The sequence below is a fragment of the Anguilla anguilla genome, chromosome 7 (genome assembly GCF_013347855.1).
Source record: "Anguilla anguilla isolate fAngAng1 chromosome 7, fAngAng1.pri, whole genome shotgun sequence".
Lineage (NCBI taxonomy): Eukaryota > Metazoa > Chordata > Actinopteri > Anguilliformes > Anguillidae > Anguilla > Anguilla anguilla.
The window spans coordinates 30,730,078-30,874,256 of NC_049207.1; the positions used below are offsets into that span (position 1 = coordinate 30,730,078).

General features: G+C 42.8%; 1 protein-coding gene and 1 pseudogene across 4 annotated transcripts; both read left to right on the forward strand.

Moving 5' to 3' along the window:
• The first annotated feature begins 34,226 nt into the window (after window positions 1-34,226).
• LOC118232396 (solute carrier family 43 member 3-like) lies at window positions 34,227-79,908 on the forward strand. 4 transcript variants are annotated; one of them, XM_035427357.1, is made up of 14 exons: window positions 34,227-34,313; window positions 35,578-35,651; window positions 35,818-36,112; window positions 36,311-36,473; window positions 47,269-47,315; window positions 47,414-47,490; window positions 61,245-61,337; window positions 66,901-67,040; window positions 67,940-68,076; window positions 73,516-73,656; window positions 75,585-75,692; window positions 76,632-76,818; window positions 76,938-77,061; window positions 77,148-79,908. In XM_035427357.1, exons 3-14 carry the CDS (start codon window positions 35,926-35,928, stop codon window positions 77,322-77,324), a joined length of 1,581 nt encoding a protein of 526 aa, XP_035283248.1. In that variant the 5' UTR covers window positions 34,227-34,313; window positions 35,578-35,651; window positions 35,818-35,925; the 3' UTR covers window positions 77,325-79,908. The 4 variants fall into 4 exon arrangements, with proteins under 4 accessions (XP_035283248.1, XP_035283247.1, XP_035283250.1 ...); XM_035427356.1 differs by having other exon boundaries at window positions 35,844-36,112; XM_035427358.1 differs by lacking the exon at window positions 34,227-34,313 and having other exon boundaries at window positions 35,375-35,651; window positions 35,844-36,112; window positions 36,344-36,473.
• Window positions 79,909-113,250: 33,342 nt separating this feature from the next.
• On the forward strand, window positions 113,251-114,957 carry LOC118231911 (annotated as a pseudogene).
• Window positions 114,958-144,179: the final 29,222 nt, after the last annotated feature.

A 144,179-nucleotide genomic window follows, 5' to 3' on the forward strand; every position in this document is an offset into this window, starting at 1 on the left:
TGATATCATTTCTTTTTGCAAAGCGTTTTATTATGAGAGTGAGAAATGCGAAGTGACCCTGTAAGAAACCGTTGTGGATTATGGCTATCCTTGAATTTGTACAGTCTGATGACCGTTTGGCAGTTTTGGTTTGCTATATATGTAAAACACTGGCTGTGACAAAGGGTGCGGTGGCGTAAGTGTAAACGCATCAGAAACGCAGGTGAAATATGGCCAGTGTATGTACTCATGGATTTGACGGCCATCCAACTAGCCTTGATTGACAAGATCAGCAAGCCCGTAGAATTAGAGCTCCCTAGGTCGCAACTTGCGTACCCTTCTATCCTGCTCCGTTGTCTGTTATTTCGCGGAGATGCACTTTTAGTGTTTGTAAGGTTTATAAGGCATTTTGATAGCCTTATGTGCAGGTGGGTATCCTCTTCGCTGTTTTGCTAAGCTAGAACCGGAAAACTTGATAGTGGAGAATAGGAGCAGACGCATATGTCCCAGCAGGCTTTGCATATGAGAAAATAACAACAGTGTGAGAGAAATTAGGATAAAATTATGAAATTGCGTAGTTGAAACAATATGTTTTTAGCAGAATGGACATGGAGGTGAAGGTTGACATGATCACAGACTATGGTGCGAAGTAAATGAAGTAACCATGAGCGAGCTCAGTATCTTTGTCGAACGGTATATATAACAGTCTCTATAAAATACTAGCTGTTGAAGTGGAGGGTTAAGTAACGTGAAATCTATTGCACTGATGTGCTTCTCTCATGTTCAGTATTAGTAGTTATAATTATGAGTGAGTCTTGTTTTAATGGGGAGTTGCAGAACGTACATATGTAGTAATTGTTTGTATGTGACTAGATAGAGAACAGGGCGAGATGACATGAATGTAGAAACGTGGCGTTTGCTGATAAGGTTTTGTACGGTAGCCAAGTGAATAAATGTAGTTAGTAGAAATGGCAGAGTGGTGAACTGGTGAAACTTTTTAATAAAAGGAATACATTTGCCGTCATGAAATGCATATGGGTGGCCGTGGGTGAGTTTTGGTAAAGCAAATATAAGCGTAAGAAAACGTTAGTGTAAAAGAGGAAATTATCTGCCTGAGGGCGAGGCGGGATTCAATCCTTCAACCGGAGGTTTACCAGTCTGTGACTTTGTTAGTGCAGCACCATGACATAGCTATGCAATGCGTGAAATATCATTAGCAAACCTGTCCGTGGTTTAAAAGAAGAACACAGGCCAGTAAGCACCGAAGAGCTCCCGTTGAATCCATATGGCTTTGCAATATTGTAGCCGGTTAATAATTGAACGTGCAGACGGTACGTCATAATGCAGTGTATACGTTCGGTGAACGGCGGTTAGATGTGGTGCAAAAGCAATAATTGAGAAGTAGTAGACAATTATTAGTGAGGGTAAAAGCAGGTTAAAGAAACATGTTCCTAACTGGGCTTGAACCTAAGACCCCGTGTTCCTAAGACTGTAACCTTGCCCACTAGGCCACAGCAGACTACCTGTTTAAACTGGAAATGTTTCAGAATAAAAAGGTATGGGTATTTTGCGTGTGTATGCGAGTTTTTGATTGGGTCGTGTAGGTGAAGATTTGGCTGGTGTCGGTGAAATGTCCAATGGGGAGACATGTTGTTAGTGGGATTGGCGGCAGGAAAAATAATAAGAAGAAGAATGAGAAGAAGAAGAAGCAGAAAAAGCAAAATCCCCTTAGTTTGGGGCTTTATTGTGTGGACATGTGAAGTTGTTTATGAATTCTGTCTGTTGAAATGGGGTGACAATGTACAGAATTTAATATTTTTGGGAGTGGTTACACTCGACTCTATCTTGTGCCATCATTCCTCAATATATGCTCCCGGGTTTAGCACTATTGTTAAATCTCAGTTCGGTGAAGAACCCAGAGGGTAGGAGGCTGACCACCATAATACATGCCTTCCTTTGTGCATAGATAGTTATGAGCCCAGGACAGTGTGGTGTATCACCATCAGCTGTACTGGACCTGTCATACATTATGACTACAAAGTTTTCCAAGAGCTTCCTGTCGGCATCATCTATTGTTAGTAGATACTGGCTGAGTTTGCTGAAAACATCAGAAGCCTAGTCACAAACATCCCTTCTTTGTACATTGCGTAGCAGTTGTACTGAAGCAGCTGGGCAATTGCTAAGTCTGTTTTTGGTGCACCAAATCTGAGTTGAGACTTAATTTCAGCCCCATGTTCAACCATTCCCACAAATGGAAGAAGACTGGGCGGAATGGTCTCCTCAATACATCCCTCATGGAAGGATCCATCAAATGTAGATTTGTTGTCGAGCGTGTGCTTCGCAAAATATTCGCTGCCTTGGCAAGGATAGCGGCTTCACTGTAGTCCGAAGCTTGCGATAATACTAAGCCTATGTCTTTCTCCTCCCTGCTTGTGTGCTTGGAGCTCAGGTAATTCTGCCAGAAGTTTGTCCTTCAGTCTTGTGGAGTTAACATCTGGTGTCTCCACACCCAGCTGTCCAAGGCGTTGCCTGTATAGGTTCACCATGTCTGCTAGTCGGAAGACAATAGGAGCTTAAGAGTTAGACTTTGTCTCCACAATGTACATTACTATTTCTGAAAATGCCAGAGGGTAGGCATCTTGATTGTTACTTCCCATGTACTGCTGCTGTCTCCTGATGGTTCTCAGGTGGGTCCTCTCTCTGTTATACAGGCCTGTCAATCATGTGACATGGTACTTTAACTCCTATGCAATAGCATCCCCACCACCCAGTTTTGCCAGAAGTTTTCCATCATTCAGACTTCGAGCACATTCATTCAATCGTTCATTAAGATGCATTGTCATTATCTGGCTCAGTTCGGATGCTGGAACTGCATTGGCATTGGCCATCTTGTTGAACAGTACGCTATAGCAGACAATTAGAATATGCTATAGGTATAGAAATCTTCTGCAGATTATTTTCTTTCAATGGCTGAAATATGGTAGAAGGAAGCTTCTTAGCCTCTGAGGTCTGAGATCAGGTTTGTTGAGACCGTGCTCCCTCCATTGCGTTATAATTAGACAGTGACCTGAACTGAGACCTGCCAGATTGTCAACACAGGGACGTTGGTGAAGGGATCTTATGGTGCTGCAACTCCGTAAACTAAAATAGTTATCATAAAAACGTGTCACCCAACGCACGTCATTTAGTGCAATTAAGTTTAAAAAAAAAAAAATGTCAGGGAGATTACATTGCAGTTTTGGGTCAATTACCAACACCAAAATTGGCAGTGTGTCTTTGGTGGATAGCTTTTTAGCCACAGCTATTTTAGGTCTCTCATTGTCGACCTCCACTCTATTGTATGTGGGGTAACATGTCAGCGCTGCTTCCGGGGTCAGAGCTACAGCTGCGGGGGAATTATGGGCATTCTATATTATGTTGATGAACTTAAAGTAATAATCTTGAAGATTTTCATTAAAATAAATGTCTTTTAAGTCACTATCTATCGCTGCATTGGGTAACACAATGGTGATTGGGCCTATTTTTATATTAATTTATACTATTATTATTATCATAATTCATGATTAAGAAACTTGGTGTCTGTGGCGACATTCCCGGGAAAAAATCACAAGCGGCACACAGTTAGTGACGCGTTTTTCATCACCCATCAGTGGTTGGTCCGCCAGAGAGGGTAGGCGGAACAAACGCAACAGGCTCGCTCTTCAACTCACTTGTGTGTGAGCGGCGTACTGTTTTTTCCGGTGTCTGCATGCGTTACAATAACAGAGAAAGGGGGGTTGGGGGAGTTATGGAACCCTAAAAAGTTTTTGTGTAACATGAGAGATCATATTATTTGTTGATGTAGATTTCGTATTACATTTAATGACAATGTAACTTTACTAAATGACACAGCTATTTGCACAGCTAATGCTAGCTACCGGACCATGTCAAGAAAGACAACATTAGTTTAGACAACGTTGCGCACAGTATCCATCTCTCATATCAGGTAACGTTGCGTTAGCTAGCTGGCTAATGTAATTAATACAATCTAATGTCGACTAACAATTAGAAAAACCGCTAGCTAACGCTACCGACCGGTACCGACCTCGCAAACCATCTCTCGAATGCAATGCTACCTTGTTGCAACGTTGCAGTGTAGCTAACTTAAGGCCAGTTCAGATCAATGATTCGCAACGAGACTAGGTGCAACTTGCAAAATTCCAAGACGTCTGATTGTAAACGTTCTAAAACTGCACTTGGTGATTTGACAAGGACGGTCTTTTAAAACCTCAGGGCAGGCAACGGCTCTGCTACTAGTCAGTTCACACCACTGCAATTTTCTCAGCAACATTCTAAAACCATTTCGCCTCGTTGCAAATCATTGATCTGAACTGGCCTTAACGTTACCGTTATTTACATTGCCATCGAGTTCATCAATATATTATAATGATCGGAATAAAGCCGGGGTATGTGGAGCAGAGCCAGGTCTTATTTCTGAAGACGTCATGCAGGAGAAAACTAAATAAAAGAATACGGCAGTATGGATTAGCATTGTTATTATTTTATTACGCTTCCTCATATGTTCCTTCAGCCTTTATGCCTTTTGATGAAATCTCCTTTGTTTTTGTTTTATTCTTCTTGTTCTGATTGCTAATTTAACACCCAGCTCAGCTTTATTCTCGAACAGTTTAGCTAGCAAAGCCAGAAACACCAGGGGTAACATTTTGCAAGGCAGTTGTTTCAAAAATACCACACAACAATCATTCACGAAAAAGACTGCTTATTGTGCACAAGATACATAATTGCACAAGCCACAGCGAATCCCGCAAATTCTTCTCTGCAGTGTAAAGATGTTCATACCGGGCAAAAGGTGGATAAAGAACGTTTGCAGAAATTGATCATCACTAATTCTACCCCAGGTTTGCTACAGCATTTTAACCTGGCTCGGCAGTGTAAAGACATCTTGAGTTAGCCTAATGTTAGACAACGAATGAGTATGTACATAATGTTACTTTTATAACAACCGTTTTTTATTCAGTAAATAGTACGTGTTATAGTTGGCGTGCCAACTGACTGACTTCACACAGGCGACACTGGTTGGATCCGGTTGGATCCATGGGAAGTGAGGTCCAAAAACACACCTGCAATTACCGCTTCTCGCCATTGGCACCGCCGTAGAGAACGAAACTGAAATCTTTGAGATTGTCACTTTAAATCATTAGTTTAATTAGCCGTTGTCCGAGTATATTTGAATGTGAGTCCCTTATAATTTTGACTGATATTGCCAAATATGAACAGTAGTAGCCTACTGTAGTTAGCTAGTAAGAAGGAGATTTGCTCTTATCTCTGCAGGTGATTTTCCTCCATGGCCTGGGAGATACAGTGTAAGCACAACTGACTTTTGAAATGCTGTAAACTGGTTCCAGTAGAAGTAAGTACTTTTAATGTCAAAAGGCTGACATTTTAATGAAAATGTTAGGCTTTTTTATGTACACTGAGGATGGATTGTACACAGATGGATTGCAGTGCAGCCCTAAAGCTTCTACCACCTACACCATGCGTCTTAGTATCCCAGAGCTCAGTAAGCAGATTATTTTCTTTCAATGGCTGAAATATGGTAGAAGAAAGCTTCTTAGCCTCTCCAGAGTTATAAGTCTGGCTTCTCTGTGGTCAAAAATGTATGGTTTGGTAGCGTTATGAATGTGACATTCCCACAGGAAATTAGAAACTAAGCTTCACATTGACAAGGCATGGATTATATTTAGAAAATTGAAAATACACATTTTAATTATACTTATTGAGATAAACATAAGCCTACAATATGAAATGTTTTGAGTCTTTAGATTTTGAGAAAAGTGGCAAAACATCCTTGTGTTATGGATGTGACGAAAATGGACAAACTTCTTGGCCTGAATAAACACATCACAACAATTCTGTGAATTGCTGTGCCAATGACTGATATGTTAAATATAATTTTGTAGGGGTAGTGTTTGTAATACCCAAAAAACACCTTTAAAAAAGAATTGCATTCCCTGTTAAGGGAGGAAATAAGAAATAGTGCCGTTATGGATGCGACATTTTTCTGTTATGGATATGACGTGTCTGAAATAGACTAAAGATGCATAGTCAAAATATCATCAAAGCACATTTTTTTCTGAACCTTGTTCAGAATGCACTTCCGTTGTGTCTGAACCCTTTTGAAAATGTCAACAAAAGGCTCTATAACACCCCAAAAAGTAGCAGATACCCTGTAGAGACATTTATGGTATGATGCTGCTTTTTAATTACAATACAGTATGTAAGGTCCAAGGAAGGTATTGACTGATGTATTTATTTCAAATAAAAGTAGATTTTAACTTAATTAAAAAATATTCAATTAGAAGATAATTACCTTAAATGGGGTAAAATAGTTGATAAAAAAGGGAATTCAATTGTTCTAAAATTTGTTATTTGTGTTGTTGCTGTTCTAATATAATTATTATTATAATACAGATTACACAAAATAGTGATAGAACTGACACTGTAGTAGCACTGTTGCCTCCGTCCCACACTCACACGACATAAGTGCAAGTCAAACCGCATTTCTTGGAACAAACGTTTTTTGGAACGTCACTTTTTATGGCCTTCACTCAGCCAGAACAGGCTCTGAGAAATGGTATCTCCCCCGTTGTCAATGCAAGGATGAAGAGGGTTCAGGACTTGCTCTAAATTGACCCATGCTTTGTCCTCTTTTGCTGGTAGGATGTACACCAGGCCAGAATCATTATTCATTCACAGGAATTGAATCTCTTTTGCCTCTTTCTCTTGTCGAGTGACCAATCCCACAATCCTTCTGTGGGATTTGTTTGTCATGAACTCAATCAGTAGGCAGTCCCCGGTCTTGATTACAGGTGTGCAGTTCTGGGCCTGTTCAGAGGAAGGGACAAGTGTGTGCACCAGTGATGTTTCTGCTGTGGAGTAAATTTTGTGTTTCACTTTGCCCCATGAAATGATCTCGATGTGATGGACTCCCTGGGTTCCATGAAGGAATGGGACATCTTCCCACTTGGCTTCCAGCCGTTGCTCTTCAATGAAGCTCTGAATCTTCTCCGGTTTCAGTTCAATGACATTAATGTTTGGGCATCTCTGTGTGGCGATCTTTGCAAAATCTGCAGCATTGTTGACTATTGCTGCCTGTCGGCTGACCACAGCTGTGCTGACAGCTCGCTTAACTGTGCCCCCCACACCATCCACTGCCCCCTTTCCGTGGCTGGTGGCGAAAAAGTGCCACTCAGTGAGGAGGTCAGGACACATCTCATGGAATGTACTCGACAAAAATGGCCACATGTACTTGTTCTTGAACTGTGATGCAGCCATATCACTAAAAATGTGCAGTTGCTTCATGTTTATGTGTTTTCTTTTATGTCGTGTACAACCTTTCCCAAAAATGTTGCCACAGCCCTTTTGTCATGGTCCAGGCTGTCACTCAGCACAACATAAGACAGTGGGTCAGTGTCCGACCATGCAACTGATGTGAAGATCGTGATGTGCTTTTGATGCCAGTGGGCAGACTGGATCTCGTCCTGGTACGCTGTGGTGTAGTTCTCTGCGAAGTCCACCTGCAGGACCACAGATTCTCCATCCGCTTGAACCTTCTCTTCTCTTCAAATGATGCACTTTGTTTTCAATTGATGAAGCAGTGCCTCAGGTATTGTGGTGCGGTCGTTGCCAGAAGATTGAGCAGATCCACCAGTACTCCACTCTTCTGGACCTTAAATTGTACTCCCCCTATTGCCTCCCAGGTGTACCAGGTGGCCTTCTATTGTTTTTCCTCATCTGGGATGTGGCTAAGGATGTGCATGTAAAACAAAAGTGCATCCCTGCACTCCACACAGGCATTTAGCATGCACTGTGGGTCATCTTTGCTGCAGACTAAGGAGTTAACAAATTCTGTCGAGCTCTTGAACACTTTCCTTGGAACATAGCGGCGTACACATTCCAGGAGCAGGTTCATGTTTTCATGATGACGGCACAGGCAGACATTTCCTGGCGTTTCTGAACACCGAAAGACATGAGGCAGACGCAGCTCTGCGAACTTTGATTTGCCAATCACCATTGTAGGATTATCCTCCTTGAAACAGCGGTAGGCCTCCAAAACAGACATTGTTAAATGACGTTTCTGGATCCTTTTCTTTACTCCTGCCTCTCTAATCATCACAGCATCCTTCATCCCTGGGGCCTGTCTTGATATGTCATCCCTGTCATAAAACTCCTTCACTCTCTGTTTGGTTGAACTTGGGAGTTCAGTGTTTTTGGTGGGGTTTTTTTTTGTTATCAGCAAGCACATTGATACCGCAAGTTTTTCTACCACAGCCTTTTTTTTGGTAAGGTTCTTTGGCAGAGCATTTAGTGTACATCTCATTGCCTTCCCAAATGACTGCCTTGATTTAAATGCTGACACAAATGCTTCTTTGCTTGTCCCTTGCCAAAGCCCGAACCCTCCTTTGTTTATGTTTGCTTCTTAAGCAATCTCTCTGCTCTCTTCCTTTCCCTTTCTTTTGCTTTGAAAACTTCATCATTTATTTTCCTCTCCCTAAATGCCTTTTGGCGTTCAGCAGCTGTTTTAGCCATTTCTGAAATGAAATTAAAACTTTTATTATTATTAGGGGTCCTACGAAGTAGGAACACTATTGTTTTTGTTGGTATTATTATTATTAGGGGCCATGCACCGAAGGTACAGGGAACATATTGTATCTGTTAGTGTTATTATTATTATACTTTCCGCCATGGGAGTCTATGGCAGCCCATAGAACCCCTTGGTGGATTTTGATAAAATTTGGCATATTGATAAAGGACAGTCCAATGTATCCAGGCATCAAATTTGGGGTCAATCCATCCATCTCTGTAGTGCCACCAACAGGCCAAATTTCAAGGTGCATTTTTGCTTATAACTTTTGAAACATTTGTCCTAGGGTTTTGAGGTATTTTTCCTCTGAATCCTTCGGTCACTTCGATTCCAATGCACCCATTGTTGTTAAAGTCCGCCATATTGGATGTTCCGCCATTTTGAATATTTTCAAATAACCTACTTTTGCAAACTAGTCCTAGATCGTTGATCCTATCACCACCAAATTTGATACGTATCATTTACAGACGGTTCTGACCAAAAGTTTTTGGTCTTTTTGCTAGGGCAAACGATATGGCCACTATGAGCCAAGGAATATTGTGAAGGGCATGGCTTTTAACATAAAGGTGTATAAATTCTGAACAGTTTGACCTAACACCACAAAACTTTGTAGGCATATCAGCACACATAAGCGGAGGCTAACCCTCCATTGTTGGCCCGATCAAACAAAATGGAGGTGCTAGAGAGCTCATTTCCTGTTTAGGCATAACCATTATGCCAATTTTCTCAAAACTTGGCACATTGGTATAGGGGCGCTCCAAATGGACAGGGAGCAAATATGAAGCCGATTGGCCATAAGGTGGGGCTAGTTGTGGCGGATGGGGAGCTCCTTCAGCCATAGGCTCATCCACCCCAGGTGCAAGACGGACTGCCTAAGGCGTTCCTTTGTGCCAACTGCCATCAGACTGCATAATGACAGCCATGCTTTTTAAAGGACTTTGCTGCTGCACTAAAAAAGCACTTTTTTGTGTGTGGTATGTTGTTTTTATCTGCTGCTGTAACACCCAAATTTCCCCACCTGGGGATTAATAAAGTCTATCTTATATTATCTTATCATGAGCTAATAGGTGTGGTTTTTGGATAACTTTGAACAAGCATATCTCCTGCCCCATATGAGCTACAGTCATGAAATTATGGACATATGTGCAACTCGTCAACACGTTTCCCATAAGGACCCATAAGCTCTGCCCATTAGATCTTCTGCAAATTAGACTTTTTTGAAAAATGCTTCATATGCTTTCTGCCATGGAAGTCTATGGCAGCCCCTATAACCGACTGGTTGGTTTTTTACAAAACTTTGTAGAATGGTAGAGGATTATGCCGACAGGCCATGAAACAAATTTTACATCGCTTGGCCAAACGGTGGCGCTATAGCAAGAGATTAAAATTGCAAACTTTGACCTAGAATCATTAAATTTTGCACACATATGCCACTCCTCATGAGTAAAAATAGGCCTCAAGGACCCATAACAATTTTCTGGCTCTCTGTTTGACTTCTCCTATTAGGCACGTGTGCGTCCCGGTCCTGATGTACCTAGTGGTCTTTCTCTTTGTATTTTACCTTTCACTGTGCAGGAAGTTCAAAAATCCCTGAAAGCTTTGGATTAAAGAAACTCTCTGGACCTAATCTTATCGAACCTTGTTTTCTGTTATTAGCAGCTAATTTTATATCAGAGCCTCTTACATATTTTTTTATCCTAACATAATCTTTACAATGCAGTGAAATCCCTAGGATATGGAAGTCTGGTTTTGTTCTCCCACTGACCCAACTATTTTAAATAACTGTAGGCCACTGTAGCAGGGGTATTCAAAAAATGTAAGAAGGTCCAGTTACAAAAAATTTCTAGATAACAAAGGTCTGTATTAAAGGGCACATTTTGGCATTAGTCAAGTGAACAAAACTGTTCCCTAATTCGAGTCTTCCCTCAGTAAAATAATACAAAACTGTGCACAATTTCTGGTGAATTGCCTTTTCCTCACAATTCCTTTCTTTCCTTAATTTTTCCTCTACTATTCAATGGGGGGAAATTAGCCTTTCTTTGTCCTGCCAATATTTTGAACATTGGCAAAAATGTGGCCAGTGCAATTCACTTGTGCCGGTGTTCATTGGTGAACTTAGTACAGTACTTAGTCATGATGATGTTAATTGTTGAGAACGCTGATTTGCAGTTGCATGTGGAGCCAAACATGGTCAGAATATATATATATATATATATTTATATATATATATATATATATATATATATATATATATTTCTAAGGGCAGGGAAACTCATTTCAGGCACAATTTGTATCCATAAACTGAATTGGTTGCAGACTCCAATCAGCTCTTTTATTGCCACATTTGCTTGCAAATCAGTCAGCTCCATCTGAAGAGATGCAACATTTACCCACTCTGTTCGGTTTCCTCTGAAAATTCTAACAATTTTGATGAAGAACAGATTCTGAATGAACAGGATATGTTGCTTTCCAAGGGTGAAGCTCTCAAACGGACCTAGAAATTGTCAGCCAGCTTCTGTATGTAGTCATCATGGTGAGAGACTCTTTCTCTCCCTGGATTTGTTGTTTTAGTTTTGGGAAGTGCTCACATTCTCTCTGAAGATCAACCTTGAAAACTTTCTTTTTGAAAGCATTGGCAGTAGTTATCAAATCACACTGTTATTCTTTCTCTGCAGCCTGGCATTGAGCTCATTAAGATGTGAAGTAATGTATGTCACAAAAAGCAAATATTTCCATTTTCTCCTCATCTTGCAAAAACACTGTGAACAGTTGCCTTCTGACTCTTTTGTTCTGCGAGGAAAGTTTTGAATATAGCTGATCTATAGTATCAACACTGTCCAAGGTACTTTAAATTCTTGTGAGTCATCAGCTGAAGTTGTTGTACACTAGTATCATCGTATCAACATTCAGAGGTGGGTAGTAACGCGTTATATTTACTCCGTTACATTTACTTAACTAACTTTTTGAATAAATTATACTTGTAAGAGTAGTTTTAATGCAACATACTTTTCACTTTTACTCGAGTATATTTGCGAAGAAAATTTTTTACTTTTACTCCGTTATATTCGGCTACATTCCGCTCGTTACTTTTATTTTTTACCCATTTTTTATTCAATGCACGTTCTGTTTGTTTCATTCTCTCAGAGAGACTTCAGCCAAAGAGGCTGACTGGTCTTTGCTTTGGCTCTGTCACAGCCCCAAATGACTCCGTTTCACCAATCAAACGTAGCCAGTCACAGCACACAGAAGGATGAGTGGGCAACAACAATGGCTGAAACAATGGCGGGTGATTCGTAGTAGGCAGAACACCCCTGGCCTCACATTCAAACTATGTTTTACTTACAGACTACCAAAAACAGTAGTTACATTATGCGCTGCCTTCTTTGTCTGCCTAGAAATGTGGACATTTCAGCCTACAAGAACTCAACTTCGAACTTGAGAAAATATGTGGCGGTAAGTTGTAGGTTAGTTTTGGCTGTGCATAGCTAACTATTTGACTGAGTGGTCATTTATTGTCTTGGACAGTCCGTTTGTGAAATATACGCGCATTTGTGTACCTTCCGAAATAGCTGTGCCTAATACCACACGCCTTGTTTATTACGTTGTCGCCCTTTTTAGTACAGTCTGGCTTGATTGACAATTCATTTATTCAGTAGGTGAGAGTATAAGCTTTCTAACGATGTATAACATGTCTAATTTTGCTTTTTGAATAGCGTTTTCTAGGTCAGCGTAACCAAAATTTTTCTTATCATCGCATTCACTTATGCATTCACTCACGAAAGGTGGTCAACTATTATTCGTAATTTCTTGGGAAATACTATTATTATTGAGGACTTCTGGGCATAGCTAAGCCGCATGTTTGCTGATAGACCTAGCTGACATCGTTTTCTGGAGCAAAACAGAAGCGGATTGAACTGTATTGTTGATTTACTGTCTCTGTCTCCATCTACTGAACACAGATAAGATTCCATCATTGCTATGTAGGTAGGCTATTATTGTTCAAAATATTTCGGTTATATACGTTATTTTTTAAATTGAGTGTGTTTAAATAGGTTACTGGTATTAATGTGGATATTTCACACTGTAATGTAAGCGTTAGTTAGTAGTGTAATAGTTTTTGTGAAGCATGCAACAGTCATGACGTGAGCGCTGGAACATTGCATAGCATACATAAAGTTTGTTTACGCTGAACCGGAAGTTCTGCACATATTTCGCGCAAGGCATCATGGGACTTTGGGATATTGTGGATAAGTGCACCGTAAGGTACAATGATGGTGCGACAAAGCATTATGTTTTCCACATATAAAGTTTCTGTTTGAATTTGAGCAGGCTCCTCTTTGTTGTGATGATGAGTCTATTTTAATGGATAAATCCCCTGTAGCCTCATTGATATTTTTTCTGTCAACGGAGGGTTCACCCCAACAAACTGATGAGGTATACAGACTTAATAGAGTACAACAGAAAGCGAAAATCCTCCTCTTCTGACGAACCTCCTGTGTATTGTTTTATTTAAAGGGATATGATTTAGGCCATATTTGAATTTGCACATGGCTATTTTATGTTTTCTTTATTTCTATTGGACAAGCATTTACAATTTTATATTTTGGACATTTGGATTTTTACGTTCATCTTGCTCTGCTTATTTCAACATTAAATCAGATTATATGAAGTAACTCAGTACTTGAGTAGTCTTTTCACAAGATACTTTCTTACTCTTACTCAAGTAATTATTTGGATGACTACTTTTACTTCTACTTGAGTCATTATTATTTTAAAGTAACAATACTTTTACTTGAGTACAGTTTTTGGCTACTCTACCCACCTCTGTCAACATTCCAATAATGTTTTAGGAAGCAACAGTGCCATTACAGTTGCCCTGAAGTAAATTATATTTCTGTTGTCCTTCACAAAAAGCAACATTGTGCTTCACTTTTTGACTTTGTCTGAATCTTTTTATACAGCTAACCACTATATTCTAAAACAGACTTTTTTATATTGGAAGCTTAGCAAACGCTTTATCAATTAGTTTGTTGGCAAATGCTTGCATAAAAAAACACTGCAGTAGCGATAAATGGATTATATATTCTTGTAAATCATTTGTGATTTGATTTTATATTTTTATAATTTTTCTCCTTGTGGGCTCTCACCCTGTTGTGACCTGACAGATCTGTATTTGTGCCTGCATGTGAGGCTGTTTGTGAAAGACATGAGTTCCTCACTTTCTTTTGTAACCTTTGATTACAAATAAAAGCCGTGATGGGATGCTGTGGCTCATTTGATCCATATGCAAATTACAGCAGCCTACTGCTTATGTCAGGGTCAGGAGCAGGCCCAGCTGACTCACACCACCTAACAATGCTTTTTCTGTACAGGAACCCACTCACCACAAGGAGATCAGGACAAGGCAGGTAAAAGGCAGACTTATTTGTTTTTAATTCATAAAAACAGAGCACGCCACAATCTCGCACCAACCCTGCCCTTCCTACTTCCCCCCGGCTTCTTTTGTTACTCTCCAACTCTGGCCCTCCCCTTCCACGGAGCCCCAACACAGGTAGGAGTGCACACACACCTCACACACCACACACTCCAAGTCTTTAATTAGTAGGCTAGCTGGCAAGTATTAACTACCACAAACAAGTATTAACCACGTCTCCATTTTCACCGTAGCCTGACTTGTTTCTGATATAGCCTTGCTGCGCGATTGCTGTGGTCATAGCCTTTGAGTTAGATTTCTGTAACAAAGTGTGATGTGTCAATATGCGCCTGTCCTAATATCCAAGCTCTGCCACTGGGCAGTGGTTAAAAAAAAAAAACGTTTTCACGTGTGTAGTGATTTAAAAAGGGTAATACCTCCCTTATCGCCTATATAACAAAAACGCTATATTTCAGAAATACAACTATTGGAATTGATCCAGCTGTGTACTTTATTTCAAGGAAATAGTTAGCAAAATATTGTTTTATAATATGCATGAACTTCTTGTAGGAAGTAGAAGTAATAAAAACGCAGCCTTTTAAATGTTTAACGACCACATTTGTGTAAAAACCTATAGAAACATTTTTTATGTTCTATTTGCTCAAAGATTTGTAAGAAAGCAAGTGAAATCTCTGTTCACCCGGCAGGTTCCTTCTGTTCCGCAAATGAGCAATTAGAGGCGTAAATCGGACAGTGTCATCAAATAAATTGATGAAGAGTGTTACATTAGGCCATCTATCGGTCATGGTCATTACGTTTGCTTACGATCATGTCTGCAGTGTGATATAAAGCATTTTAGTTTTACAAATGGGTGTTTTTTATTTTTACTTTTTAATTACGGTGGAAAGGAGACGCGTTTCGATTCCCAGTTCCCAACCTGCTGCCAGTGTGAGATGATGCATATAGGCTACCCCTACGGAGGTCAAACCGATTTTTCAGAAAGCAGTTTGACAGTTTATTTTTAATCCATAATAGCACAAATGCTACAGTATAATCAAATAATAATATATAAATCGCTGACTTTCCAGAACATAAGAAAATAGTTGTTTCCTTTAATACGATGTTTAAAAAATTAGCTGCTTCCCTTGGCAAGTAATAACTATCATTGGGGAGAAAGGATCTGTGTAGTTTTTTGCCAATCGTTTTCCGTTTCAAGAACAGAAATTAAAAAGCAAGAAATTAATGGGTGTTCGATATTCATTTAAAAACATAAATCGAAAAACGAGAATCAATTGGTTATTCGTGTTGCTGACTGATATTAAACATACAATTACATAAACTGAACTAGCTCTCGATTTTAAAGTTCATGGTATTATGTTCGGTTTTTATTATAACAAAAAGGTTAGATTTTTTTTATAATTACCCAGTTGACTTCGGTTCGTATTAAATCGTATTAAAGAAAACAGCTGTTATTTTCTGATAAGTTAGGTATTTATATGTTGCTATTTGAGTAGCATTTATGAAATTGTGAAAAATGAACGGCTTGTTTGCTGAAAAATCGCCAAAACGGGTTTGACGTCCCTGTTAGGTCTTACGAGTTTTATGTTGCAAACTGTTGTAATAACTTTTTTAAAAAGAGAGTTACCAGATCCATAAAAATATTCGAATGGCTTCTATGCTGATACCAGCCCAATATCAGCTGGTATTAGGGCTTTATTTTTCCCAAGTACTAATGTTATCTTAAAATAACAGAGCTAAACTCATTTTAAGATTGCGAATCACCCCGAAATGCAACGCGGCGTGACGTCAAGTACAATGAAGGATAGTGGAAGCTGTCCTTATGAGGAAGTATTACACTCTGCTGCCCTCTACTGTCAGAACCCCGCATCCATTTCCTTATGACCGGCTGAACTGCGCGTCATCTGAAACCAGTGACCACTGTAATTAGCATGTGGATGTGGAATATGGATGGAAAAAAGATATACAATATTCCAGTTTGGAGAGGTTTGGTGCCATTTGGGGAGGTTTTGGGGACGTTTGGGACCATCTTTGGGAAAACGCCTATACAATTTTACTGCTTTGTTCAATCCACTCCAAACTTTTATCCTGGTGTTGTATACATCCTGGTGTATGATTGGAAAAATAAATCTAGTTTAATCTAGTATCAGAAGTACATGCCATCGCTACAGAATAAAATAAAAAATAAAAAACAATTTTGGATTTCTTTGTTGTTTTTCAAAATAAATATGTCCTGTATGTTTATGGAGTGACACTCCCATATGATGAGGGGATTTGATAATTTTGGTACAAATGGTCTCTTTATTTCAATCTTTGAACCATTTCTGTTCTGTATATAATTCTGGGTTTATTTAAGACAGGGAGGGATTCTCAGTGGGATTTATGGGGTTAATTTTATCCACATGCACAGCACATGGTAAAAAAGCTAAGGCTTTAATCAAGTTTTAATTTTAGAAATAACTATTGTTTATATTTTAAAACTGCCTGTCTTGGCCAAGTCTGTCTTGGAAAGATTTTTAATCTCAGTGTCCCTGGTCAAAAAAAATAAAATAAATAATAATAATAATAATACCTACAGGGGTGGTAATTAACCTCACAGAGAGGAAATGTCAGACATGTAATTCACCATTTGTGATCGTTTTCAGCCATAAGAAGCATCAAAGCACTCAGCCAGCATAGCCTGACGTGCCTTCAAGATGACGAACATTCATGCCGAACTAAGTTTGTGGGGAACAGTTAATGTTAAACGATTTTAAATGAACATTCCATTAGTTTGCTTCCAACGCATTTTTAATAAAAATGGATGCTACTAAACATAGGGTTATTTTCGCAGTAGCTTCCATGATACCAGAGGACTTCACTGATGTGGTCCTGACATGACAGATATTATACGAGTACATTCTGTATTGTCGTGTAGTGCAACTAATGAAGAGGTTTGCAGAACTGAGCGATATGCCAAGGAAATCGTCCTTCGATGATGATTTTACTTTTTGTTCACTTTTCAGGATGAAACGGACAACCTTTGTTCTGTCGGCGTCGGCGTCGGCACTTTCGATTTTTACTGGCCGGTTACGGGTCTCGTGCTGGGAGTAAAATTTATTTTTTGGAGAGGATCACAATCGAGCAGAGGACTGCATTTGAAAGTGGGGCCGACTTGCTCTTTTGTTTGTTTATTTTGTTTGGTTTGTTTTCTGGTTTCTTCTACCTTTCTTTTCTTCTTTTAGTCTACTTGCCAGCAATGTGAACCCGGAAATGTTGAGTACCCCAAAGTTTTATATTAGAAATGTACAGTATGGGTCCCCAGCATTTAGAAAGTGGCGGATGATAAGTTGCATATGTTGGGCAATTAGCATAATTAGCATAATCACATATATGGACAATATTTCAGCAACTGCTTAGCCAATTTGGACAATATTGAAGTGGTTTTGGGGGTTATTGAGGATGCTGAATCCATTTCTGACATTTTCAAAATTCAAAATGGCCGTTCAAACGAAAAGTTTGAACGGCCCGGTGGGCCAATTTTGATGAATTTTGAGTTGATTTAGAGGGTATTTATATGCTTAATACATTGGAACTGCATTTCAAGCTGTTAAGTGTTGTCTTAATATAATAACTATCAAAAACTGGCAAAGTGAGTTATGCTAATATTAGCTAGCTAACAAGCTAACAATAGCTTACTAACTAGCTAGCTAATGAGCAAATGTTAGCTAAACGTTAGCTAAGCTAGTTTGTTGCTAATGCAATATAGGAAAACCTAGTGAATTCTTCTCCAGATCCATAGTTAGCTTTACTCTCTATCAAAACTTGGCAAAGTGAGTGTGGTAGGGTGTGCGTGGTTTGGCGTCGGCTGCAGAGAGAGAGAGTGACAGGAGCGACTCTCGGATCCAACGTCATAAAGAAATTGACTACTTTCGTAGACTAAGGAATTGCCGACAGGTGGTCCATAACTACACCCGCTGGGCCCAGGCCAACTCTGGAGTGCGGCAGAAGAGGGCCTACGACACCCGCTGTCGGGGACGGGACTTCACCCCAGGGGACCAGGTCTGGGTGTACACCCTGCGCCGAAGGGAGTGTCGCCAAAGCTCAGCAGCCACTGGGAGGGGCCGTGCCAGGTCCTGGACAAAGTGTCTGACATGGTCTACCGGGTGTGGATGAAGGAATGTGGCCAGGCCATAGTGCTGCATCACGACCGGCTGTCCCCCTACCAGTCATTGGCGGAGACGGTGACCATTGGGGCTGAGGCGCCCTCTCCCTTGGCCGAGGGCCCCGGGCACCCCTTGACTCACCCCACGTGACCAGCTTGGGATTGACCGGCAGCTCCCAGCATGCACCGCGCACGGGACACTTTATTGGGTTCGTGCGGTACTGTTGACTTGTAAATGTTGTAAATAGCGTAGTTATTGTCTTATAAATGTGACTGTGTTGTATGACTTGTGTTTTGCTGTCTTTGGTTGTATTTGTTGTGTGTCACTGTGGGCAAGACAGAAGAGGAGTTTGAGGGGCTTCTCCCCTGTTCGCCATTGTAAAGTGAACTGAACGACTGTCTGATTTCCGTATTGCATGTTCTTAAATAAAGCTCGATTGAGTTTGAACTACTTTAGGTGTCAGATTTCATCATGGATCCTCGCCACGTTACGGCTTATGTCCCGGGTCTTACGTGGTGCGTTGATGATAAAGTCTTTGATTTCTTCAATCGCCTTCATCCCCTCTTCTGGCAAAAAGCTAATTGCAATTAGCATAGCTAGCTAACGTTAGCTCATTAGCTAGCTAGTTAGTTAGCTAACGTTAGCTTGTTAGCTAGCTAATATTAGCATAATTCACTTTGCCAACTTTTGATAGATAGTAATGCTAACTATGGATCTGGAGAAGAATTCACTAGGTTTTCCTATATCACATTAGCAACAAGTTAGCTTAGCTAACGTTTAGCTAACATTTGCTCATTAGTTAGCTATTGTTAGCCTGTTAGTTAGCTAATATTAGCATAACTCACTTTGCCAACTTTTGATAGTGATTATATTAAGACTACACTTAACAGCTTGAAATGCAGGTCCAATGTATTAAGCATATAAATATCCTCAAAATCGACTCAAAATTCATCAAAATCGGCCCACCGGGAGTTGAAATATGGCCACTTCTGGTTTAAATGGCCATTTTGAATTTTGAAAATGTCAGAAATGGATTCAGAATCCTCAATTACCCCCAAAACCACTCCAATATTGTCCAAATTGGCCAAGCAGTTGCTGAAATATTGCCCATATTATGCTAATTAATGCTAATTATGCTAAATGCCCAACATATGCAAGTTAGCATCCGGCAGTTTCTAAATGCTGGTGCCCCATACTGTACATTTCTAACCTAAAACTTTGGGGTACTCAACATTTTCGGGTTCACAATAGGGCTCTATAGGCTGGCAAATAGAATATTTCTGTTAGGCACTAGATTGGAGGCAGGTTCAGTCAGGTAGTAGGCCACTATGGCTGCGGCCAGGGGGGGGGGATGGGGTGGAGAGGGCCGGAGGGCAGATGGGGGGAATGCTACGGGAGGCCGACAGTCAGGCACCAAACGCGGTGCATTGAGTAAAAGACCTGAAGCTTCGAGAGGTGGGTTGGAGAGTAAGGTAAGGAGAACCGGTGGTAACGTTACTGAGGAGTTTGTAATTTTGTTTAAGATTGAAGAACCGAAAGACCGTGGTGGGGGCTTTCGGGCTCTGAATCCTTTGAAAGTTTCTGTTGCTTTAGATAATATGTTGGGTAAGGGGTTCCAGGCGAAGATCTTGTCTAATGGATTGTTGAGGGTGGTGTGCAGAAATTCAGCTCAGCTGGAAGTAGCCAAGAAGGTGGTGAAGTTGTTGGTGAAGGTGGAGAGTTTTGTCCCTGGGGTGAAACAGGGTATTAAGGGAGTGATATATGGGGTCTGTGCTGTCACTGAGAAGGAAATAAAAGACGTTGTTAAAGGCGAGCGAGTTATTGATGTTAAACCAAGAGAAGGAAAGAATAGGGATTCTTTGGTTCTGATCACTTTTGGTAGTGAAGTGTTGCCAGTGAGAGTTTATCTGGGTAGTATGTCGTATCAGGTGAAAAAGTACTGGAGGCTGCCATTGCACTGTTATAAATGTCAGAGGTATCGGCACGTCTCTGGATCATGCCGGGGAAGTCGTAGGTGTGCGAAATGTGGGGGTGAGCATGAAATCACAAACTGTGAAGCATCTAGCCCTAAGTATTGTAATTGCAGGGGGGGGATCATGCAGCAGCATTCTGTGGGTGCGTACATTTCATCAAGGTGAAACAGGTGCAGACGGTGAGAGTTCAACAGAAAGTATCGTATGCAGAGGCAGTTAAGAGGGTTTAAGGGGAACAAGGGATGGGTAAGGGACAGACTAGGCGTACTAGCACAGGGAGTCAATTGACGCAGACGCTTCCACCAGATATGATGTTAATGAATAGGGAGTCAATAAAAATTGTGGTTGAAGCAGCAGAAAGATTTCTTGGTGCAATGCAATTCCTACCCGAAAACTTGTATGACTACATGAAAGAGAAACAATTACTGGCTGACTCTCAATTATTGGGTACAGGAAGTAGGGAGGGGTTGGACGAAGGTGATGAGGATGCTGTTTAGTGTCTTCATGTTTTATATTTTACAATGGAATGCAAGAAGTTTAATTGCAATGAGCAGGAGTTCAAGAGATTTGTTGGTGACTTTAAAGACAAGCCTAAATTACTTTGTGTCCAGGAGACGTGGTTAAAGCCTTGTCTAGAGTTTGTAGTCCCGGGCTATAAGAGCCCGAGAAAGGATAGATGTGATAGGTCAGGTGGGGGTGTGCTATTTTAATTAAGACATGGGTCAAGTATAAAAAAGTTGAAATATGTTCAGAACTGGAATGTGTAATGGTGGAGATCTGCAGTAATAACCCCATCACTAACTATAATTTATTATTTAGTTTTACCAGTGGTGGGGAAATCCAAATGTGTTCAGGTGATTGCAGCTCCTGTATCTACTAACCGATTGTCACAGTGGCCTCTAACTGTAACTTCAATACTGGGTCTGCCAAACCTATCAGGTTTCAAATCACCCACGTTTTCTACAGAGGCCAGATATTATTTACAGTTGTATTTGCAGTACTCTTGGATCCTGAACCAGTGCTAGCAGGACCACCTTGTGGCAGTGGGTAGCACTGTCGCCTTACAGCAAGAAGGTTGTGGATACGAATCTCGGCTTGGGGACTTTCGTGTGAAGTTTGCATGTTCTCCCCGTGTCCCCGTGGGTTTCCTCCTACAGTCCAAAGACATGCAGGTAGGCTAATTTGAGACTCTAAAATTGCCCATAGATATGAGTGTGTGAGTGAATGGTGTGTGTGCCCTGTGATAGATTGGCGGCCTGTATTCCGCCCCACGACCCTCCTCAGGATAAGTGGGTATAGATAATGGATGGATGGATGGATATCTTCATAACTCATGGTTGGGGCTGATGGGTGTGTTTCCTGCAAATCTACAGATTCCACCCCTTTCTGCAGTCTGCGGATCTCTGTGATGCTGCACCTTCCCCCTTTGACTCACAATCCTTTTTTATGTGTCCCATTCATCCACAGTTGTGACAGCCATCCCTATTGATGGGTTTACACTTTGCCTTATTTGTAATGACTGGTGACATCTTTTTCCTTGGAGCTGTGGTGTCATGTTGTTCCATACTCATATGACATAGCTCAGGAGGTAAGAGCGATTGTCTGGCAGTCGGAGGGTTGCCGGTTCAAACCCCGCCCTGGGCGTGTCGAAGTGTCCTTGAGCAAGACACCTAACCCCTAACTGCTCTGGCGAATGAGAGGCATCAATTGTAAAGCGCTTTGGATTAAAGCGCTATATAAATGCAGTCAATATGTTGTTCCATACTGGCTACTAAGAAGACTACAAACATCTGCAAATGTTAAATCACCAGTTTTCTGTTTCGGATTCAATGCTAGCTTTGTATCATCATTGACTATTCCATTGTACTGTTGCATGACTTATGCAAGGAAAACAGGATCATCCCTTTGTGGATAAGCTGCCTGAATTCTGAATAAAACAGTTAAACAAGTGATTCAGATAAGCAGCAGGGTTTTCTCCTCTTTCAGATTTAGTAGCCTGTATGCATCCCCGATTTTGTTGTGGACCGCCAATTATATTCAACAGTGCTGTCTCTCTCTGCTGTGCATTTGCCCATGCACCATTCACAGCCATTTTAAGGTTGTCTGGTAATGACTCCACAGCAGAAATAATCAATTGAATAATCTGACAAAAGTCTTGGTCATCTAGGCCGTTGACTCTGGCTTTCCCCTGCAATTCAGCAAGGTAAGGACGTTGGTCACAATTGCCATCACATTTACTAATATTAGAACATAGATTACCCAACTCTGATGTAGGCAAAGGACTATGCTCATGTATCTCCTCATAATCATACTGTGTAGCCTCTGGTTGACCCTTAACTACTACTGCTGGTCTCCTACATGTTCTTTGCTCTCTGACCTGTAATGGAGCAGCCCTGACTGAACCAGTAACGTGTTTCTGCTTTAAACTCACCTGAGCTATCATTCTCTGCATGAGAGTCCTGTGGTAATTTTATGCTCAGTGCTGCCACATTACATTTATATTTGATCTAACTTTTTAAAAAAGCTTTTTCATTTGCAACATCTTTTTAGCCACATCTGGATTTTTTTCTGTTTCTAGCCCAAAGTGCCTCATATGCACTTTTATTCTTCTCTAGCTGTTGCACTAAAGCTTGCAAAATCAGAATCAAAATCAGAATTAGAATTATTTATTCGCCAAGTACGATGTACAAGGAATTTGCCTTAGTGCAAGGTGTTAACATACAATCCAATACAAATAGCTAAAAAAAGAGCTTAAAAAAATAAAATAAAAAATACAGTATAATAAAAATACAGTACAATACAGTATAATATAATAAAATACAATACAGTGCAGTGCCAATATACAAGTACAGTGTGAATAACTGGGTTATATACACAGTTAAGTTGCAAAAGTGTGCAAATGGGCAGAGTAAAAGTCACAGTTAACAGCACAGTTAAAGTGAGGGTGTGGAAGTGGGCAGGGGGGGATAAAGGAAGGGTCTTTGTTTAGGAGTATTATGGCTTGGGGAAAGAAGTTGTTCAGATGGCGGTTAGTCCTAGGCTTTAGGGCTCTCACTCTCGGTCTCCGCTGAGAGGGGAAGCGCTGGAAGAGAGAGTGGCCGGGGTGTGAGGTGTCAGCCATGATTTTCCCTGCTCTCTTCCTCATCCTGGAGGTGTACAGATCTGTGAGGGGGGGGGGGGGGAGCTGGCAGCCAATGATTTTCTCTGCATACCGTACAATGCGCTGTAGTTTCCGCTTAGAATGGGATGATGCAGAGCCAAACCACACAGAGATAGAGGATGTGATGACTGATTCAATTATGGCTGTGTAGAATTGGACCAGCAGCACTTACGACAGCTTGAATTTCTTAAGCTGTCGCAGGAAGTACATGCACTGCTGGGCATGTTTGCATGTTTACGTTTCTTTTTAGAACACCCCATGTTCCTCTCTCTACATGCTTCCTCTAACCAGTTAAGAGGATCTGCCTTTTCAGAAAAAGGTCCATACGACCCATCTATGTAGTGTTTTGCTACATATTCGATGGCCCACCTCATCATTGTAGGTTCTGAATATACAGAAAATACAATATACCTACGTTGGTGGTTTAATTTAAGGGCACGGGATTAAATGTGGGAAACCCTGCTGGTGCTTTCCAAACAAAAACCCAGTTCCTCTGCAAACACACCTCCTGCTTACCCCAAGTAAAGCTAACTGTACTGTTAAACAGGTCAGAACTATGTATCAGCAAGATCTGAACTCAGTAGAAAGATCATATGCTTACACAACTATACAATTAAAATAATGCACCATTCGCCCTGAACAGTGTTGAAATTAAAAGATCTTTATTATCAATGCACATCTATGTTTGGTTTGCAGTGGAACAAAACAAAAAAGTTGTGAAAATAACTGAATTCATGCTTATTCAATAAAGACATTCTAAAATAGCTTGGACAAAATTATTGGTACTCTTTAGAAGTTGTAAGAAATAATTGATTTGTAGTGATTGGGATGGCAGGTATGCCATCCCGCCAAGTTACGCCTTGGCGGGGGCATGCCCCATACCTATACAGCACCGAAAGTTTGGCACTTTTCAGGGTTCCCCACAGAAATAACCACAACAGCCACAGACACACCCTTAAAAACATTAAATTCTGTACATTCTGACCCCATTTCAACAGACAGATTTCATAAACAACTTCACATGTCCACACAATGAAGCCCCAAACTAAGGGGATTTTGCGTTTTCTCCTTCTTCTTCTTCTCTTTCTTCTTCTTCTTCTTCTTCTTCTTCTTTTCATTCTTATTTTTCCTGCCGCCTATCCCACTAACAACATGTCTCCCCATTGGACATTTTACCGACACCAGCCAAATCTTCACCTACACAAGCCAATCAAAAACTCGCATACACACGCAAAATACCCATACCTTTTTACTCTGAAACATTTTCAGTACAAACAGCTAGTCCGCCTGTGGCCTAGTGGGCATGGTTACAGTCTTGGGAACACAGGGTCGTAGGTTCAAGCCCAGCTAGGAACGTGTTTCTTTAACCTGCTTTTACCCTCACTAATAATTGTCTACTACTTCTCAATTGTTGCTTTTACACCATATCTACCCGCCGTTCACCGAACGCATACACTGCATACACAAAGTCACAGACTGGTAAACCTCCGGTTGAAGGATTGAATCCCGCCTCGCCCTCAGGCAGATAATTTCCTCTTTTACACTAACGTTTTCTTACGCTTATATTTGCTTTACCAAAACTCACTCACGGCCACCCATATGCATTTCATGACGGCAAATGTATTCCTTTTATTAAAAAGTTACACCAGTTCACCACTGTGCCATTTCTACTAACTATATTTCTTCACTTGGCTACCGTACAAAACCTTCTTCTCAGCAAACGCCACGTTTCTACATTCATGTTACCTCGCCCTGTTCTCTATCTAGCCACATACAAACAATTACTACGTATGTAGGTTCTGCAACTCCCCATTAAAACATTACATTTAAAATCATGATTCACTCATAATTATAACTACTAGTACTGAACATGATAAAAACACATTAGTGCAATAGATTTCATGTGTTACTTAACCCACCATTTTAACAACTAGTGCAGTGGTGTCAAACTCGTTGCCATGGAGGGCCATGTGTATGCAGGTTTTCATTCCAACCAATTAATGCTGCCTTAATTGAGTCCAATTACTCATTCAGCCATATGCGTTTAACTGCATTGAAGCACAGAATATAAGAAAATTTTTATTTAGACAATGCGGGTCACCATAGACGTCGGGTCACCATTGTGCACAAACCTGCATCCCTAATTCAGCAAATAATTTAACTAATTATATAATCAAGATCTGAGGCTGGAATGAAAACCTGCATACACACGGCCCTCCATGGCAACAAGTTTGACACCACTGAACTAGTGCTTTATAGCGACTGTTATATATACCGTTCAATAAGGAAACTAAGCTCGCTCATGGTCACTCGATTTACTTCGCACTATACTCTGTGATCATGTCAACCTTCACCTACATGCCCATTCTGCTAAAAACATATTGTTTCAACTACGCAATGTCATCATTTCATCCTAATTTCTCTCACACTGTTGTTATTTTCTCATATGCAAAGCCTGCTGGGACATATGCATCTGCTCCTATTCTCCACTATCAAGTTCTCCGGTTCTAGCTTAGCAAAACAGCGAAGAGGATTCCCACCTGCAGATAAGCCTATCAAAATGCCTTATTAACCTTACAAACACTAAAAGTGCATCTCCACGAAATAACAGACAACGGAGCAGGACAGAAGGGTACACAAGTTGCGACCTAGTGAGCTCTAATTCTACGGACTTGCTGATTCTTTTGTCAATCAAGGCTCGTTGGATGGCCGTCAAATCCGTGAGTACATACACTGGCCATATTTCACCTGCGCTTCTGATGCGTTTACACTTATACGCCACCGCACCCTTTGTCACAGCCACTGTTTTACATATATAGCAAACCGAAACTGCTACACGGTACACGCTCATCAGACTACAAATTCACACAAGGATAGCCATAATCCACAACTGTTTCTTACAGGGTCAATTCGCATTTCTCACTCTCATAATAAAAAGCTTTGCAAAAAGAAATGATATCTCACCAAAAACACGTTTTCAACGTACAAAAATGCCAAGTTACTCAAAAGTATTGATATCAAAATGACGCCAAGTTACGGTACTACAAACAATATAGGCTATCTTGCCTCACCGAAATTACATAAGATGTATTTCAAAGCAATGCTACCCAATATTTCCTCAATTCTTTCAAGTCACTTGGCCCTGTGTGTATAAGCATGCACTACATGGACAGGCCAAACATATGTGTGGATGGCTCTCTCACAGTCAAGATTGATTGAATAGGCGTGTATATGTCCAATTTGTATTGGTATGTATGTATTTCGCTGCCCAGCCTTTCTGTTGCGTGAATGATAGTATGTTTCTTGGTATAAGTGTGTGTTCGTAAATGTGAATGTAACATGCTGCGAGGGAAATGTCCCCATGGGGATAAAGAAGTTCTCTATGTATGTATGTACAATATGTATTTTACATGCAGTATTTATTGTACGTAGCAAATACACAATAAATTGTACATGCAGTCAAATTCAGTTCAGAAGCAAGTATAAACATGTTTTCTGGAGAAATATGCTTCCTGTAGTTACTCAGCAGCAGTTTTGTACATGAATTTCAATGTGTTCCATGAGGCAATTCGAAATATTTGACTCTTTGATGACACAAAGTTTGCATGACATTGTAAAATGGTAAGATTACAAAACACAGGGCCAAGTGACTTGAAAGAATTGAGGAAATATTGGGTAGCATTGCTTTGAAATACATCTTATGTAATTTCGGTGAGGCAAGATAGCCTATATTGTTTGTAGTACCGTAACTTGGCGTCATTTTGATATCAATACTTTTGAGTAACTTGGCATTTTTGTACGTTGAAAACGTGTTTTTGATGAGATACTTTAAGCAGATTATTGTTTTTTAATTAGTATCACAGGTGTTTTCAATCTTATAATCACTCATGCAGCCAGTTTAAAAGGAGAAAATTACTCACTCTGCTGTTTTGTGCCACTGTGTGCATCCCATTGAACATGGGAAACAGAAAGAAAAGTAGAGAGTGGTCTGAAGAGATTAGAAAAAAGGTAATAGCCAAGCATGGTTAACGTGAAGGTTACAAGAACATCTCCAAAGAGCTTGATGGTCCTGTGACCATTGTTGCCAATATTATTAAGAAGTTTAAGGCCAATGGAACTGTAGCTAACATCTCTGGACGTGATCGCAAGAGGAAAATTGGCCCGAGATTGAACAGAAGGATTGCTCGAATGGCTGAGAAAGAACAAAGAAAAACTTCAATACAGATCCAAGCTGATCTTCAAGTTCAAGGCACAACAGTTTCAAATCGCACCATCCGTCGCTGTCTGAATGAAAATGGGTTCCATGGTAGAAGACCCAGGAAGACCCCACGTCTAAGAGGGAGACACAAAAAAGCCAGACTGGACTTTGCCAAAATGCATGTTGACAAGCCACAGTCCTTCTGGGAGAATGTGCTTTAGACAGATGAAACTAAGTTAGTGCTTTTTGGTAAATCACAAGAAGAAAAAATGAAGCCTTCAAAGAAAAGAACACCATGCCTACCGTGAAACATGGAGGAGGCTCAGTAATGTTTTGGGGTTGCTTTGCTGCCTCAGACACTGGGTGCCTTGAATCTGTGCAGGGCACAATTAAATCAGAAGACTATCAAGGCATTTCAGAGCGAAACATACAGCCTAGTGTCAGAAAGCTGTGTCGTAATGGCAGGTCATGGGTCTTCCAGCAAGATAATGACCCCGAACATACATCATAAAGCGCCAAAGACTGGATGAGAAGGAAACATTGGACCGTTCTGATGTGGCTTGCTATGAGTCTTGATCTGAATCCCATTGAACATCTGTGGAAAGAGCTGAAACTTGCAGTTGGGAGACGGCACCCATCAAACCTGAGAGAACTGGAGCAGTTTGCTCAAGAAGAGTGGGCCAAACTACCAGTGGAGAAGTGTAGAAACCTTATTCAGAGTTACAGAAAGCGCTTGATTGCAGTTATTGCCTCCAAAAGCTGTGCTACAAAATATTAAGTTAAGGGTACCAATATTTTTGGCCATGCCATTTTCATTTGTTTTATTATTTTAAATAATATGTTAAGTTGTAAAGTAAAAGCAATGTTTCAGTTATATTCAGTGTGAAATAAAGAATGATGGATACCATATACTTTTGTCAGTTTCAACTTAATACAGAGAAAATTTAGTTTTTTTTTTTAAAAACGGTGGAAGGGTACCAATATTTTCGGCCACGTCTGTATGTATGTGGTATGGATGGTAACCAAATGGTGATTGCTAGCAAGGTATGCTAATCAGCCCCTATCACACCCATAAATCACTTTGGCCTCACCCTGTTGGTGCTGTCTCCATGAGGCTTTGTGTCTGACCTACCCTTGACAATTGAGTTAGGTTGATTATGTTAGGTTAGGTTAATTGTTCTAAGTAACCAACCAAGAACACTGAAGCAGGTATTGCATCTTTCCTTACACTGAATTAAAAAATACTGTGCTCTATTGCACCACCGTGTGTTTCAATTGGGCCAAACTTCAGGTTGATGTTCTTGATGGGAGTGCCAATATCATTACCATGTTTCATCTATTTATGTTAAACCACTTGGACGTTATAAGCATTTATATGATAAGTCAACCGACATTTAAATTTATAGGTTTATTGCGGCCATGATTTTTGGTTTATCAACTTTGTTTGCATGGCTTTTTAGGGGACCTTGACAAATTGATTCAAGTTCCATGTTGATATGTCAAATGGTTTAGGAGATGTGTTTTAAAGGCTTTTATAATAATAAATTATAATAATAATAAGTTTGCAAACAGGCCTTACTGCAGGTGATCGAGGAGGGTTGTTGTGCCTGTTTACACAATGCTGGCAAACTGACAACTGGCACCAGCACTGGGGCCTCTTGTTGCAGTATGAGTCACTGAGGTGGTTACGATGGAGTCAAACGAAACTCAGCTTTAAATACCACACAGTCTTCATTTTATTTAAATAATAAATATGTATACCAGATTGTTACGGGTAATTTACCTATCTAATATTTGGCCCATTATCAATTTGTATTGCAATGTGTTTATTGCATGTTCAAATTAAGTACCTCTTTTACAGACATACAATTGTAGCTATAAACAATTTAAATGGTGGCCATTTAAAAACAGTCCAGCAAAAACCCTGTGAATTTTCAATCAAACATTACCAGCCAACACTGTCCAAACATGTGAAAGACGAATCTGTTCAAAATATTGTCAGTAATCTGCAGGAATTTGAAGGGTTAAAGTACTCTAAATAGGGTTCAGTGATGGTGATGAAGCAGCTGTTTCCTTCTTTCTCTGCTGGAAGGAGAAGTGCTGTTGGCAGGTCAGCAGTACCAGGGGGGTCATGAGGTAATGGGCACCCCATGATGAATGGCACATGGCTGACAGAGATCAGACCTGCTGATCATGTATCCTTCAAAAGGGAATCCCCATGAATCATGCTCTCTTTCCTTCCTTCAAACTGTGCTCAGTTACCTCAGTATTGCTTCATATCCACATAAGACATGCGTAAAAACATCTGCAAGCATAAGATGTCAAAATTACACACATATCACCAACTTGCAGCTTACTTCTTTTTAATTCTTTATTTGCTTAATTCTTATCCAGGGGTGCATACACAGATAATATTTTTGGACATACTGTCCATTTATGCAGTTGGATATTTTAGTAGTACCTTGTTCACAAGTACAATAGCAGTGCCCCACCGGGGAATCAGACCTGCAGCCTCTCAAATGTAAAGGCCAGTGTCTCAAGCATTGTGCCACCCTGCCAGCTGTTTTTAGCGTCCAATCCTCTTTACCAGCAGTAACCATGGTGTTGCTGTCATGCCTCTCAAATAGCATGTTTGTGTGCTTATATAAAAAGCAGGTCATCCTTGTCCCTCTTCTGTATCTTTGCCTCTTCTCCTTGCTCTATCTCTATATCACCCTCTGACGCAGTCGGTCATGATGTGAGGAAACGCTCTGCTTTTTCAGGGGTGTTATGGGTCTTGTGATACGGAATGCGGAAGCTGTGATTGTATTAATAGCGAAGTTGCATAAGCACAGTCACCGCCTTGCTGATGATCATAGAGGTAAAGGCAGTTCTGGCACACAGGCTGTGCATGCAGCAACATCATCCTGAAAATGAACAGAAAAATAATATTTAATTTTAGTTTGGAAAAAAAAAACCTAAACACAAATAAAAATAAAAAATCTACATTTCTATTTAATGTGAGTAGTTATAGATTTTTGTGTACTGTCTAAGAAATCCAAATAGTGTGGAAAAAAGGGGTTTAATGTGTTATAACTAATAGAAATTAATTATGAAGACACAATAAAGTAGTGAATTTTCAGTATATTAGCAGATTGAAAACACACCTGTTTACACTGCAACAGTCCCTGAATGCTGAACCTCTTAGCGCACAACCCCTAGTGGTGGGCACGCCGGCGTGCCTAGATTACTAAACTCAAACATTCGGTGCTACTGCAACCAAAGTGTGAGATGAAAACAGAAACGCGTTGTTTCAGTTTCATTAGTAGACGATACTACTGTTTTAATTGTGTTTGTAATCTCGGCTACATTGAAAATGAGGGCCTGGCCCTCAATTGTACCTCCGAGAATTTAAATAAAGGTTCTGACTGACTGACTGACTGACAACTATGCCGAAAACGGAGTTTCGCAGCCCCACCATTGTCGCTCCGGTCGTTCATTTAACACGCACCCCCTCCCTGCAGTCTCATCTAAAAAACACCCCCCACCCTTGACATAATGGACAATATTGTCTATCTTGGCATTCATAAAAATATTCTTTCACCACTAAAAAATCGTATTCCGTCATAGCAACAAGATAAACCCGACAATAGCCCTAAGATATGCCATACAGCAGTGAAAACGCTGCTCACTGAATAACGAAATAAACTAGAAAACGTTTTTTTAAATGATACCATGTCATTCTACAGTCAATATTTGGGACTAAATATTGAATAAATATAAAACCTTACTGTTGGTTTTACGTGTAGAGATGTCCCTTTTGAGACTGCGTGGTCATATATTGTCTTGGACAATCCGTTTGGGAAATATACGCACATCTGTGACGCCTGGGTATCTTCCAAAATAGCTGTGCGTAACACCACACCTGTTGTTTACGGCGTCGTCGCCCTTTTTAGTACAGTCTGGCTTGATTGACAATTCATTTATTCAGTAGGCGAGAGTATAAGCTTTCTAACGGTGTATAACATGTCTAATTCTGCTTTTGGAATAGCGTTTTATAGGTCAGCGTAACAGAAAATATTCTTAGCATCGCATTCACTTACGCATTCACTCTGTTAGCAGACAAATACGATGCACCTAACGAAACGTGGTCAAGGATATTTCGTAATTTCTTGGAAAATACTATTATTATTGAGGACTTCTGAACATAGCTAAGCCATATGTTTGCTGATAGACCTAGCTGACATCGTTTTCTGGAGCAAAACAGAAGCGAATAGAACAATATCATTGATACTGTCTCTGTCTCCATCTACTGAACATAGAGGAGATTTCATCATTGCTATGTAAGTATTACCGCTCAAAATATTTCGGTTATATACGTTATTTTTGAAATTGAGTATCTTTAAATAGGTTAGTGGTGTTATATAATGTAAATATTTCACACTGTAATGTAAGCGTTAGATGGAAGTGTAATAGTTTTTGTGAAGCATGCAACAGTGATGACGTCAGAGCTGGAACATTGCCAAAACGTGGTGGACAGGTGAAAATTGTTTTCATGTTGTCTCATCCCCATACAAGAAAACATACGAGAGTACAGAGTATAGAAATACACACAAGTTAATTATTACATATTTAGGTACTGTACCGCATTGTGTGACAATATTTTTGCATAATTTTTTTAATCTGATGGCAATGTTTCATCTTAAACCCTCATAAGGGGCTCATTTATATGCTTTATAATGGACAAAAAGCATTTTATTCAATTTTGGAGAGATTTTGGATATGTTTCTGGACACCTAGCTATTTTAGACCACTGTACTGACTGAAAGCTTGTAATTCCCATTTGAAAATTATGCAACAGTGATTTTCTTGAGTCAAAACAGTTGATTTGTAGTGAAATATGTGGATATGTTATGATTTACAGCAATGCATAATTTAGACATTTTGGATAGATTTGGAGATGCTGGGTACACTGCTTAGATTTTGCTTCATACATCTATAGTAGTTCTACATATCCACCCTTAGATTTTATGAACTTGTGGTCAAGACGTTTTTGACCTAGCACATGTATAGTTTAACCTCCTGTATATATGCAATCTCTCAGTATTTCATTGCAAACTTAAAAAGTGCAAATTTATTTTTGTTTTTTTGTCAAAACAATTGCATTTGTGGCACTTTATTTCTTCCAAAATTATGAATATAAACTAATCTGCGTTAGTATTGTAAATTGTACAAATGTCTTGCTTCTTTTAAGCCATTTTTCAAGTCTTTGTGGTGTTCACATCTGGAGTTATAAAGCTTTAAATAGGGTACCCCCTAAATGGGCAAGGATTGGCAAGATTTGGCTTGTGCCTTAAGAGGTTAAAGGTTAATTCGCTTAAACTGTGCCTCATCTAACATTATTCCCTCCAAACCATTTGCTGTTTAAAGCACTTATACTCAGTCTCTTTCCTGGAGTTATTTACTTAAAATTATTCTGTAAGCATCATCTCCGTTCTTTACTAAACCTTTATGTATGTGTTTTAGTCGCTGTCTGCAAAATGGATAAGGGGCACTTGCCCTGAGTAGTATCTGTCCATCCAGATAGTTTAACTAAAATGTGACCAGTTTTCTAGATATTCGCAGCAGCTCATCCTGATAAAATGTGCCTTGTGGGTTCTTTGTGTGGCTTCAAAGCACCAAAAATTTACACTTAAAAGATTCAACAGGAACAGTAACATCTGAAATACAAATACAGTTTTGAAATACAATCCCATGGTTACTCATGAACATCCTCAGAGTTTTATTTTTACACAGTTACATTGAACTACTACTTTTACTGAATTATGCCAACAGTGTGGCCTATATCTGCACAAAGTCTTGTGCAGAAGGTCTGATATGAAACTGCTTGGATATAGCCAACACGGTTGGCATTCTTCAGTAGTTTGTGAAACCATGCAGAAATTAAGCTCTGTGGAGGATCATGAGTAATCGCGGAATTGTATTTAAAAGGAGACGTTACTGTTGAATTTTTTTAGTGTACATTTTTGCTGCATTGAAGCCATGCGAAGGTGGACCCACAAGGATCATTTTAAGAGGCTGAGCTGCAGCGAATATCTAGAGAACTCGTCACATTTCAGATAAACTATCTGGATGGACAGATACTACTCAGGGCAAGTGCCCCTTATCCATTTTGCAGATAGCGACTAAAACACATACATAAAGGTTTAGTAAAGAACGGAGATTATGCTTACAGCATAATTTTAAGAGGAAACATACCTTAATTTCATTTTTGGGTGAACTGCCCCTTTAAAAAAACGACTTGCACACTAACCACTTGCACAGATAAATTCTGCAAGGGCCCTGCTGAGAGTCCTCCCAAATTGCAAAATCAATTGCATCACAATACTGTAGCAATATCCTGTTCATTCACATCTAATAGACCAAGGGGCCACCAGAGACATAAATGGGCTGGGCATGTATTGTTTTGTCCTGAGTTCCCCTTGCCACCACTGATAAAGCTACATTTATCGGTGGTGGCATTCTTCCTGTGTATCTTAACAGCCATTGGGAGAAAAGCTACAGAAGCACATTCTCCAGTGCTATCTTTGGAATGCCTTGTAGCCTTTTTTCTCATATTTGCATTCTCATAGATATGCAAGACTGCATGTGATAGATGGAAGTATTTTCCATGCACAAACCTTTCAGTGAAAACTCAGTAACACAGATGTGAAAGGAAGGAGTGTTGTAGGTAAACTGAAGCAGATTAATATTAACTGATAGACTCGTATATAGCAAAAACCTGTGAACCCTGAAAATTTCATAGTAAGTATTCCCTTATTTTGTGGATCTGGATGCTTTGTGATGTAATAGGTTATGTATAATTCTATATTATGCTGACATATAATATCTGCTAATGTCTCATCGACCCATTACAGGCCTTCTGGGTCTTTTCCTCATGTACTTGACCTCGAGATGTGTGAATTATAGGTATATAGCAGGTATATAGCAGCAAGGTGTGTGTGTGTACTGAATATGTATGGAAGACTTCACTGTCATAATACCACGGAATATGGTAGACTCACTTCAGCTTTAGGAAACTGTTTCTTACTGTCACCAGTCCCAGCTTCAGGCTTTAAGGGCTAGTGCTGCATCTGGCCTCCATCAGAAACCTTACACTGCAGCTCTCTGCTATTTCAGAGAAGCTGCCTAATATCCCTATATAGTGTCCTCCCGTTCGCTGTAAAACTTTAATTATTTGCACAGCTAATATCCCCTCCAACCAGTCTAGCTTCAAGGGTTTTGGTTGGGCGTGAGGTATATATGTGTATATGTGTGTGTGTGTGTGTGTGAGTAACAGTGTATTATTTGATGGCTTGTTTTCTGCTATAATGCTTTTTTGAAATGTTAGATTTTTTCTGTATCCATATCAAGGCTTATCTTTATGAGTACCTGTAAAATGAATACATTTAAATCTAAACATGTTCATACAAGTTATTTTCCATAAAGTGCAGTTCTGTGTGACACCCCCCCCCCCAACACCCATTTGAATACTATGTCAAATTGCTGAGCTGAACTGTGATTTGGGAGGAAAGACCTTTGAACAAGACAGCGATGTGGGAGTGAGAAAGAGAGGTGCCTCTGGGAGAGAGAAAGAAGGGGAATGAGAAAGCATTCTGGGAGAGAAAGAAAGAGGAAGAAAGGAGGGGGAGAGAGAGTGCGGGAGGGGGAGAGATGGGGAATAAAGAGTGCACAGAGAACATTTTTTATCCTCACCAACAAACAAACATGCAGACATACGCCCACATACACATGCACATACACTTGTGACAATCTGAGCTGAAAATGATGAAAAGAAAGAGCAGGAAAGGGAAGAGGGATGTGACGGGAGAGAAGGAGAGGGACGGAGGGGAGGACTATATAAGACCACGAAAGGAAGGAAGACAAGAGCAGAGTGACAGAAAGCACACAAACTCTGTACAGTACTCATTAGTCTTGGTTGTTGTATTATTGTCCACTTTGTGAGCAGCTTCACAATTCTTTCATCAGGAGTTACCTTGCAGTCAGTATAATTTTGTTTGCATTTTAGGCTTTGATTGCCCTTTTGACCAGCGATTGGCTCAGGAATTTACGCTTTATTGACGTCAGACTTCTATTTGTAAGGTAAATTCTTTTCATTGTTTGTCACACTGAGTGCAAGGTTACAGCCATTGGTGTGAACGGCAGTCACTTGAGTGAAATTCATTATCTTTGCAAGCGTTCAGCTTCCACACCAATTTAGCAATTTTCCTCCTTTTACATTTTTTCTCTCTTTCCCACACACTATCAGTCTCTTTTTTCCATCCTTCACTGTAGGAACAAGGGGAGGACAGACATAAGAGAGAGGAAGACAGAAGAAGAGAGGGTATTCAGGAAGTGCAGAAAAGAGGAGCTGAAGATGTTAGGGTGTCTGAGTGGGGCAAGGGTTCGCTGCTGGCTTACCCTGGCCTCCGGGCTGCTGGAGTGTCTGTGTTTCGCTGGGACTGTTTTTGGGTGGGCCTCCCTGATGTTCGTCCTGAAGACCGAGGGGTACTTCAGCAACCTATGTGTGAATGCCACAGGATCCAACGGCACACACTACACAGGTGAGTTTACCATAATTCCCCCAACTTTCCGTATAATAACTTGTTTTAAAAGTTATTTTCATACATTATGTTCAAAGTGCTTTTCAAATAAAAGAGCAGAGGAACAGCATGACAACTGCAAATTAATATGCAAGAATTTGAAGTAAATGCAGGTGCTGACAGAAAGAGGAATTAAAAAGCAAGTTTTTAACAATGCAGGTGATGTGAAGACACTCCCCTCCTCCCCCACAGACTGCAGCGGTCAGGATGAGCGCTTCTCCTTGGTTTTCACCATTGCCTCCTTCATGAATAACTTCCTGACTCTTCCCAATGGATTCCTCTTCGACCGCTTCGGCACTATGGTTGCCAGGCTTCTGGGAATGTAAGTTCACCAAGGTGTTTTTTTACTGAGGCATGCTAAATCACAGCCACTGAGAATGCTGCGAGTTGCAAAGGAGAGGGGGTATGTTTACAGGAGCTCGATTAACTGTCGCTATGATTCGCTATGGCCAAAGACATGCACTTCATTCAGTTATAATGTCAGACTGTGTGTATTTATGGAAGTAACTTAAGTTTCAAGTGGGCCAGCAGGGCTCCTTTGTACTGTACTACACAGGAGGGGAATGTTGGGTGTGTGGTATATGCCCTTTCGGATGCCATGTGTGCTTGTGTAAAAAATAAAACAGAGGAGATGAGCACTCAGAGAGAGATGGAGAAATGTGTCCTAATGAAAGAAAAAAGTTGATTAACCAGTATTTTTTGTCCTTGGTCCGTTTTCACTAAAGCATGCTGTACCGTACACATATTCTACTGCATCATTGTAACACCTAATTGCGTTTAACGCTAATGTGAGTCTGAATGGCTGGCATAGAGACCAAGTGCTTTGTGGCAGCCAGCTGTTAGTTTACAGCAAAACTAAACACACCATTCACTAATGAAGAGAACAGAGTACCCTCTGTCTCTCTGTCCATTTCTCTTTGACTCTCCCCCTCCCTCTCTCTTCGTCTGTCTGGTTCCTAAATTCCCCCCCCCCCCCCCCCCCCCACACACACACGGACACACACAAATGCATGCACACATACGCGCGCACATACACAAACACACAAAGAAATGTACACATGAACGCATACACACACGGACACGCATACCCACATACAGACACGCGTACGTGCACACACACCCACACGCACACAAAGACACACACACGCACATATGCGTGCGCCCCACACATACACACATGCACATGCATGCACACAGGCAGGTGAATCCACATGTGCATGTATACACACATGCATGCACACTGGCACACACAGACATGTGCACATGCACACACACATACACAAATGCGCCAATACTCAAATTTGTAGCTCTGTACATTTTAATATGTGTGAGATTGGATTAGCAGGGGGAGGTTCAGGGAAGAGGGGGGGTTTACAGAGCTCTGCTCTGCTTCATTTGTGACAATGAGAAGTACAGGTCTGAACTTAGTGGGTTTTCATGAGTAGAGCGGTGTGAGAAACAGTGAGAGAGGGAGCAGATCTGACACAGATTCCAGTTGGAGAAGCCAGTAGGCAGGTCAGGGCAGCAGAGAGAAATTTCATCCAGAGGTGGAGGATTGGAAGGGAGCTGTGTTGATTTTATACAATTGTGAAAACTAGTGACAATCAGAGAGAGTGTTTGAGAGAGAGAGAAAGAGAGAGATAAAAAGTTTAATTTGTTTTTATAAGCTTTGCTAATACTGCTCTGATCGTCCTGTCAGTTGAGCTCTATTGAAAGGGATTGATTTCACTGACAACATACATACTGATCTTATTTTATTTTGGGTTTTCTTTGCAGACCTTACATGTAGAAACAAAGAAAAATAAGAAGCTTATCTGACTGCAGTATGCTATACCCCTCTAAGCTTGTATTTATAATGCGTTCATGTCATTTGGGAATTACTGAAATTACCACCGTCCTGGCCGCTTCCCGTGAAGGCCTTTACTATGTCGTAACACTTAGATGGCATGTCGTAACACTTAGATGGCCCGGTGTGTATGTACACCTGCAGCGTTTCCATGCCGCAACTAAAAAAGTTGTCACACTAGTGTTGTCACGATGCCAAAATTTTGACTTCTAATGCGGGAGACACATTTCCCTGGGTTTTACATTTGACACAAAACTACCGAACGTCGGAAAATTCAAATACCAAATACCTTTTTTTTTTTTTAAGTACCGAAAAAGTGCTGAAGTTTCGGAATACCGTGCAACACTACGTCAGACACATATTCCAATCCATTGCTCAATTTAGCAGAGAATGCATATTTCAGAGCGCCTCAGAGACAGATAGGATAATGATACATATTTCATATAGCCTAATAAATACGACATAAAAAAAAACGAAACAAAAAACGAAATATCAACTCGACATCCCTGCTAGCATGCGTGCTGCGCGAAGAATACCTTATTATTTATTTAGACATTGGCAGACTACAGCATTTGCGTCTTTTGTTTATATTCAATAGTAATTGCAGCGAGAAACTGCAGCTGTAGACACAATAAAGTTTGTTATATTATGGTAACGGAATGAAGCGGACTACATATATAGGCTGTATTTACCGTCATTGTTTTATTATACCAGCGTGTTTTCGCGCATTTGCAGAGAAACTCAATTACTATCAATACAAATGGTTTAGCTATTTCTCAGCATAATGACGGATGGAGATAGGACGAAAATAATTTTCAACCGTCCACCACGTTTTAGCAACGTTCCAACACTCTCGTCATCACTGTTCCATGGGTCACAAAAACTATTACACTAACGCTTACATTTTAGTGTGAAATATCCACATTATATAATACCACTAACCTATTTAAAGACACTCGATTTCAAAAATAACGTATATAACCGAAATATTTTGAGCAGTAATACTTAAATAGCAACATGACATTTTATCTGTGTTTAGTAGTATAGAGACAGAAAATCAATGACAAAGTCCTATCCGCTTCTGTTTTGCGTCAGAAAACGATGTCAGATAGGTCTATCAGCAAAGAAATGGGTTAGCTATGCCCCGAAGTCCTCAATAATAATAGTACTCTCCAAGAAATTATGAAAATCGTAGACAACGTTTCGTTAGGTGCATCGTCTTTAATGCTACGCCACAGTGAATGCGCAAGTGAATGCGATAAGAAAGTATTCCGTTACGCGGAACTATAAAACGCTATTCCAAATGCAAAATCAGACATGTTATACATCGTTAGAAAGCTTATACTCTCACCTACTGAATAAATGAACTGTCAGTTAAGCCAAATTGTACTAAAAACGGCGACAATGCCGTTAGCAACAGGAATCACAAACGGATTGTCCAAGACAATATATGACCACTCAGTCGCAAAAGGGACATCTCTACGCGTAAAACCAATGGTAAGATTGTATATTTATTCAATGCTTAGTCCCAGATATTGACTGTAGATGAGATGGTATAATTAAAAAAAAACTTTGTCTCGTTTATTTCGTTATTCAGTAAGCAGCGTTTTCACTGCTGTATTGGCATATTTTAGGGCAAATGTCGGGTTTATCTTGTTGTTATGGAATATTACATTACATTACATTACAGGCATTTGGCAGACGCTCTTATCCAGAGCGACGTACAACAAAGTGTATAACCATAACCAGGAACAAGTGTGTCGAAAACCCTAGAGGGCAGTAGCCTACCGTTCCAAGTGCAGGGAACAACCGCATATTTCAACTTGGACCCTGTAGGTTAAACTGATTAACACTAACACAAACAAGAACAGCAACAACGCAGTCTATGCAAAAATACAAGCAATAGTTAAGACGAGTGCATTAACTAAGTCACCTACGAAACAGCTAACTAGTTACAACCCTAACCTTACAGTCAATTTAGAGATTAAATTGAGAATACGATTTCTCTCAGCATAATGACGGATGTAAAGAGTAAACAAACTCACCCGTTATTGTCTTCAAATGGATCCGTGCCAAAGAAAAGTAATGATTCATCCTCTCAAAGCTTTACCGTAGCGTATTATTTATTTAGACATTGGCAGAGTACAGCATGAATTGCGTCTTTTGTTAATATTCAATGTTAGAAATTGCAGTGAGAAACTGCAGCTGTAGACACAAGATAGTCTGTTATGTTATGGTAGCAACGGAACGAAGCGGACTATATATGTATAACCGTCATTGTTTCATTATACCAGCGTGTTTTAGCGCGTTTGCACAGAAACTCAGAACCTATCAATAAAATGGTTTAGCTATTTCTCAGCATAATGACAGATACAAAGACTAAACGAACTCACCCGATACTGTCTTCAAATGGATCCATGCTCAAGAAAAGTAATTATACATCCTCTCAGAAAGCTTTTACTAACAAACTTTTGGTATCCTAGCATGCACTCTGGGTGGCACTGTCTTCCATTCCTTCCCGGACGGTCAGACCCTCCCCTCACTGATAAAAACTAGACCCTACGGTGTCGGATTACTTGCGTCGCCATGGATGTCGCTTGCCGTAAAGAAGTTTACTAGATGTCGTAACACTTAGATTTGGAGCTCCAGCTCTTCCGCACCCCTACTAATAAAAAAGTCCAAATGGCGGGAAAACAGTATGGCGGCCATAGGTGCTCTCAAAAGCAAAGTTGTAGAGCACATTCAGATGCATCGGTCGATGAAGTTTTGTGTTGATCTGACTTACGGTGTAGGAGTTATGGACTTTTAAAGTATGACCCTTTGTTATAGCGCCACCATCTGGTCGACATAGGTGATTTTTCGTGCCTGAGTAGTGGGGGGCCATAGGAACCCAGCTACCAAATTTGGTTGGTCTAAACGTTCGCCATTCTTTTCAGACTGTGTTTTGTTTTAGTAGACTCAGTACTCATTAAGCCTTAGTTCTTCACCCTGTACTCGGGGCATTAAAGCTTTTTCTTTGGGATAATCTCCCATAGGAGTATTGGTTTTCTTTTCGTTAATTGTTTTCCCTATCCTTTTGTAGCTAACGAGACTTAGTGGTTATTCCTCCCCAGGTGGTTAACTTAAAGTTCCCTGCTAAGTCGCGTTTGGTCTCCCTACTTCCCCTCTCCTTTACAATAGCAGGAGAGTAACAGAAGGGTATTGGTGAAGGAGGTAGCATAGAAGAAGATAACAGAGGGGCATTGGCGAAGGAGGAAATGATGCAGGTGAGTATCAGAAGGAAATTGGTGAAGTAGGTACCATAGCAGGAGAGTAACAGAGGGGATTTGGTGAGGAGGTAATGTGGCAGGAGAGTAAACGAGGGGCATTGACAAAGGAGGTTGTGTAGCAGGTGAGTAACAGAGGGAAATTGTGAAAGGAGGTAGCATAGCAGGTGAGTAACAAAAGGGCATTGGGGAAGGAAGTAGCATAGCAGAAAAGTAACAAAAGGGCATTGTATTGTAATGTAATGTAATGTAATGAAAGAGGTAATGTGGCAGGAGAATAAAAGAAGGGCATTGAGGAAGGAGGTAGTGTAGCAGGAGAGTAACAAAAGGGCATTAGGGAAGGAGGTAGCGTAGCAGGTCAGTAACAGAGGGGAATTGTGGAAGGAGGTAGCATGGCACTCCCAATGGCAAAGATATGTAGAGCACATCCCAATGTAGAGCACATTCAGATGCATCGGTCGATGAAGTTTTGTGTTGATCTGACTTACGGTGTGGGAGTTATGACCTTTTAAACATGACCCTTTGTTATAGCGCCACCATCTGGCCGACATAGGTGGTTTTTAGTGCCTGAGTATTGGGGGGCCATAGGAACCCACCTACCAAATTTGGTTAGTCTACAACTTATGGTTGCTGAGCCTCAGACACTTTTAGCGGAGAAAGATAATAAGAAGAATAATCCTAACAAAAACAATAGGGTTCCACCAGCTTCGCTGCTTGGACCCCTAATAATAATCGGAACAGATACAATAGGGTTCCACCAGCTTTGCTGCTTAGACCCCTAATAATCCTAACAGATACAATAGGGTTCCACCAGCTTCACTGCTTGGACCCCTAATAATAATAATAATCCTAACAGATACAATAGGGTTCCACCAGCTTCACTGCTTGGACCCCTAATAATAATAATAATCCTAACAGATACAATAGGGTTCCACCAGCTTCGCTGCTTGGACCCCTAAATATGGTAAATATGGGAACTTTCTGATTGCTCCAGTATCTCCAACCTAGCGGTAAAAAATACGGAAGTCTGTGAATGCAGCAAGAAAAATTGCTCCACGACTAACTTGCAAACCATTCATGCTAACAGAATCATAATATAATTTTTTATTTGCACCAATTTGCCTCTGTTTATCTCTGTTTCTGATTAATTGTAGGACTTCTACCTACTACAATTAGTTGGGTATACTTAGCGAGAAATGGAAAGAGCTACCTGTTATAATTATATTTCTAACGAACTAGAGCAGCCGATAGGCTACATGTTTTACCGGTGTCCATAGATATCGGATCAAGCTCAAGTTATCTTAATTTTTCCCGTTGTGCACAAGTGTTCATAGATGTCAACATACAACTGTTTTGAGAGCCAAACAAGTGCACCCTAATCAGTGTGAAACGCATGAACACTTCCAAGTCGTTCCAATGAGAAGTTGCACCTGTTGGCGTACTATTTAAACCCCAAGCAAACTGATAAGCTTTGCTTTAGTGTCAACTTGCATTACACGAAAGCCGGTAACTTGGTCTGTTTTGGTAAGAGGTTTAGTTACTTGTTCAGTACTAGATCAGTTCCTCTTCGGCGTCCTTTGACTTACGCGAAGAGTTACTGCGGAACTGAATTTTTGAGGTTATTGGATTGTGGGCTACTAAGTTAGCATCACTATCTTTACTCATTTCTCCTACTCTCTCGTGGTTCTTTTGACAGTCCTCTGTGCGAGGGCTGTTTTCTTAAAGTTCTCACGTTCGCCATTCTTTTCAGACTGTGTTTTGTTTTAGTAGACTCAGTACTCATTAAGCCTTAGTTCTTCACCCTGTACTTGGGGCATTAAAGCTTTTTCTTTGGGATAATCTCCCATAGGAGTATTGGTTTTCTTTTCGTTAATTGTTTTTCCTATCCTTTTGTATCTAACGAGACTTAGTGGTTATTCCACCCCAGGTGGTTAACTTAAAGTTCCCTGCTAAGTCGCGTTTGGTCTCCCTACTTCCCCTCTCCTTTACAATAGCAGGAGAGTAACAGAAGGGTATTGGTGAAGGAGGTAGCATAGAAGAAGATAACAGAGGGGCATTGGCGAAGGAGGAAATGATGCAGGTGAGTATCAGAAGGAAATTGGTGAAGTAGGTACCATAGCAGGAGAGTAACAGAGGGGATTTGGTGAGGAGGTAATGTGGCAGGAGAGTAAACGAGGGGCATTGACAAAGGAGGTTGTGTAGCAGGTGAGTAACAGAGGGAAATTGTGAAAGGAGGTAGCATAGCAGGTGAGTAACAAAAGGGCATTGGGGAAGGAAGTAGCATAGCAGAAAAGTAACAAAAGGGCATTGGTGAAAGAGGTAATGTGGCAGGAGAATAAAAGAAGGGCATTGAGGAAGGAGGTAACAGCAGGAGAGTAACAGAAGGGCATTGGGGAAGAAAAAGAAAATAGCGTAACAGCAAAGTAACAGAAAAGCATTGGCGAAGGAGGTAGTGTAGCGGGTGAGTAACAGAGAGGCATTGGGGAAGGAGGTAGCGTAGCAGGAGAGAAACAGAGGGGATTTGGTGAGGAGGTAATGTGGCAGGAGAGTAAACGAGGGGCATTGACAAAGGAGGTTGTGTAGCAGGTGAGTAACAGAGGGAAATTGTGAAAGGAGGTAGCATAGCAGGTGAGTAACAAAAGGGCATTGGGGAAGGAAGTAGCATAGCAGAAAAGTAACAAAAGGGCATTGGTGAAAGAGGTAATGTGGCAGGAGAATAAAAGAAGGGCATTGAGGAAGGAGGTAACAGCAGGAGAGTAACAGAAGGGCATTGGGGAAGAAAAAGAAAATAGCGTAACAGCAAAGTAACAGAAAAGCATTGGCGAAGGAGGTAGTGTAGCGGGTGAGTAACAGAGAGGCATTGGGGAAGGAGGTAGCGTAGCAGGAGAGAAACAGAGGGGATTTGGTGAGGAGGTAATGTGGCAGGAGAGTAAACGAGGGGCATTGACAAAGGAGGTTGTGTAGCAGGTGAGTAACAGAGGGAAATTGTGAAAGGAGGTAGCATAGCAGGTGAGTAACAAAAGGGCATTGGGGAAGGAAGTAGCATAGCAGAAAAGTAACAAAAGGGCATTGGTGAAAGAGGTAATGTGGCAGGAGAATAAAAGAAGGGCATTGAGGAAGGAGGTAACAGCAGGAGAGTAACAGAAGGGCATTGGGGAAGAAAAAGAAAATAGCGTAACAGCAAAGTAACAGAAAAGCATTGGCGAAGGAGGTAGTGTAGCGGGTGAGTAACAGAGAGGCATTGGGGAAGGAGGTAGCGTAGCAGGAGAGAAACAGAGGGGCATTGCCGAAGGAAGTAGTGTAGCAGGTGAGTAACAGAGAGGCATTGAGGAAGGAGGTAGCGTAGCAGGAGACCCATAGGAAAGCAAAATCCAAGAAGCAATCTCATAGTTGTTTCTTTCATTTCTCCTAGACACATATGAGCCATTTTTAATACTAAGGTGAGACCAAAGGCTTTTTCTCCTACTTCTCAAATTCAACTCAGGAGAAACAACCACATATAATCTCATTTATGTCTTACTCTGATCAAAACAAGAGATCTCTAAATTATCTTAAATAAGTCTAATTTAGGTCTCCTGAACATGGGACCATGAGATCAGAGAAAGAGATCAAAGACAACTCAGCTATGACTCCTAGGATCTCATGATTCTTCTCAAATATGTCTCAGTTTTCTCATAGTGACCTCATGAGAAACAACCGCATCTCAATTCAATATCCATTCGTCTTACTGAAGTCTCAAATTCATTCTCTCATCTTTTCTCCTAAGGGGGTTTTAGGAGCAACAATTCAGATTGAAGTGATCTTAAAAAGATGTACAATTGAGATCTTACTACTTTCTCAAGAGTTAAAGAAAAGATTATCCTGAGCAAAAGATTTTTCCTCTGGGGAGTCACAGAGGTGCACTGGCGAAGGAGATAGTGTAACAGGTGAGTAACAGAAGGGCATTGGGGAAAGAGGTAGCAAAGTAGGGGAGTAACAGAGGGGCATTGGCGAAGGAGGTAGCGTAGCAGGTGAGAAACAGAGGGGCATTGGGGACGGAGGTAGCATAGCAAGGGATTAAGAGAAGGGCTTTAGGGAAGGAGGTAGCATAGCAGGAGAGATACAAAGGGGCATTGGCGAAAAAGGTAGTGTAGCAGGAGAGTAACAGAGGCGGAGTGAAGAAGGAGGTAGCGTAGCAGGAGAGTAAAAGAGGGGCAGTAGGGAAGGAGGTAGTGTAGCTGGTGAGTAACAGAGGGGAATTGTGGAAGGAGGTAGCATAGCTGGAGAGTAATAGAGGGACATTGGCGAAGAAGGTAGCGTTGCAGGTGAGTAATAGAGGGGGATTGGCGAAGGAGGTAGCATAGCAGGTGAGTAACAGAAGGGCAGTAGGGAAGGAGGTAGCAAAGCAGGAGTGTAACAGAGGTGGATTGGTGAAGGAGGTAATGTAGATGGAGAATTAAAGAGGGGCATTGTAGAAGGCAGTAGCGTAGCAGGAAATTAACAAAGAGGCATATAGCAAAGGAGGTAGTGTAGCAGGAGAGTAACAGAGGGGCATTGAGGAAAGAGGTAGCGTAGCAGGAGAGTGACAGAAAGGCATTGGTGAAAGGGGTAGCATAGCAGGACAGTAACACTGGGGCATTGGTGAATGAGGTAGTGTAACAGGAGAACAGAGGGACATTCAGGAAGGAGGTAGAATAGCAGGAGAGTAACAGAGGGGCATTGGGGAAGGACCTAGTGCAGCAGGTGAGTAACAGAGGGGCACTGAAGAAGGAGGTAGCATAGCGGGAGGGTAACAAAGTGGCATTAGGGAAGGAAGTTAGCGTAACCGGAGAGTAACAGAAAGGCATTGGTGAAGGATGTAGCATAGCAGGAGAGTAACCAAAGGGCATTGGGGAAGGAGATAGCATAGCAGGAGAGTAACAGGAAGGCATTGGGTAAGGAGGTAGCATAGCAGCGGAGTAACAGAGGGGCATGGGGGAAGGAAGTAGCATAGTTGGAGAGTAACAGAAAGGCATTGGTGAAGGAGGTAGCATAACAGGAGAGTAAAAGAGGGGCATTGTGGAAAGAGGTTGCATGGCAGGAGAGTAACAGAGGCACATTGGCGAAGGAGTTAGTGTAGCAGGTGATCAACAGAGGGGCATTGGCAAAGGAGGTAGCGTAGCAGGAGAGTAACAGAAGGGCATCTTTGGGGAAGGAGGTACCATAGCAGTAGCAGGAGTGAAATAAAAGGGCATTGAGGAAGGAGGTAGCATAGCAGTAGCAGGAGAGCAATAAAAAGGCAGTGGGGAAGGAAGTAGCTCAGCAGGAGATTTACAGAGGGGCATCATTGGGGAAGGAGGTAGCATTGCAGTAGCAGGAGAGCAATAAAATGGCATTTGGGAAGGATGTAGCATAGCAGTAGCAGTAGAGTAATAGAAGGGCATTGGGGAAGGAGTTAGCATAGCAGGAGAGTAACAGAGGGGCATCATTGGGGAAGGAGGTAGCATAGCAGTAATAGGAGAGTAACTGAAGGGCATTGGGGAAGGAGGTAGCATAGCAGTAGCATGAGAGTAATAGAAGGGCATTGAGGAAGGAGGTAGTATAGCGGTAGCAGGAGAAGTGGTCAGTGGTAGGAATTTTCAGCTGTATAAATGCTTAGTTGGGAAAAGAAAATGTGAGCTTTATAAGTCACTGTGGATAAAGGTGTCTACTGAAAAAATAAATTAAGTGGAGCTGGGAGAGGCTGTCTGAAAAACAGAAAGACCACACATCTGTTTTTACTTTAGGATGGAGGGACAGAGGAAGGGGGAGGCAAAGGTCACAGACACTACTGGGGTTTTTAACAAATGAAACCTACACCTCCCCACTCCTTCCCAAAATAAACTCTCTTCCCTAACATCAAAAACTGCCCTCTCTCCCTTCCCTAGCCTTGGGCCATACATTTGGTCACCTTTTAATGGCTAGGTTCATTTGTGTGATGCACCTGGCCAGCTGTGCACTTTTAATGGTTAAACTATTTTGTGTAATGTTTTCTTTTTTCCCCCCAGATCACTGTACACCACTGGTACCTTGCTAATTGCCTTGTCACACCCAGGTACGTTTCCTGCCTCAACCGTTTAATGTGCCTCAGTGGAATATACAGTAATAAGCCAAACAGAAAATTTGTGCTCTCTCTCTCTCTTTCATCCACAGAAACATCACTCCTACTCTTCCCAGCTCTGTGCTTCATCGCTGTGGGGGGAATTTTGTTACTGGTCACCAACATGCAGGTGTGTGCGTGTGTGTGTGTGTGTGTGTGTGTGTTAAGCTGGGTGTATACTTGATACAAAGGCAAACTCAGCTGGAATTTAACCACAGCCAAACACGTGTATACTCATTGTAGCTTGGAACTGTTCATTTAGTGACACTCCACGCCAGTGATAACCATGGAGAACATGGAAGTGACAATGTTTCCCGCACCATTTCATTAAAAAATTTTCAGAGTTTCATCAATCATCCTTTATTTATCAAGCACATTTCATACACCTTAGTAGAACGCAAAGTGGTTCACAATAAATTAAAAGAAAATATAAATTAAGAAGTTAAAGAGGCATTAAAAATATTCTGAAATACAACAAATTGCAAAGGAGATGCAATGAAATGAATAAGAAGAAAATAAAATAAATAATAGGACCAGTAAGAATTCATGTAAAAGCAATGCTAAAAGGATATGTCTTGAGATCCTTTTTGGAACCATCCAAGGACTAAACAGCCATAAACATTAAATGCTGCCTTGCCAAAAATCCTGCATCCTGTATCTAGGTGTGAACAATAGCTTTCTGTCAGAAGATCTGAGAGCCCTGTTGGCCACATACCTTAAAAGAAAGTCAGATATGTAGGGCTAGGCCATTAAGAGACTTATAAACTAAAAGAAAAATTTTAAAATCAATCCCAAAATGAACAGGTAGCCAACTAAGAGCTTTTAAAACAGGAGTTTTGTGTGCTGCCTTTTTGGTTTTAATCAATAAACGAGCAGCAGAACATGACTGATTGATAATAGATAATGATAGAGCAGAGAAGTCTTTGAACCCGCAAGAAGAACCTGTCTTGTTCTGATTTAACTGTAAAAAGATTTTTTCAGATCTTAATGTCCAAGATACAGTTTCTAAGGGCTTCTAATGGCCTTTTGTCATTGGGGGACATGGAGATGTAAAGATGAGTATCACCAGCATAACTCTGAAATTGTGTCTCCTGTTAACACCTCAAAGGCAGCATATAAACATTAAAAAACACTGATCCTAGAATTGTTCCTTGAGGGACATCACATGTGACATTAATCAGAAGTGTGCTCACCCAAGTTAACAATGAAGGAATAGTCGTTAGGTAGCTCTTAAACCAGTTAAGAGCAGTGCCTGTGCCACCCATCCATTTTTCTAGTCTGTCTAAGAGAATGGTATGGCCAACAGTGTCAAAGGCAGAACTTAAAACTGTGCATGCACAAAACGAGACTGCAATTTTTCCATTGGAGGTTAAAAACTAATTCAATTGTTTAAGCACTAATTTATCTCATTTATGGTTTTACTAAAAAAAGGGTAGGTTAGAAAGTGGCCTGAAACATTTAAGAACAAACTGGTTTAAGGTGCTTTTCTTTAACAGTGGCTTCACTAAATTAGATTTAAGAGCAGATAGGAACTTCCCAGTTTGAAGTGAGTACTTAGTAATACTTAAGACATCTTCAGATAGAGCACTAAAAACCATTAAAAAAAGAGATGTCTAAAAGACTGGTTGAGGACTTGAGTTGTTACAACTTTGAGCAGCACGACATGATTAATAATTTCATAGCAATCTAAGATGCCTCTGCATGGAGGGATAGTGGGTTTGATTACATCAAGCTCATGGGTAGGGATTTGAACACCACAATGAACATTTTCAACTTTGCCTTTTAAAAAAGAAACAAATTTTGTGCATTTTGATATGGTGAAAAAATTGCTTGTGTGGACATCGCGATGAATGAGAAGGCAATCAGTAGTGGAAAGAGCTTTCTGGGATGTTATGCTTTTTTTAAAATCAGTTATCATTTTTGAAAAATGCTACTGTCTAGCCAAATTAAAGGTATTCTATGCAGAATTTTTAGCCTGTGTTTACAATCAAAGAAGTCTCCTCCTTCATCTTCAGCCCCACACATTCACCCCCGAGTACCAGTCCAAGTCACTGATGTGAATTCATTAGAAACTACAGGTAAATTTTCCTGTAAAATAAAAATTAATTTACTGGATTATTTCAAATTTAATTACAGTTCGGTGTTCAAGGATTACCGTTTAGGGGGTCACTCTCAGCTACCCTGTTAGTGGCACAGCACTCTGAATACTGAACCCAGACTAATTGGAGATCACCCTTTATCAACCTCAACACTTAAATTTATTTATACGGAATTGGCCCTCGGCACTTATGAATTCAGATGTCTCTATTTGACTTTGTTAGTGGGTCATTCCATCAGCATGAGAGGAAGCACAAACAGACATACATAAATATAAGCTTTAATGACAATTCCAAAAATTAAGCAGTTTGGTTATAATATGGGATAGGGTACTGGCACAGTATAGCAAAATACAACTCTGTACATGTAATGTAGCATGTACTGACGAGTCAGATGTGACAGTATTAGTATTATGGTCCATAAGTGATATGCTATCTCAACAAGGCCGCTGGGTACCGCTACACAGAAACTCATTATGAACTAATACAATTCTATGCACGTAGCTTATGATTAGAATGAGACAGGCAACAATCAGTTACACTGGACTCATAACACAAAGGTCTTTAACCATACATTTAGGTTTACTGTTCGGCAGCTCTCTTGCTACTGCTGGCCTCGTACGGATGCATGCATAAGCTAATGGTAGGTTAAACTTTGAATTATGGTGTTACTTACAAGTCAGAGTGGAGAGGAAGAGAGGTAAGAGTGAGGAGAAAGCTTAGAGTATATAATATGTAGAGACAGCGATGCCAATAGAAACCTATGGGGAACACATCAAAACCAGGAAGTATAATTTTTTCGCTCAACAGGCATGCTCAGTTGTGTCCCCTAAATGACATGTACAACGAGGATAGCACAGACATTGGCTAAAATAAATAGGCTGCTGGCGTGAATAGAGTGGCTTTGAAATACCGAGGGTGCCCACTAGTCGTCGGTGGTGCTCTACAGGAATACATAGCGATTATCTAGGCGCCGAGCTGGCACAGTTCGAAGCGATCACACTGTGAGAGGTACACACCTCGAGCATGGTTAACAACAAATTAACATTCGTTACTACGCCACTACTACATGCAAGGTGGTTGTTAATCCCCCCAGTGTCATCTATAGCTTTGATCTTAGAATTATAAGTAGGCTATCTGGCAAGAGGGGTCTGGTGATCCTGAAGGGAAGTGTAGGATAGTGTTAGAGTGCTGAAAGTAAAGGACACAGGCTTATTTGGTAGCTTAGGCAGAAATAAAGCATTTTGTGCTCTCAGAGAGAGGACTGCAGAGGAACAACTTACAACTGCCCTGTTGTTACAGTATAGAAAGTGATTTAAAAAAAAAAAAAATTTATTTGACCTTTATTTAACCAGGTAAAATCAGTTGAGAACCAATTCTCATTTACAATGATGACCTGGCCAAGAGGCGTCAGCAACAGTAAATACCTAAAAAAAAAAAAAAACACACAGTCAGCACAAAACGACGCATACAGTACAGATACAGTGCAGTACAACATACAGTAAGACACGACAGTACATAAGAAACGGCAAAAGACGGCATAGGTAAATAAAATAAATCAAAAGTCAATAAATAAAATCAATAAACCAATAGATAAACACTATGTGCAAGAGAAGGTGATTTACTGGATATTCTTTGTACAGTTGTAACGGGAGAGAGAGTGAAGAGAGGGCTGGTCAGCAGGTGCAGCAGTCAACTATGACCTGTTGCAGATTTTGTTTGAACATGTTGAGAGATGTGAGAGCTGTGAGTTTGAGTGTGTTTTGTAGTGTGTTCCAATCATTTGCAGCAGCAAAACGAAAGGAATTACGGCCAAAGACAGTACGGACTTTTGGAATGATGGAATCACTGGATCTTAAGCGGTAATTGCTGTCGGAAATGTGCAGGAGGTTTGAGAGGTAGCAGGGTGTTTTTCCCAGGAGTGTTTTATAAACTAATTGCAGCCAATGTTGTAGCCGCCTGGTATGAAGGGAGGGCCAATCCACCAGTTTGTACAGATCACAGTGGTGAGTGGTGAAGGGTGCGCATGTGGCAAAACGGATTGCTGAGTGGTGGAGTGTGTCGAGCTTGCTAAGGCTGCCCTTTGATGCCATTTTATAGATTACATCACCGTAGTCAAACAGAGGAAGGATGGTCATTTTCACAAGAGTGTATTTGGCGGAGTGCGTGAAAGAAGCCTTGTTTCGATACAGAAAACCAAGTCTAGCTTTGACTTTAGCCAGAAGGTTATTGATATGAGTGTTAAATGAGAGAGATGAGTCCAACCAGAGGCCAAGGTATTTATAGGAGCTGACAAACTCCAGTTCCAAGCCATCAGCACTGAAAATCTTAGGGGGGCTGGAGATGTTGAGATTTTTCCGGTCAAACAGCATACATTTGGTCTTTTTGGAGTTGAGGAGCAGGTGGAGGTTGTGGAAAGACTGCTGGATGGAGGTGAGGCTTTGTTGAAGAGTGGACACAGCAGCATGGAGTGAGGGGCCAGCTGAATATATGATAGTATCATCAGCATACAGATGTATCTGGGAGCTACCAACGGCCTTGGCTACCTCGTTAATGTAGATGAAGAACAAGGTTGGGCCTAAGATGGAGCCTTGAGGCACACCTTTAGTGATGGCAAGTGGTTCCGATGTGATGTTTTCGGTCTTCACCCTCTGGACACGATCAGCAAGGTAGCTGGCAAACCAGTTGCAGCATCCGCTGGACAGGCCAATGCTACTAAGTCTTTGCAGGAGGATATTATGATCGACTGAGTCAAAAGCCTTGGCTAGGTCTATAAAAGCAGCTACACAGACTTGCTTGTTGTCCATGGCGGTAACAATGTCGTCAAGGACCTTCAGGGTAGCGGTGATACATCCATGGCCTGTCCTAAACCCAGACTGCAGGTCAGACAGAATGTGATTAGAGTCAATGAAGTGAATTAGTTGTTTATGAACCAGTTTCTCTATGACTTTGGCCAGGCAGGGCAAGATGGAGATTGGCCTGTAGCAGTTCGGGTCAGAGCTAGAGCCTCCTTTGAAGAGGGGGAGAATCATGGCAGATTTCCAGTCAAGGGGGAATACAGACAGTTGAAATGACAGGTTAAACAGTCTTGTAATGGGGGCAGCAATAATATGAGCGGCTGCTTTTAAAAACACAGGGTCAAGCCCATCAGATCCAGCTGACTTGTTTGGATCTAACTTAATGAGTTCATCCAGGACTTCCGAAACCTTTACAGGTTGAAGGGAGAAGCTGTTAATGCTGGATAATGAAGTAGGAGTATGAGTTGAGGCAGTGTTAGGAGCAGCTGCATCAAAGACATGAGATGACTTCACGAAGTGGTGGTTGAAGAGCGTGGCCATGCGTGGTTTATCATTAAAAACAATTTCACCGAATTTCATAGAGGTGGGTAGATGAGGAGAAGCAAGTTTGTTTTCCATGGACTTGACTGTTTTCCAGAACTTCTTGGCGTCAGATCCGCAAGCTGAGAATTTCTCCTTGAAATGATTGATTTTAGCTTTCCTGATCGCCTGTGTGGTTTTGTTTCTGCATTGTCTGAAGGCCAGCCAGTCAGCAGGAGACTGAGAAGACCTAGCTCTCCGCCATAAGGCATTTTTTAGTTGGATCAGAGCAGCCAAATCGTGAGTAAACCAGAGGCTGTAACGATTTTTGGTCCGGAATCTTTTAAATGGGGCGTGTTTATCAATGATAACGCTAAAGGTATTCTTGAAATAAGACCAGGCATCATCCACAGAGGGGATAAGGTTGATTCTATCCCAGTTCACAGCTGCAACATCATGTAGGAAGGCTTGATTGTCAAAGTTTTTCAGTGAGCGCTTGGTCATAATCACTGGTGGGCGTTTGACAGAGAGGCCAGAGCGAACGCATGCAATGGCACAGTGGTCACTCAAGTCTTAACTGAAGACTCCAGTTTGATAGTTTGATGGAGTGTTAGTGAGAATAATATCGATCAGTGTGGCAGATGAGGGTGACTTCAAATTGTGTCTGGTTGGCTCAGTTTTAAGTTGAAAGAGGTTTAAAGCATCAAATTGCTGTATGACTAAATCTGGGGGGTTGATCATATCCCAGTTTAGATCACCCAGAAGGACAAACTCATAGGAAATGTGAGAGGCCAGAAGTTCACCAAGAGCTGTTAGTGTACATGCTGGAGCAGAGGGTGGTCTATAGCAAACAGCAACAGAGAGAGTGAAATTTTTTGACAGTTTAAGTTTCAACAGTAACAGTTCAAATTGCTTGGGGACTGACTTAGACAGTGTTACAGAACATTGCAAATGGTCTTTTACAAAGATAGCCACACCACCTCCCTTAGTGGATCTATCCTGATGAAAGACATTGTAGCCCGGTATTTGAATTTCAAGATTAGAGACACTTTTCTTAAGCCACGATTCAGAGACAGCCAGAACATCAGGGTTAGCAGTATGCACCCAAGATTTTAAATAATCAAGTTTTGGCAACAAACTACAGATATTGATATGTAAAAAGCCCAAAGATTTGCGTTCACAAAAATCATTAAACGACAGACTAGAGGCAGTAAGGCCTTGAATAGCAGGCCCTGGGTTTGGGTGAACATTGCCAGAGACAAACAACATGAGAATGATTAACCCACGTTTGAAAACAGTGCCAAAACATCGCATTTGTTTATCTTTCACTGAGGGTTTGGTCAAAATTAATGAGGAGTCATGGAACTGGTGCAATAACATGTAAGAGTACAAATGAATAAGATTCAATACACACCGAGTAGGAAGTCCAAAAGTCTTTGTAGTCCAGAAGGAAGAAACGTCCCTGGATGATAAACCGAAGTCCAAAGTACCACCACCATTGGAAATGATGGCAGACTCTTGCGTGTACCTACTGAAAAAGCAGGTTGTTTGAGCCGATGTGTGCCAAAAAATAAAAAAGATTGTAAGCCAAAAAGGCAAAGAAGGTTTTAGTGGATAAAACATGCCCAATCCAATAACAGAGGCCCAGGCTGTGGCTAGCAGAGGAGGCCCAGGCTGAAGCTAGCAGAGGAGGCCAGGCTGTAGCTGGTAGAAGAGGCCCAGGCTGTAGCTGGTAGGGGAGGCCAGGCTGTAGCTGGTAGAGGAGGCCCAGGCTGGAGCTGATAGAAGAGGCCCAGGCTGGAGCTGGTAGAAGAGGCCCAGGCTGTAGCTGGAAGAAGAGGCCCAGGCTGGAGCTGATAGAAGAGGCCCAGGCTGGAGCTGGTAGAAGAGGCCCAGGCTGTAGCTGGAAGAAGAGGCCCAGGCTGGAGCTGGTAGAGAAGGCGCAGGCTGTAGCTGGTAGAAGAGGTCCAGGCTGTAGCTGGTAGAGGAGACCCAGGCTGTAGCTGGTAGGGGAGACCCAGGCTGTAGCTAGCAGAGGAGGCCCAGGCTGTAGCTGGTAGAAGAGGCCCAGGCTGCAGCTAGCAGAGAAGACCCAGGCTGTAGCTAGCAGAGGAGGCCAAACTGTAGCTGGTGGAAGGCCAGGCTGTAGCTGGTAGAGGAGGCCCAGGCTGTAGCTAGCAGAGGAGGCCAAACTATAGCTGGTGGAAGGCCCAGGCTGTAGCTGGTAGAGGAGACCTAACAGCAGTAAAATTATCTCCCTTTTGGGTAGTTCTAAGAAGCCAAAATAGCCAAAAGAGAGGTGTACCTCTTAATTAGATGTAAAAAGTCACTGTCCTTGGCTGGATTATCAGTATAAAACACAGATAAAACAAAAATAAAGTTAAGAGCTCACATGCAGGCACACAAACAAAGGACTGGGCTGGCGGCCATCTTGGATGCTAACTGGCAGGCTAAACAATGAATGAAGCAACCTAGAGAACAGCAGATAAAACATATGTTTTGTTCACATTCATATTTTAAGTAGGCTACAAATAGTCTGCAATTCAACCTAAACTATATCCCAAACCATTGTAAAGCAGCCTTTAAAAGAAACACCGGGCACAGGGACTTTCTGGACTGACGTTGCTGACACTACAGTTGCTGCTGTAGTGGTAGCATATTTGTATGTCACAAGCACACATCGCAAATGCGCAATGCGTATAACAGTCCTCTCTGTCCGTTTGTTCTTGAAGTGTGGTTTCCCACAAGAACGTACTTCACGAGAATGCAAATCCCGACGTTCTAGTTATTGAGAAACACCTTGTAAGCCTATTACATGATTACGTACTTTGGCACATTTTTTTCCGCATGTGTACTTACAATTTACTGTTACATTAGTGAACTTGATAGCTTCATTTGTAGCTTGCTTATCTATGAAGATAGCTAACAAGGCTTTGTGGCTGGCTTTATCATCTGGCAAGAGATGACAACTACAGAGCCTTGTTAGCCTTGATAAAGCGATGTTAAATTTGGTTCAGTTCACATAGTAGCACAGAACTGTGCTTAGAAGTCTTGCTCTAGATTTATTAGATATGAAGGTAGGGCTCTGTAGCTACCTAGAGATCCAACTTGTGCAAAAAACCAATTGAACAGTCGCCAAACTCAAAATTATAGATTGGAAATTTCGGGATCATGCTGCATTCAAGACAGGTCTATGTACTTTGTAGCCAATCATTTAGCCTACCATTTAAGGAACAAAAATGAAAAAACGAGAAGTAAATGGGTGTTCGACATTCATTTTAAAAACAGATATCGAAAAACGAGTATCTATTTTGGTTATTCGTGTTGCTGACTGATATTAAACATAAAATTACATAAACCGAACTTGCTCTCGATTTTAAAGTTTATGGTGTCATGTTCTGATTTCCATTTTCTCAAGGGAAGCACCCCAGGTGCTGTTGGTTCAGTTGGTTTTTCACAAGTCAGATCTCGTTTTTTTACAAGTTGTCTTGAACGCAGCATCATTTCAGAGCTCCGATTTATCTGACCCCAACACTAGTGACATCTGAGTTAAAAAAAAGGCGACATTGGTAAGAGTTCCTGGCAAGAAAGGAAAATTGTATATTTATGTTTTTAACACATATTTGGTTGTGTGATTATGTGATACGTATCATTTATGTTGCGCATTCATTATAGCAATATGTGAAATTAAAAACTTACGATATCTATCAGCCACTTCTTTTGCTAGCCAGCTTAGCTAGAAAATGTTATTTTTTTCAAATAAATGCTGCAGATGAAATAACATGCAATCTGGCAGTGATATCATATTTACATTTCAATACTACTACAACCCAACATTGCTTTGCAGTTTCACTTAATTCACTCATTTTTAATATACTCCTTAACAAAAAAATAAAGCAGCATTTCCTGTGGGTATCCATGTTTTTTCTGAGGAAAATTTCCTTCTTGAAATATTTGAGTTCCCAGTTGGCTGGAAGGCAGCATAAGCACATAGTTACACATGCTTAGCCGTGTATCCAATAAAATGTTCCATATATACAAATTACATCTGAACTGAAACAAACAGTGGGTTTACATGATGTTTGAAAAAGTCGATTTATTGTTTTAGTCCGGCTAAAACTGGACTTTTAAAAATCATGTAAACATTGTAGTCCGACTGAAATCGTACAATTTTTTCAGAGTCGGACTAACATACCTAGATAATGCGGTTGGGGGTCGATTTACTACAGCATGTATACGCTTCAATAGGCCAAAAATTGGCCTAGGCGTTCTGTGCATGTTATGTAACTTTAAAAGATTGAATTCAACCTTCTACTGGGACTTTTGCCGTCTATTGAGGGTGTGACAGAAAATTTTGGTGCCTATAATCGAATATTTTTCACATTTCCCGTTCGATTGAGCAAGTACCATTCAAAGTACTTCACATTAACCTTGTACGGCGATCAATAAAGGCTAACAGCACGGTACCACTTAATTATTGTCACTTCTATCACCACTGTAATGAACTAAAAAAGGCACCAAATGACCTTTTCTGTGAGAAATGCATTGTCGAGCTCACGCACATACATTGCTGGCGACATTTTAAAGCTCCGTTTTGCCCTCCCTAGTATCATGGCGAAAAAACACATTTCTGGACGGACGAGTAGACCAACTTCATGCTATTGCAACTAAAGGAGTTATATATCCTAAAATATATGGATGGAAGAAAAACGCGGAATGGCGAACTATTCAGAAAAGTTGTGACAACACTGGAGGAAGCAGGATTTATAAGAAGCCTTCGTCAGACACACCATGGTCAATAAATCAATTCTTTCCGAGTCATGTATATTGGGACAACGACAATAATCCAATTAAATCTCATCCTTGGCCAAATCAAGCTATTAATATAGATCGATTTCAACAGTGCATGTGAACGCACTGAATGCGTCTGTGCAGCTCAACCGTCCTGGAAATGACACCGGATAAACTGCACTTTCAGTGGCTTTCTTATACTACTGAGCGATCCTACTGCCTGCCTTACTGCACCACTGAGTAACTGCAAATGGATATAATTCTCTCTTTCTCTCTCCGTCTCCCTTCTTCTGTCTCTCTCTCCCTCCCTCTCTTACTTTCTCCCTCTCTACTTCCCGCTTACTCTCAGTGAAATATGTCTAGTTGTGGGATTTGGTTTTTTGCATTTCCTGATGTTTCCCTGCTGTGTAGCACTGCAGTAAAGGGCAAGGGATGTTTACGCACAAGCAGGGCCTCAAGTTAGCATGGTAGCGCTCTGTGCAATCGAGCATTCTTATCCCCAGCAGGGTCTGGGAATAACTGAGCTGGGCTTATGGGAGCTCACACTACATTCCGCAGATACCCAGAGTTAGGACATTTCGTTTGGAAGCCAGAATGTAATAGAATCTATTGTTATTACAAAACTGAAATTACACTGTTTTCACAGCTGGAAAATGGATTCAATTATTGAAAAATTATTAAGAAAAAAAATCTTAATTCCGTAGTTGAAAAACACCCAGGTATGAAGGGATTTTGTTGTGAGGCTATTCTAGCAGCAATTTGTGCAGCGTGAGAATGGCATGCTTCCCTCTCATCCAGAGTAATTTATTCCAAAGCACACTCCTCCGGACGCCAGTGCATACTGGGTTCTCTTCCGGCTGAAAATAGTGTCCAGAATCTAGTCAGCTGAGCTTCATTCTGTTGGCGAGCCTGTATTGGGTACACATGATTGTATGACTGATTAATTGATTGGTTGACTGGCGACATCATGATGCTGTGCTAAATACTGAAATGCCAGGGTACTGAATCCTAATTTCTGCCTGAGGGGGCCAGAGACATTAAAGGGCCAAACCTGCATGAATCAAACACATCACAGTACATGCAAGCACATCAATGGTTTTATCTATATCAGTGGTTTGGATGAAGCAAAAGCAGATATACGACTGGCTGAAACAAAAGCCAGCACACCCATGACTGGCTGAAACAAAGCCAGTACACACACGATTAGCTGAAACAAAACCAACATACATACTGTCACATGAACTGAGTTTGGTATGTCTGTTCTAGATTCATACTACCATTATTAATATTGACAATTTTGATGTTGATCAATGTTGATGATACTGCAAATTGTTATACAATTTTTAGTTCACTTTTACTTTTAGTTATGTTTACCTTGATAAGCCTTCTACAGAGTAGTATGACTAAATAGTTTTATGGGCTAGCCTATGTAGGCTCAGCCACAGCCAGGATTACCAACAGATGAATAATGATGAAATTATTACTCCACTGTTATATTACTTGATCTAGGACTCCTTGTGTAGCCTGTTGGGTGCGTATGTACGTGTGTGTGAGCGCGCGCGTGCGTGCTTGCGTCCACATGTGTGCTGATGTGTTTGCTGTGAAGAGATACTGCTTGTTTCCGTGGTGTGTGAGATGTAGTTCAGAGCCTGAGGTGCCAGTTTGGAGTGAGCCTGGGGCAGTGAGGGTCTGTTCTTTTTTGTGCCTGGTGAACACTCTGCTTCCCTCCAGGAGTCTCTCCAGAAGCAGTGACTGCTGCAGAACCTCCTTTAGAACAGGGGTCCTACTGCAAAATCTTCTTTAAAACAGGGATCCTTCTCCAGAACCTTCTTTTTTTCAAAACAGGGATCCTGGGGTGTCTCGTGGCGCAGCCTGTAGAGCACTGTCCACATGCTCATTACGAGCTGCGACGTTGGCGGTTCGAGTCCGACCGCACAAACTTTGTCGCATGTCTCCCTCACTCTTTCCTCATTTTTCCTGTCTCGCTACACTGTCCTGTCCAATAAAGCTGAAAAGCCCATTTTAAAAAAAAAGAAAAGAAAAAAACAGGGATCCTACTGCAGAACCTCCTTTAGGTGGGGATCCTACTTAGCGAACCTTCTTTAGAATGGGTATCCTACTGAGTCATTCTGTGGGGTATGGACTAGGCTGTTGAGTATGTTCCTCAGAATCCCTTCAGTTTTAATTCTTCCTTACCTATCTGTAAAGACTAAAACTGAAGCTAGAGCTTCAGATACCAATAGTCATGGACAAATAAATGACCAATGATGAGAATCTCATTCTTTTGGAAGATTAGAAGGGCAACCAAAAGAAGTTATTCATACCCCAAATCTACGCAAATCTGACTAAAATAATGGTTAAAAATGCATACTGGTGATGACGTGTGGGCATACTTTGTTAAGCCTTATTGTTTTATCATTCAATGGAGACACAATTTGTGGAAATGGATATCACCCATACGTAACTTATCCATGTTAAAATGGCAAATTTGTTTACTGTTATAATGTTACTGTTATAATTTAAAGTTATAATGCCTATATTACATTGTACTTGATATAAAGTAGACTTTGGCCACCCGAGTTTGCTTTTCTGGTCCAGTGTTCCAATGGAAAAACCACACTGTTGCAAACTACTGCCCTATTATAAAACAATCACAAGACATTTTAATATATAATTGTTTTGGGGATGAAACAGAACGTCAATGTGCAAGATTATATTTACTGTGGTTTATAGTTAGCCTGTGGAGTTTGCATGTTCTCCCCGTGTCTGTGTGGGTTTTCTCCCACAGACATGCAGGTTGGCTAATTGGAGACTCTAAATTGCCCGTAGGTATGAGTGTGTGAGTGAATGGTGTGTGTGCCCTGCAATAGATTGGCAATCTGTCCAGGGTATTCCTGCCTCTCACTCAATGCACGCTGGGATAGGCTCCAACATATGCCCGCATATGACTTTTCATTCTTAAAGATTTTTGTTGATCTAATTTTCATACATACTACTTTTATATCTGGGACAAAATTTTACTCATTTTGTGTTCTTTGCCTTCTATTACTGTAACTGTATTACTATAGATTTTTTTAAATTTCATTCATATCCTTAGCTACAATCAGATAAAAGTGTTAGCCCCTCAAACTGGCAACCATTTTGGAACATCTTTAGGCCCGTGTGTCTGTTAAACTATACATGATACCATGTCTAAAATTCAGTTTTATTCATTTTAATACACATAGACTGTCTGAAGGATGTATGAGAAAAATTGGAAACATATGCCTGTAACATTCCTAAATCCCGGTTGAATTTTGATGGAGAGACCCTACTGCTGAACTTCCTTGAGAAAAGGGATAGCAAACTCTAGTCAAGGACTGGTGTTAAACCTGCGGACACTGTGGCCCTCCAGGACTGAAGGTAATCCTGCAGGCACTGTGGCCCTCCAGGACTGGAGGTAATCCTGCAGGCACTGTGGCACTCCAGGACTGGAGCTAAACCTGCAGACACTGTCACCCTCCAGACTGGAGTTTTAGATTTCAATTTCAGAAGCTGCTTGGAGTGTAATCCTAGTCACAGACACTCCTTGTATTGAGCCTGTCTTATCTCCAGGCTTGTAGTGGCGCTAGGTTATCGAGCCTCTCTTATCTTTCGAATGATAGTGGTGCTGGGTAATTAAGCTTCTCCCTCTCCTCTAGGTGGGGAACCTCTTCGGCACACACCGTTCCACTATCATCACTCTCTACAATGGAGCATTTGACTCATCCTCCATCGTCTTCCTCATCGTCAAGGTAATGGCACTTATAATTCGTTCTAAGGAGATGAATACTGCTTTGATAGGGAAAGGGATGATAACAGTTGCTGTGGTAATATCATTCTCTTGTGGAAAAGACAGTTCACGCAATTCACATGATAAAGGTAATTATAATACCAGTAATAATTTGAGTACTAATAATGGAAACATTTAGAATAAGGATATTATTAGGGGTCCAAGCAGCGAAGCTGGTGGAACCCTATTGTATCTGTTAGGATTATTATTATTATTAGGGGTCCAAGCAGTGAAGCTGGTGGAACCCTATTGTATCTGTTAGGATTATTATTATTATTAGGGGCCCAAGCAGTGAAGCTGGTGGAACCCTATTGTATCTGTTAGGATTATTAGGGGTCCAAGCAGCAAAGCTGGTGGAACCCTATTGTATCTGTTCCGATTATTATTAGGGGTCCAAGCAGCGAAGCTGGTGGAACCCTATTGTTTTTGTTAGGATTATTCTTCTTATTATTTTTCTCCGCTAAAAGTGTCTGAGGCTCAGCAACCATAAGTTGTAGACTAACCAAATTTGGTAGGTGGGTTCCTATGGCCCCCCAATACTCAGGCACTAAAAACCACCTATGTCGGCCAGATGGTGGCGCTATAACAAAGGGTCATGTTTAAAAGGTCATAACTCCCACACCGTAAGTCAGATCAACACAAAACTTCATCGACCGATGCATCTGAATGTGCTCTACAACTTTGCCATTGGGAGTGCCATGCTACCTCCTTCCACAATTCCCCTCTGTTACTGACCTGCTACGCTACCTCCTTCCCTAATGCCCTTTTGTTACTCTCCTGCTACACTACCTCCTTCCTCAATGCCCTTCTTTTATTCTCCTGCCACATTACCTCTTTCACCAATGCCCTTTTGTTACTTTTCTGCTATGCTACTTCCTTCCCCAATGCCCTTTTGTTACTCACCTGCTATGCTACCTCCTTTCACAATTTCCCTCTGTTACTCACCTGCTACACAACCTCCTTTGTCAATGCCCCTCGTTTACTCTCCTGCCACATTACCTCCTCACCAAATCCCCTCTGTTACTCTCCTGCTATGGTACCTACTTCACCAATTTCCTTCTGATACTCACCTGCATCATTTCCTCCTTCGCCAATGCCCCTCTGTTATCTTCTTCTATGCTACCTCCTTCGCCAATACCCTTCTGTTACTCTCCTGCTATTGTAAAGGAGAGGGGAAGTAGGGAGACCAAACGCGACTTAGCAGGGAACTTTAAGTTAACCACCTGGGGTGGAATAACCACTAAGTCTCGTTAGATACAAAAGGATAGGGAAAACAATTAACGAAAAGAAAACCAATACTCCTATGGGAGATTATCCCAAAGAAAAAGCTTTAATGCCCCGAGTACAGGGTGAAGAACTAAGGCTTAATGAGTACTGAGTCTACTAAAACAAAACACAGTCTGAAAAGAATGGCGAACGTGAGAACTTTAAGAAAACAGCCCTCGCACAGAGGACTGTCAAAAGAACCACGAGAGAGTAGGAGAAATGAGTAAAGATAGTGATGCTAACTTAGTAGCCCACAATCCAATAACCTCAAAAATTCAGTTCCGCAGTAACTCTTCGCGTAAGTCAAAGGACGCCGAAGAGGAACTGATCTAGTACTGAACAAGTAACTAAACCTTTTACCAAAACAGACCAAGTTACCGGCTTTCGTGTAACGCAAGTTGACACTAAAGCAAAGCTTATCAGTTTGCTTGTGGTTTAAATAGTGCAACTTCTCATTGGAACGACTTGGAAGTGTTCATGCGTTTCACACTGATTAGGGTGCACTTGTTTGGCTCTCAAAACAGTTGTATGTTGACATCTATGAACACTTGTGCACAACGGGAAAAATTAAGATAACTTGAGCTTGATCCGATATCTATGGACACCGGTAAAACATGTAGCCTATCGGCTGCTCTAGTTCATTAGAAATATAATTATAACAGGTAGCTCTTTCCATTTCTCGCTAAGTATACCCAACTAATTGTAGTAGGTAGAAGCCCTACAATTAATCAGAAACAGAGATAAACAGAGGCAAATTGGTGCAAATAAAAAATTATATTATGATTCTGTTAGCATGAATGGTTTGCAAGTTAGTCGTGGAGCAATTTTTCTTGCTGCATTCACAGACTTCCGTATTTTTTACCGCTAGGTTGGAGATACTGGAGCAATCAGAAAGTTCCCATATTTACCATATTTAGGGGTCCAAGCAGAGAAGCTGGTGGAACCCTATTGTATTTGTTAGTATTATTATTATTAGGGGTCCAAGAAGTGAAGCTGGTGGAACCCTATTGTTTTTGTTAGGATTATTCTTATTATTTTTCTCCGCTAAAAGTGCCTGAGGCTCAGCAACCATAAGTCCTGGAGCAACCAAATTTGGCAGGTGGGTTCCTATGCCCCCCCACTACTCAGGCACTAAGCTGGGTTCCTATGGCCCCCCGCTACTCAGGCACGAAAAATCACCTATGTCGACCAGATGGTGGCGCTATAACAAAGGGTCATACTTTAAAAGTCCATTCCTCCTACACCATAAGTCAGATCAACACAAAACTTAATCGACCGATGCATCTGAATGTGCTCTACAACTTTGCTTTTGGGAGCACCTATGTCTGCCATATTGTTTGCCCGCCATTTGGACTTTTTTATTAGTTGGGGTGCGGAAGAGCTGGAGCTCCAAATCTAAACGATTACGACATCTAGTAAACTTCTTTACGGCAAGCGACATCCATGGCGACGCAAGTAATCCGACACCGTAGGGTCTAGTTTTTATCAGTGAGGGGAGGGTCTGAACGTCGGGGAAGGAATGGAAGACAGTGCCACCCAGAGTGCGTGCTACGATACCAAAAGTTTGTTAGTAAAAGCGTTTTGAGAGGATGAATAATTACTTTTCTTTGGCATGGATCCATTTGAAGACAGTATCGGGTGAGTTCGTTAAGTCTTTAAATCTGTCATTATGGTGAGAAATAGCTAAACCATTTTATAGGTAGGTTTTGAGTTTCTGTGCAAACGCGCGAAAACACGCTGGTATAGTAAAACAATGATGGCAATACATGTATAGTCCGCTTCGTTCCGTTGCTACCATAACATAAACTATCTTGTGTCTACAGCTGCAGTTTCTCGCTGCAATTTCTAATATTGAATATAAATAAAAGACGCAATTTATGCTGTAAATCGTATTCTCAATTTAATCTCTAAATTGACTGTAAGCTTAGGGTTGTAACTAGGTAGTTGTTTCGTAGGTGACTTAACTCGTCTTAACTATTGCTTGTATTTTTGCATAGACTGCGTTGTTGCTGTTCTTGTTTGCGTTAGTGTTAATCAGTTTAACCTACCGAGTCCAAGTTGAACTATGCGGTTGTTCCCTGCACTTAGAACGGTAGGCTACTGCCCTCTAGGGTTTTCAACACACTTGTTTCTGGTTATGGTTATACATTTTGTTGTACGTCGCTCTAGATAGGAGCGTCTGCCAAATGCCTGTAATGTAATGTAATGCAATATTCCGTAGCAACAAGATAAACCCGACATTAGCCCTAAAATATGCCAATACAGCAGTGAAAACGCTGCTCACTGAATAACAAAATAAACGAGACAATTAAAAAAAAAAATTATACCATGTCATTCTACAGTCAATATCTGGGACTAAACATTTAATAAATATACAATCTTACCATCGGTTTTACGCGTAGAGGTGTCCCTTTTGCGAATGAGTGGTCATATATTGTCTTGGACAATCCATTTGTGAAAAATACGCGCATCTGTCACGCCTGGGTCGGCTATCTTCATAAATAGCTGTGCCTAATACCACACTTGTTGCTTACGGCGTTGTCGCCATTTTTAGTGCAATTTGGCTTGATTGACAACTCATTTATTCCGTAGGTGAGAGTATAAGCTTTCTAACGATGTATAACATGTCTGATTTTGCTTTTGGAATAGCATTTTATAGGTCAGCGTAACCGAAAATTTTCTTATCTGCCAATGTCTAAATAAATAAAACGGTAGGCTACTTTGCGCGCAGCACGCAGATCGCGAGCTGATATTACGTCTTTTTTTCCGTTTTTTTCTCAATGTCGTATTTATTATTTGAAATGTGCATTTATGTGTTATTATTCTATCTGTCTCTGTGGCGCTCTGAAATGTGCATTCTCTGCTAAGCTGAGCAATGGATTGGAATATGTATCTGACGTAGTGTTGCACGGTATACCAAAACTTTTCGGTACTTAAAAAAAAAGAAAAAAAAAAGAAACGGTTCGGTATTAGAATATTCCGACGTTTGGTAGTTTTGAGTCAAATGTAAAAGCCAGGGAAAATTGTCTCCCGCATTACTGATTGAGAGGATGAAAAGTGTAATTTGTCAGAATCTTCGCTAGAAGGCAGTAGCAACTAAGGTTGCCAAGTGAGGTGACTTGCGCTTGTGCACTCAGCTCCTTGATACAGCGCAAGCTTTGACTCAGTTCACTTCAGTAGCAATAGGTGTTCCAATTTGGAAATATTTTATTATAGATAGATGCTGTATTGTTATTAAAATATGCTGTTTTTAAATCTATTTAAAGGTGAATGACTTGTTTTAAAGATTTTTTAGTTTACAACTGTTTCATTTTTGAAATATATTTAACATATTTTTCTATTGTTCAGTGTTGTAAAACTATAGGCCTATGCATATTAATATGTTGAAGAGGCTTCAACTTAAAGGTTGTTAATAAACCATATTTTCGAAAATGAGGTCAACCCTTGTGGACATTACGTTTCTCATCTATTAAGGTAATTTCAGTATCGTTAGGTACCGAGTATCAAATTAGCATCGTTTAAGTTTCAAGTATCATTTCAGTATTGAGTATCGTAATACTAAACCTGGTATCAGTATCAAAGTCAAAATTTTGGTATCGTGACAACACTAGTGTGACGCCTTTTTTAGTTGCGGCGCAGAAACACTGCAGCTGTGCATACACGCTGGACCATCTAAGTGTTACAACATGCCATCTAAGTGTTACGACATAGTAAAGGCCTTTACGGGAAGCGGCCAGGACATATCCATGGCGACGTAACTAAGTCATCCGACAGCGTCTCTTAGCACAAAATTGGCCATAAGTCATCAATATTTTATACGATCATCATGATATTCAGTAGATATGTTGGGTGAAGGCATATGATCATGAGGACAAAGCCATTTTAAAATCGCTCCATAGGGGGCGCGATGGTGCCAATGCTTGGACCCCTCCCAACGCCGCTTGCGGCTTTAATTATTATTATTATTGTACTCATAATATTAATAATGATAATCACAGTGATAAGTGGTGTAGTATAATGGGTAAGGAGTTGGTCTTGTAACCTAAAGGTCACAGGTCACAGTAGGACACTACTGTTGTACCCTTGAGCAAGGTACTTAACCTACATTGCTTCAGTATATATCCAGCTGTATAATTGTGTAAATATTATGTAAAAAGAAAAGTAAGTTGCTCTGAATAAGAGTGTCTTCTAAATGCCTGTAATGTAATATATAAAGGTAATAGTAATGTAGTAATTGTGGTGATAATGTGTTGTTGCAGGTGCTGTCGGAGGGAGGGATCTCTCTCCACTATTCTTTCTTCTTCCTGTCGACTTGCAGCGTGATCCACCTGATGCGGACCTTTATCCTCATGCCAAAGAAGCACATCCCTTACCCACTACCTGAGGGTTACACATACGGGTACGAACCAGTGCTGCCTCGAGATTACCTTGCTGCAGGAGACCAGTTAGCTTACAGACACAGTCCCACTCAGGTTACCAGTGATCTTATGGACACAATCCCATGCAGGTAACCAGTTAGCTTAAGAACACAGTCCCACTCAGGTAACCAGTGAGCTTACAAACACAGTCCCACTCAGGTAAGCAGTGAGCTTAAGGACACAGTCTCACTCAGATAACCAGTGAGCTTACAGACACAGTCCCACCCAGGTAACTAGTGAGCTTACAGACACAGTCCCACACAGGTAACCAGCGAGCTTACAGACACAGTCCCACACAGGTAACCAGTTAGTTTACAGACACAGTCCCACACAGGTAACCAGTTAGCTTACAGACACAGTCCCACCTAGGTAACCAGTTAGCTTAAGGACACAGTCCCACACAGGTAACCAGCGAGCTTACAGACACAGTCCCACCCAGGTAACTAGTGAGCTTACAGACACAGTCCCACACAGGTAACCAGCGAGCTTACAGACACAGTCCCACACAGGTAACCTGTTAGTTTACAGACACAGTTCCACACAGGTAACCAGTTAGCTTACAGACACAGCCCCACCCAGGTAACCAGTTAGCTTAAGGACACAGTCCCACACAGGTAACCAGCGAGCTTACAGACAGTCCCACACATTTAAGCAGTTAGCTTACAAACACAGTCCCACACATTTAAGCAGTTAGCTTACAAACACAGTCCCACACATTTAAGCAGTTAGCTTACAAACACAGCCCCACACATTTAAGCAGTTAGCTTACAAACACAAACCTGCAACGGTGACCATTTGTGAGGGTGTCTAGCACTACTGACTGTCTGTGGGACAGCCTGCTCTCACACAGGTATTCAGCTCCTCCTGGTTTATGTGGCAGGATGACATGTGGGCATGCCAGGCCTCACATTGTGGATCAGGCCAGGAAAGAAGAAAACAAAGGACCATTGCAAGGAGAGGGAGGGACAGAGACTATGACTTTCCAACTGATGAGCAACAAGCAGACCCCACAGACAGGTACAGACCTGCTCACTGCTGTAGGGAATATACCTCTACTAATTATAGCATAGCAAGGATAGATAATTAAAACGTGCCCATTTTAACAATCCTCACACAGCACTGATTATGTGGGTGTAGCAGTATAATTGCAATAAGTAATCAGTCTCGAATCTCATGTTCATGCAATATCAAAACAGACATTAGGTTTGATAATATTATTTATTATACGAACATGCAAAAAGACAGAACACATACAGACTAATCTAACTGGGGAAGTAGGAGAAGGTATGAGAGTTTGTATGTGAGGATGCTTGTGCATGAATGTGTGCACATGCAGGAGCACGTGTGTTCTTTTGTCTCTGGACAAAAGGGGGAAGGGTGAACAGTGTGTGCAGTATGTGTACACGTGTACTGAAATCAGCGTGGCTTAATAAATTTGTTTAGCTACAAAATGAGTATCACCCCCGCTAGTGTCGAAAAGAGAAGTGTAGCTTTGAATCATAAGTGATATATGCACCTAAGCTGGCTATTCAACCAGGACCGACTATGCTGATATTGTTAGATTGTTAGTTTGAGTCAGAGAGTTAGCTGGAAGGAAAGAGAGAGGCAACGTCTGTGGTTGCACTCTGTATGTGGCAAGCCATTCAAGTAATTACACAGGTAACAGAACTTGTTGAAATGATCGATAAAAACAAGACAAATAGAAACACATTAAGAGATTTATATTAATCACATTAATTAAGGCTAAACTGTAGCTAAACTGTAGCTACTGCCTGGGATGTTTAGCTAGTCTGAGGTCCTTCCATGAGCGTAGCTGCCTCCGGTGGTCACTGTTGGGTCCTTGGGAGAATGCAATAGTGGAGTCGGGAACTTGTGGAGGTTTCAGGCCGAAGTCCTTTCTATTTGCATGGGCGACGTCTCTTTTGGCTGGTTGAATGAAGATCCCTTTTCTGCTTAAAAAATTTCATTTTGTTGCAGTTTCTTGTGATTAGTCAGCACAGCACAGGGCATATGCTAGGTTGTACTTACCTTGAGGCTGACCTTGAGTTAAGGTACTTAAGATAAGATAAGATAATCCTTTATTAGTCCCACAGCGGGGAAATTTGCAGTGTTACAGCAGCAGAGGGGATAGTGCAATAGCAAGGGGAGTAAAAAACATAATAGATATAATATATACAAACAATATACAAACAATGCGCAGTTTGGTACACTTTATATTGCACGAGTGGATTGCACATACTTTATATTGCATGAGTGAATTGCACCAAAAAGTGAGTGGGTTGCACATGAGTGGTGTGTGTGGTCTACTAGGAGCAGTGCTGATTGTAAAGTCTGACAGCAGCAGGAAGGAAGGACCTGCGGTATCTTTCCTTCACGCAACGTGGGTGAAGCAGCCTATCACTGAAGGAGCTGCCCAGTGCTGTTACAGCGACCTGCATGGGGTGGGACATGTTCTCCCTCAGGGATGATAGCTTAGCCATCATTCTCCTTTCTCCCACCACCTCCACTGGGTCAAGGGGGCATCCCAGGACAGAGCTGGCCTTCCTAACCAGTCTGTTAAGTCTCTTCCTGTCAGCCGTCGAGATGCTGCTGCCCCAGCAGACCACTCCATAGAAAATGGCAGATGCCACCATAGAATCGAAGAAGGTCCTCAGGAGTGCCCCCTGCACTCCAAAAGATCTAAGTCTCCTCAGCAGATAGAATCTGCTCTGTCCTTTCTTATATAGTGCTTTTGTATTGTCAGTCCAGTCCAGTTTATTATTCAGGTGAACACCCAGGTACTTGTAGGATTTCACCATCTCAATGTCCATTCCCTGGATGTTCACTGGTATGGGAGGAGAAGAGTGTTTACACCTTCGGAAGTCCACCACCAGCTCCTTGGTTTTCCCTGCATTGAGCTGGAGGCGGTTCAGCTGGCACCAATCCACAAAGCCCTTAGTCAAAGTTAGCCACTTAATCAAAGGCCTAAGTCAGCAACGCCTAATTACATTACATTACATTTATTGACATTTATTTGGCAGATATTTTTATCAAAAGTGACGTACAATAAGTGCATACCAAAGATCATTGGAACTGCAAAATACAGGTTTGATGAGGTACAATACTCATTATGTAACAGTTATCTATAGCCTTGAACATGAAGTCCTTTTCACACAGTAAGCATAGGCTACAGTTGAGGCCACAAGTTGACTGTCTCTTTAAACACTCTTTAAAACACTTTTTAGAAGCTTCTGATTGGCTAATTGTCATAATTAGGAGTTAATTGGCACCTGTGGCTGTATTTAAAGGCCTACCTTTAGAGCCACTGCCTTTTTGCCCTTGATACCATGGTAAAATCCAAGCACCTCAGCCAAGACTTCAGAAAAAAAATTGTGGACCTCCACAAGTCCGGTTCCTCCTTAGGAGCAATTTCCAAACAACTGAAGGTACCACGAGCATCTGTACAAACAATTGTATGCAAATATAGCAATCTTGGGACCACACAGACTCTGCATCGTCAAGGAAGGAGGCACAAATTAACTCCCAGGGCTGAATGAACTTTAGTCCGAAAGGTTCAACTGAACCCCAAGACAACAACAAGGGAGCTGGTGAAGGAGTTGGAGGCATCAGGTACCAAAGTATCTACATCCAGCATTAAGCGAATCCTACATCGCCATGGCCTGAAGGGCTGTTGTACCAGGACAAAGACCTAGCCTTTTGGAGGAGTGTTCTCTGGTAAGATGAAACAAAAATTGAACTGTTTGGCCATAATGATCAGCGCTATGTATGGAGAAACAGGGGTGAGGTTTTTAATCCGAAGAACACCGTCCCAACTGTGAAGCATGGGGGTGGCAGACTCATGTTGTGGGGGTGTTTTTCTGGAAAACGGACTGGTGCACTTCAGGAAATAGATGGCATCATGAGGATGGAGGAATATCTAGAAATACTGAAGCAACACCACAAGACATCAGCTAGAAAGTTAAAACTTGGTCGCAACTGGATCTTCCAATGATCCCAAGCATACCTCCAAAGTTGTAATAAAATGGCTTAAAGACAACAAAGTGAAAGTATTGGAGTAGCCATCACAAAGCCCTGACCTGGATCCCAGAGACAATTTGTGGACTGAACTGAAAATGCGTGTCTGAGCAAGGAGGCCCACAAACCTGACTAAGTTACACCAGTTCTGTCAGGAGGAATGGGAAAAAATTCCTGCAAAGTATTGTGAGAAGCTTGTGGAAGGCTACCCCAAGCGTTTTATTCACGTTAAGCAATTAAAAGGCAATGCCAGCAAATACTAACCAAGTGTATGTAAACTTTTTACCCACTAAAAATCTGATATAGTATATAAAAGCAGAAATAAATCTCTCTTAGCTATTATTTTGAAACCTTTTATGGAAATAAAGTAGATACCCTAATTGACTTAACACAGGAAATGTGTGGTGACATGAAATGTGTGGAGTTGTGGGAAAAAAATTGAGTTTGAATGTCTTTAGCCTAGGTATATGTAAATTTTGGCCTCAATTGTTGATCGGATTTGTTATAAAGAGTGACTTTTACATTTTGTTCAGATAAATCTTTGTGATGCCATAGTAGCAATAGCTAGGCATTTTGTGAACCTTGGAATTTAGGAGAGTTCTCCAGAGTTGCAGTAGTTATTTTTAGAGCCCGACTGATGTATCGGTTTGGCCGATATATCGGCCATTATTTGATTTTTTTGACGACATCGGCATCGGCAGTTATGCAGCCGATGTGTCCCGATTTTTAAATAAGTATAATAAACAAAAAAACATTGATTATTTATCTGTACTTGTCTGTTCGAACGTTGTAATTGCTATTTACTAGAATTATCCAGTAGAGGGAGCTCTAATACAAGTGTGAACTGCAGCAGCTGACGCGCTCCTTCTGTAGTAAGACGTTTGTCACTCGTGCCTCATCCAATATTCTCCACTGCAAGACCTGTCTGCACAGATTCGATTGCCGCAATAAAGGTATGTATATTTAGTGAAAGTTTTTAATTAAATGCGACGACCACTATGTTTATCAATCCTCATTATCAAGCGAGCGACCTAGCTAAAATATTTGGTTCACTTTAACAAGCTAGCTGGCTAGCAAGCCTTTCTGAAGTGGCAGTGAGCACATAAGCAGCGTAGGATCTACATTTCCAGAGGACATCGCTGTATTCTCAAATAAATAACCAGCCAAAATAAAATGGTGATTGAATGCATCACACATTTGTTTTTTTATCTGAGATAATGATATTAGCTACTATATGCTGTGTCAATAGCCAACACGTTTTTGCAAGCGAGTGTGTCATCTAGTCTCGCGTCATCGTAGTGAGCAAACCAGACAGTAAAAACGTGGATCATTTTAAGCCATGTTATCTAGCTTTGTCGTGATAACATGAGAGAAGGATTGCTGTTGGAGAAGTGAATCAACCAACAGTTAGCGCGGGTAACCTGCACGAAAGCGCATTGTAGTTTTTTCCACGTATTTCATCCAGTCAATTTAATTTCATCTAACGTACACTTGATTCACTCATTAGCTCCGCTAGATAATGCCTTACTCTTTGAGATCATGTAGTAGAAATAAAATAAGAAAATATAATTCATGTAACTTACTGAGAATATATAATAAGAAATAATGAGGCTGTGTCAATAGCTAATGCATTATTGCGAGCGAGTGTGTCATCTAGTCACGCATCAGAGCGCATTGTAGTTATTTTCACCACCGGATTCTTATGGACAGAGAAGCTCGCTAGATAAATTCTTACTCTTTGAGATCATGTAGTAGGAATAAAATAAGAAAATATAATTTATTTACTGAGAATAGATACTAAGAAATAATAATAACAAATTAATAACAACAATAATAATAATATTCATAAAAATACATGTTTGAAACTGGAAAACTGATTTTTTTAAATTAATTTTTTATAGATGGCTGGAAAAGAAAGGAGTAAAAGCAAGGTGTTGAGTTATTTTGATTTCACACACTTAAAGATGGTGTTAATATATATATTTAATTTAATATCATCTTTTACATTTTTTTATCTAAAAAGTTCTTTGTGTGTTTATTCTTATTTCTATTTGTTTGCTTATAAGTTAAATGTTCTTAAATATAGAAACTTTAATAAAATATAAGTTTTTCAAATTGATTTTTTTTTTTTTTGCCCTTTTTGACAAAATATCTGTCAAAACATCGGTAATCGGTGGGCTAGGACTCTCCAAAATCGGGATCGGCATCGGACCCAAAAATCTGGCATCGGTCGGGCTCTAGTTATTTTGTCCCTACATTGCCCTGCAGACCGGTACAGCCCCACCCAGCATCACCCACCACACTGATGCCTGTTGTTTCTCCACATAGGTGATACTGGATTCTCTTTACCATGGTGGCCAACAACCACTGCATCACTGAAGTGTTACTGTAATACAGCCTAGCAACAGTATTACTGATCTCTCTCTCCCTCTCGCTCTGCAGTTAGTTTCAGACAAAGCGTACTCTCTTGGTTCTTCCTGTGGCACCTGGTGTGGCTGTCGGTCATGCAGTTGAGGCACTACCTGTTCATCGGGACCCTGAACCCCATGTTGAACCGCCTGACTGCAGGAGACCCAGTCCTGGGTACAAGCACCTCCCTCCCTCACACTCGTTCAACCAGATCTATATTATCAAAAGCCGCATTTCCACCAAAAGTACCCGGAACTACTTTTCAAGGAACTAAAAGGTTCCTTCAGTCCATTGTTGTCAGCGTTTCCATCGTGGTCTAAAGACCCGCGAAGATTAGGCAAATTAGTCCGCTGACGTATGAAAAAGCGACGTTGTCGTCAGTCCATCTGTCATATGATTTCTTTTGTAACTCCATACTACCACCGAAGTACATTATTTTCCAATAACGGGACAGCCCAGAGGGGGTTTATTCCACTTATAGAACTGGTTACCAACAATGACTATATATAGTTACTTTAGTATTTATTGATTTTTATTGACTTAATCACCTGAAATTGAAATATTTTTCTGTGGCCGTTTGGGCATATTATTTTACCGTTGTCAAGCAAAACTCTTGTTGATAGTTTGACTTGGACCGTTGTTATGTAACAAACAGGATATAACAGGCCAATATACAGACTGTAACTGTTTTATATATCCTCTCAAACACATTCATTATATTTTTATGCAAACATTCACTTTCATGTCTTGACAGCCGAGGCGACAGAATGCATTCACATTCCACAAATAACTGGTAACAACATTTATAACAGAAAACATGCACACGTCGTAAACAATTTGCTGTTGTATTCATTAATTCGACTCTCATCGTCATTTCCATATAATCACAAAATGACAAGAATAAATAGAATGAAAACTCGGACTTGCGTGGACCACCGTTTGGACCACCGTTTGCTTTGCCCTCCAGATGCGAACCATGCACCAGTCCATGTCTAGTCTTCCTGGCCTTTTTGTGGAATTGAAGAATCGCAAAGTAAAATTATGGCAGTTTGAAAAAGCGAAAGGGACGATTACTAGAATTAACCTGTTATTTCACTCTGACAAAAAGTGCGGAAGGTGATTTTTTCCTGTTTTACTGTCTGTATCCTCGATGTAAATTATGCAGAACTACTGCATAGGCTACCTCACATATAAGCGTTTTGAGTCAATTATAACGGGCTAACAAAGAAAATCCGGATGAAAATATTCAGCAACCAAATTAAACCGTTTTAATGTTTTGGTAGGCTGCGTAATATGCTGTCCCAGCACGAATGCTTAATATTTTATAAAACAGACTTAATGCTAAAGCAAGAAAAGAAGAGCACACATGTTATAATCCTCAATCTTAATTTCTTATCTGTAGACGTTTGCAGGCTATAACCGCATAACATAAAAGTTTGAATTCAAGTTATTATTTTGAAAATAATGAATCGGATTTGTGGCTGCAGATTTTTTTAAATGGCGGTTGAAATAAAATGCTGCGAGTAACCTACTCGACCAATCAGAAATGTTTGCGCTTGCGCCCCACCCCAAAGGTTCTGGTACTTTTGGAAAGTACTACCCCCTGAGCAGGGACTTTGTTGGGGGTAAAATAATGTCCCCAAAACTTAATTTAGACCCTTGTCCCTGCGATGGAAAAGCACTGAGTTCCTCAAAAGGTTCCTAGTTCCTGGGGAAAGTTCCTGCGGTGGAAACGCGGCTAAACACATCAACATTATTTGGCTGCTTATTTAGGCTTTGAATGGAGGATTACAGATGTGTAAATGGTGTAAAGGTGTAGGTATAGGTATGGGTGTAGGTATAGGTGTAGTTGTATGTATAGACATAGTGTAGGTGTATGCATATGTGTTGTTGTATGTATAGGCATAGGTGTTGTTTACTGAAAGCTTATGTTTTGAAGTAAAAAAATAAACATCACAGTTGCATTTATTTCCTAGTCAAGGTCAAGGGCAAATGACTCAGATGAATCCAAGTGTTTGATTTGGATTGTGAGTAGTAGTCTAGTCTAGAGTGTGTGGTCAGTTGAGTATGCTAACACTCTGGAGATTCTCTCTCTTTCTCAGTGAGCCGCTACACCAATGCCTTTGCCATCACTCAGCTGTGTGGAGTCCTGTGCGCCCCCTGGAATGGTCTGATCATGGACAGGCACAAAGGCAGGAAACGTGCTCCAGGTGGGTGTTTGCCTCACCTGCACACAGGTGTGCTACAGCAGGACGTGGTCAGTTCTGCACAGACCAGGCGAGGGACATGCCCAAACCCTGGGTGACATTACCGCCACGTACGCGTTCCAAACTGAGAGGAAAAGGGGGAAATATACATGTATTGTTCTAATTCCTGTCACTCACTGGATTCTGGAAAATAGTAACAAGCTATGTATTGTAATGCGCTGCTAATTGTTCTTAATTAGACACTAATTGTGATTAATTAGGCTTGGTACATATACTGAAGGAGAATTTACCCTCTTAAAGCAACATTTTGCCAGAGGTCGCTCTCTATGCCCTAAACATACATATGCCATGTTCACATCCCAGGAATTTCAATTGGTCAGACCAACTGATGCTTTCATTTACTATGCTGTATGTACATTAGCAAATAATTCCAAACTGAAAGAGCTTTCATTTTAATTGATTCAATTACAAACTGACAGGTGACACCAGTTGGGTCCCATTTGGAAACCTGAAACCATCTGTATAAAATGAATTGAGTTCACTGACAGCAAATGGCAAACATGCACTGTGTTAAAATAAGTTTAACCACACAGTTATAGTAGAACTTAAACACATGTTCAATAACCTTAATTGATCAAGAGATTGGTTTTGACAAAACACAGTATACACAGTGGGTCCTCAGGACCAGGGCTAAAAAATACTGTTGTAGAGGACAGCACGAAGGAGACTATCTGGTTGGTGTGATGAATCTGTGAGAACAGGTGTCAGTTGTGTTGCTGCGTTTGTAACCCTGGTAACCAGAAGGTGTGGTTGCGCAACACCGAAATGTTTCGTGAAAATTTCAGAAGAGAAATCAGGACTAAACTTTACAGAATGTTTGGGGCCTCTGGTTAAGGGTTTGGTGGGTGTGGATAACCCTCGTATCCCTTTCCTCGGGTGCAGGGGAGACAGAGGAGGAGGCGGACCTGCGCTCAGCAGTGCTCTCCCTCTTCCTGACCGCGTTGCAGTGCCTCCTGTTCTCCATCTGTGCCACGACACCTGTGCTCTCACTGCAGTACCTGTCCTTCGCCCTGCAGGTGCTCAACCGCTCCTTCCTCTATGGAGGGAATGCCGCCTTCATCAGCATTGCGTGAGTCAGCACGCTTACGTCTGCTCTCACATTCAGTTATACTGAATTATTTATCCAGAGCGTCTATTTCTCTTCTCCTTTTCTGCTAATCCTTTTCCCCTCTCTGCTCATGTTTGTAGATTTCCAACCAGTCACTTTGGGAAGCTCTATGGGCTGATGATGGCTTTGTCGGCTGTGGTTTCGCTCTTGCAATACCCCTGTTTCTCTCTGGTGAAAGGGGTGTTCGATGGAGACCCCTTATACGTGAGTACTGCCCCACCCAAATCCACCTGCACACCACATCCAATCAGCAGGAGAGTGTCAGTGTCTCCTGTTCCCTGTGCCTACAGATAAACGTGGCCCTGACCCTCCTCAGCCTGTGTGCCTTCATCCACCCTCTCTACGTCTGCATACACTGCCGCAGGCTGGCCAGTCAGAGGAGGTCCTCTACCAAGCAGCTGGCCAATGGTGGCAGCTCCTCCTCCATCAACAGGGAAGCACTCCAGGATGCAGTGGACTCCTCTTAGATACCTCCAAAAAAGGGAAAGTTGCGGGGCAGGACAGGGTGGATGGGATGTTCCTGGGTGGGATGGGGTGGTGGGGGTTTATGATACATTGTTGTGGTTTGTCAGGATGGGAGCATCCCCCCCAGGTCTCCATGGCATCTCTGTTTGCTGCTCACCTTGAATTGAACTTGCTTCATTCCATGGACTCTATCTGAGCAGTATTTACAAACAGGGGTGCAGTTGTCCTCCACGTTTTCCTGCTTTACCGCCTGTTTTACTGCCCATATAATTGTACCTGCATTTATATTCTCAACTTCATTATTTTCTAGCAGCCTGACAAATGTTTTTAATATGATTGACTCTTTTTGACTCTTTTTAAAAATCTGTTTGCATTGGCTTTGGCATTGACTCTAAACCTGCCTAAAGATTGGCTTCTCAGTCTTTGCACTGGTCGCTTTGGTCATGCCTTTCAATAATAGATTTAGGCATTTTGTTAAAAGTCAAAGTTACGCACAACTGATGGACACACAAGTAAATTGACTTGTATTTGCGGTTGACATTTTAAGACCAAACTGGTTTGACAAAGGACTGAACTGAGCCTAGCGAACCAAGGGAAAACCACACTGGTGTTCGCGTTGAAGAAACCTTCACAGTGACCTAGCGACATAAGGGAAGAAGACCGTATTTCAGGCAGAAGAGCTGTTTCCTTCTGTGTTCATATTTTGGGCCCCTCAGTAGCCCTTCACTCGGTATATGTTCATATTTTGGGGCCCCTCAGTAGCCCCTTATTCTAGGTTCATATATGGAGCCCCTCAGTGACACCTCACTCAGTCTATGCTCATATGGGGCTCCTCAGTGCCCCCTCACTCAGTCTATGTTCATATATGAGGCCCCTCAGTGGCCCCTCACAGAAACACAACAGAAAGAGTTTAACCCACCAGCCCCTCTACTACTCAGCTAACAACTGTATCAGCAGTTGTCTTTAGGCATTTAACATATGCCCATGCAGAGCAGCTTATGTAGGTACAATCACAAAGGTTTAGACAACAAACAGTGCTGATGCTAAGGTATCAGGGTGCAATACCAATGAATGCCAGTAAGACACATTACTGGGAACAGTTATACCTGTAACATACAGTACTGGGAACAGTAATACCTGCAACACACAGTCCTAGGGACATTCAGGTACTGTCACTCTACTGTTTAAGCTGAAACATTTCAACGTTATGCATCCAAATGTTTTAAAGAGACCAAGTATTATTCTGTAACAGTTGGACATTTCTTTACTGCAATACATAACCTGAAACTCTTGTTTCTTAACTCAAGGAGGTTCCATTTGTTGCACGACCTGAAAATCTTGTTGGCAAACAGAACCTCCTACAGTTAAGAAACAGAGTGTGGAAAGAAAAGAGGTGCTGAATATGTAATAATTCTAATAATTCTCTGTGATTAAGACCAGTAACATATGCAGTACTGTGGATATGTTTTTACATTACACCAAAGGTTATTTAAAAAAAGTTTCATTCTGCTGCCTCAATTGATATAAATGGAGAACAGCTCATTTATACTCCTGTCTCCACTGTCTGTGAAATATGTGAAATATACTTAAAAGATGTGTTAGCTACAATTGGTCCTAATTTAGTCTACATGATAAACAGTTCACATATGATGGGGTATGCTTCTACTTATTTTAAATGTGCAGCCACTCCTAAAGAAACTAAGGCTAGACACTTCAGTGCTTAATAAATATAGACCTATTTTAAAGTTACCTTTCATCTACAAGACCTTGGAAAAAGTGGTCTCCAAACACCTTTGATCTGCAATGAATAGGAATGATATATATGATATGAAATTCCAGTCTGGCTTCAGATCTCATCATAGTGCAGAGACAGCCCTTATAAAGGTAATTAATGGATCCCCTTCAAAATTCTGATTCTGGTGACTGCTCCATTCTTGTCCTATTAGATCTAAGTGTGGCATTTGATACTCTTGATAATTCTACTTTAATTGGCAGGCTAAAAAACTGGGTTGGCATCTCTGGGATGACAGAACTGGTTTTATTCTTATTTGTCAAACAGAAAATGTTCTGTTTCTATAGGTAATATTGTATCATTATTAGCAATGATAAATTGTGGTGTTCCTCAGGTATTTATCCTTGGGCTAATTCTGTTTTCCATATATGTTACCACTTGGCCAGATTATTTGTAAACACAGCATATCCTATTACTTTTATGCTGATGATACTCAAGAAATTTTGGTGTGATCTTGGTGTGATCTGCATATGAACAAGCTAATTCAGACATGTTTCTATCGGTTAATGAATATACCCAAAATTAGAACAATCTTATCATTTGAGGATACTGAGAAAGTCATACATGCTGTTGTATCATTACATTTGGATTATTGTAATTGCTTATATACCTAAACCATGAAGTTATATTACACTCACATATTACCCCAATTTTAGTTTCCTTACCCTGGTTAGTGCATTTAGGGTTAATCTTTATTTTTGATGTATTGCTGATTGTTTGTAAAACAAAAGCACCTTTTGGTTTTTGCTTGTAAGGTACTAAAAAAACAAAAAAATAAACGTGTTTAAACAATACCTTCCTGTCACACGTCTGTTTAATAAACTGTGAGACCCAGAGTTCCCAGCTGCTCCAGGCTTTCACAGGCCAGAGCCATTGCCAGGACTTCCTTTTATACACAGAATGGACTGAATCCCCCTTTACCTGAAATGAATGCAGCATGAAATAATAGCAACACACACAGTAACATATAAGTCATATTGTATTGTATAGAGAAGCCAGTGTTGATGATATCATTGAAATGTATAGATGAATGCTGAAATGATTACCCAACAGTCTGCCATTGTCACATAAAGATGATAAATCACGAATGGCAATATGCTGCTTCTCTGTACATGGAAATTTATTTTAGTTGGCCAAGAAGTGTAGGCAAATAAAAGGTGCTATAGGGTATACACCGATCAGCCACAACATTAAAACCACCGGCCTAATATTGTGTAGGTCCCCCTCGTGCCACCAAAACAGCTCTTACCCGTCGAGAGTTTTTAAAATCATGTGGAAATAATTCACCCTCTAACAATATCTTAGCTTTTTATAGCCCTGTAGCAACTAATAATGTAATAAACTACCAATAGTGTAATAACTCCCAATAATGTAATCCATTTCAAATTTTTTATGCAATAAAAACCAACAATGTAATAAGTAGTAGGAGTAGTGGTAGTGTACTTTATTGATCCCCGGGGGGAATTTGCACTGTTGCAGCATCAAAGACAACAAAGTAACACAATCAGATGCAAATTTAGAGTAGATACAAAATATCAGATACAAATATACAGTAGATACAAATATATACAGAAAGCCAAATATACCAGAGGACACCATTAGAGGTGGAGTCCATGCCTCAACGGGTCAGAGCTGTTTTGGCGGCACGAGGGGGACCTACACAATATTAGGTAGGTGGTTTTAATGTTGTGGCTGATTGGTGTATGTGGTCTTTTCATGTTCCTTTTGTGCTTTGTGTTTTACTTCACCTTAATAGAGTCTTTCCCAATGTTAAATGAATATTCCAGCCTCTTCTCCTGATTAGTATCTGCCAAGCTATGCATAGACGTTACAGTAAGAAAAACAGATAGATTAAAATGACCAATAACCACAATTATGCCTCCAGAGTAGATATGACTACTCTGATAGTCATAAGGCCTGATGGCACAAATGGAAAAACACTGTTTACAGAGCTTTGAATAATGAGAAGTTAAGTCATTCAGAGGAGTCTAGTTCTATTTCATTTCGGTCAACACGCCACTGTATGGGTCATCCTCGCCGAGAGGGTGAGCTACTAGGAGACTGAATAGCAAATTAACCACCACTACGGGGCGGACACAACGTCACACAATAAGTATTGCCTCATGTCCGCGGCTCATTTTATTTTTGCCTCCTATGAGACAGGTTTGAGCTTTGAGAGACTGATTAAAATCTTCACTTGCATGCTTTATCGTGCCTTGCATGCTGCTTGTTGATTTGAAACTGGTTAATGGACTGCATTTATATAGCGCTTTTATCCAAAGCGCTTTACAATTGATGCCTCTCATTCACCAGAGCAGTTAGGGGTTAGGTGTCTTCCTCAGGGACACTTCGACAAGCCCAGAGCGGGGATCGAACCAGCAACCCTCCGACTGCCAGACAACCGCTCTTACCTCCTGAGCTATGTCGCCCCTAACTAACCTTCTGTGTTTCGTTTCAAACGAGCTTTCGTTTTGATCCGCAAATTCGTGGCTCCGCTTTGCCCTCTACCGTCTGCCAAACGGAGTACGCTACCCAAGGCATCTTCACTCCCATGCAGCGTTCTGCGTTGTGTTTTGTGTTTGGTACTGCTGATTGCATGTGTGCGCATTTCTGGTAAGACTAATGCTTTACAGCTCACTGCTGTTACCTTTTGAATTATATTAGTTACTACTGATATTTTTCTGGTTATAGTAACCTATATTGAATTTAATTGGTTTTGCTATTGTATACATACAGTCCCCTCCAAAAGTATTGGAACAGCAAGGCCAATTCCTTTGTTTTTGCAATACATTCAATACATTTGGGGTTGAGATAAAAAGATGAACATGAGACAAGAGTTCAGAATTTCAGCTTTTATTTCCTGGTATTTACATCTAGATGTGTTAAAGTACTTAGAACATAGCACCTTTTGGTATCAGACCACCCAGTTTTTAGGTGAGCAAAAGTATTGGAACAGAGAGTATTTCAGTAAATGAAAGCAAATAACACTTAATATTTGGTAGCATATCTCTTGCTTGCAATAACTGCATCAAGCCTGCGACCCATTGACATCACCAAACTATTGCATTCTTTTTTTGTGATGCTTTTCCAGGCTTTTACTGCAGCCTCTTTCAGTTGTTGTTTGTTTCGGGGGTTTTTCCCTTCAATCTTCTCTTCAGGAGGTGAAATGCATGCTCAATTGGGTTAAGTTCTGGTGATTGACTTGGCCAGTCTAAAACCTTCCACTTTTTCTCCCTAATGAAGTCCTTTGTTGTGTTGGCAGTGTGTTTTGGGTCATTGTCTTGCTGCATGATGAAGTTCCTCCCAATTAGTTTGGACGCATTTCTCCGTAAGTTGGCAGACAGAATGTTTTTGTAGACTTCTGAGCCCACTCCAGAAGCAGCCATGCAAGCCCAAGCCATGACACTTCCTCCACCGTGCTTCACAGATGAGCTCGTATGTTTTGGATCATGAGCAGATCCCTTCTTTCTCCACACTTTGACCTTTCCATCACTTTGGTAGAGGTTAATCTTGGTCTCATCAGTCCATAAAACTTTGTTCCAGAACTTTTGTGGCTCATCTCTGTACTTCTTTGCAAATTGTAATCTCGTCTTCCGATTCTTACTACTGATGAGTGGTTTGCATCTTGTGGTATAACCTCTATACTTTAATAGTACTATATACTTTATCTTCTTCGAACGGTTGATTGAGATACCTTCACCCCTGCCCTGTGGAGATTGTTTGTGATGTCACTGACTGATGTTTTAGGGTTTTTCTTCACAGCTCTCACAATGTTTCTGTCATCAACTGCTGTTGTTTTCCTTGGTCAACCTGTTCAATGTCTGTTGCTCAGTACGCCAGCGGTTTCTTTCTTTTTCAGGACATTCCAAGTTGTTGTACAAGCTATCCCCAATGCTTGTGCAATGGCTCTGGTCAATTTCCCCTCTTTTCTAAGCTTGCTTTTCTCCAAAAGACAGCTCTCTGGTCTTCATGTTAGTTTATCTTTTATAACACAAATGCAGTCTTCAGAGGCAAAACCCAAGAGTAGACATTCAGAACTATTTATTGTTTAACCAATCAATCTAACAGGACACATCTGGGCAACAAGAAACACCTGTCAGTCACATGTTCCAATAATTTTGCTCACCTAAAAATTGGGTTGTCTGATACAAAAGGTGATATGTTCTGAGTTGTTTAATAAATCTAGATAAAAATACCAGGAAATAAAAGCTGAAATTCGGATCTGTCATCCCATGTACATCTTTTGACCACAAACTCAAATGTCTTCAGTGTATAGCAAAAACAAAGGAATTGACCTTGCTGTTCCAATACTTTTGGAGGGGACTGTATATAATATAATATACATGCACTATTTTGCTACTTACACATTATATCATAGATATTGTTGTACTTTGTGCTGAACACAAACATTTCAATGCCGAAGGGAGCCTCTGTGTCCGTACACCACCTTAGGCTCCTCCACCCCCTCGTGTCCTCCAGTATTACTGTTCAGGTCCGTGGTTTATTGGTTGTGTGCGCACTGCAGCATTCATTATGTTAGAGGGTGCGCAGGATTCGGGGGGTGGTGGCTCGCCCACGGAGGGCATCCTACCTGGGCAACCAGTTCGCATTGAGCGTGATGGGGAGGGATTGCACACGCAGAGGCCCGCGGCCAGGAAGCGTACTGGGAAGCGCTTGCATCAGGAGCCTGAGCTCCTTCAGATGCGGACAATACAGCAGCCCTTGCAAGGGCTAGTAGCGTCGCAACAGCAGCCACCTAGGCCCCACGACTCTTGGGAGCCTGTGGCTTGTAAGAGTAATTTTATGATTGACAGTATATGTGTGTTAACATAGAGACAATCACGTGATTAAATATATACTTTATTATTCTCTTGATTATTGTTATACCATATATCCCAATGTAAGTGATTTGAAATATACTCTTTATAGCAAATAGTTTCAAATCAAGTGTTTAGACATTTGAATAGTCTGTTCTGAGTTCTGGAAAGTGAGAAGACACCCTGTCTGAGAACTGGTCAGTAAACAAAAAAGATAAATGATCAAGGCCTAAGTGTGAAAAACAGATTGTCCCATTCTCCAGAAATTGGGAGGACTGGTGGATGACACCGCACCCTGGAGGATTTATTGTACGGTCAGTCTTATCGGGAGACAAAATAAAGCTGGGAAGACCAAGGTTGTCTGGCTGGGTGTCCACTGCTAAGGAGAGTAAGGATTAATTAGGGCAGGGGGCAGCTGTTGATGTGAGAAGGAGAAACACGCCTCCTGTGCCTAGTGGAAAGTTACTGAGATTGTGGATATAAGGAACGGCCTATGCATCTGAAACTTCAGAGAGTTTTATGAGTGCTCTCATTCGTTCTTCGCCTTGCAAGTTGAATAAAAATCTTATTGATCTTTGAAAGTGCTGTGACTGTGTTATTGGGGAAAGATCTCACCTCTGGGTGTGTGGACATGGGGAACGGTAATTTCCCTGACATTTCTTGGCATAGTCGGCAGGATCACTAACTTGGTTTTTCCCTTCTACAGAGTAACCTTAGAGGCTGTGGCGCGGAAAAGACAGTGTACACTGCCAGGGATTATAATATCTTGAACCGAAAACCCACCCCAAGAAGGGACTGTAAGCAGTCGCCTGCGGGGAAGGATGGCGGTATCCGGTCCGAGTCGGGGAAGCTCATTCGAGGGGTGACCAATACACGATCCTAAGAACATACCGAGGTGAGACCACAGCACTTCTGTTCAACAGGTAATATAAGAGGGCGGTATCCCTCGGGAGGACGGTATTCCTCTTTTGTGTGGTTTAACCCTGTATTCAGGACGTTTCAGGACGACCCAGATGGGGAGACCCAGATGGGACCTGTTATATCTTGTCTGACGAAGTCTCAAAGAAACGGGTAATTTAAACCACTGAATAGTTCAAACTGAATGCACCGGTAAGTGCATGAAATAAATATAAGAATTAGTAATAGTGGATAAATAATAAACGTGCACGGATATATAAAAGGGAAAAATTATTTTCATTTTTATATAAATATACAAAAAGTTGTTTTTAGACATTAAGATAAAAATAGGGTTCAGATTGGTGGTAGGATAAACTTACAACCATGGGTTTGAATAATTCAAAGGGTTCAAAGATCCAGGACTCAGAACTTACGGGTCCAATAAAAATCATGCATGACAGATATGGGTTGGCAGGCACGCACCAGTGTGATAGATGGGAAAAATTAGGATTCCCTAAAAAGGGCAGTTTTAGCCCAAATCAGATTGAACTCTTAAAGATTAGATTGTAGGAACATGAGACTAAATATAAGAAAAATAAATATAAATGGAAACCCGACTGGGAAGCAGTAGTTTTATGGACAAAAGAAACAACTTTAAGGCAGGAGAAATAGACTAAGGTGGGAGATGGAGATAAGACAGCTGAGAAAAAAACGTCACTTTTAGATTCAGTGCTACCTCCTGCTCTGCATTCCGGTGGCCCTTTGTATCCAAATTCAGCACAACTCGCCAGCATGCACCAAATTGACTTGGACCTGGACTGCCCTGCGTGTTCACCGCCCTATCACCCGCCGGCTCCACGACAACCTTCCGCACCCCGTGCTCAGGGAGAAGCAAGTTCCAGCTCCGACCCATGCCGACCCCAACCCCCCACCAGTGGGACAACAACCGGCACAGGTCAAGCACCAGCCCTGGTAAGCTTTATGCCTAGTCCTGCCTCCTAGTACAGTACAGTACAGCAAGACTGAGCCACAGCTCCCTATGCTGGAGTGCCCGAACCCCTAAGCAGGACAGCAGGGACAGCAACAACAGCAGCAGGGGGGTCGCGGTCGAGGACGTAAACACGGCCGAGTTCGAGGGACTGGACAAAGGCCCCAGCCTATGGTGGGCCCCGACGTCTGCTACAATTGTGGACAACAAGGACATTGGATCCGTAATTGCCCACATCCCGAGACCAACCAAGCTACCGGGGGCTGGGACATGGCCCCACCAGGGAATGTGACTTTCCAAAACCCTGGAGGCCAGCCTGGATTTCGTGGATGGAGTCAGGCCCTGGGGGCCAACCTAGAATACAGGAACAATGAAGGGGGAAAAACCAGGTTAGCGATCCTGCCGACTACGCCAAGAACGCCCCCGCCGTCACCCTGATGAGCTGTCCACTGCAGCATCGGACAGCCTGGACTATCCGCTTGACCCCCAACAGTCAGAGACTGAGACGGGGGCTGTGTCTGACCAGGAGGAGTACTCCTCTTCATCTGGGCCCCCTGCCCTGGATTCCTCTGACCGGGCTGTGATTTTCAGGACGGCTGAGCGTGCTCGCCTAACATAAAATAATGTTTATGAGTCATTATCTGCATCTGTGTCCACCTCGCTTCACGGCATTACAACATGTTTAATTAAACGTTGCATCACATAGCAATGTATGCAAGTAAATGCGTACAGTATATTAGGTTTATTGTACTAATACCAATAAATATTGTTTCATGTTCTTGAGGGAAAGTTAACTCTAATGTCACACAGAAGATGTTGCATTTGCTTCTGACGAGAGTGATTACTGGGAAGAGGGAAGGAGCTAATTTTTTAAATCTTATTAACAAATTTTTTTTTTGGCCAATTATCAATTTATGTTATTTGATTAAGTATCTATTTGGGTTGATATTTTGCTATGCATTTATGCATTCATTATTCCTAATTAGATAATGAGCAGTACACTACATACCTGATTGTTTACATCTCCTAAAGCAATAATTAGCCAAATATAACACTTCATGAATTTCTTTGCCAAACTCGCAGAACTCAAACATAAGCTCCATAAATTCCAAACACAGGATACATTACAAATTGTTATGCATAGCCTATGCACATGGGGGGGGGGGGGGGGGGGGGGGTGGGGGGTGGGGGGTTGCTTTGCACAAGCCAAGCCAAATATCATAACAAACAGTAACCAATAGATTTTTGAATCACTCTGCTCACACAAAAAGCCAACAGTCTCTAGACTGCACAAAACACAAAAAAATCACACCATATGTTTATTTAGCTAAACCAACATTTAGCACAATCATTCGCATTGAAACATATTTCAATGGTAAACAAACATTTTTGCACAATCCATTCCTGTACACGTAGGCAAAATTCAAAGTACGAGATATGACACATAGAAGAAAGCAGCGATGTCAGGGGCCAAACCCCAAGGGTGAACCACAGAGCATTGACTGTAATTTATATCTTTCTGAAATGTCTGCAAAAATATAAACAAAATTTTGCAACAATTTAGTAGCCTTCATACCACAGTTCTGATGCTGGGTGCCCTGCATGCTTCAGTGGGAGAGGGAGACAAGCAGTGTGAAAGGTTCATTCCTTTCTTCTTCCCAACCTGGCACATGGACACATATGGTCCTCATGTTGGTGGAGCACCAGGTCATTTGCCTCTCTGAAGCAAAAGTACCCCTTTGATTTTTCCCCATTTTCTAAGGTAAAGTGATCTATGTTAAATTTTCCAAATCCAGCAGTTTTAACCGTTAACACCCTAGTTTGATGTCTGACACCCTGAATACAGAATACCAAACATATTTCACTATAATGCTGTGAGGCTGTGTGGAGGTCGTCCAAAATATAAATAAGGTGGCAGTGTAGCACAGTGGGTAAAGAACTGGACTTGTAACCAAAAGCTCATAGGTTCAATTCCTGGGTAGGACACTGCCGTTGTACCCATGAGCAAGGTACTTAATCTGCATTGCTTCAGTATATATCCAGCTGTATAAATGCATACAATGTAAAAATTTTTGTAAGTCGCGCTGGATAAGAGCATCTGCTAAATTCCGGTAATGTAATGAATATTGCTCTTTATCATACCCTGTATTGTCAAAACCGACATACGTTTGCCATACACATATTTGTACATGGTTGGCCATTTTTGTCTAAATGGAAAGTACAGTCCTGTGAACATCTTTTGAAATATCAAAATGTCCTTCGCAATTTAACACGGGGATGTTCTGTAGATCAGACATGCCAAATGGCAAACATTCTAGAAGTTCTTGTTTTTCCAAGAATTCAAAATGGAAGAAAATCGCTAAGGCAGACACTAGGGTTTCTTTGATATTATTTGTTCAAAATGAGGTGGTAGTGTCCAACAATATCCAAGAATCTTCTGTCTGTCTAATTTACACCTCTAATTGCTCATTTGTGAAACAAAAGGAACCTGCATGGTGCAAAGTGAAGGGGAATCTCCAAATGAAATTTAGTTCAGAGAATTTCACATAAATACATTTTTTTAATTGTTTCTATGGGTTTTTGAATGTTTAAAATAGGGAAGAGTCGCAATACAGTTGAGGCCAAAAGTTTACATACACCACGGATAAAGACATTGAAACTCAATTTTTCACAGCTCCACACATTTCATGTTATCATACATTTCCTGTGTTACATTACATTACATTACAGGCATTTTGCAGACGCTCTTATCCAGAGCGACATACAACAAAGTGTATAACCATAACCAGGAACAAGTATGACGAAAACCCTAGAGAGAAGTGCCGGTCCAAGTGCAGGGAACAACCGCATCGTTCAACTTGGACCCTGAAGGTTAAACTGATTAACACTAACACAACGAGAACAGCAACAACGCAGTCTATGGAAAAAATACAAGCAGTCGTTAAGACAGGCGCATTAACTAAGTCACATACGAAACAGCTACCTAGTTACAACCCTAAGCTTACAGTCATTTAAGAGATTACAGGGAGGTAGGGAGGGATGGGGAGAGGTGCAGCCTGAAGAGGTGAGTCTTCAGTCGTCCCTTGAAATGGGTCAGTGTCTCAGCTGTTCTGACCTCCATCGTGGGGCCAGAACAGACAGGAGACGTGTTCTGGAAGTGCAGGTGTGAAGAGGGGGAGGTGCCAGGCGTCCTGAGGTAGCAGAACGGAGGGATCTGGCTGGCATGTAGGGTTTGAATATCTTGTGGAGGTATGCTGGGGCTGATCATTTGACTGCCTGGTATGCTAGGACCAATGCTATAACAGGCAGCCAGTGGAGGGTAGTGAGCAGGGGAGTGACGTGGGAGTGTCTGGGGAGGTTGAAGACCAGACGAGCTGCAGCATTCTGAATGAGTTGCAGGGGTTAAGTCAATTAGAGCATCTACTTTATTTCCATAAGAAGTAATTTCAAAATAAGACAGATTTATTTCAGCTTTTATGTACTATATCAGATTTTCAGTAGGTCAAAAGTTTATATACACTTTGTTATTATTTGGTGGCATTGCCTTTTAAATTCCTTAACTTGAATAAAACGCTTGGGGTGGCCTTCCACAAGTTTCTCACAATACTTTGCTGGAATTTTTGCCCATTCCTCCTGATAAAACTGGTGTAACTCAAGTTTGTGGGGCTCCTTGCTCGGACATGCTTTTTCAGTTCAGTCCACAAATCTTCTAAGGGATTCATGTCAGAGCTTCATTTTGTTGTCTTTAAGCCATTTTGTTCCAACTTTGGAGGTATGCTTAGGATCATTATTCTGTTGGAAGACTCAGTTGCGACCAAGTTTGACCTGATGTCTTGAGGTGTTGCTTCAGTATTTCTGGATAATCCTCCCTGCTCATGATGCCATCTATTTTCTGACTTGCACTAGTCCCTTTTCCAGCAAGACACCCCCACAACATGATGCTGCCACCCCCATGCTTCACAGTTGGGATGATGTTCTTCGGATTGAAAGCTTCACCCTTCCGCCATGCATAGCGCTGATCATTATGGCCAAACAGTTCAATTTTTGTTTCATCTGACCAAAGAACACTCCTCCAAAAGGTCTTCGCCTTGGTAATCACCTGCAAACTTCATTTTGGTTTTTTTATGCTGGTTTTGAAGTAAGGGCTTCTTCCTTGCGCAACAGCCTTTCAGGCTATGGCGATGTAGGATTCTCTTAATGGTGGATGTAGATACATTGGTACCTGATGCCTCCAACTCCTTCTACAGTTTCTTTGTTGTTGTCTTGGGGTTCAGTTGAACCTTTCGGACCAAAGTTCGTTCAGCCCTGGGACTTAATTTGTGCCTCCCTCCTGAACGATGCAGGGTCTGTGTGCTTCCAATATTTTTTTTTTGGCTGAGTTGCTTGGATTTTCCCATGGTATCAAGGGCAAAAAGGTAGTGGCTCTAAAGGTAGGCCCTTAAATACAGCCATGGGTGCCAATTAACTCCCAATTAACACAAGCTTCTAAAAAGTCATTACACCAATTTCTGGAATCTTCCAGACTGTTTAAACAGACAATCAGCTTGGTGTATGTAAACGTTTGACCCACTGGAATTCTGATATAGTGAATATATCACTTGTGTGTATTTCCCAGGACTACTTGCATGATGACCATTTGGTGGCCGACGTGTAATGTTACGTACTCCAGAATCAATTAAGAAGGAGTTGATGACGTGTTACTATTGTCTATTTATACAGGTGTACTCACGTGACCACCTTTACCTGACGAAGACCGAAATGGTCGAAACGCTGTCACTGCTCACGGATTTTAGTTAAATATAAATCACTTGGGAGCATAATAGCAGTGTGCTGGTAGTATTTTCTTATTTTCATAAATTATATAACACCATTTCAAATGCCTAAGGTCTCCCAAAAAGGCACTACATGTAGATAGTCTTCAGCACTATCTATTGTCCCACATCTCAAGCCCTTTCCATAACCTCTCAGGGAACAATCTTCTAATTTTCTCTTTAAATTGCATTCTATAAAATATTTAGCAGCAAAAAAGCAAGTTGTTTTTTATAGCAACTTAGAGGCTGCATAACTAACAGCTGTTACATTTACACAGACAGGGACATGTTTTTTTGGTCACCAAATTGTCATGGTTCTGTGTTCCGGTTGTCATGTTCCGGTGTTCCTGTCTGCGTTTTCCCTGTTGGGCCGCCAGATGGCGGCACTTCTGTTTTGTGTCCTGTTCCCCCCTGTTAATTGTATTATTGTCTGTCTCGTTATTCTATCATTGTTCCCACCTGTGTCTTGTTATCCCCTCCTTCTGGTTTGATTGTTTTTTGAGTTCACCTGTGTCTTGTTACCCCCCTGTCTATTTAAGTTCTCTGTTCCCTTGACTCGGGTGCTGGTTCCTTGTGTTTGTTCCCGACTAGCGTTTGTCGAGACCCATTGTACCTGCCTGCGTTTGTTACCCGTTTGTGTTTTGATCCTGACTTGTGTTTGTTTCCTACCTGTGTTTGCTTCCGACTTGTGCTTGTTCCTGACCCGTATGTATTTTCTGGTGTTTCTTTTATGTGTTTGCCTGTGTGTTCCACCTGCCTGTACCCTGCCTGCCTGCCTGTGTTCTGTTCTGTGTTTTGTTCTTAAGAATGTTTTGAGTTTGTTGTTTTGCCCTTTGTGGCCTTGCCTGTTCCCTGTTTGTCTTTTTTTGTGTGAGTAAAATCTTTGTTAATTTTCCCTTTTTGAGTTTCGTGTTTTTTTTTCCCCCACTCTGCGCCTGGGTCCCAGCACCCGTACTGTCACAGAAGGAACCAGCCAGTTTGGGACCCAGCAGAGTTTTTTTTTTTTTTTTTTTTTTTTTTTTTTTGTTTGTTTATCATGCCACCGGGGTGGTGGAGTGACCCGGAGGACTCGCCACCCAGCGACTGGGAGTCCCTCGCCCTTGAGCTTCCCAGTGCCCGGGGCGGGCGGTCACGGAGGCGCCGTGGTCGGGCTGCCTCCCGGTCGGCCAGACCTCCAGCTGCCTTCACGGCCTGCTCTGCCTCAAGTCCCGGAGCGGCCTTCACGGCCTGCTCTGCCTCAAGTCCCGGAGCGGCCTTCACGGCCTGCTCTGCCTCAAGTCCCGGAGCGGCCTTCACGGCCTGCTCTGCCTCAAGTCCCGGAGCGGCCTTCACGGCCTGCTCTGCCTCAAGTCTCGGAGCGGCCTTCACGGCCTGCTCTGCCTCAAGTCCCGGAGCGGCCTTCACGGCCTGCTCTGCCCCAAGTCCCGGAGGGGCCCCCAGAGCCACCTGGAGCCCCGGAGAGGCTCCCAGATCCGCCTCGAGCCCCGGAGAGGCTCCCAGATCCGCCTCGAGCCCCGGAGAGGCCCCCAGAGCCGCCTCGAGCCCCGGAGAGGCCCCCAGAGCCGCCTCGAGCCCCGGAGAGGCCCCCAGAGCCGCCTCGAGCCCCGGAGAGGCCCCCAGAGCCGCCTCGAGCCCCGGAGAGGCCCCCAGAGCCGCCTCGAGCCCCGGAGAGGCCCCCAGAGCCGCCTCGAGCCCCGGAGAGGCCCCCCCGCTTTACTTGTGCCTCGAGCCCCGGGGGGGCCTCCGCAGCCGCCTCAAGCCCCAGGGGGGCCTCCGCAGCCGCCTCGAGTCCCGGGGGGGCCTCCGGAGCCGTCCAGAGCTCCGGAGAGGCCTCCAGAGCCGTCCAGAGCTCCGGAGAGGCCTCCAGAGCCGTCCAGAGCCCCGGAGAGGACAACGGTTCCATCTGTTGTCCCGCAGGGGTCGCCGCAGACTGCTCTGGCCGCCCCGCAGGCTAAGCCACCTGCCTGGCCCCCTAGCGTTCGTGCTCCCCCTGGAGTTTATGCTTTCCCTAGTGTTCTCGCTCCCCCTAGTGTCCACACCTTGCCCCCTGGCGTTCGTGCTCCCCCTGGCGTTCGTGCTCCCCCTGGCGTTCGTGCTCCCCCTGGCGTTCGTGCTCCCCCTGGCGTTTGTGCTTCCCCTAGTGTTCTCACGCCCCCCAGTGTCCGTTCTTTCCCTAGTGTTCTCGCTCCCCCTAGTGTCCACACCTTGCCCCCTGGCGTTCGTGCTTCCCCTGGCGTTCGTGCTTCCCCTAGTGTTTTCGCACCCCCTAGTGTGTCCAATCCATCGCTGCCCCTACCCAGTGCCCCGAGACCTCACCCTATCCATGTTCCCCACCGTGTGTTTGCCTGTGCACCTGCCCCCTTGTCTAGTTGTCTGCCCACCTGCTTGTCTGCCTGTTTGCCCGCATGTGTGTCAGCCAGTTTGTTGACCTGTCTGTCTGCCCCCCAGGCCGTCGGCTAATCTGTTCTCCCGCCTGTCTGCCTGTCTGTCGGTGTGTCAATCCGCATGTCTCTTGTCTTGTCTGCCTATTTGTCAGTCCTTGTGCCAGTTTTTTGGTTCCTCCCTCTCCTTCCCTGTCTGTCTGTCCCTTTGTGTGTCTGTCGGTGTCGCAGTATGCCTCCCTGCCTGCTTGTCCCTTTGTTTGTCCTTTTAGGTCTTGTCATGTCTGTGCCTAGTCCTGTGTGTGTGTGTGTTTTCATGTAGGGTCGTGATGTTGTCCGTTCCTGTCTAACGTCCAGTCCAGTGTTCTGTCTTGTCTTGTTCCAGTCCGGTGTTCTGTCTAGTTGTCTGCCCACCTGCTTGTCTGCCTGTTTGCCCGCATGTGTGTCAGCCAGTTTGTTGACCTGTCTGTCTGCCCCCCAGGCCGTCGGCCCGTCGGCTAATCTGTTCTCCTGCCTGTCTGTCGGTGTGTCAGTCTGCGTGTTTCTTGTCATGTCTCCCCGTGTGTCAGGTTGTGTGTCAGAGTTCACCCCTCTCCTTCCCTCTCTGTCTGTCCCTTAGCATGTCTATAGGTCTTGCCGTGTGTCTCCCCGCCTGCTTGTCCCTTTGTCTGTCCTTGTAGGTCTCCCGGTGTTCCTGTCTGAGTCCTGTTCCCCCGTCCGAGTCCAGTCCCGAGTCCTGTTCCCCCGTCCGAGTCCAGTCCCGAGTCCTGTTCCCCCGTCCGAGTCCAGTCCCGAGTCCTGTTCCCCCGTCCGAGTCCAGTCCCGAGTCCTGTTCCCCCGTCCGAGTCCAGTCCCGAGTCCTGCGTCCTGTTCCTGTCCAGTCCTGTTTCTGCCCTGAGTCCTGTGTCCAGTCCTGTTCCTGTCCAGTCCTGTTTCTGCCCTGAGTCCTGTGTCCAGTCCTGTTCCTGTCCAGTCCTGTTTCTGCCCTGAGTCCTGTTTCCAGCCCCGAGTTCCCGTCCAGCCCCGAGTTCCCGTCCAGCCCCGAGTTCCCGTCCAGCCCCGAGTTCCCGTCCAGCCCCGAGTTCCGTTCCTGTCCACTCCAGCCCCGAGTCTTGATGTCTTGTTCCTGTCCTGCCCAGTCCAGCCCCGAGTCTTGATGTCTTGTTCCTGTCCTGCCCAGTCCAGCCCCGAGTCTTGTTGTCTTGTTCCTGTCCTGCCCAGTCCAGCCCCGAGTCTTGTCCTGTCTAGTCCAGCCCTGAGTCCCTGTCCTGTCTAGTCCAGCCCTGAGTCCCTGTCCTGTCCAGTCTTGTTCCTGCCCCAGTCCTGTTCCTGCTCTGTGTCCAGTCCCTGTTCCTGTCAGTCCTGTTCCCGTGTTCTGTCCCTGTTCTTGTCTTGTCCTGTCTCCAGCCCCCACCCTCTGTTGACTCCCTCCCCGGGTCGGCCTCCTGGGACGTCAGGAGCCGTCCCTTGGGGGGGGGGTACTGTCATGTTCCGGTGTTCCTGTCTGCGTTTTCCCTGTTGGGCCGCCAGATGGCGGCACTTCTGTTTTGTGTCCTGTTCCCCCCTGTTAATTGTATTATTGTCTGTCTCGTTATTCTATCATTGTTCCCACCTGTGTCTTGTTATCCCCTCCTTCTGGTTTGATTGTTTTTTGAGTTCACCTGTGTCTTGTTACCCCCCTGTCTATTTAAGTTCTCTGTTCCCTTGACTCGGGTGCTGGTTCCTTGTGTTTGTTCCCGACTAGCGTTTGTCGAGACCCATTGTACCTGCCTGCGTTTGTTACCCGTTTGTGTTTTGATCCTGACTTGTGTTTGTTTCCTACCTGTGTTTGCTTCCGACTTGTGCTTGTTCCTGACCCGTATGTATTTTCTGGTGTTTCTTTTATGTGTTTGCCTGTGTGTTCCACCTGCCTGTACCCTGCCTGCCTGCCTGTGTTCTGTTCTGTGTTTTGTTCTTAAGAATGTTTTGAGTTTGTTGTTTTGCCCTTTGTGGCCTTGCCTGTTCCCTGTTTGTCTTTTTTTGTGTGAGTAAAATCTTTGTTAATTTTCCCTTTTTGAGTTTCGTGTTTTTTTTCCCCCACTCTGCGCCTGGGTCCCAGCACCCGTACTGTCACACCGGTATGTCTTTCCTTGTTGGGCCGCCAGATGGCGGTACTTCTGTTTTGTGTCCTGCTCCCCCTGTTTGGTTGTATTATTGTTTTCAATTGTTCAATTATTGTTTTTTGGTTGTCTCGTTTTCCCTTCCCTCTCTGTGGCCTGATTGTGCATTGTGCCCTGCTGTGTCTTGTCAGTGTCTTGTCTATTTAAGTTCCCTTCTCCCAGACTCAGGTGCTGGATCCTTGGTTGTGTTTGGTTACGTGTGCCTCTGATCATGTTTCTGCCCCGTGTGTACCTGCCCATGCTCTGTTTTCCACGTGCTTTCGGATTTTTGGATTTTCTTTGCTTCCTGTGTTTTTGAAGTGTTTCTTTTTTTTGAGAGTTGCCCTGCGAGGCTTTTTGTTCCCTGCTTTAGTTCCTGTTTTGCAAAGTAAAGTCTTTGTTTCTATTCACCGTTTGGAGTTTTGTGTTTTTCCCCCTCACTCTGCGTTTGGGTCCTAACCCCCCTCACCTGACACAAATTCCCCCGAGAAGACACTCTGAAAACCATAAAAAACTTTCAAGGAGAGAACTTTTTTTAAATGATGCCTGATTTGATATTGTAAAAAAATAAAATAAACAAAGCCTATTGGAGACATTGTCTTGGTTGCTGATACCACAGCTCCTCGGAGATCTTGGCTTATGGCTAAGATAATTGAGACATGGCCTGACCCTAAGGGACTCGTGGGCAGTGTGCGCCTTCGCAAGTGAACTTGAGAGGCCTGTCAGTAAAATTTGTCTGCTAGTCGAAACCGCAGATCAACAGACCTAAACCACTGACTTTTGACTTTGAACTACTGGCTGAACTACTGACTGATCATAACTCTAAAGGAACATTTACTATGTGCTTTGGACTTGCTTTGACATCAATGGACTCTTGCATTTTAAAAAAAAAAGAGAAAAAAAAGGTGGGGATGAATCTTGTTTAGGTACATGGATATTTAAGTTGGGCTCCTATGAGAAATCTTTCATTTTTTGGATTATTGTCTACCTACACCACTACAATAAGGGGCCGGTGATGTAGGAGCCATTTTTGTTTGTATTAATATTTGATAACTGAGCCCATATATTTTTGGTTTATGCCTTAGTTCATGTATATGGTTAGGTGAGAAATAGATTTTTATTTATTTATTAATTTTTTGCATAAGTGCTCTTATTTTGAGGCCTTGACTCACCTATGGACCTATGGGTAATTAAGATGGCGTCGCAGTGGCTCATTTGTTAGTTAGTTAGCACAGGAAGACGCCAGCACACAGTTTTTCAACCACTTCATTTTTTTCAAGTTTCTTTTGTTACCTGTAAATATTATTGGATCATCATCGCTGATATCGTCAGACTGGACTGTTGGAACCAACCTGCCACAATCAACATTTTAAACACGGTAAATAATACAACCCATTATCACCCACTCTCATTTTGTTTGGTTCACTGTTTGGTGTGGAAAGCGTGTTGGAATCTCTGCTGGGCGTCTATTTAAATTGAACTTTTTGGCAATTGGAAGTCAATACAGTCTTTTCTTCTTCAAATTATACCAGCATCTGAAGAGTATCTTGTTTGTAGTTGTTTTGATGCCACCCATTTCTCATACAAACCATCAATGCTGCTGAATATTTACTGAAGCAATTGAGGTTAAGCACCTTGCTCAAGGGCACAACACCAGGGCCCCACATGGGAACTCACAAGCTTTGCACTGCAAAGCTACCAGTCCGATGGAACCCTCCACACACTGGAACTGTGCCTTAACAGATACCAGTCCGATGGAATCCTCCACATACTGGAACTGTGCCTTGACAGATATCAGACCATGGATCCAATCCAAACAGTGGAACAGTGCCTTAACAGATACCATCAATCACTCAATCAATCAAACAAATTTTATTTGTATAGCGTATTTTACAGCAGTTGTCACAATACGCTTTACAGACAACCCTGGCCTAAACCTCCACAGGAGCAAGCCTAAGGCAACATTGGTAAGGAAAAACTCCCTGTGGCAGATGGGAAGAAACCTCAGAAGGAACCAGGCTCCAGGGGGAAACCCATCCTCCTCTGGTCAGCTCAGGGTGTTGATTGGTGACCAACATGTCAGTCAGTTTTACAAGGTTCATAATGTGGCTCAGATGATGGGCAGGGCTGGGTGGCGGTGGTGGGGAGCAGCAGGTGGTAACGGATGTGGGCAGGGTGGAGGCAATGACGAAAGAGGGGCTAGACCGCAGTGGTGGGGGAAACCAGACAACAGCACTCTCGAAAATTGGGGCAAGAGCATGGGGAAGAAGGTAGAAACGGTGATTAGGGAATTTGCAATAGAACAGACAGTGGGTAAAGTGGCAGTGGTATGAATTGGGGGCGCCCTACCAAGAATAATATATGGCTGCATAGCTACTAGGACAGGGATGGAGAGCCCATGCAGTCATGAGGGGTGGACAACCATACCCGCCTATCAGGAGCCAGCCCATGTAAAGTCGGGTCACAGCTGATTGACAGGTGACAGTAAGGAAAGGATTGCCACCACAATGCTCTATGACCACAGGCTTCTCCTACCCTGTCTCCAGATTATAACTGATTATAAACCTGAGCATAGAGGTGCGTTTTTAATCTACATTTAAATATTGAGACTGTGTCTGACTCCTTTATAAATTTTGGAAGCCGGTTCCACAGTATTATTTTTTTTTTTAATTTTTATTTAACCTTTATTTACCCAGGGTAGGTTCACTGAGCTCAGATGCTCTTTTGCAGGAACGCCATTCTTCACACTCATACACATTCACACCTGGGAGCTGCCCAATACAACCACAATTCTCTATTGTTGGATGATTAGGTGGCAAGTTTTTGTGTGAGCCACATCTGGGATTTTAGCCAGGACACCGGGTAACCCCCTACTCTTTGCGATAAGTGTCATGGGATCTTTAATGACCACAGTGAGTCAGGACCTCGGTTTAACGTCTCATCCGAAAGATGGCATCTCCTACAGCAGTGTCCCCGTCACTGCACTGGGGCATTGGGGTTTATTTGACCAGAGGGAAGATTGCCCCCTGCTGGCCCACCAACACCACTTCCAGCAGCAACTTAGTATTCCCTGGTGGTCTCTCATCCAAGTACTAACCAAGCCCACACTTGCTTAGCTTCAGCCAGTCGTAAGGAGCAGAGTGCGTGGTAGTATGGCTGGTGGTGAAGTCAAGTAGTGGGGCTATGTAGGAGAAAGCTCTACCACCTTTTATGTTTTTGGAGATTCTTGGGACAACCAAGTAGCCTGCGTCTTGAGAATGGAGTGACCTTGTGGGCTTATAAGGTAGGAGCAGGTTGGTTATGTACACTGGTGCATGTCCATGTAGAGCTTTAAAGGTCAGGAGCAAAACCTTGAAATCTATCCTATGCTAATGGGTAGCCAGTGAAGCGATGCTACCACTGGAGTAATGTGCTCACACTTTTTAGTTCTGGTCAAGATATGAGCAGCTGCATTCAGCACCTGGAGACTCTTTAACGAGTTATTAGGGCAGCCAGATAGAAGGGCATTACAGTAATCTAGCCTAGACGTAACAAAAGCATGAATCAATTTTTCTGCGTCCCCAACTGACAGGAAATGCTTGTTTTTGCTATGTTGTGTAACTGAAAGAAGGCAATTCTGGATATGTTTTTTATATGCGTGTCAAAGGATAGATCAGGTGTAACGGTACGGGTGCTGGGACCCAGGCGCAGAGTGGAAAAAAACACGAAACTCAAAAGGGAGAAAATTAACAAAGACTTTACTTACAGAAAGGAAGGCAAACAAACAGGGAACAGAAAAGGACACGAAGGGCAAAAACACAAACTCAAAAAATCTAAATAAGGCAAACAAACAGGGAACAGAAAGGACACGAAGGGCAAAAACACAAACTCAAAAAATATCTAAATAAAACAGAAAACAAGAGGAACTCACAAACATGGGCAGGGCAGAACACAGGCAGGTAGAGGACAAGGGCAGGTCAAACAGAGCACAAGGGCAGGTCAAACAAAAACACAGGCAGGTATAATCGGTGGTTTGCAAACAGACATCGGAAACAAACACAAGGAACCAGCACCCGAGTCAAGGGAACAGAGAACTTAAATAGACAGGGGTAACAAGACACAGGTGAACTCAAAAAGCAATCAAACCAAAAGGAGGGGATAAGACACAGGTGGGAACAATGATGGGATAACGAGACAATGAAACAATCATACAATTAACAGGGGGGGAGCAGGACACAAAACAGAAGTGCCGCCATCTGGCGGCCCAACAAGGGAAACACAGACAGGAAAACAGGACCATGACAGTACCCCCCCCCCCCCCCAAGGGACGGCTCCTGACGTCCCAGGAGGCCGACCCGGGGAGGGAGTCAACAGAGGGTGGGGGCTAGAGACAGGACTCAGACAGGAACAGGGACTGGACACAGAACTGGGGCAGGAACAGGACTGGACTGGACAGGACAAGACTCAGGGCTGGACTGGACAGGACAAGAACAAGACTCGGGGTTGGACTGGGCAGGACAGGAACTCGGGGCTGGAGTGGACAGGACAGGAACTCGGGGCTGGAGTGGACAGGACAGGAACTCGGGGCTGGAGTGGACAGGACAGGAACTCGGGGCTGGAATGGACAGGACAGGAACTCGGGGCTGGAGTGGACAGGACAGGAACTCGGGGCTGGAGTGGACAGGACAGGAACTCGGGGCTGGAGTGGACAGGACAGGAACTCGGGGCTGGAGTGGACAGGAATGGAACTCGGGGCTGGAGAGGAACTAGGGGCTGGAGAGGAACTCGGGGCTGGAGAGGAACAGGACAGGAACTAGACTGGGGCAAGGTAGACACACAGGACTGGACTGGGGCGAGGCAGATGCACAGGACTGGACTGGGGCGTGACTAGACAAACACTGGACAGGAACAACGCGACAAACACCGGACTAGTACATGATGAGACGAGACAGAACACTGGACTGGGTAAAGACTCAAGACTGAACACCGGACTGGACCTATGACAGGAAGCGACAAGACTCAAGACAACAGACAACACCAAGACCCTACATAACAGATACCCACACAACACAGGACTGGGTACAAGACAAACACGGAGTGACAGACACAGGAACAACACCAGGAGATCTACACGGACAGACAAAGGGACAAGCAGGCGGGGAGACACACGGCAAGACCAACAGACACACTAAGGGACAGACAGACAAGGAAGGAGAGGGGGGAACCCAAAAACTGGCACAAGGACTGACAAATAGGCAGACAAGACAAGAAACATGCGGATTGACACGCAGACAGACAGGCAGACAGGCGGGAGAACACATTGGCCGTCGAGCTGACGGCCTGGGGAGCAGACAGACAGGTCAACATACTGGCTGACAAACAGGTGGGCAGACAGGCAGACAAACAGGTGGGCAGACAAATAGACACGGGGGCCGGGGAACACACAGACACATGGTTGGGAACACTGGGTGGCGTGGGAACATTAGGTGGAGTGCGGACTCTGGGGGGGAGGACGGACACTGGGGGGAGGGCGAACACTAGGGGAAGCAAAAACGCCAGGGGGAGCACGAACGCCAGGGGAAGCACGAACGCCAGGGGAAGCACGAACGCCAGGGGAAGCACGAACGCCAGGGGGCAAGGTGTGGACACTAGGGGGAGCGAGAACACTAGGGAAAGAACGGACACTGGGGGGCGCGAGAACACTAGGGGGAGCACGAACGCCAGGGGGAGCACGAACGCCAGGGGGAGCACGAACGCCAGGGGGCAAGGTGTGGACACTAGAGAGAGCAAGAACACTAGGGGAAGAATGGACACTGGGGGGCGCGAGAACACTAGGGGGAGCACGAACGCTAGGGGGAGAGGCAGGTGGCTTAGCCTGCGGGGCGGCCAGAGCAGTCTGCGGCGGCCCCTGCGGGACAACAGATGGAACCGTTGTCCTCTCCGGGGCTCTGGACGGCTCTGGAGGCCTCTCCGGAGCTCTGGACGGCTCCGGAGGCCCCCCCGGGACTCGAGGTGGCTGCGGAGGCCCCCCTGGGGCTTGAGGCGGCTCCGGAGGCCCCCCCGAGGCTCGAGGCGCAAGTAAAGCCCGAAACTTGGGTGTAGCAGGCGGCCTCCGCGGAAGGGTCAGAGCAGGCGGGGCCTCCGGGGCTAGAGGCGGCTCTGGGGGCCTCTCCGGGGCCCGAGGCGGCTCTGGAGGCCTCTCCGGGGCTCGAGGCGGCTCTGGGGGCCTCTCCGGGGCTCGAGGCGGCTCTGGGGGCCTCTCCGGGGCTCGAGGCGGCTCTGGGGGCCTCTCCGGGGCTCCAGGTGGCTCTGGGGGCCTCTCCGGGGCTCGAGGCGGCTCTGGGGGCCTCTCCGGGGCTCCAGGTGGCTCTGGGGGCCTCTCCGGGACTTGAGGCAGAGCAGGCCGTGAAGGCCGCTCCGGGGCTTGAGGCAGAGCAGGCCGTGAAGGCCGCTCCGGGGCTTGAGGCAGAGCAGGCCGTGAAGGCCGCTCCGGGACTTGAGGCAGAGCAGGCCGTGAAGGCCGCTCCGGGACTTGAGGCAGAGCAGGCCGTGAAGGCCCCTCCGGGACTTGAGGCAGAGCAGGCCGTGAAGGCCCCTCCGGGACTTGAGGCAGAGCAGGCCGTGAAGGCCCCTCCGGGACTTGGGGCAGAGCAGTCCGTGAAGGCCCCTCCGGGACTTGGGGCAGAGCAGGCCATGAAGGCCCTTCCTGGACTTGGGGTGGAGCAGGCCGAGGGCCCTGCCGTCTGGGCTGGGCAGGGGACAGGAACACAGACCACAGCTGTAGGGAACCCGGCTGGGCAGCCGGACGGGACCGGCGGGACCCCCGCGGGCCGGACCCTGGAAAGATCGCCAGTCGAGACCCTTCAAATGACGCAGGGCCGGGAACCGCTGGCTGGGCAGCTGGAGGTCTGGCCGACCGGGAGGCAGCCCGACCACGGCGCCTCCGTGACCGTCCGCCCCGGGCGCTGGGAAGCTCAAGGGCGAGGGACTCCCAGTCGCTGGGTGGCGAGTCCTCTGGGTCACTCCACCACCCCGGTGGCATGATAAACAAACAACAAAAAAAAAAAAAAAAACTCTGCTGGGTCCCAAACTGGCTGGTTCCTTCTGTAACGGTACGGGTGTTGGGACCCAGGCACAGAGTGGAAAAAAACACGAAACTCAAAAGGGAGAAAATTAACAAAGACTTTACTTACAGAAAGGAAGGCAAACAAACAGGGAACAGAAAAGGACATGAAGGGCAAAAACACAAACTCAAAAAATCTAAATAAGGCAAACAAACAGGGAACAGAAAGGACACGAAGGGCAAAAACACAAACTCAAAAAATATCTAAATAAAACAGAAAACAAGAGGAACTCACAAACATGGGCAGGGCAGAACACAGGCAGGTAGAGGACAAGGGCAGGTCAAACAGAGCACAAGGGCAGGTCAAACAAAAACACAGGCAGGTATAATCGGTGGTTTGCAAACAGACATCGGAAACAAACACAAGGAACCAGCACCCGAGTCAAGGGAACAGAGAACTTAAATAGACAGGGGTAACAAGACACAGGTGAACTCAAAAAGCAATCAAACCAAAAGGAGGGGATAAGACACAGGTGGGAACAATGATGGGATAACGAGACAATGAAACAATCATACAATTAACAGGGGGGGAGCAGGACACAAAACAGAAGTGCCGCCATCTGGCGGCCCAACAAGGGAAACACAGACAGGAAAACAGGACCATGACATCAGGATTAACCTCTTAGCGCAAAGCCCCTAGTGATTACTAAACTCAGACATTCGGTGCTACTGCAACCGAAGTATGAGTTAAAAACAGAAACGCGTTGTTTCAGTTTCATTAGTAGACGATACACGACAACTATGCCGAATACGGAGTTTCGCAGTGCCACCATTGTCACTCGGGTCGTTCATTTAACACGCACCCCCTCCCTACAGTTTCATCTAGAAAACACCCCCCACCCTTGACATAATAGACAATGTTGTCTATCTTGGCATTCATAAAGATATTCTTTCACCACTAAAAAATCGTATTCCGTCATAGCAACAAGATAAACCCGACAATAGCCCTAAGATATGCCTATACAGCAGTGAAAATGCTGCTCACTGAATAACGAAATAAAGGAGAAAAGGTTTTTTTAAATGATGCCATGTCATTCTACAGTCAACATCTGGGACTAAATATTGAATAAATATACAACCTTACCATTTGGTTTTACGCATAGATATGTCCCCTTTGAGACTGAGTGGTCATATATTGTCTTGGACAATCCGTTTGGGAAATATACGCGCATGGGTGATGCCTGGGTACCTTCCAAAATGCTGTAGTGCGTAATACCACACCTGTTGTTTACGGCGTCGTCGCCCTTTTTAGTACAGTCTGGCTTGACTGACAATTCATTTATTCAGTAGGTGAGAGTATAAGCTTTCTAACGATGTATAACATGTCTAATTCTGCTTTTGGAATAGCGTTTTATAGGTCAGCGTAACCGAAAATATTCTTAGCATCGCATTCACTTACGCATTCACTCTGTGGTAGTTTAAAAGGCGTTGCACCTAACGAAACGTGGTCAAAGATATTTCGTAATTTCTTGGAAAATACTATTATTATTGAGGACTTCTGGACATAGCTAAGCCATATGTTTGCTGATATACCTAGCTGACATCGTTTGTTGGAGCAAAACAGAAGCGAATAGAACAATATCATTGATACGGTCTCTGTCTCCATCTACTGAACATAGATGAGATTTCATCATTGCTAAGTATTACTGCTCAAAATATTTTGGTTATATATGTTACTGGCACTGCTTTGTTGAGATAGTAAAGCATTAAAGTCATGGTTTAACAATGACATAAATAATAATCCAATTTAACAACAGGTCATTTGCTTTTTAAAGCTGTATTTAACACAAACAGGCTTTTATAACACAAACAGTCAAATCAAGTTTCAAACATAGGCAAAATGCTTTTATGAATCAAAACATAGTTACTCATCCTTACTCTGAACTGCACAGTATGAACTGCACAAACCCCACCACCACCCCTACCAGAGGGACACTGAAGTCAATTATAAACTGAATAAATGCTTTCATAACTAAAAAAAAAAAATTGAAAAGCTTCCCTGGGTGCAATACATCTTCAGCTATTATGCTTTACTCAAATTTCCCCAAGTTGTATTTTGTAAAGACAAGCTCCTGCACATCAGCTAGGAGCAGTCTAGAGGCATGAGGAGACACAACATCCCTTGCTATACTGAAAAGTTGTATGAAACACTTGTTAGAGGCAGGTGAGGTATTTTAGAGCCACATGAGCCAGTATTGGGTGTGTCATTAGCCAACAAACTGTGACTGTAGTGTTTCTCTAGAAAGGCTGTGTTTTTTTTATACCACGTATGCTGATGGCCAGCATTACATCACCTATTGCTGCACCAGCAGTGACCTAATTTAATAAAGATTAGGAAACCATATATTGCAAAACAATTTTCTTGAAATAAAGGTGGGGAGGTCGAACGTTCTGCCTGCAATGTAATCAAAATGGGCCTCATTCACTAACGTTGCGTACGCACAAATCTGTGCTTAAACCCTGCGTACGCACGTTTTAGGCACAATTGTGGGATTCATCAATAGGTTCTTACTTGAATTTGTTCTTATTGTGCGAACAAATTTAGAGCTGCCTCAGACCACGCATACACAAAAATCAAGAAGTCTACGAAAATTATTTAAAAATTGTAAATTCATCTTAGACAAACAGTAGAAATGGGTAAATATTCAATATTTGAAACTGTAAATAATATTTACTAATAATACCTAATAATGTACTTAAGAAAATTAACTAATAATCTTATAAGTATTACTTGTAATAATAATAATTAACTGTATAATAATAATAATAATTACATCATATTTAATAGTAAAAAATTTGTCTTGCTCCCACTCATAGCCAACAATAGGGTACTCCTTACTGTTTTTTACTGCATCCCTCAGGCAATTCACTGCCTCAGTTGTGGCAACCCAAGCCTCATTTTTCCTCACACCAGTCATTCCAGTCGAAACGCTACAAAAAAAAAAAAGCCTTTTCTGGCTTCAACTTCTGAAACAATCACTTCTATCTCTGCATTAGTAAAAAAAATTCTTTTTTTACCATTAGGGGCCATGGTTCACCTTTTCTCTTCACTTATCTATCAATCAGCCATGCTCTGAGCCTGCAACAGGACAATTTTTATATGGAGAAATTGGCGTTGCATTATTCAAATAGAAAATTGCGGGGCGCGCGCCTATCAATTGAGAATGATCCAGATTCACCGACATTTGGACGTAGGTAAAAACAAAAGTGGTTGGTCCGCAAGTGTCTTGAATCTGACGGTAATTTTGCTGCAAACATTCTCTGCGCACAATGTAAGAACATTTCTACGCACATATTATAACTGGCATCTGGGCTCATTTTAACAGGTCATTTAACAAGGAAATATACAAAATAAGAGTCGATAAAGTGTAAATTGTTTCACAAGTACACTGACAGTTCAGTGAAATTATTGTGCTAATTTGGCCTTATGAGCATTTGTGTATGCACTTAACGCTGCACCGAAATCAGACCAGCAGTCTGTGGGCTAGACAGTGGAGCTGGAGGGAGTGCATGCCACCCTGCCTATTGACATAAGCAACCGCAGGCGTGTTGTCGCAGCGGATTAGCACATGATGTCCATTTAGACGGGGGAGAAAATATCTGAGAGCTATCCAAATGCTAGCTCCAGATAATTGATGTGAGCTGAGCGTAGCTGGATTGGCCACGTCCCATTCATAATACGTCCCTCCTGAGTGGCACCCTACCCAGAGAGGGACGCGTCTGTTGTCACGACTTTCCTCATGAGAACGATCCCAAGAGGGGTTCCCTGAGCGTAAAAGTCTGCTTTCCCAGTGATGCAGAGTTTGGTTGCACACGCGTCACCGAGACGTGGCGATGGAGATCACGCATGGGGCTGAAGTGGAGAGATGAAATCCACCTCATAAAGCCCCTCATTCTTAATAGCCCCAGAGGAAGGACCTGAGAGGCTGAAGCCATCAGCCCTTGCAGTCTGAAGCATGTGCGATACTGTACTCTCGAGCCCGGTTTGAACTGAGAGAGACAGTGAGTGAAAAGATGCAGTCTGCTGATAGCCGAACTCGCATCGACAGAGTTTAGGTCCAGTCCCAAGAACGTTACATTCTGGGATGGAGGGAGACTGCTCTTGGGGAGAGGTTCACTCTGAACCCAAGAGACCACAGATATGTGAGAACTAACTGTGTGTCCTGCACAGCTCTGACTTTCGAATTGGCGATGATGGGCCAGTCGTCGATATAAGTCAGAATTCTGACTCCTGTTAGTGTAGTTAGTGTTAGTGTATTCGTAGCAAACACCACGATGGGCGAAGCGCAGAAATTTTGTGTGAGGGGGATAGATGCCTACGTGGAAAAAGGCATCTTTCAGATCGATTGATGTGAACCAGTCGTTCTGACGTATTGAGCGTAGAAGAGTGCTGTACGTTAACATTTTGAAGTTGTATTGCCTTAAATGTTTGTTCAGCACCCTGAGATCCAAGATCGGACATAAGGGTCTCTCCTTCTTTGGAACCAGGAAATCGCGACAGTAAAAGCCGTGTTGGGCTTGATCTTGGGGAACCACACGGTTCGCCCCTTTGTGTAAGAGAGAAGAGATTTCCTCTTCTAAAACATGGGCCATACTCTCTTTGGTTCGAGAGTAAATGACTCTGTTGAAACGTAGTGGTTTCACTCTGAACTGGAGTCTGTAGCCTTTGGCTATTGTGCTCAGGACCCATTCTGGGGCTGACACAGCCTGCGAAGCTATGATGTGGCTCGTGAGTGCCCCTGCGGGTGTGGAGGACCGCGGGGAAATTTGGCCGGGTGAGGCCAAATCAAATAATGGTGTCTGCGCTCCACCTAGTGGCGAAACCAGGGGAGGCCTTGTGTGTTTTAAAGAGAATCTTTTCACACGGTTTTTTATTTTTTGGCCTTTCAGGGCGGAAGCCTTTATTAGAAATGGCCTGGTGTTGTTGTACACGCTGAATGTGGGTAACACTGCCTGTGTGGCTTGAACAGAGTCTCCCTCTCAGGGCACTGAGAGGGGGGACTGAGGCTGGGGGACACGGGAACTGGTGCCCTGACCACAGCGAACATAGGGGTGGGGACCCCTGGGGGGGGAGGGGTCGTCCCCCTGAACTTGAAGTCTCCTCTTCTTTAAGCGGGGAGATGAACATGTGTCCACGGGGCTGGTTGCCCCAGAACATGGACTTAGCCCCCTCCAAGTGGGGAAGCTGGTCAGGCAGGCCGCTTCCGCTTGGGGTCAGCGGGGGTGGGTGATGGTTTCTTCGCTGCGGCCGCAGCGGAGGTCATGTTTCCCCAAAGCCTGGGAGGGGGGTCACCCTGCTGGCCTAGGGTTTTCCCTTGGGGCTTGGCTCTGACCCTGGCCTGGTTGGGCATGGCGGTTTGCAGCCGGGGGCTGTGGGGGCCGTGTGGTAGGTGGCGGCTGAGGCATAGCTCTGCGGGGGAGGCAGAGTTTGAAGGCCTCATCCTCTTTCTTTTTATTGTCGCACCGCTGCTGCATGAGAGTCAGCGCAGGGCTGAAAAGAGGCTGGCCTGGCTCAACTGGGGCACCTGCGATGCGCCTCTTCTCACTGTCGGGCAGACCAGAGAGATTAAGCCACAGGGCCCGCTCACCAGCTACAGCCAGGGCCATGGAGTGACCACAGGTCTGGACACACTGGCGAGAATTGCACAGGACCAGGTCATTAACAGCCAAAAGCCCTCCCTGCGTGGGGTTCAGGTGTCGAGCTATGGAAGGTTCGACAGCCGGGGGTTCCCCCATGGCCTGGGCGGCCATGTCTTTGACTTCTAGGCCGGAAAAGCCGTGCTTGAAGTCAAGGGGGTCCTTCCAGTGGTGCCTCATGTGTAGGACTAGGAAAAGCTGTTTCCGAGGGCCCGGAGGAGGGCCTTTCCCGTTGTAAACATCCCGCTCCTCATCAGCAGGGTTCTGGAGAGCTGGCCATTTGATGTGGAGGCGGACGGCGGACGGCTCGCACACCTCCAGAACCACAGCGTGGGGTTGGTCGTTAGCCGTCCCCATAGCCAGTGCTAACTGCACGGAAGGAATGGCGTCCTCCTCGCCCGAGTCGTTACACGCAACTGGCGTGTCATTGTGCTCCGACTCAGGCGCCTCTTCCTCCAGTATTGGGGTACTGGAGAGGGAGAGGGGAAGGCCCATCATGTCTGGGTCGGACTGGTCAGCCCAGCTCAGGGTCAGAGGGCTTTGTGGGGGCTGAGGGGCCATAGTGCTATCGTCCTTTTTATCAGAGTCCTCCTGACAGAGGCCGTTGCCTTGGGTAGCAGCGACTCTCAGCCTCCAAGGCAAAGCCAGGCAGTGGCTGCAACTCTCCGGAGTGTCAAGGGCCTCCTGGGCAAGTTGAAAACCCAAGCACATGACACAGAGAGGATGGGTATCTTTGGCAGCGATGAGAGCACCGCAAGCGGCCGGGCAGGCTTGCGAGCGTGGCTCTTCGTAGAACTCGAGAGAGAGAGATGAGCTTAGAAAGAACCATGTAGCGGGAGCTAGCAGGCTGGCTAAGCGAAAAAAAGCAGCATGGGCGGCTGGCTTTAAGAACTAACAGGCTAGCGTGTTTAGCTAGCAGTCCTGTTCGGCGTTAGCGCGAGCAGGGAGATGTATCTAAGGCGTGGGCTGCCCGATACAGAAGGAGCTAGCGAGTGAGGGTGGCAAGCTAGCAAACTTTATAGCCCTGACTGAACTCTCAAACCTTTCACGTCCAACGGAGGCCGATCCGAGGATATGCCCTCCTGTGGGCATTTAAGTGACAAGGTTCTTGATGTGACATGCAAGGTCGAGGCTGTGAGCTCAGTTCGGACGATCGCGGGAAGCGAATGTCCACTGATGAGTAGTACAGCTGCAGTGTCCTATATGCTCTTACAGGAGGGAGGTGCCTCCTGGAGCATTGGATGCGCTACTGTCTGTTAGAGCCAGATTTGGTGCAATTGGATGTTTCTGAGGAGTCATGAGCGGATGTCATTCCCCCTAGTTGGATCTCGAAACGAGATGATGAAAGAGAACTACTAGAATAGAATGCCCAGCCAACCTGGAGCATGTACATGACTTCTGGTGGCTAGATCGCCTGAAATCCTCCTTTGAACAAGGATATTTTTTCATAGATATCTTCACCAAGGTCTTGTCTGCAGTGTGGCATAAGGCATTTTAGCTTTGCGAATGGGTATTTTTTAAATTATGATGAAAAGGATGCATGTGCCTTTTATATTCCGACGACTCCTCAGCCGCTGGAATCATGGCAGGTGGCCATATTTGCTTTTGCGTTTTAAACACGGTTGTGATCAGCATGGGTATAACTTAAATTGGCTAAATTGCATCATTTTAATATTAGAAGATTAATGAATAGCTAGCTAGCATTTTGAATAGTTCATCACATCTTAAATTTTTTTTTTTCCTACCGCACCATAGTTAGGTGCAAGCTGAAGTGTAAGTTTGCTAAACTGGCCTGGCTTTGTTGTGTCAGGTGAGGGCAAACCAAGATTTTTTTATAACACTATTTGCACAGTAGGTGGCACAGACGTAAGCCTGTCATCTGTCTGTGACTATTTAAAATGAGTTGTATAGGATTCTGACATATTTTACTTGGCTATACTACACCAATAAAAGAAACTATACTCATTAGCTGCTATGTTATTGGTGCTAAAAATAATTATAATTATCATACTGCTTCCAATTAAAAGCCCTTCTCCTCCTCTGCTGTTCCTGTTGCTGTGAGTATTTTTTAAAAATTATTCCTGCTTGGAACCCAAGAAAAGAATGACACGATGAGCTGCAGCAAGATGAGTGGTTTGGTGTACAGGGAGTGTAAGAGGCTGGGGGTAGAATTTAACACTTCTGTTGAGAGGGCAGATAAGTTAGATGTAAGCCTGTTAACCAATAAGGTTATATTTGAAATTGAGAAGTATTTTAGAGTACTGGATGTGCCCTGTAAGGACAAGTGTTTAATTGACATTTTACGTCACAACTTTGCCATTCAGGTAGATGGTGATGGTTATTTTGATGGACTTCTTCATTGTGTCAGGACATACTTGCGTAGGGCTCAGTCAAAAGCCAGAAAGTTGTGGTGCAGTGAGAGAGAAGCCTTTGAGATCTAAGATCTTTATTAACAACAAAGGCAATACAATTATGTTTCGCGGTATGGCTCTGTTCTCCCGCCAACCACGTGGATAAGGCCGGGAGGCCAGCAGCCAAACCCCCCTAGAGGGGTAAACACACAACAGATCCAGCAGCAATGCAAAAAATTTTAATACATAGGGGTGGAGCAATACAAATTCTTAACACATAGGGATGCAGCTGGGGTGGTGGAGGGGATTTACAAAGCAACGTGCAGCAAGCTTGCATGCGGGAGGAGCAGCCGAATGAGTAGAGGGAGGCCGTTTAAGTAGACCGCCCTGTTAAGTGAATAGGTGAACATTACTCAGCTGAGAATAAGCTGATTCGACTGGAGCGGCTTGACTCTCGTGGCCTGCCAGAACTAACGCGATGCTCCAGTTCTGTCAGGACCACTGTCATCAAAGTAAGATCTTTATTAACCATAAAGGCAATACAGTTATGTTTGGCAGTATGGCTCTGTTCTGGGAGCTCTCCCACCAAACACGCAGCCCGCGTGGATAAGGCCGGGAGGCCAGCAGCCAAACCCCAAAACAACCGTATGCCGACATGCTATTAATGGGTGTCTCCGGCTGATGTGATGACTGTGTACGACCACCTGGAAGAAGCCCTTCGTCCAGTCAGCTGGAAGCCATCTAACGTTACGTGGATCAGTAGCTATGTGTACCAACAGCATGTTGGACATTCCCCTGAGGCCATATTTAGTAGAATTATTCATTAATAAACCAGGGGAACATACTATGTGTGATATATATTAGGCTACGTGTACCAACAGCTTGTTGGTATTTCCCCTCGAGAGCCGAGATTTAAACTAAACCGGGCGAAATATACTACTACCTGCATCAGTGTAAATGAATCCTCACTCGGTACAAGCATGCATGAATAAGACCGGGAGGGCGTTGCAGCAAACCCCCCAAACAACCATACGCTGACACGTTGTTAGTAGTTAGTCTCCGGCTGAAATGATGACGATGTGAAACGCCATTCTTCTAACGAAAGAAGCCAGTAGTAGCAGCAGCAGGAGCAGCAGTAGCAGTAACAGCAGCAGCGTAGGAGCAGTAGCAGCAGCAGTATGAGCAGCGAAGCACATGTCCAATGCCCTGCAGCTTCACTGAGGATGCCGGCAACAGTCACTCCTGTCGTTGCTGCACTGAAGCAGGAGTGGCATTGTTTAACTCTGGAAGGGGACCACATTGCCAATGAGATGGAGGCGGACAGCAACCATATTTCATCATGGCATTTCCCAATAAAAGCTTGTCAGGGCTCGCAAGTGCAAGTATGCAATAATAACACAAGTTCCTTCATTTTCTCAGATTTAAAGGCTTGAGTTGTATACAAAATATAGCTAACTTAAGCATATTTGCCATGGTGAGATCACATAACGAACCATGAAAGCATAAGGAAATGCAGCTTCCAACAGTGGGTACTTAGGGGTTGAAGCCCTTGCTTTAAAAGAGAGACCAGTTTGTGAATTGAGTTATGAGACTGAAGAGTCTATGCGTCTTTTTAAGAATTGGGGAGAAATGCATTCTGCAGCGATAGGATGAACATATTACCGCTTCTGCCCGTCAGGCGTCACAACGAGGCTAATCTTGCATTGCGGAAGTGACTCCTGCCAAATGGATACTTTTGAAGATGACGCATAGCCCGGTCCCGAGATGATTGGTGATCACTCTGTTTTTGAGTTTCACTTAGTTCACTGACATAAGGGCCACTCACGGGCGAGGGCAGCATCAAAGCGAAAAGGTCCGAAGAATTATTTATTAATACGTCATTGATTAAGTATTATTTAACAGTTGGGCACAGTGGGCTGCTTTAAAGCGCCACATTGCATTACTAATATCCCTCTGTCCAAATGAATTTATAAAGCACATTTAAAAACTACAACAGTTGACCAAGTGCTGTACAATCGAAAATAGCAAAAACCATAAAATACAAAAACACAAAGACCAGTTTAGAAGACAAAAGGACGATAAAATAATAACAAAAATAAGATCATAAGACAAAGAAAGGCAACTCTCATACTGAGTTAAAACCCAAGGAATAAAGATGTTTTAAGACGGGATTTAAAAACAGGCAGTGTAGGGGCCAGCCTAACATGCAGAGGCAACTCGTTCCAGAGTTTGGGGGCTACCACTGCAAAAGCGCGATCCCCCTGTGCTTAAATCTTGATCCTGGGACAACCAGAAGCAACTGGTCAGCGGACCTGAGTGACCTTGATTGATCGTGTGGTTGTAATAGGTCAGAGAGATAGGTTGGAGCTAGCCCATTTAATGATTTGTAGGCAAACGATAAAATTTTAAAATCAATCCTAAAACGTACAGGGAGCCAGTGAAAGGAGGCCAGTATAGGGGAAATGTGCTTCACTTGCGTTTTCCTGTTAAAAGAGGAGCTGCAGCATTCTGGACCAACTGCAAGCGTGAGAGGGAGGCCTGGCTAAAACCAACATAAAGGGCATTACAGTAGTCAAGTCGGGTCGAGATAAAAGCATGCACAACCCTTTCAAAATCACTTAATGATAAAAAGGACATAGCTTAGATAAGAGCCTAATATGCTTACCGAATTAGTATATTAGGAGAGAAATTGGAACCAGCCATAACCGGGAGCAGATGCAATGGATGACGCGCAACGCCATTCGCGTAGAGCACGTGCCAAACTCAAGGCCCGCGGGCCACATCCGGCCCGTGAATTAATTATCTTTGACCCGCATGATAAAATCTATTTACTATTAGAGCTGGCCCGCCGGTATATCGCACGCATAACCATAATACTACAAGTCACACAATGCACTGCCCGTGCGTCGGCACGTCAATCACGGGTCCGCGAGCGTGCGCCTCACTCGTTCATCAGCAGTCTTACGGTGTTACACACCACCTGTGTCAACTTTCAACATCCCTCTCCCCAAAAAATGGCTAAACGAAAGGTGGACTTTGAAAACAGGGGTTTTCAAGACAGGTGGGAGGCAGAGTATATGTTCGCGAACACTATGAAACGAAGCACCATGACAGATACAAGCATCTGGACACGACACAAAGGCTGCAGAAGGTAGAAAAGTTAAAAAGAAGTCTGGTGTCACAGCAGGCTATGTTCACAAAAGCCAAATCACAAATATGAGGCCAGTTTTATTGTGGCAGCAGAGGTTGCAAAATCAGCCCGGCCCTTTACCGAGGGGGAATTTGTCAAAAACTGCATGATTAAAGTTTGTGACGCAGTGTGCCCAGAAAAAAGGCAAGCATTTTTAAATGTGAGCCTGAGCCGAAACACCGTTGCTGACCGTATGCGTCAGCTTGCTGCCAATCTCCAACAACAGCTTGTGGGAAAGGGAAAAAATTTCATTGCATACTCCCTTGCTTTGGATGAGAGCACCGACACTTCTGATACTGCCCAGCTGTCAATTTTCATCCGTGCAGTGGACTCAAGCCTGTGCGTAACAGAAGAGTTTTTGGGATTACACTCAATGCATGGCACAACTACGGGGAAAGATCTCTTTGAAGAGGTGTCCAGATGTGTAGATAAAATGGGGCTGCCGTGGGACAAACTTGTGGGACTGACAACAGATGGAGCGCCTGCGATGTGCGGTCAAGAGTGGATTGGTGGGGAGGATCCGAGAAAAGATGCGGGAGGAAAACGTCACAAGTGAGCTGACAGCTTATCACTGCATCATACACCAGGAATCATTGTGTGGCAAAGCCTTGAAAATGGAACGTGTGATGAGCGTCATAACACGAGCGGTTAACTTTATCAGAGCCAAAGGTTTAAATCACCGCCAGTTCAAGTCTTTTCTGGAGGAGTTAAGTTCAGAATATGGTGACTTGCCCTATCACACAGAGGTGCGATGGCTAAGCCAGAGAAAGGTGCTGGAAAGATTTTTTGAGTTGCGTGAGGAGATCTGTGAGTTTATGGAAAGCAAAGGGAAAGACGCAACAGAGCTCCGAAATAAAAAGTTTCTGTGTGAAGTGGCGTTTCTGTGTGACATCACGAGCCACCTGAATGCGCTCAACCTGCAGCTTCAGGGGCGGGGCCGTGTCATCACTGACATGTACGCTTCAGTGAAGGCTTTTAAAACCAAGCTGCGCCTGTGGGAGACGCAGATGCTGCAGGAAAACTTGAGCCATTTTCCGTGCTGCCAAACAATGAAAGAGCAGGTCGCTGCCGCCATTTTCCCAACTACACAGTTTGCTGAAGAACTTGGCATACTTGGTGCCGACTTCACACGGCGATTTGCCGATTTTGAAGCCCAAAAAGCAGGTTTGAACTGCTCAGTAATCCATTTGCAGTTGACGTGGAAAGCGCACCATCAAACCTCCAAATGGAGCTGATTGAGCTCCAATGTAGTGACACACTGAAGGCAAAATCTGTGGCGCTGCAGAGTTTCCACGTTTCATCCACGACACAATGCCCCAGCTGCGCTCCCAGGCTGCTCATGTTTGGCAGCACATACTTGTGTGAACAACTGTTCTCTTTGATGAAGATAAACAAAAATTCACACAGGAGTCGTCTTACTGATGAACACCTTCACTCAATCCTGAGGATTTCTTCAGCTCAGAGCCTGACCCCAGACATTGATGAACTTTTATCCAAGATGGGACACCAAGCATCTGGCTCAGACAAGTGAGCATCACAGAGCAGCAAACGGTGCTTTGACGCATTTTCAGTTTTTAATGCAGTTTCATTTTTGCATTTTTTTTTCTCTTGCTACTACAGGACATTTGATTTTTCTTTGAAGTAAATTACTTTTGGCTGTTGTTTGCCTGTAGAAAATGTTTTCACTTGAAATTACTCTGGAAAAACTGCAGATAGAGCCATAAGAAATTAATAAAACTGATTTTATTTATTATTTAAATTTTTATTTCATAATTAATGTTGTTTTATAGGTAATGATCGATAGGCCTTGTTAGTTCCAGGTTCAATATGTGCAATAAGGTCGTTTCAATAAGTTTTCAATAAACATTGAACCCGTCCGGCCCTCGACTTGTAGCAATTTTTTAATTTCGGCCCACTGTGTATTTGAGTTTGACACCCCTGGCGTAGAGCATGAAATTGTAGAGACAGTGAGGCCAATACCTAGGCTATGCGGAGCATGTCCAAAGCAGGAGGTATAATTTTACCTCAACATACATGCTCAGTCGTGTGGTCACATGCCTGATCACAGGCATGGGGAAGAAGGCTACATCAAATCCCTTCTCCACTGTGATAAACCTAAACGTCCGTTTAAGTGTCGTGGAATTCAAATCGTGCAAACAGCAAGATTTTGAGAGAACTAGTTGGACCGAGTCAACATTAAGCCTAATTGTCTCATTAAAAGGACATTTCAATCCCTAAACATTTCAGCATCGTGATCTGACAGCTAAATTAGCTAGCCAACCAAATTGTATCCTCGCAGATTTAACTCCAGTGTGAATTAAATGTTTTCATTTTTGCTGTCACGATGATTGGGTCCTGATAGGGAACCGGCTTTTTAAGCGCAAATCGTGAATCAGTAGAAAAAACTTTCTGGTTCTGAAGTTGAAAGCCGAAAGCTGGTTTGCATTTTACATTTGCTATAACCTACTTGCCGGTAACAGTCTGAACACTCCTTGTAGTGTAACGATTCAGCGAAGGGTAGAATGCAGCTTGAACGATTTAGACACTCTGCATCTCTGCTCTTTGCAACACGACCTGCCGCCCATATTCAATTTGCCAAACCTTTAACAGCCAGAGCTTAACTGGCCATCTCGCAGTCCAATCCTCCCAGAATGACTGCATACAACAGGAAGTAGGCCATTAGCCTACACAAGCACAAACCATAGCCTAGGTCGTGTGAGACGTGGGGGCTATCTAGTAGCTGCGTAGTAGCAACTGCCCATAATCTATTAGCCGTTCACAATGAACAAAGATTTACCAATTATTGCTAGCAGTGTCTACGAGCGTTATGGCTGATGTTAGCACCCGACCATGCTGGAACAGTCCGTTCCGAATGTTTCGCAAAGGCTATGGCTAATATTCTGAAAGGGAAGCAGCGCGAAGATTGCCTCATCGAAAGAGTGCCAGATACCCTGAGCTTCTCATGTCATGTCATAATTAGGGGTCCAAGCAGCGAAGCTGGTGGAACCCTATTGTATCTGTTAGGATTATTAGGGGTCCAAGCAGCGAAGCTGGTGGAACCCTATTGTATCTGTTAGGATTATTCTTATTATTAGGGGTCCAAGCAGCGAAGCTGGTGGAACCCTATTGTATCTGTTAGGATTATTCTTATTATTATTTTTCTCCGCTAAAAGTGTCTGAGGCTCAGCAACCATAAGTCCTGGAGCAACCAAATTTGGCAGGTGGGTTCCTATGGCCCCCCACTACTCAGGCACTAAAAGTCACCTATATAGGCCAGATGGTGGCGCTATAACAAAGGGTAACGCGTAAAAGGCCATAACTCCCACACCATAAGTCCGATCACCACAGAACTTCATCAACATATGCATGTCAACGTGCTCTATACCTTTGCCATTGGGACCACCTATGTCCGCCATATTGTTTGCCCGCCATTTTGACTTTTTAGTTGGGGCGTGGCAGTTTTCTCGGCTAAAATGTCTGAGGCTCAGCAACCATAAGTTGTAGACCAACCAAATTTGGTAGGTGCGTTCCTGTGGCCCCCCACTACTCAGGCACTAAAAATCACCCATGTCGGCCAGATGGTGGCGCTATAACAAAGGATCATACTTTAAAAGGTCATAACTCCCACACCATAAGTCAGATCAACACAAAACTTCATCGACCGATGCATCTGAATGTGCTCTACAACTTTCTTATTGGAAGCACCTATGTCCGCCGTATGGTTTGCACACCATTTGGACTTTTTCATTAGGTGGGGTGCGGAAAAGCTGGAGCTCCAAATCTAAACGGTTACGACATAGAGTAAACTTCTTTACGGCAAGGGACAACCATGGCGACGCAAGTGATCCGACGCCGTAGGGTCTAGTTTTTAGCAGTGAAAGCACGGTCTGACAGTGCCACCTAGCGTGCATGCTAGGATAGGCTACCCAAAGTTTTTCAGTAAAACCTTTCTGAGAGGATGAATAATTACTTTTCTTTGGCATGGATCCATTTGAAGACAGTATCGGGTGAGTTCGTTAAGTCTTTAAATCTGTCATTATGGTGAGAAAAAGCTAAACCATTATATTGGTAGTTTTTGAGTTTCTGTGCAAATGCGCGAAAACACGCTGGTATAATAAAACAATGACGGTAATACATACATAGTCCACTTCGTTACGTTGCTACCACAACATAACAGACTATCTTGTGTCTACAGCTGCAGTTTCTCGCTGCAATTTCTAACATTGAATATTCACAAAAGACGCAATTTATACTGTACTCTGCCAATGTCTGCATAAATAATACGCTACGGTAAAGCTTTGAGAGGATGAATCATTACTTTTCTTTGACATGGATCCATTTGAAGACAATAACAGGTGAGTTCGTTTACTCTTTAAATCCGTCATTATGCTGAGAAACAGCTAAACCATTTTATTTATGGGTTCTGAGTTTCTGTGCAAACGCGCGAAAACACGCTGGTATAATGAAATAATAACGGTAGCCTAATACATATATAGTCCGCTTCGTTCCGTTGCTACCATCACATAACGACCTAGAGCTGCAGTTTCTCGCTGCAATTACTAATATTGAATATAAACAAAAGACGCAATGTATGCTGTAGTCTGCCAATGTCTAGATAAATAATACGGTCCGTTTGAAGACAATATCGGGTGAGTTCGTTTAGTCTTTAAATCCGTCATTATGCTGAGAGAAATCGTATTCTCAATTTAATCTCTAAATTGACAGTAAGCTTAGGGTTGTAACTATGTAGTTGTTTCGTAGGTGACTTAACTCGTCTTAACTATTGCTTGTATTTGTGCATGGACTGCGTTGTTGCTGTTCTTGTCTGTGTTAGTGTTAATCAGTGTAACCTACAGGGTTTAAATTGAACAATGCGGTTGTTCCCTGCACTTAGAACGGTAGGCTACTGCCCTCTAGGGTTTTCGACACACTTGTTCCTGGTTATGGTTATACATTTTGTTGTACATCGCTCTGGATAAGAGCGTCTGCCAAATGCCTGTAATGTAATGCAATATTCCGTAGCAACAAGATGAACCCGACATTAGCCCTAAAATATGCCAATACAGCAGTGAAAACGCTGCTAACTGAATGACGCAATAAGCGAGACTAACTTTTTTTAAAAAATTACCACGTCATTCTACAGTCAATATCTGGGACTAAACTTTGAATAATTATACAATCTTACCACCGGTTTCACGCGTAGAGATGTCCCTTTTGCGACTGAGTGGTCATATATTGTCGTGGACAATCCGTTTGTGATTCCTGTTGCTTAAGGCGTTGTCGCCGTTTTTCGTACGATTTGGCTTCATTGACAGTTCATTTATTCAGTAGGTGAGAGTATAAGCTTTCTAACGATGTATAACATGTATGATTTTTCATTTGGAATAGCGTTTTATAGTTCAGCGCAACGGAATATTTTCTTATCGCATTCACTTGCGCATTGTGGCGTAGCATAAAAGACGATTCACCTAACTAAACGTTGTCAACGATTTTCATAATTTCTTGTAGAGTACTATTATTACTGAGGACTTAAGGGCTTAGCTAAGCCATTTCTTTGCTGATAGACCTATCTGACATCGTTTTCTGACGCAAAACAGAAGCGGATAGGACTTTGTAATTGATTTTCTGTCTCTATACTAGGCTACTAAACACAGATAAAATGTCATGTTGCTATGTAAGTATTACTGCTCAAAATATTTCGGTTATATACGTTATTTTCGTTATATACGTTCTTTTTGAAATTGGGTGTCTTTAAATAGGTTAGTGGTATTATATAATGTAGATTTTTCACACTGCAATGTAAGCGTTAGTGTAATAGTTTTTGTGACCCATGGAACAGTGATGACGAGAGTGTTGGAACGTTGCTGAAATGTGGTGGACGGTTGAAAATTATTTTAGTCCCATCTCCATCCGTCATTAGGCTACGCTGGGAATTAGCTAAACCATTTTTATTGATAGTAATTGAGTTTCTCTGCAAACGCGCGAAAACACGCTGGTATAATAAAACAATGACGGTAAATATAGCCTATATATATAGTCCGCCTCATTCCGTTGTTACCATAATATAACAAACTTTCTTGTGTCTACAGCTGCAGTTTCTCGCTGCAATTACTATTGAATATAAACAAAAGTCGCAAATGCTGTAGTCTGCCAATGTCTAAATAAATAATAAGGTATTCTTCGCGCAGCACGCATGCTAGCAGGAATGTCCAGTTGATTTTTCGTTTCGTTTTTTTTATGTCGTATTTATTAGGCTATATGAAATATGTATTATTATCCTATCTGTCTCTGAGGCGCTCTGAAATGTGCATTCTCTGCTAAGTTGAGCAATGGATTGGTATATGTGTCTGACGTACTGTTGCACAGTACACCGACACTTCAGCACTTTTTCGGTACTTAAAAAAAAAAAAAAAAAAAAAAGAAACGGTTTGGTATTAGAATTTTCCGACGTTCGGTAGTTTTGCGTCAAATGTAAAAGCCAGGGACATGTGTCTCCCGCATTACCGATTGAGAGGATGAAAAGTTATGATTTGTCAGAATCTTCGCTAGATGGCAGTAGCAACTAAGGTTGGCAAGTGAGGTGACCTGCGCTTGTGTATTTTTTCGTGGTTGATACAGCGCAAGCTTAGACTCAGTTCACTTCAGTAGCAATAGCTGTTCTAATTTGTAAATATTTTATTATAGGAAGATGCTGTATTGTTATTGAAATGTGCTGTTTTTAGATATATTTTAAAGTGAAAGACCTGTTTACAGATAATTTACTTTACAATTGTTTAATTTTTGAAATATATTTAATATAGTTTTCTGTGGTTTAGTGCTGTAACACTATAGTCCTATGCTTATTGATATGTTGAACAGGCTTCAACTTAAAGGTTGTTAATAAACCGGGTTTTTAATAAACCGTGAATTCGAAAATGAGGTCATCCCTTGTGGACATTATGTTTCTGATCTATTAAGGTAATTTCAGTGTCGTTAGGTACCGAGTATTGAATCAGTATCGTTTCAGTATCAATTATCGTGATACTACACCTGGTATCGGTATCAAAGTCAAAATTTTGGTATCGTGACAACACTAGTGTGACGCCTTTTTTAGTTGCGGCGCAGAAACACTGCAGCTGTGCATACACGCCGGACCATCTAAGTGTTACGACATAGTAAAGGCCTTTACGCGAAGCGGCCAGGGCACATCCATGGCGACATAACTAAGTCATCCGACAGCGTCTCTTAGCACAAAATTGGCCATAAGTCATCAATATTTCATACGATCATCATGATATTCAGTAGATATGTTGGATGAAGGCATATGATCATGAGGACAAAGCCATTTTAAAATCGCTCCATAGGGGGCGCGATGCTGCCAATGCTTGGACCCCTTCCAACGCCGCTTGCGGCTTTAATTTATTTGAAAATCTGTTTCCATCACCCATTATTGCATTCTTTATCGATACGCCCGGGGGCGTTGGCTGAACTGTTAACCATCAGGAGCTGAGCCCAGATCCCCCCCCCCCCATCAAAAACTTTTTAAAAACGTACTTTTAAATAGACTGTTTCCATGTTTTTTTTCTCCTTTTTCTCCATGTGAGGGCTACGCATTGCTTAAAAAATGTGAAAATTGGAGAAGGAAGGGTTTGGATTTGATTTACCATGATCTGCACATGAATATTCCGGCCACTCGAATGTCTCAAACCAAAATGAGCGTCTTATCAGATACATACTACCATTATTACTTGGCCTACATGATGGAAAATCCTCAAAACCCATAATACAATTGCAATTTCATTAATGTGCAAAGTACGTTAGCTGAGCTCTTCTCATATCATGTTCACGTAACTTGGAACTCATATAGAAATTTACACACTCAGCATGGCTCAGCATGTGCTTCAGCTTCAACCCTTTTACAGGTAAATCTGCGTATATCTGTTTTTTTTCTCTCTCTCTCTCCTCACTGACTGACTAGGGCTGTCAAAAAATATTCAAAGTTAGAAAACTATTCAAATTTTTTTTTTTTTTTAAAGTTCGAACCTAAATTTTGAGCATTCGAATATTAGTTTTGGATCCCGTGATTTTGATTCCGAGTTTTTTAATTAACATAAAGGCTTTAATTTCATGCGGCGAATCATGTTCATGCACGCAAAGTTCATTTCCTGTGCTAACGTTACTTCCTCTGTCACATCAAAAATATTGAAAACTAATGGTGAAAATGGCAGCAGCATCGGAGGAGTTGGTCCCACTAGCTGGTAAGCTGTTTGGGAATTTTTCGGCTTCTTGGCCATAAAGGCGAGGTCAAGGACAAGAAAAGAATTACGTGCAAGCTTTGCAGAGCAAGTCTGGTGTATTCAAATACCATATAGTTTTTATGTTAAGAAATAAACAGGGATTTCCTATAAACAATCATTTCTCTATTATTGTGATTAATAAATGCAGAGTTGTGGCAAATTACATCCACGAGAAATTGCTTTATTCATTTGCGCATTAGGCTATAGAAACTGCAGGGGGCTCATTTATAACATGAACTTGAGTGCGTTAAGTGAAGACCTGACCTAGAGCCACAACCGTTTTCACGGTCAAATCGAGGATGTTGAAATTTTATAAATCACTACTTTGACGTGATTTTCTACGTACGCGCCACACAGTTGATCTAAAATACGTTTTATAAATGAGGCCCCAGATGTAGTACCTAGTATGAAAGTTCACCGATGTCCTATTCTACTGCCCGCTTGTGGAAAATAATGCGCAGGCCAGTTTAGAGGGAGCGTCACGTGCATATTGCGCCCGACAATAAGCAGCTTATTTTTGTTAATTATAGGCAAATGACATTCGAATATATTCGAACGCTAACTAATTACAAAAGCTAATATTATAACTCAATTTCATGGCACTTTTGACAGCCTTATGACTGACTGTGAGCTAGCGTTTGGCGTAGTAACCCCGACAGAGACCTGTCAGCCAATAAGACACGAGTATTTGCACGTATTTCCCTGTAAACCCTCTCTGATTGGTATTGCCTCCATGATTGGAGGTAAAATATAGAGTATAGAATTGCAGTACAATGCGGGTTCTGAACTGCTGAGCGGGCTGTTTTGTGTATATGCAATTGTATATAGTTTGTCTTTAAAAATAATATATGTATTTTTTTATTGTTCATTTGCTGTGCCCGTTAATTCTCCCAACTGTTTCCAGAGCACAATAATCTTGTTTTTTTGCCTTTCAGGAAAAGCAATTTTCACAATAAGATCTGTGTTTTGTGATTATACCATTCACTAAAACATGAGCTGTATGTAGATTAAAAGGCACCAAAATCTCACTGTTCTTATGATATTGCCATTCATTCGAACATGAGAAATAGGTGTGACAGTCTTTACCATATTCAACATTGTTATTGTTGATTATGATTTTAATATTGTTATAAAATGTATAATTATTCACAAGTACATGAAAGTTCAGATTGTTATGAGGCACATGATTTACTTTCTCATCTGTTTTCAGGTCAAGAACAAGGTATCAGTTCAGGACATAATCCACTAGATGGCAGTAATCACAAACAAAAATGTTTACACTGAAAACATTGTCTGTACACTACTTTATAATTACATTAACATACACGCCTTTTGCAGGAATAATGCTATTTAATTTTTTTAAAGTGGGTGAATCTTAAAAGAGCCTTTGGGGCATTACAATAAGACCATCAGAGCTCTAAGGCCAGGGTGTTGCAAATGTTTTCCAGAAGCAGCCGGTTACCCTATAAATTTAGATGTTTTATTTATTTATTTTATTTCACCTTTATTTCACCAGGCTAGTCATTAAGAACAAATTCTTATTTACAATGGCGGCCTGACAAGCGACAAAAGCCACTTAAGGGAAGGGGATGTGTCCCCTGTCTAAATGATTTAAGCCAATGTTGGGATCCATAAGGCAACCCATACCCATGTCTGACATAAAGCCAAACTTGGCCCCGTTTAGCCTTCGTCTGGTCCTTTCAAGGCCATATCCACTAGGCGCGTTCTGGCCCCGCCAGTTCCAGCGAGGGAGGATGTCAGAAAACATCAATTTGGTATTGGGAAATAGCAAATTGATTTCCTTGATAGCTGCATTCATACGTCGCAACAGAGTAATCCTCGAATTTCCATACATCCCAATACTGTTCCCACCAAGGTGAATCACCATCACGTGGGTTGTCGCGGATGGCAGCCCATTTCAAGCGGAGGCTCTTACCTCCTGAGCTATACAGACATACAGTCCCCTCCAAAAGTATTGGAACAGCAAGGTCAATTCCTTTGTTTAGTGCTATACACTGAAGACAATTGAGTTTGAGGTCAAATGAGATGACAGATCCGAATTTCAGCTTTTATTTCCTGGTATTTTTATCTAGATTTGTTAAACAACTTAGAACATACCACCTTTTGTATCAGACAACCCAATGTTTAGGTGAGCAAAAGTGTTGGAACATGTGACTGACAGGTGTTTCTTGTTGCCCAGATGTGTCCTGTTAGATTGATTGGTTAAACAATAAATAGTTCTGAATGTCTACTCTTGGTTTTAGCCTTGGGTTTTGCCTGTGAAAACTGCATTTGTGTTTTAAAAGATAAACTAACATGAAGACCAGAGAGCTGTCTTTGGGAGAAAAGCAAGCTTAGAAAAGGGGAAATTGACCAGAGCCATTGCACAAGCATTGGGGATAGCTTGTACGACAACCTGGAATGTCCTGAAAAAGAAAGAAACCGCTGGCGTACTGAGCAACAGATATCGAACAGGTTGACCAAGGAAAACAACAGCAGTTGATGACAAACATTGTGAAAGCTGTGAAGAAAAACCTCAAAAATGGAGCATCGCCTAGTTCTGGCAGGCCACGAGAGTCAGGCGCTCCGGCTGAATCAGCTGATGGCTCAGCTGAGTGATGTTCGCCTATCACAGTACATTCACTAACAGGGCGGTCTACTTAAACAGCCTCCCTCTACTCATTCGGCTGCTCCTCCCGCATGCAAGCTGCTGCACTTTGCTTCGTAAATCCCCTCCACCACCCCAGCTCCATCCCCATGCGTCAAGAGTTTGCATTTCTCCATTCCTATGTGTTAAGAATTTGTATTGCTCCATCCCTATGTGTTAAGAAATTGCATTGCTCCATCCCTATGTGTTAAGAACTTGCTTTGCTGCTGGATCTGTTATGTGTGTACCCCTCTAGGGGGGTTTGGCTGCTGGCCTCCCGGCCTTATCCACGCGGGCTGCGTGGTTGGCGGGAGAGCTCCAGAACAGAGCCATACCGCCAAACATAACTGTATTGCCTTTATTGTCAATAAAGTTCTACTTTGATGACAGTGGTCCTGACAGAACATCAGTTAGTGACATCACAAACAATCTCCACAGGACAGGGTTGAAGGTATCTCAATCAACTGTTCAAAGAAGACTTAGAGAGCAGCAATATAGAGGCTATACCACAAGATGCAAACCACTCATCAGTAGTAAGAATCGGAAGACGAGATTACAATTTGCAAAGAAGTACAGAGATGAGCCACAAAAGTTCTGGAACAAAGTTTTATGGACTGATGAGACCAAGATTAACCTCTACCAAAGTGATGGAAAGGCCAAAGTGTGGAGAAAGAAGGGATCTGCTCATGATCCAAAACATATAAGCTCATCTGTGAAGCACGGTGGAGGAAGTGTCATGGCTTGGGCTTGCATGGCTGCTTCTGGAGTGGGCTCACTAATCTTTATTGATGATGTAACTCATGATGGTAGCAGCAGGATGAATTCAGAAGTCTACAAAAACATTCTGTCTGCCAACTTACAGAGCAATGCGTCCAAACTAATTGGGAGGAACTTCATCATGCAGCAAGACAATGACCCAAAACACTGCCAACACAACAAAGGATTTAATTAGGGAGAAAAAGTGGAAGGTTTTAGACTGGCCAAGTCAATCACCAGACCTTAACCCAATTGAGCATGCATTTCACCTCCTGAAGAGGAGATTGAAGGGAAAAACCCCCGAAACAAACAACAACTGAAAGAGGCTGCAGTAAAAGCATCACAAAAGAAGAATGCAACAGTTTGGTGATGTCAATGGGTCGCAGGCTTGATGCAGTTATTGCAAGCAAGAGATATGCTACCAAATATTAAGTGTTATTTGCTTTCATTTACTTAAATAATCTCTGTTCCAATACTTTTGCTCACCTAAAGATTGGGTGGTCTGATACCAAAGGTGCTATGTTCTAAGTAGTTTAACACATCTACGTGTAAATACCAGGAAATAAAAGCTGAAATGCTGAAATTCATCTTTTTATCTCAACCCCAAATGTATTCAGTGTATTGCAAAAACAAAGGAATTGGCCTTGCTGTTCCAATACTTTTGTAGGGGACTGTAGCTCAGGAGGTAAGCGGTTATCTGGCAATCGGAGGGTTGCCGGTTCAATACCCTGCCCTGGGCGTGTCAAAGAGTCCCCTGAGCAAGACACCTAACCCCTAATTGCTCCCAACGAGCTGACTGGTACCTTGCATGGCAGCCTTTCACTGTTGGTGTGTGTGTGTGTGAATGGGTGAATGAGAGGCATCAATTGTAATTGTAAATCCACACAGAGGGACCCTGAGCAAATCAGCAGCAAAGATATTTGACCATATAAGGCATCAGGAAGCAGAGTTTGTCCATCAAGGAGAGAAGGCTGCTGTAAATGACAGACACAGAGGCAGTCTGATAGAAAAAAAACGTGACAAATGAAGAGGAGAGAGAATGAATCAGTAAAAAACATGCTACAGCTGATGAACTTAAGAGCAAAGCAGTGTGCAAAAACAAAAAGTGTCAACTTCCTGTTTACTTTAGCTGAATGGTCTCAAACTCCAGTCCTGCACGGCTGCAGTGTCTGCTGGTTTTTCAGGTGTTTCAACACTGAAGTGCTTAATTAAAGTAGCTGATTGGCAAAAGTATTCACGCACCTTGTTTTCAAATGTTTCAGTGGGCTACTGATTGAAATCAAACCACATACATAGATATTTTCTTCACCAGGAGGAGGTGAGGAGCCTAGTTTGAAGTCGCTTTGCTTGTCTTCTCCAATATTGGGACATTAAAGGGAGGGAGGATACAAAGATCGATTTCCAGGGTACGGAGGAAATGAGGTGGTAGAGGAGGAAAGGAGGATCCATTTTTTGAATATTGGGACGCACCCACTGTAGACCTCCAGGGCTGGAGGTGAACCTGCAGACACTGCGGTCCTCCAGTACTGAAGTTAAACCTGCAGACACTGTGGTCCTCCAAGACTGGAGTTAAACCTGCAGACACCCCGGCCCTTCAGGACTGGAATATGAGATCCCTGGCTTTTACATTACGTTACATTACAGGCATTTAGCAGATGCTCTTATCCAGAGCAACTTACACAACGTAAGCATTTATTAGCCTTTATTTCCCATCCATTTATACAGCTGGATAATCCTACATCTGTGTCACAGTATTGCAGTTTACAACTTTTAACCTAAGCAAAGTTTAGCAGGCATATTTAGTATGGCTGGAAATCCAACTGTCAGCAAAATGAGGATTTAATAAAATATGCTTAATTTTCCAAATCCAGAAGTTTTAACCACTATCACTTTTGTTTGACATCCGGCACTCTGAATACCAAACACAAGTATGACAACAGCTAAAACACCTCACTTATCCAACTTGTAAAATATATTTATTTGATTCAATTTGGTAATTTTTATCAAAAATGTGAATTATCAATTAAATTGCCAAGTGTGTTGATAGGCAGAACAAACTGTTGGGTTAACCTTCATAAAATGTACAAATCACAACCAGATTAAAATTAAGAAATGTATTAAACTACAACAAATATTGGGATGGCAGGTATGCCATCCCGCCAAGTTACGCCTTGGCGGGGGCATGCCCCATACCTATACAGCACCGAGAGTTTGGCACTTTTCAGGGTTCCCCACAGAAATAACCACAACAGCCACAGACACTCAGCCCTTAAAAACATTAAATTCTGTACATTCTGACCCCATTTCAACAGACAGAATTCATAAACAACTTCACATATCCACACAATAAAGCCCCAAACTAAGGGGATTTTGCGTTTTCTCCTTCTTCTTCTTCTTCTTCTTCTCTTTCTTCTTCTTCTTCTCATTCTTATTTTTCCTGCCGCCTATCCCACTAGCAACATGTCTCCCCATTGGACATTTCACTGACACCAGCCAAATCTTCACCTACACGACCCAATCAAAAACGCGCATACACACGCAAAATACCCATACCTTTTTACTCTGAAACTTTTCCAGTTTAAACAGCTAGTCCGCCTGTGGCCTAGTGGGCAAGGTTACAGTCTTGGGAACACGGGGTCGTAGGTTCAAGCCCAGCTAGAGTACCATGGTGATTTTCACACTTTCTTGGTTTTGTGTGCTATTTGCACAAGAGGCATTGAAGAAACACAATGAGTAAAGTATTAAATATGTCCGTTCTGTATTTTTGGAAAGATATGCGTTTTAAATTTATCGTCCTATTTTCAACCGGTCAACTTGGTGCCTCACGAACACAGTAACCACTCCCCTTTCCACGCCCCGTAAACCCATGGATAACTCAAGACCCATAGTTTGCGCCGCTGGCTTACGGGCAAGACAATGCAAATATTTCACTAACGTTAGGTTCACTTCAATTACAGTGCCTTTTAAGGACTGTTAGATTATTTCTGGTTATATTCATTTAGCTAGCTAGCTAGCTAACGTTACCTAACTAGGTAGTTTGCTTTCATAAGGCAATGTTATTGATAACGTTAGCTAGCTAGTTTGCTTTTATGAGGACATTATAGTTGTGCTTTTATCTTAACTTGGCTAGCTAGATAGCAAAAATTATAATTGGATATAAGTCAACGTCCTTATCTTAGCTATCTATCGATACTTGATATACTACAAAGCTAGCTAGCTTGTGAAAAGTCTCCCAAAAATAGCGCTTATCATGGGGGTAGCTATGGTAACGAGGCACGGTCTGTCAATCATAGCTAACTGACAGTTCTCATTACCACGCCCAGACAGTTCGGGTGAACTTTTATAGTGGGAAATTTAGGCTTAGAAAAATACGTTTTAAAGTACATTGAAATGACTGAAGAATAAAAAAATTATGCACATTTGTTTTGTTGTTGCCTAAAGACAACTGGGAAGTGTCACGTTCAACCACCATGTTACTCCTTTAACCTGCTTCGACCCTCACTAATAATTGTCTACTACTTATCAATTATTGCTTTTGCACCATATCTACCCGCCGTTCACCGTTCAGTTATTAACCGGCTACAATATTTCTTAGCCATATGGATTCAACGGGAGCCCTTCTGTGCTTACTGGCCTGTGTTCTTCTTTAAAACCACCGGCAGGTTTGCTAATGATATTTCACGCATTGCATAGCTATGGCATGGTGCTGCACTAACGAAGTCACAGACTGGTAAACCTCCGGTTTAAGGCTTGAATCCCGCCTAGCCCTCAGGCACATCATTTCCTCTTTTACACTAATGTTTTCTTACGCTTATATTTGCTTTACCAAAACTCACTCACGGCCACCCATATGCATTTCATGACGGCAAGTGTATTCCTTTTATTAACAAGTTACACCAGTTCACCACTGTGCCATTTCTACTAACTATATTTCTTCACTTGGCTACCGTACAAAACCTTCTTATCAGCAAATGCCACGTTCCTACATTCATGTTACCTCGCCCTGTTCTCTATCTAGCCACATACAAACAATTACTACGTATGTACGCCTACATTCTGCAACTCCGCATTAAAACATTACATTTAAAATCATGATTCACTCATAAATATAACTACTAGCACTGAACATGAGAAACACACATTAGTGCAATAGATTGCACACGTTATTTAACCCTCCACTTCAACAACTAATGTTTAATACAGACTGTTATATATACCGTTTGATAAGGAAACTAAGCTCGCTCATGGTCACTTCATTTACTTCGCACTATAGTCTGTGATCATGTCAACCTTCACCTACATGCCCATTCTGCTAAAAACATATTGTTTCAACTACGCAATTTCATCATTTCCCCTAATTTATCTCACACTGTTGTAATTTTCATATGCAAATCCTGCTGGGACATATGCGTCTGCTCCTATTCTCCACTATCAACTTTTCCGGTTCTAGCTTAACAAAACAGCAAAGAGGATTCCTACCTGCAGATAAGCCTATCAAAATGCCTTATATACCTTACAAACACTAAAAGTGCGTCTTCACGAAATAACAGACAACGGAGCAGGACAGAAGGGTACACAAGTTGCGACCTAGGCAGCTCTAATTCTACGGGCTTGCTGATTCTTTTGTCAATCAAGGCTCGTTGGATGCCCGTCAAATCCGCGAGTAGCCTACATACACTGGCCATATTTCACCTTTTCTGATGCGTTTACACCGCACCAATCGTCACAGCCACTGTTTTACATATATAGCAAACCGAAACTGCTAAACGTACACACTCATCAGACTGTACAAATTCACACAAGGATAGCCATACTCCACAACCGTTTCTTACAGGGTCACTTCGCATTTCTCACTCTCGTAATAAAACGCTTTGCAAAAAGAAATGATATCTGTGACTTGAAAGAATTGAGGAAATATTGGGTAGCATTGCTTTGGAATACATGTTATTACATTTCGGTGAGGCAAGATAGCCTATATTGTTTGTAGTACCGTAACCTGGCGTCATTTTGATATCAATACTTTTAATGGCAGGCCTGGATTTTGGCAGTGTGAATGAATGAGTTATTGACGGTGTATGTCTTGTATGTGTGAGTAACTTGGCATTTTTGTACGTTGAAAACGTGTTTTTTATGAGATTCACATCTACTGTAAAGACAAGATTCAACTACCTTAAAACAATTTAAAAATGTTGCAGACATGGACAGGTTACAATCACACAAGGAATGAATGAAAGAAAATACCAAACCGCAGCATGTTTATCTCTTTGTATTCCCAAGAATGTGGCAAGACCAAAGCTCAAAAACCAAAAGACAGTATTAGTTATTCAACTAAAAAATGTTGCATATTTTATCTACTGAAAGAGAGGTTGGAAACAACCCCCCCCCCCCCCTTATTCAAAATTATTATTGGTTCAGGTCAATTTACAACACATCTTTTTAAGGTTATAGGGACATAGTCTTTCTCCTAGTAAGCATTATGGTGACATTAAATATTAATATTTTAAGATATTTTTGTAGGGACAGCTTTGGCTATTATGGATGAGTTTGTAAGGTACTATGTGGAGACGCTAGGCAACAAGTGAACCAAGTCAACAGCGACATCCTGACCTCCTCTTTATTCTGGTATGACCTGACCAGAATGTCCTACGTAGTATGTGTAGCTGTATTAACCGATTTTTAATGTACAGAATTGTATGAGTTTATATCCCAGTCTTTTTTGGGGTTTTGTGTTTTGTTGCTGCCACGTTTGTTTCTGTTTTCCCTACAGTCCGAGATAGTGACATCACGGTCCTGTTTCTGAAATGCGGGTCCAACAATGCACCTGAGAGACGACTCATGCTATCGGTTTGGCAACCATTCTAAAGGATGCCTGTTGTGAGGACACCAGGACTGTCACGGAGCAGCGATATTGGAATAATGCCAGACTATATATTTTTTATGAGCATCTTGTCATATCCCTCTTGTTTCTCATGTTTTCTGTTAGCCTCCTGTATCTTGTCTTTGTTCGTATGAACTTTGTTCTCTGTTCTCTCCCTGCAGTGTAGGCGAGTCCTTGCTGACAGCTCCAACAATCTCCCGGTCTCAGCTTATTTCCCTCACCTGCTCTCTCAGCATTACACACGCCTCTATTAGAGTATTCTCTGATTTACTCAAGCATATATTCTCGATTTTCCGGCAACTCCTTGCCAGATCGTTATTCAGTCCATCGTCTCCAGTCCTACGAACTAACTAACTACTAACTCTTTGCCTGTTTAAAAGTTCCAGCTCGCGATCTGTTCGCCTACCTGCTTCCCCGATCCTGTTGTCATCGTTCGGTTCCCCAGTTTTTGTAACTGTTATTTGTCTGTCTAGTGTGTTCTGTCTCCGTGGTCGTCCTGTCTCGTCTTTCGTCTTGTCTACGTTTTTCCCCCGTTTTCAGTTTGCCGGTTCCAGCTCGCCTTTCGCCGGCCTTCCCGTCCGGTCCAGTCCAGTCCAGTCCAGTCCTGTCCAGTCCGGTGGTTCTCCTCGCCGTGTCCATCCCAGTGCCTACGCCTCCTCTGTCCTGTGACGGTTCCCAGTCGGGTTCAACCCTGTGCCAGCTTCCTACCGCTACTCAGCCCTGTGCCAGCTTCCTGCCACTACTCAGACCTGTGCCAGCTTCCTGCTGCTACTCAGCCCCGTGTCAGCTTACTGCCACTACCCAGTCCTGTGCCAGCTCCCGGTCGCCACTCAACCGGCTCCTGCCTCATCTCTCTGGTTCCCTGCCTGGTTTTCTGTACTACTAAATCTCTTGTTTGATTCCTCCCTAAAAAAATCTGTGTCTGAGTCGTGCGTTGTGTCCACCTCAAATTGCTCGGCTTAACACATCTTTTTAAGTTAGTGTTGGTCTTAGTCTTGGTTAGCCTACTGCCTACAGTCCTTGTTGTCTGTTTTCTGCAACTTGTTAAAGACATCTGTAATGTGTTAAATTACTAATAGTAGCCTTCGTGTTACTTTTAGTTATAGAAAGTGCATATAGTAGTGATAGACAGCAATTACCCCAGTTTCCGACTCAAAACATCCGGAACTGAAGGACGGACCTTTAGGCCAGAGGACCATCTTGCTGGGTTACATCTACCTGCCCGGTGAGATCCTACAACATGTGCTATACCATATGCTTATAACTACTTTAGGACAAATCACACCTCAAAAGGGAAACCCCCCAGTTCCTGCTTTCTGTGTGTTATCTTAGCATACTTGTTGAACACTTTGAAGCTTCCAAGGGCAGAGAACAGGTCAACACTACAGCAAGTGATAAGTAAAGCCACAGTAGACTAAATAATGATTGTTATATAAAGGAAAAGTGCTTCTGTTTCCCCTGTGGAACAGTCATATTTCTGCAATGCCATTCATAACATAACATAACAACATAACATAACGTAAGACGATAACAGGCCATTCAGCCCAACACTGCTCATCTATTTCTACCACTAAACTGTACTTAATGCTTAGTTCATCTAAAAGCTAGATAGTATCTAACACTGTATCAAGCCGGGTCTTGAATACCCCCAGTGTTTCTGCCTCCACTACATGTCCAGGCAAGCTATTCCACACATTGACCACTCTCTGTGTGAAAAATATTTCCTAATGTCTGTGTGAAATTTACCCTTAGCCAGTTTCCATTTATGCCCCCTCGTTCTGCTAACCAATCTCAACTTGAATAATTTCCTGTAGTTCACTTTGTTAATCCCTTTAATAAATTTAAAAGCCTCAATCAAATCTCCCCTAAGTCTCCTTTTACTAAGCTTGAAAAATCCAAGCATCTCAAGCCTTTCCTCATACCACTTATCTTTTATACCCGGAATCAATCTGGTTGCCCGTCTTTGGACCTTTTCCAGAGCCTCTATATCTTTCTTGTAGTACGGTCCCCAGAACTGCACATAATATCTTAAGTGTGGTCTGACAAGGGTATTGCATAGGGTGAGTATGATCTCCTTAGCCAAGAGCATTGAGTATAAATCTATGTATCCCAGCATCCTGTTGGCTTTTTTTTTTACTGCTACAGCACATTGACCAGATCCTCATAGGCTTTGATCAACTATTACTCCCAAGTCTTTTTCTACATGTGCACATTCTAATTTTGTACCACCCATAAATTAATCATGTCCTATGTTTTTATTCCCCACATGTAGAACTTTACATTTAGTATTATTGAATTTCATTTGCCAGGTTTCTGCCCACTTCTGGATTCTGTTTAAATCTTCTTGGATTATTTTAGTAGATTCCAAACTGTTGGCTAAACCTCCCAGTTTTGTATCATCACTGCTACTATTTTTTCCACAAAGCTCTAGTCCGCACATTGCCAGGTACTGTCCCCTGTGAACTCCTAGCAGGGGGGCTTCTGATTGGCTGTGCTCCAGGACTCTCACCCTGAAGCTGGCAGTATACTCAATAAGAAGAAAGAACTTCAGGATTGAGCACCACCGGCGAACATGTCCACGAACACTGTTGTCGGCATATTCAGTGTGAACACCGCACCGTTTAAAGTCACTCCACCCCGCTGGGGCGTGAATAATTACGAGGCAGCTATTAACCAGGGCTGGAATCTAGCCCAGACCTCCGTCTTGTGGCTACGTCATGGATGTATAAAGAGAACGGCTATGCGAGATCACAACACAAAACAAAAAGTTTCAAGTGTTCAAAGTGGCTTTCGTTTATCTAGCTGTGCAAAAGAAGAAAAAAAAGGCAAAGGAGATAGTACGTTCGCCCTCTAAATCAGAGTAGGATGGAGAATGGAGAGTTTTGTCTGTACATTCGGCAAATGCGGAGTTTAGACGACGGGGTCCACTTTCTCTCATTTCCGAATGTGTGCTAGGCGTTTTGATGACTTGCTGAAACGAGCAGCACCATTCATCAATCATGTGGGAACTCACAGAATTCCCATCTCTACAGAAGAGAGATTGGCGTTGATTCTCCATGCATTAGCATGCGAAGTCTGCCTTCCGTACTCTCAACTGTGACGTAACCAACCATGCGATATTTGGACCAATAGCTGAGAGGGGGAGGTCGGAGAACAAGAAAGAAGTTTTCTAAAAGTTCTCCCTGGAGGCCATCGCACACTGCACCATACGAACACACAACACCGCGTCTTTTTGTTCTTCAGTTGTTCTCATTGCTTCGTTTTGCTCAAAAAGTTCTACTTCTTACAAAGTATACGCCTACTACAGGCTGAGGGAATGATGTGGATTTGCTCTCAAACATGCTGGTTGCTGCAGTCTTTCAGTCAGCTCTATTTCTCTCTCTGTCTCTCTCTGACACACACACACACTCACGTACAGACAGGCACACTCATACATACACATGCACTCCCTCTCACTCACACACATACACAAAACCACACTCACTCACTCACTGACACACACACACACACACACACACACACACTCCTTGTCACACATATGTGCACCTTCCCGCTGCTAATGATAAACAGCAGAGACGGTACCTGGCCGCCCATGCTAGCACAATACAGCCCACCCAACAGTTTGTTTTTATGAGTGTGTTTGTGTCTTTGTTAGAAAGAGAGAGAAACAGAATGTGCGTGTGTGTGTGTGTGTGTGTGTTTGTGAACAGTGTTTACTGGCTAAAACACCAAGCAGAGATGTTTTTGCAGGAGCATGAATGGAAGGGGTCAGATCAAGTTTCTTTTACACTCCATCTGAACAACAGCAGGAAGAGGAGCACTGCTGCAATCTTTGATGGTTCCCAGGCTGGCTGAAGGTAAGTGTTTGCTTCAGTCACATTTCACACCTTGGAAATTCAATGGAAGCCACAATGCCCTGCCACCACCACCCACGGCAGTTTTTTTTCAACTTTATTTGTGGCAGCAACCACAGCTGAGTTTTCTGTGTTCACATAACCTACGGTATGATTTAAAAGCAGAAGTCCAAGTTGTAATTTAAAAGCATTATATTTAATCGGTAAGGTTGGATAGGTCACCTGGCGTAGGAAGCACAAAGCGTGCTGGGGGAAATCTGTACTGAGTCTCGTGTGAGGTATGTTTGGTGAACATATGTCGTGACTTCACTGCGTGATTCCAGAGAACGTTTGAAGAGCAACGCGAGTTGTGCATGGCACCGTGCTCAACACACGCGAGGGCGTGCATAGTGTGGTCCACAGCATGTGCAACAGAACTCTCGAACATGCGCTGTTTACCCCAGATCAAATGTCAGTGTGCCACTGAGTCATACTGAAGAACAAACACAAGGGGGGACAGCGCGTGAGGGGGCCGTCCTCAGCACGGGTGTGCGTCTCCCGCCATCATTAGCACTAATGGGCGCTGACACCAAAACTGCTGCTAATCTAAAGTTGGATAAAATACTGTTCTGTACAGCCCCACCAAAATAACAGCCTTTCTGCTCACTTGTTTACCATGTTTCCTACTCCCTTATGAATAGAGCGTCTCACCCCTGCGGTCTGTGTTATTCTCATGCATGCCCCAAAATGTCAGCATGTAGCTGGTTGCTGCCCCCACAGCCAGAGCCAAAGCGCACAGGAACATAAAGAACACACGTTGCACAGTCAGCTCTGAAGGAGGACTGGCACCACTCATTCATTCATCACTTATATCTCCCAGAAAACCTCCTCAGCGAATGCAGTTACTCCATTTCAGTGGTGTGCAGCAAAGCATGACCCATCCTTTCCTTCTCTTCATTCACCTATATTATTGATGAATTTCTGTATTATATTGCAGAACTATTATCACAACAGAACACCAATCTGCCCATCTGATCAACCAAAACCCACCATCCTAGTAAAATGTTGGCTTTGCACTGGGGTTTGGTGCTGGTATTTAAAGTGATCCCTATAAAATAAATCACGAAACTTCACTATATTGTTGTTGCTGTAGTAACAATAATAATAATGATAACAATAATAATAATAATAATAATAATAAATATAACCACAAGCAGTAATTAAAGGGGTCTAAGCAGCATGTGGCAATTACAAATTCTTAAGTTGTAAAGACACATGTTGGATGAATGGTAAAAAAAAAATTCCAGTCTCCGCCCCAAAATTTTACATGGTATTCTCGACATACATATGAGTGTCGTGTTGATCAGCCATTGCTAATCACCTGTCACATGCCCACTGACACCTTATTGGCTGATGGTGAACATATTTTGAGCAATATGGCTTTATCATTGCACATCCAACAGCAGACTGACACAAAGACATAACATGTGAAGATTCAACTTGATTGGTCAAGCATTTGAGGAGTTAGAGGCATTTTTATTCATTTTTCTCTAACAGTGGCACCTATCTATTGGCACCAAAATTTGTATGCTGCCTCGGAGTCAATCACTGCATAAGTATGACAAATTTCATGATGATTGGAGAAAGCATTCACAAGTTACAGCTGTTTTAGTAAAATGGTCACACCCACAACTGTTGATTTGCATATGGTGCCCATATTTTTTGAAAGTAAATCATTTTTAATGATTATTCAGTTTCTGACTCCACAGATTCTTTCTAGCCTATTTTAGTGACAGTACCCCAAAAGGCCCTGGACTAGTTCGCGCAAGTATATTTTGCAATAAATTCAAAATGGTGGAAAAAAATAAATATATACACTTTATTAGGTACACCTGTTCAACTGCTCGTTAACACAAATATCTAATCAGCCAATAACGTGGCAGCAACTCAATGCATTTAGGCACGTACACATTCCAGGTTATGGTCAAGATGATCTGATGAAGTTCAAACCAAGCATCACAATGGGGAAGAAAAGTGATTTAAGTGACTTTGAACATGGCATGGTTGTTGGCGCCAGACGGGCTGGTTTGAGTATTTCAGAAACTGCTGATCTACTGGTATTTTCATGCACAGCCATATCTAGGGTTTGCAGAGGATGGTCCGAAAAAGAGAAAATATCCAGTGAGCGGCAGTTCTCTGGGCGAAAATGTCTTGTTGATGGCAGAGGTCAGAGGAGAGTGGTCACGTTCGAGCTGATAGAAAGGCAACAGTAACTCAAATAACCACTCATTACAACCGAGGTATGCAGAAGAGCATCTCTGCATGCACAACACGTCAAACCAGATGGGCTACAGCAGCAGAAGACAACCCGGTACTAGCAAGGTGTACCTAATAAAGTGACCGGTGAGTGTATATATACAGTTGAGGCCAAAAGTTCATACCTAGGCTAAAGACATTCAAACTCAATTTTTCACAACTCCACACATTTCATGATACAGTGGAAACCGCTTATAGTGATCACGTCCGTCCAGGCCGAAATGATCAGTATAAGCGGAGGATTACTATAACCAAAGTCTTTTTTTTTTTCCTTTTTTTTGGCGGATGACCATCTAATTGACATTTGTACATTTCTTACATGAATATCATGTAATGAAACTGACAGCTTCTCCATTTTACTGCATTTTATTGACTAAAAAATAGTAGCATCAGCTGTTGTAAAAAAATATCTGCTGTTTCAAACGCTTCAAACAGGAATGCTGTAGCCTACTGTATACAAGACCATATAGCAACATCCCTTAGAGGTGGCTTAAGTGCATTTTTAATTTTTCACAGTAGCACTAAAAATGAAAGTAGGCTAAGCCTGTCCCTTTTGACTGGTGACAATCCACTTGATGAGAGCCGCTTCAACCACAGGTCATTTCCCCGTACGTTTTCTGTCTCCATCACTAGCCATGACTGTTTCTTGTTGTTTGAGTAGACTACACAGGGTAGCCTGAGGAACACCGAATTTCGCTGCAGCATCTCGTTGGCTTGTTTTTGCCAGTTTATCATAAGCTTCAAGAAGACTACGTTTTTCATTTCATTGAGAAAATGACTTTCTTTTTACCATCATTTCAATGGTGTGCACCACTAGCCTACTCAGGTAAGCCAAAGGTAGACGGGTTACCGACAGGCACGTTAACGTTTAATTTCCTGAATGACCTTAGTTTTAAAATATATATTTTTAAATTTCACATGTATGAAAAGACCCAAAATGAACACTTTATGCAGACTACTTGATTACAATAACCAAATTATTTAAACAGCGTTTGTATAGGAATGATTCCGTCCTGCACTTTTTGAGCTGTATAAGCGGTTGATCCCTGTAACCATGATCACTGTAAGCGGTTTCCACTGTACCATATTGTACATCTCCTGTGTTAAATCAATTAGGGTATCGACTTTACTTTACTTTTCTATAAGAGGTCATTTAAAAATCATAGCTAAGAGACGAAGAGATTTTTTTCAGCTTTTATGTACTATATCAGATTTTCAGTGGGTCAAAAGTTTACATACACTTTGTTAGTATTTGGTGGCATTGCCTTTTAATTGCTTAACTTGAATCAAATGCTTGGGGTAGCCTTCCACAAGCTTCTCACAATACTTTGCCAGAATTTTTGCCCATTCCTCCTGACAGAACTGGTGTAACTCAGTCCTCTTTGCTCGGACACGCTTTTTCAGTTCAGTCCACAAATTATCTATGGGATCCAGGTCAGGGCTTTGTGATGACCACTCCAATACTTTCACTTTGTTGTCTTTAAGCCATTTTGTTACAACTTTGGAGGTATGCTTAGGATCACTGTTCTGCTGGAAAACCCAGTTGTGACCAAGTTTTAACTTTCTAGCTCATGTCTTGAGGTGTTGCTTCAGTATTTCTAAATAATCCTCCTTCCTCATGATGCCATCTATTGTTTGAAGTGCACCAGTCCCTTTTCCAGCAAAATACCCCCACAACATGATGCTGCCACCTTCATGCTTCACAGCTGGGATGGTGTTCTTCGGATTAAAAGCCTCACCCTTTTTCCTTCATACATAGGGCTGATCATTGTGGCCAAACAGTCCAATTTTTGTTTCATCTGACCAGAGAACACTTCCTCAAAAGGCAAGGTCTTCGTCCTGGTGATCACCTTCAAACTTCATTCTGACTTTTTTATGCCGGTCTTGGAGTAGGGGCTTCTTTCTTGCGCGACAGCCTTTCAGGCCATGGCGATGTAGGATTCTCTTAATGATGGATGTAGATACTTTGGTACCTGATGCCTCCAACTCCTTCACCACTTCCTTTGTTGTTGTCTTAGGGTTCAGTTGAACCTTTCGGACCAAAGTTCGTTCAGCCCTGGGAGTTAATTTGTGCCTCCTTCATGAACGATGCAGTGTCTGTGTGGTCTCAAGATTTTTATATTTGCATAAAATTATTTGTTTGTACAGATGCTCGTGGTACCTTCAGTTGTTCGAAAATTGCTCCTAAGTCGAACCGGACTTGTGGACTCCATATTTTTTTTTTTGGTTGAGTTGCTTTAATTTTCCCATGGTATCAAAAGAAAAGTGGCAGTGGTTCTAAAGGTAGGCCCTTAAATACAGCCAATTAACTCCCAATTAACTCCTAATTATGACAATTAGCCAATCACAATCTTCTAAAAAGTCATTACATCAATTTCTGGAATCTTCCAGACTGTTTAAACAGACAGTCAGCTTGGTGTATGTAAACTTTTGACCCACTGGATTTCTGATATAGTGAATTAATGCTGAAATAAATGTCTCTAATCGATTGTTTTAAAATTACCTCTGATGTGAACAAAGTAGCTGCCCTAATTGACTAGCCTAAAGATAATTCTGTCAGGACCACTGTCATCAAAGTAGAACTTTATTGACAATAAAGGCAATACAGTTATGTTTGGCGGTATGACTCTGTTCTGGAGCTCTCCCGCCAACCACGCTGCCCGCGTGGATAAGGCCGGGAGGCCAGCAGCCAAACCCCAAAACAACCATATGCCGACGTGCTATTAATAAGTGTCTCCGGCTGATGTGATGACTATGTGTACGACCACCTGGAGGAAGCCCTTCGTCCAGCCGAGCCTTTCGGCTTGAGGCCGTCTATTTTTTTACGTGGATCAGTGGTTATGTGTACCAACAGCATGTTGGACGTTCCCCTGAGGCCAATAGTTAGATGAATTATTAATTAATAAACCAGGGGAACATACTATGTGAGATGTAATATTAGGCTATGTGTACCGACAGCTTGTCGGTATTTCCCCTCGAGCGCCGAGATTTAAACTAAACCGGGGGAAATATGCTACTACCTGCATCAGTGTAAATGAATCCTCACTCATTGCCTGCATGCATGGACAAGACCGGGAGGGGGCAGCAGCAAAAACCCCCAAAACAACCATACGCCGACATGTTGTTAGTACTTAGTCTCCGGCTGAAGTGATGACTATGTGAAACGCCATTCGGCTACCAGAAGGGCCCTTCGTCCAGTCAGCTCGAGGCCGTTCTAACATTGTGGGTCAGTGGCTATGTATTTTATTTATTTTTTTGGCCTTTCACCTGAAGCAAGAGTAAAATTAAACCAGGGGAAAATACAATTTGTAATGTTGAAGGCTATGCCTATGTGTATAGCCTTGGCTTCTATCAATCAAATTTATTTGTATAGTGTATTTTACAGCAGTTGTCACAATGCACTTTACGGACAACCCTGGCCTGAACCCCCACAGGAGCAAGCCTAAGGCGACAGTGGCAAGGAAAACTCCCTGTGGCGGATAGGAAGAACCTCGGAAGGAACCAGGCTCAAGGGGGAAACCCATCCTCCTCTGGTCGGCTCAGGTTGTTGATTGTGACAAGCATGTCAGTCAGTGGCTTAGCTACCTCGTAAGCCCAAGGCCATTCAAACTAATCACCAAATATTATTAGGCTATGTGTACCAACAGCTTGTTGGTATTTCCCCCCTGCACAGAGATTTAAACCAATTAGAGGGAAATATACTACTCATATTAGTGTAATGAATCCTTGTTTGGTAGTAGTAGCAGCAGCAGCAGCAGCAATAAACAGCAGGAGCAGTAGGAGCAGTAGCATCAGCAGCAGCAACACAGTAGCAGTAACATCAGCAGTAGTGGCAGCAGTAACATCAGCAGCAGCAGTAGCACCCAGCAGCAGTAGCACCCAGCAGCAGCAGCAGCAGCAGAAACAGTACCAGCAGCAGCAGCTTCAGTAGCAGTAGCACCCAGCAGCAGCAGTAGCAGCAGCACTAGCAGCAGCAGCACTAGCAGTAGCAGCAGCACTAGCAGCAGCAGGAAACTGATTATAGAGGAAACACTGGCGGCTGCGACACCGGTACTTGCCAGTAGACAGTAGCAGCCGTGCTCCTATACTGCGAAGCTCATAGCTTTTGAACGGAAATTATGTCAATGCCAACGGATGAAGAAGTACATGTCCAAAGCCCCGTAGCTTCACTGAGGATGCCGGGAACCATCACTGCTGTCGTTGCCGCACTGGAGCAGGAGTGGTGGTGTAGAACACCGGAATGGGGACCACATTGCCAATGAGACGGAGGCGGACGGCAACCAGATTTCGTCATGGCATTTCCCAATAAAGGCTCCTCAGGGCTCGCATGGGGGCGCCACCACAGGTACCGGGTCATGGAGGAGAGGATGGAAAACAGTGCTAGTATGCAATAATGACACGAGTTCCTTCATTTTCTCAGATTAAAAGCTTGAGGTGTATACAAAATATAGCTAATTTAAGCATATTTGCCATGGTGAGATCATATAAAGAACCATGAAGCATAAGGAAATGCAGTTTCCAACAGTGGGTACTTCGGGGTTGAAACTCTTGCCTTAAAAGAGAGACCAGTTGTGAATGGAGTTATATGAGGCTGAAGAGTCTATGCATCTTTTAAAAATTGTGGGGAAATGCATTATGCAGCGATTGGATTAACATATTACTGCTTCTGCCCATCAGGCGTCACGATGAGGCTAATCTTGCGTTGCGCTATCGGAAGCGACTCCTGCCAAATGGATACGCTGGAAAAGATGCATAGCCTGGTCCCGAAAGCCGAGACGATTGGCGATCGTGTTTTTGAGTTTCGCTTAATTCGCTGACATAAGGGCCACTCCGGGCGAGGGCGGGCATCGAAGCAATAAGGTTCGAAGAATTATTTCTCAATACGTCGCAATACTCAATACCTCGTCACATGCCTGATCACATGCACGGTGAAGAGGTCAGAGCAGTGACGTGGAGAAGGCTACATGAAATCCCTTCTTCGCTGTGATTAGCCTAAACGCCCGTTTAAGTGTCATGGAATACAACGATACACTTATGAATGCGGAACGTACGCATTCGCGTCTTGCAACAGCACAATATTGAGAGAACCAGTTGGACGAGACAACGTTAAGCCTAATTTGTCTCATTACAATGGACATTAGCAATCCCTAAACATTCAGCATCGTGATCTGACAGCTAAATTAGATAGCCAACCAAATTGTATCCTTGCAGATTTAACACCAATATGAATTTAATGTTTTCATTTTTCTGTCGCGATGATTGGGTCCCGATAGGGAACCGGCTTTTTAAGCGCAAATTGTGTATCAGTGGAGAAAACTTTCTGTTTCTGAAGTTGAAAGCCGAAGCTGGTTTGCATTTTTACAACATTAGCTGTAGCCTACTTGCCGGTAACAGTCTAACACTCCTTGTAGTGTAGCGATTCAGCGAAGGGTAGAATGCAGCTTTGAACAATTTAGACGACTCTGCATTTCTGCTCTTTGCAACACGCCCTGCCGCCCATGTTCAATCTGCCAAACCTATAACAGCCAGAGTTTAACTGCCATCTCGCAGCCCAATCCTTCCGGAATAACTGTTTACACCAGGAAGTAGGCATGGGGGCTATCTAGTAGCTGCGTGGTAGCGACTGCCCTTAATCCATTAGCCGTTCACAATGAACGAAGATTCTTTATCGATACGCCTACTTTTCCATCTCAGCCAAGCGTGAGAACTTCGGCGTTTTCCCAATTCAGACATTTCCGCTTAGATTTACGTGCACGAATCCCAAATTCGCGTAAACGATTGATTGGAAGACCCCGCTCTGATCAAGTAGGGGATGTAGCTTACGACCCAATTCTACTGCGTTCCGGAAGGTAGCCGAAAGTATTCATGCCAGGGATTCTTTAGCAGTGACAGCATCTAGCGTTGACTCTGGTGGTGAGGAACTCAACAATAAGCATGCCATTAACCTGTGCCCGCATATGTTGGAACGTTTCCGTTTTTAGCGAAAGACTTGCGATATTCGTGAAACCAGCCCCTCTGTGAAACGTCCCCGCAATCGAATGTGTATATTCGGTGTTGTCAATTTTTAGCGACTTTTAGAGGAGGCCATAGCTACTTTCCATAGAAATAGTTGGCAACACTGTATATTATGCGTTTACCGCTAGACTCAGAGCTCAGCAGAATTTAAATAAGGTTGATGACATTACCCGGCAAGAATCTGCAGCTAGCAGACATGGATGTGGCAGCAGCTTCCAGGCTTGAACATGGCGTCCTCCATGGAGGGGCGGCGGCCGCCGCAAAGCAGCGCTCCTTGAATGAAGCTCCCTGGCCAGTTAGCAGTGAAGACAGTGCACCGGTATCCTCAATATCTGGAATATGCCGCTTAGACAACGCTTTGCGTGGCTGGCCCCAAAATGGATCGCCTGCCTGCTGCAGCTAGAGCTTAGAGGTAAGGAGCAATGCAAATAAATAGCAAGACTTCCTCATAGTGCCTAGGCTGTGAGCTTAGACTAGCAGCTAACATGTAGTAAGTAGACATGGTTTAGACTGGCAGCATGCCGTAGCTGGATTGCAGGAAGAAGCGCCGATTTACGAAGCAACGTGCAGCGCTTGCATGCAGGAGGAGCAGCCGAATGAGTAGAGGGAGGCTGTTTAAGTAGACCGCCCTGTTAGTGAATGTACTGTGATAGGCGAACATCACTCAGCTGAGCCATCAGCTGATTCAGCCGGAGCGCTTGACTCTCGTGGCCTGCCAGAACTACGCGATGCTCCATGTATGGTAACATGAAATGTGCAGAGTTGTGAAAAACTGAGTTTGAATATCTTTATCCTAGGTGTATGTAAACTTTTGGCCTCAACTGTATATATATATATATATATATATATATATATATATATATGTATATGTATATTATATACAGGCGGGTGACAAATTAAAGGAAAAACCTTTAAAGGAAAAATACAATTAAGCAATTAACATCATATCATGCTCTGTGGCATGTACAAAAATGTTGAGTAGGCACATTTGACCTCAAATTTGGGACTTTGAAAGAGGGTTCATTATTGGGG

Bases quoted from the DNA above. Each gene is read 5' to 3' on its own strand.
- LOC118232396 (XM_035427357.1), top strand. From the start codon at position 35,926: ATGTTAGGGTGTCTGAGTGGGGCAAGGGTTCGCTGCTGGCTTACCCTG. The intron at 61,338-66,900 runs GTAATGGCACTT...GTGTTGTTGCAG, and splicing joins TCGTCTTCCTCATCGTCAAG to GTGCTGTCGGAGGGAGGGAT. The intron at 67,041-67,939 runs GTACGAACCAGT...TTTATGTGGCAG, and splicing joins CCTGAGGGTTACACATACGG to GATGACATGTGGGCATGCCA.